Source organism: Anolis carolinensis, unplaced genomic scaffold (genome assembly GCF_035594765.1).
Source record: "Anolis carolinensis isolate JA03-04 unplaced genomic scaffold, rAnoCar3.1.pri scaffold_14, whole genome shotgun sequence".
Classification (NCBI taxonomy): Eukaryota; Metazoa; Chordata; class Lepidosauria; order Squamata; family Dactyloidae; genus Anolis; species Anolis carolinensis.
The window spans coordinates 13,919,223-14,028,006 of NW_026943825.1; the positions used below are offsets into that span (position 1 = coordinate 13,919,223).

Below are 108,784 nucleotides of genomic sequence, written 5' to 3' on the forward strand. Positions count from 1 at the left end.
TGTGCGGTATGGTATAGTACCCCATACTATGCAATTAAATTTGTATTGACTTGCTAATAATATTGGAATACAGTAATTAGACGTAGCTATAGCATTAGTCAGGCCTATTTTAAAAACGAAACTCTCAAGTGACCAGAGACTATTTGTATCCAGCATCTTTTGCTGGTTAACAGTCAATTTTATTATATTAACTAGCTTGGGTACCCGGCGTTGCCCGGGTTATTTGAATAAGTCATTTTTAATTAAATGCATAAGGTTGTGGGTGAACTACAACTCACATCATACCACGTTAACTCCATGACACTCCATCAGTACTTATAGTTTGTCATGTTGGGCAAGTTTGCCCTCTAGATGCATCATCTATGGGGTCTGCATTGTTTCTGGCTATTGTGAGTTTTCCGGGCTGTCTGGGCATGTTCCAGAAGTATTCTCTCCTGACGTTTCAACCACATCTATGGCAGGCATCCTCAGAGGTTGAGGGGTTAATAATAATAATAATAATAATAATAATAATAATAATAATAATACACGATATGAGGATTTAAAGATCGAACTGCAAAGACTTTGACACAAGTCAGTAAACGTGGTTGCCTTGGTGATTGGCACACTGGGTGCAGTGCTTAAAGACTTTGGCCTGCACTTTGGCGCTGACAGAATTACCACGTCAGCTGCAAAAGGCCACCCTACTCAGATCTGCACGCATTATTTGCCAATACATCACACAGTCCTAGACACTCGGGAAGTGTTCGACTAGAGATTTTGTGATACGAAATCCAGCATATCTATCTTGTTTGCTATGTCATACAAAATAATAATAATAATAATAATAATAATAATAACAACAGCAACAACAACAATAATACATCACACAGTCCTAGACACTTGGGAAAAGCTCAACTTGTGATTTTGTGATACGAAATCCAGCATATATATCTTGTTTGCTGTGTCATAATAAATAATAATAATAATAATAATAATAATAATAATAATAATAATAATAATAATACATCAGACAGTCCTAAACACTTGGGAAATGTTCTACTTGTGATTTTGTGATACGAAATCCAGCATATCTATCTTGTTTGCTATGTCATACAAAATCATAATAATAATAATAATAATAATAATAATAATAATAATAATAATAATTTTATTTTTATACCCCGCCTCTATCTCCCCGGAGGGGACTCAGGGCGGCTCACATGGGGCCAAGCCCGAATAAAAACAGTAGCAGTATAAAACACAGCAATAGACAACAACTTGTGATTTTGTGATACGAAATCCAGCATATCGATCTCGTTTGCTGTGTCATAAATAATAATAATAATAATAATAATAATAATAATAATAATAATACATCACACAGTCCTAAACACTTAGGAAATGTTCGATTTGTGATTTTGTGATACAAAACCCAGCATATAGATCTCGTTTGCTGTGCAATACTATGTCTTTGTGTCAATAATAATAACAATAATAATACATCACACAATCCTAAACACTTGGGAAATGTTCGACTTGTGATTTTGTGATACGAAATCCAGCATATCTATCTTGTTTGCTGTGTCATACAACAACAACAACAACAATAATAATAATAATAATAATAATAATAATAATAGAATCATAGAATCATAGAATCATAGAATAGTAGAGTTGGAAGAGACCACATGGGCCATCCAGTCCAACCCCCTGCTAAGAAGTAGGAAATCGCATTCAAAGCACCCCCGACAGATGGCCATCCAGCCTCTGCTTAAAAGCCTCCAAAGAAGGAGCCTCCACCACGGCCCCGGGGAGAGAGTTCCACTGTCGAACAGCTCTCACAGTGAGGACTGTCGAACAGCTCTCACAGTCCTAAACACTTGGGAAATGTTCGACTTGCGATTTTGTGATACGAAATCTCGTTTCCTGTGCCATACTATGTCTTTGTGTCAATAATAATAATAATAATAATCCATCACACAATCCTAAACACTTGGGAAATGTTCGACTTGTGATTTTGTGATACGAAACCCAGGATATAGATCTCGTTTGCTGTGTCATACTATGCCTTTATGTCAATAATAATAATAATAATAATAATAATTATTATTATTATTATTATTATTATTATTAACAAATGCAATGAAGGCCAAGATCGAAAAATCAGCTGATGACCCAAAATGCAGACTCTGCAAGGAAACCGACGAAACCATGGATCATATCCTCAGGTGCTGTAAGAAAATCGCACAGACAGACTACAAACAGAGGCACAACTATGTGGCCCAAATGATTCACTGGAACTTATGCCTCAAGTACCACCTCCTTAGCTTGTGTCATTTTGACTTTCGCATCTTTAAAAGTTATCCTGGCCTATGTTTTTAAAGCAGAGGTATCGTCACTGTGAAACATGTGGGCAACTTTAATTCGAACGCTCCAACGACAAGGCACTGTCGCGGTTCCGAGCCCAACAAAGTGTGTATTTTCACATAGAACTGATATTGGCGTGCGATTTCCCCAAAACTCTCTTCCATCCAAATTTTTTTTGTGTTTGTTTCTCCAATCGAACGGAAAAAAAAAGCCCGATCATTGCCAGAGCCATGCTGCTCTCTAGCGCCAAGCGGCCGACTTGCGTGAAAATCCTGCCAAATTCCTCCTGCCAAAACCTATTATGCTCAACCCAACCTCCTTGAGATTTACTGCCAGGTGGTTATATAACTGGTCGCCTGACTCATGCATTTTTGATCGCAGGGTTGTTGTGCTGGGCGGGGTGCTTTTCATACATTTGTTATATATTTTAAATCTGGATTCCCGGAAAGTTGAAGGAGCTGGCCCTTCATTCAAATAGTGGATGGTGGTAGAAAATCAAGAGCCGGACAGTCTGGTTTGGCTGGTCAGTTGACCGCAGTCTCATGATCCACGAAAGCCAGAGATGCTGGGTTTTGTATTATTTATTAGCAATTTTTTCCGCCTTGGTCATCGTCGTTGTGTCACCTCCCAATTTCTGCATAATCTCAGAGTGAGAGTATGACTTGCCTCAATCCTATGGCTGCAGTTTAGAATCGCATTGGCTTCTTTCGCCGCTGCATCACAATCTTGGCTCTTGTTCAGCTTGTAATCTGCTGGGACTCCTAGATCCCTTTTATATGGATTGTTTGTATTGTCTCTTAGCTTACATTGTTGGGCTACAACTCCCATTATCCTCTGTCAATCGTCCACAAACCCGAACAGCATTTTAAGTTGGATCATGATGGGTGCGTGAGCCAAGTTTGATCCAGATCCATCGTCAGTGTGATTCCGGATGTGGGTAGACTACAACTCCCATCATTCTTTGCCTAGCCCCCTAAAACTGCACTAGTGTTTTGCACTGGTCACGACGGGCATGTGTACCAGGGTTGGTCCAGATCCATTGTTGACAGGATCAACACAGCCCCCTGGATGCGGGTGAACTACAACTCCCATCATCCTTCATAAAGTCTCTCCAAATCTCGCCAGTATTTGAAGTTAGCCATAAAGTTGGTATGTGGCCCAAGTTTGGTCCAGATCCATTGTCCGTGGGATTCATATGGTTTTCTGGATGTGGGTGGACTACAACTCCCATCATCCTTCATCAAGGCCTTCATGCTAAGGCTTACCCATCTGCGCAGGGTTCCCTACTTGGACGGTTGTGTTGTTAAAGTGTGAAGTATGGAACCCTGCGCAGACGGGGAAGCCTTAGCATTGAACGGTTGTGTTGTTAAAGTGCGAAGTACGGAACCCTGCGCAGACAGGAAGCCTTAGCATTGGACGGTTGTGTTGTTAAAGTGCGAAGCATGGAACCCTGCGCAGACAGGAAGCCTTAGCATTGGACGGTTGTGTTGTTAAAGTGCGAAGTACGGAACCCTGCGCAGACAGGAAGCCTTAGCATTGGACGGTTGTGTTGTACAAGTGTGAAGTCTGGAACCCTGCGCAGACGGGGAAGCCTTAGCATTGAACGGTTGTGTTGTACAAGTGTGAAGTATGGAACCCTGCGCAGACGGGGAAGCCTTAGCATTGAACGGTTGTGTTGTACAAGTGTGAAGTATGGAACCCTGCGCAGACGGGGAAGCCTTAGCATTGGACGGTTGTGTTGTACAAGTGTGAAGTCTGGAACCCTGCGCAGACGGGGAAGCCTTAGCATTGAACGGCTGTATTGTTAAGGTGCAAAGTATGGAACCCTGGGCAGACGGAGAAGCCTTAGCATTGAACGGTTGTGTTGTACAAGTGTGAAGTATGGAACCCTGCGCAGACGGGGAAGCCTTAGCATTGAACGGTTGTGTTGTACAAGTGTGAAGTATGGAACCCTGCGCAGACGGGGAAGCCTTAGCATTGGACGGTTGTGTTGTACAAGTGTGAAGTCTGGAACCCTGCGCAGACGGGGAAGCCTTAGCATTGAACGGCTGTATTGTTAAGGTGCAAAGTATGGAACCCTGGGCAGACGGAGAAGCCTTAGCATTGAACGGTTGTGTTGTACAAGTGTGAAGTATGGAACCCTGCGCAGACGGGGAAGCCTTAGCATTGAACGGTTGTGTTGTACAAGTGTGAAGTCTGGAACCCTGCGCAGACGGGGAAGCCTTAGCATTGAACGGCTGTATTGTTAAGGTGCAAAGTATGGAACCCTGGGCAGACGGAGAAGCCTTAGCATTGAACGGTTGTGTTGTTAAAGTGCGAAGTATGGAACCCTGCGCAGACAGGAAGCCTTAGCATTGGACGGTTGTGTTGTTAAAGTGCGAAGTATGGAACCTTGCGCAGACGGAGAAGCCTTAGCATTGAACGGTTGTGTTGTTAAAGTGCGAAGTATGGTGTCATCCCAAAGGAGAGTCATCTGAGAACGCAAGCTGTTTATGGTGATTGTGTTGATGTGAGTCCTGTGTGTCATTGGGTGAGTAAGTTTAAAGATATTAAGGTGGGAACATCTGACTTGCGTGACAAACAAAGACCTGGACATCCTGTGACAGCAACCATCAAGTTTCACAAGCAAAAGGTTGACAGATTGATTCAGGACAACAGAGACAAATTTCAAGCAACAACAACGTGTGAGTCCCATTATTGCTTTGCTTGGCTATCGGAAGATCCAACTCTTCCTTTGTCATGCAAGTCAGATATTCCCACCTCAACATCTTACAACTTACTCGCCCTTCCCACTTTCACAGCTGCTGTTAAAATGTCCCGGTTCTTCTTATATTTATAGTTTTGCTCCCAATCTGCGTCTGATTGTTATTCGAAATGCACAAGAGCGCTGGCCGAGCGATCAGTTGGCAACCTTCGCCGAAGAGCGCACAACAAGAACAGCAAATCCAGGTTGCGAAGTAGGACAGCGAGGCCCTGCGTAACAAGCGCAACTGACCTGCTTTACTCTCGCTTTGAACTTCGTAATTAAGTGACTCGTCCTCAATATTACGTCACCGCCGGCCCTTTGGTGTCCAGGACATTTTGGCCCCGGCTCTTTAAGGGCTGGACCCATCCTTTGCCAGGTTAAATATTCACATGTTGAAGCGGGTGAAAAAAGACAGTGTCAACACTGGTGGAGAACAGAAAACAACTTCTGATTTTTGCTGGAGAGTTGTATTCTATTGAATGGGGTCCAAAGACTGGTCTAAGGGGGCCCTCCAGTGGTGAATACTGGCATTACCATACTTTTCTGATTTTTAAAAAAAATAGGAATTACTAGCTATGCCTGGCCACGCGTTGCTGTGACTAGGACTTAATTTTTCTTTTCTTTTTGTTGTATGAACGTAGAGGCATGGATGAGAGGTTGTGCTGTCAATTTTCTAGGTTGTGGGGCGTTTAGTTTAGTTGTTTTGTCCGGTGCCGTGATTCCATTACCCTTTTATATATATAGATTGTGCTACTTTCCCAGGTAATTTTAATTGTACAAAATGCATAAGGATGTGGGTGAACTACAACTCACATCATGCCAGGTTAACCCAGAGAAACTCCATCAATACTTAAAATTGTGTTATGTTGGGCAACTTTGCTCTAGATCAGTGATGGCCAACCTATGACACGCGTGTCAGCACTGACACGCCAAGCCATTTTTGCTGACACGCTGCCGCGTGCAGATTGATTGGATGACTAATGTCTTTTGTGACCAAATTTGGTGTGATTTGGTCCAGTGGTTTTGTTGTTTACTCCATAAGAATTATGCACATTATATTTATATATCTATATCTATAAATGAGTGATGGCATCACGGCGACCCACAAAACAACAAAACTACAGGCTCCCTAACCTCGAAAGTTGACAACACAACCCATCATCCATGCCTCTAGGTTGATACAACAAAAAGAAAAGAAAAATAAGTCCTAATTAAAGGGAGAGCAATAATTGTTTTTATCCAATTGCTAATTTCTGCCCACTTCATCTCCTAGCAACCAACTCAGCCAAGGGACAGCCAGGGTTCAGTTAGGGGACAGGCAGACTTAGGCCTCACTTAGGCTTCTTCCACAGATTATCTAATTTGCAGTGGATTATATGGCAGTGTAGACTCAAGGCTCTTCCACACAGCTATATAACCCATTTATAATCTTATATTATCTGTTTTGCACTGGATTATCTTGACTCCACACTGCCAGATAATCCACATCAGTGTGCATTTTATACAGCTGTGAAGAAGGGGCCTCATATAATCCAGTTCTAAGCAGATAATATAAGATTATCAATATACAGTAGAGTCTCACTTATCCAACATAAACAGGCTGGCAGGATAAGTGATTATGTTGGATAATAAGAAGGGATTCAGGAAAAGCCGATTAAACATCAAATTAGGTAATCGTTATACAAATTAAGCACCAAAACATCATATTATACAACAAATTTGACAGAAAAAGTAGTTCCATGTTATGTAGTAACTAGCTTTGCCCAGCCACGCGTTGCTGTGGCTTATGCTTTCAGAGTGTTGTTCTTTATTTACTGTCCTGATTTTAGAGATTATATTGTTCTGTATTGTTATATCACAGTAATTATTACATATTATATTTATAATCTTATATTATCTGCTTAGAACTGGATTATATGAGGCCCCTTCTACACAGCTGGATAAAATGCACACCGAAGTGGATTATATGGCAGTTTGGGATCAAGATAATCCAGTTCAAAGCAGATAATATAAGATTATAAATGGGTTATATAGCTGTGTGGAAGGGCCTTGAGTCTACACTGCCATATACTGTAATCCAGTTAAAATCTGATAATCTGTATTTATAGGCAGTGTGGAAGAGGCCTGTCCCCTGGGCTAAGTGGGTTGCTAGGAGACCAAGTGGGCGGAGCTTAGCATTCTAACTAGCAGCAATTGGATACAAACAATTATTCCTCTCCCTCTAATTAGGACATTATTTTTCTTTTCTTTTTGTTGTATGAACATAGAGGCATGGATGAGGGGTTGTGCTGCCAAGTTTAGTGTTTCTGGGATGTGTAGTTTTGTCCTAGGCCGAAATTTCATTACCCTTTTATATATATAGATTACAGTAGAGTCTCACTTATCCAAGACTCGCTTATCCAATGTTCTGGATTATCCAACGCATTTTTGTAGTCAATGTTTTCAATACATCGTGATATTTTCATGCTAAATTCGTAAATACAGTAATTACTAATGTCACACTTTACATGCTGCAGCACTTTGGGGGAGGATGGACCAAGGACTATGGGATTTGCAGTACTTTCAAACACTTCTATCTCCCAAAGATCACTGTTACTCTAACCAATGACAGTTCAGGACCTAACTTGGCACGCATATCCTCCATGACCCATTTCACATTTTGGTGCAGTTGGGGGAAGGACAGATCAAGGATGATAGGACTTGCAATACCTTCACTCACTTCCTGAGACCACTGCAACTACCACAAATGACTGATCAAGACCAAACTTGGCACACAGAGCCCCCATGAGCCACTCTACACCTTGGTATGATTTGGAGGAGGATGGATCATGGAGGATGGGACTTGCAATACCTTCACTTACTTCCTCAGAGCACAGCGACTTCCACAAATAATAAATCAGTACCAAACTTAGCACACAGAGCCGCCATCACCAACTCTACATCCAGGTGTGGTTTCGAGGAGTTTGGAACATGGATGATGGGACTTGCAGTATCTTGACTTACTTCCTGAGACCATTAGGACCCTCACCAATGTCTGATAAACACCAGACTTGGCACATACAGCCCCCATGACCCGCTACACATCCTGGTGTGGTTTGGAAGAATTTGGACCATGAATGATGGGACTTGCAGTATTTTAATTCACTTCTTGAGACCTTTACAACCCCCACCAATGCTTAATCGAGACCAAACTTGGCACAAAGAGACCACATGACCCACTCTACACCCTGGCACTGTTTGGAGGGGGATAGCCTATAGACCAGGGGTCCCCAAACTAAGGCCCGAGGGCCGGATGTGGCCCTCCAAGGTCATTTATCTGGCCCCTGCCCTCAGTTTTATAATATAATATTTTAATCTCATTTTTAATAATATAATATATTGTATATACATACAATATTGATAATAATATTATAATGTTATACAATATAAAACTAATAATACCATATAATAATATTAATTATCTATATATATAAAAGGATAAAAAAAATTTCAGCCTAGGACAAAACGACAAAACTACACATCCCAGAAACACTAAACTTGGCAGCACAACCCCTCATCCATGCCTCTACGTTCATACAACAAAAAGAAAAGAAAAATAAAGTCCTAATTAGAGGGAGAGGAATAATCGTTTTTATCCAATTGCTGCCATTTAGAAGGCTAAGCTCCGCCCACTTGGTCTCCTAGCAACCCACTCAGCCCAAGGGACAGGCAGAGTTAGGCCTCACTTAGACCTCTTCCACACTGCCTATAAAATACAGATTATCTGATTTTAACTGGATTATATGGCAGTGTAGACTCAAGGCCCTTCCACACAACTATATAACCCATTTATAATGGACTTAATGTAAGGTAAAACCTTTACCCTTTACCTTAACTACCAACAATTCCTCAATACTTTATTTCCCATACCACCATACGTCGCCTCAGCAACGCGTGGCCGGGCACAGCTAGTATGTTATATATTACATATAATATTACAGTATAGTGGTATAGTTCAATATCTATATATATAAAAGAGTGATGGCATCATGGCGACCCACAAAACAACAAAACTACAGGCCCCCCAACCTCGAAATTTGACAACACAACCCATCATCCACACCTCTAGGTTGATACAACAAAAACAAAAGAAAAATAAAGTCCTAATTAGAGAGAGAGGAATAATTGCTTTTATCCAATTGCTGCCCGTTAGAAGGCTAAGCTCCTCCAACTTGGTCTCCTAGCAACCCAATAAAAAATAATAAAAAACACTAAAAAAATTTATACAATGAAATACTATAATAACAGCAAATAACTAAAAATAATACAAGAAAATAATAAAATATAATAAATAAAAACATAACTTACAATAAAATTAATAAAAAATGCAAATAACGTCAAATAAAAATTACACAACAATTTTTAACCAATACCACCACCACTTTGCCACAGCAACGCGTGGCCGGGTACAGCTAGTAGTAATATATAATGCTAATATTGTGCTATGCTAATAATATAATATATTGTATGTACATACAGCTGCTCTGAGTCCCCTTTGGGGTGAGAAGGGCAGGATATAAATGTAATAAATAAATGTAGTAAGTGAATAAATAAATAATTTTAGACTTAGGCTTGCCCAAAGTCTGAAATGACTTGAAGGCACACAACAACAACAATCCTACTTAACTTGACTATCTCATTGGACAGAAGCAGGCCCACACTTCCCATTGAAATCCTGATAGGTTTATGTTGGTTACAATTGTTTTCATTTTTAAATATTGTATTGTTCTTTCATTGTTGTTGTTGTTTCGCACTACAAATAAGACATGTGCAGTGTGCACAGGAATTTGTTCGGGTTTTTTTTTCCAATGATAATTCGGCCCCTCCACAGTCTGAAAGATTGTGGACCGGCCCTCTGCTTTAAAAGTTTGGGGACCCCTGCTATAGACAATGGGACTTGCATATGGAAGTTAATAAATAATAATAATAATAAAACTTTATTTATATCCCGCCACCATCTCCCCACAGGGACTCGGGGCGGCTTACATGGGGCAGTGGCCCAAACAACATAAGAACAAAATATAAGCAACACAATACAATCTATATATATAAAAGAGTGATGGCATCAGGGCAGCGGACAAAACAACAAAACTACAGGCCCCCCAACCTCGAAATTTGACAACACAACCCATCATTCACGGCTCTAGGTTGATACAACAAAAAGAAAAGAAAAATAAAGTCCTAATTACAGGGAGAGGAACAATAGTTTTTATCCAATTGCTGCCAGTTAGAAGGCTAAGCTCTGCCCACTTGGTCTCCTAGCAACCAACTCAGCCCAGGGGACAGGCACAGTTAGGCCTCACTTAGGCCTCTTCCACAGATTATCAGATTTTAACTGGATTATATGGCAGTGTAGACTCAAGGCCCTTCCACACAGTTATATAACCCATTTAGAATCTTATATTATCTGCTTTGAACTGGATTATCTTGACTCCACACTGCCATATAATCCACTTCAGTGTGCATACTAAACATAAAGACTACCATACAACAGACATTCAATACCACCACTACCTCAACAATTTCTCACCAACACCAACAGAAAATGCCACAGCAACGCGTGGCTGGGCACAGCTATCACAATATAAAAAGATGAAACAATAATACAATATATCAATATAAGTTATTATTATTATTATTACATCATTTCTACCCCGCCCTTCTCACCCATCAAGGGAGTTGTAGTTCACCCACATCCACTGAACCCAGCTGACTTTGGATCTAGACTAAACTTGGAACACAGGCAAACAATGCCTTTCTCAAATGACCCGGGCACCGCCGGGTCCCCAAGCTAGTAACTCGATAATAATAATGTCAGATAGTATTTTCAATCGATAACAAGTGCTCTTTGCCTTCTGAGAACTTGCTTTCCCACATTCGGCTGTTTTGAAACATCTCACTTGCATCCAGTTTCCTTGTTTCTTTTCCCAGCCAAAAAAATACATCCCTGACCGCCGACAAAAGGAAAACAAGACTTGGTTTGGACAGATGGCCTAATAGCGCTCTGCTTAAATATTGATTCTAGGCTTTTCCGTTGCACAGTCATCAAGGCTTTTAATGGCTTTGGCGAAGGAGGAGGAGTAGAGCCAGAGGGACGAGAGACAAAATGTCATGACAACAATGGTGGAGGATGAATGACGTCAAAGAATCTGGCCATAGGATTAGCAATCAGGTGTATGTCTAGCTACCTAGCTACCGTGTTTCCCCGAAAATAAGACAGTGTCTTATATTAATTTTTGCTCCCAAAGATGCACTAGGTCTTATTTTCAGGGGATGTCTTATTTTTCTATGAAGAAGAATTCACATTTATGGTTGAACAAAAAAATGAACATTTATTATATACTGTACAGTAGTTGTCATCATAAAACAGCATAACCAGACAAACTGTGAATCCTATCAAGAATTTCTTGTTACAGTAGAGTCTCACTTATCCAACATTCGCTTATCCAACATTCTGGATTATCCAACACATTTTTGTAGTCAATCTTTTCAGTACATCATGATATTTTGGTGCTAAATTCGTAAATACAGTAATTACTACATAGCATTACTGCATATTGAACTGCTTTTTCTGTCAAATTTTATACCAATATTAATAGAGAAAAATAATAAATGTACCATATATTCTCGAGTATAAGCTGACCCAAATATAAGCCAAGCAGGACCCTCACCCGAGTATAAGCCAAGCGGGGCTTTTTCAGTCTTAAAAAGAGGGCTGAAAAACTAGGTTTACACTCGAGTATATATCCATCCAAAAAAAACATGATGTTTTGGTGCTTAATTTGTAGAATCATAACCTAATTTGATGTTTAATAGGCTTTTCCTTAATCCCTCCTTATTATCCAACATATTCGCTTATCCAACATTCTGCCGGCCTGTTTATGTTGGATAAGTGAGACTCTACCGTACCAATATTTCCATGTACAATACTCTATGGAACGTACATTTACTGATCCTGCATGCTCTGGTGTTCTGTTCGCTGGGCATGCTTCCAAACAAAACCTTTGCTAGGTCTTACTTTCAAGGGAGGCCTTATATTTAGCAATTCAGCAAAACCTCTACTAGGCCTTATTTTATGGGGATGTCTTATTTTCGGGGAAACAGGGTACCTATTCATCCACTGATCTGTTTCATTCCCTTTCTCCTATCTGTCCATCCATCGATCCATCCACTTATGTATCCATTTATCCACTCATCTGTTCTATCATCCTTCTTTCTGTCTATTCAGTCTATCTAGCTCCATTTATCTTCCAACTATCCATCCAGGTACGTATTTACCGTATATACTCGAGTATAAGCCGACCCGAATATAAGCCAAGGCACCTAATTTTACCACAAAAAAATGGTAAAACATTAACTCAAGTATAAGCCGAGAATGGTACATTTCAGAAATAAAAGTACAGTAAAGTCTCACTTATCCAACATAAACGGGCCGGCAGAACGTTGGATAAGCGAATATGTTGGATAATAAGGAGAGATTAAGGAAAAGCCTATTACACATCAAATTAGGTTACCCTGTTTCACCTAAAATAAGACATCCCCAGAAAATAGGACCTAGTATAGGTTTTGCTAAATTGCTAAATATAAGGCCTCCCCCGAAAGTAAGACCTAGCAAAGTTATTGTTTGGAAGCATGCCCGTTGAACAGAACATCAGAGCATGCAGGATCGGTGTTGTACATGGAAATATTGGTAGTAACAAGAAATTCTTGATAGGATTCAGTATGTCTGGTTATGCTGGTTTATGATGACAACTACTGTACAGTATATAATAAATGTTCATTTTTTTGTTCAACAATAAATGTGAATTCTTCTTCATGGAAAAATAAGACATCTCCTGAAAATAAGACCTAGAGCATCTTTGGGAGCAAAAATTAATATAAGACACTGTCTTATTTTCGGGGAAACACGGTATGATTTTACAAATTAAGTACCAAAACATCATGTTATACAACAAATTTGACAGAAAAAGTAGTTCAATATGCAGCAATGCTAGTATGTAGTAATTACTGTATTTACGAATTTATTTATTTAGTATTTATTATTACAACATTTATATCCCACCCTTCTCACCCAACAGGGGACTCAGGGCGGCTTACAATAAAACACACATATAAAACCTATACAATCTATGTATATAAAAGAGTGATGGAATCCTGGCGACCGCCAAAACAACAAAACTAAACACCCCACAACCTCGAAAATTGACAACACAACCCATCATCCACGCCTCTAGGTTGATACAACAAAAAGAAAAGAAAAAATAAAGTCCTAATTAGAGGGAGAGGAATAATTGTTTTTATCCAATTGCTGCCAGTTAAAGACTAAGCTCCGCCCACTTGGTCTCCTAGCAACCCACTCACCCAGGGGACAGGCAGAGTTGGGCCTCACTTAGGCCTCTTCCACACTGCCTATAAAATACAGATTATCTGATTTTAACTGGATTAGATGGCAGTGTAGACTCAAGGCCCTTCCACACAGCTATATAACCCATTTATAATCTTATATTATCTGCTTTAACTGGATTATCTGGACTCCACACCTTTACCTTAACTACCACCAATTCCTCAATACTTTATTTCCCATACCACCATACTTTGCCACAGCAACGTGTGGCCAGACACAGCTAGTACACTATAAATCAGTTAAAAATTAACTTACATAAAACATTTAGCACCAAAATATCACGATGTATTGAAAGCATTGACTACAAAAGTGTGTTGGATGATCCAGAACGTTGGATAAACAAGGGTTGGATAAGTGAGACTCTACTGTAGATAATAAATTACATTAATTGAGGCATCAGTAGGTTAAATGTTTTTGAATATTTACATAAAACTGTAATTTAAGATAAGACTGTCCAACTCTGATTAGATCATTACTCTCATCTTCTTCAATGTAAAAGTGCTTATGTATCCTTTTAATAATAATAGAGTAAAATAATAAATGTAATAATACTAATACAGTAAAATAATAAATGTAATAACACTAATACAGTAAAATAATAAATGTAATAATAGAGTAAAATAATAAATGTAACAATAATAATAAAATAGAGTAAAATAAATGTACTTTTTATCTAGCTTCATTCATCTCTCAGTAACCATATCCACCCATCCATCTTTTCCATCTGAATCAGAACTAAGTTTGCTAATACAGTAGTCTCACTTATCCAACACTCGCTTATCCAACATTCTGGATTATCCAACGCATTTTTGGAGTCAATGTTTTCAATATATCGTGATATTTTGGTGCTAAATTCATAAATACAGTAATTACTACATAGCATTACTGCGTATAGAACTACTTTTTCTGCCAAATTTGTTGTATTACATGATGTTTTGGTGCCTCATTTGTAAAATCATAACCTAATTTGATGTTTAATAGGCTTTCCCTTAATGCCTCCTTATTATCCAACATATTCGCTTATGCAACATGCTGCCGGCCCGTTTATGTTGGATAAGTGAGACTCTACTGTATCCATCTATCTAATGATCTACTTATTCCTCTCATTCCCTTTTTCTCCTTTTTATTCATCCATTCATCTATCCCATCCTTCCATAAATATTGGTACTCCTGAATTAGCTTGTGAAGAGTGATGGCAACCACATTAAATGAGGTTTGCATTTTATTAGCGCACTGCTGGGGGTACTATGGCGATATAGAAGGACCATCCAGGTCATGGTTTGGGATTTTAAAGCACCAAGCAAATCCCCGTCCCATTGAGTCACTTGAGGATAGTTGAAAAGTCAATTTGTCCAGGCGCTTATTTATGTACCTGTGGACTTGGTGGCACCCAAGAGCAGCAGAGAGTCACCCAACAGCTTCCTCTGGTGGCAAACAGTGGTTCAGCACGTGGACCAAAAATAAAGAAGGAGCTTTATTTATAGGTTACGTCAGTGATGGTGAACCTATGACACGCGTGTCAGCACTGACACGTCTAGCCAATTTTGCTGACACGCGGTGGTCACCTCTTGGGTTGTTAAGTGTTTTGTGGCCAAACTTGGTGTCATTTCATCCAGTTGTTTTTTTGTTTACTCCATCCTACAAATGAACAGTACATTTATATATACAGTAGAGTCTCACTTATCCAACATAAACGGGCCGGCAGAATGTTGGATAAGCGAATATGTTGGATAATAAGGAGAGATTAAGGAGAAGCCTATTGAACATCAAATGAGGTTATGATTTTACAGATTAAGCACCAAAACATCATGTTAGACAACAAATTTGACAGAAAAAGTAGTTCAATACGCAGTAATGCTACGTAGTAATTACTGTATTGACAAATTTAGCACCAAAATATCATGATGTATTGGAAACATTGACTACAAAAATGCGTTGGATAATCCAGAATGTTGGATAAGCGAATATGTTGGATAATAAGGAGAGATTAAGGAGAAGCCTATTGAACATCAAATGAGGTTATGATTTTACAGATTAAGCACCAAAACATCATGTTAGACAACAAATTTGACAGAAAAAGTAGTTCAATACGCAGTAATGCTACGTAGTAATTACTGTATTGACGAATTTAGCACCAAAATATCATGATGTATTGGAAACATTGACTACAAAAATGCGTTGGATAATCCAGAATGTTGGATAAGCGAATATGTTGGATAATAAGGAGAGATTAAGGAGAAGCCTATTGAACATCAAATTAAGTTATGATTTTACAGATTAAGCACCAAAACATCATGTTATACAACAAATTTGACAGAAAAAGTAGTTCAATACACAGTAATGCTACGTAGTAATTACTGTATTTACGAATTTAGCACCAAAATATCATGATGTATTGAAAACATTGACTACAAAAATGCGTTGGATAATCCAGAATGTTGGATAAACGAGTGTTGGATAAGTGAGACTCTACTGTATATAGATTATTATTATATCCTATTATTATATTATCCTATTAATATATTTTATTAATATAAAGCTCGGGCTGTGGCGCAGGCTGGAGAGCAGCTGCAATGAATCACTGCAATGAATCACTCTGACCAGGAGGTCATGAGTTCGAGCCCCGCTCGGAGCCATGTTTGTCTTTGTCTTTGTTCTATGTTAAAAGGCATTGAATGTTTGCCTATATGTGTAATGCGATCCGCCCTGAGTCCCCTTCGGGGTGGGCATGGCCCCATGTAAGCCGCCCCGAGTCCCCATAGGGGAGATGGTGGCGGGATATAAATAAAGTTTTATTATTATTATTATTATTAGAAGGGCGGAATATAAATGCTGTAAATAAATAAATATATCATTATATTATATTTTTATATTCTATTATTATCATCTCATTCATTCTATTATTATTCTATTATTATTGTAGTATATTATCATTTTATTACTATTATATTATTATTATATTATTCATTATTCATGACTATATTGAAACTAGATTAGAGAGAAATCAGTGTGGAAACTTTGTGAAGCTTAAACTGCAAGAAGTACCATAGATTGTTGTACATGGAAAGAACGGTAGTAAATAGTTTTTATTAAATACAATTATATATTATATATTTTTGTTATTTAAACTATACATATTGCAAAATTATGTTTTTTTTTCTCAAAGTGACACACCACCCAAGTCATGCTAGGTTTTTGGGCGAATTTAGACACACCAAGTGCAAAAGCTTGCCCATCACTGGGTTAGGTCCTTGCTTAGCTTTTCCATACCTCACAACCTCCGAGGATGCCTGCCATAGATGTGGGCGAAACGTCAGGAGAGAATACTTCTAGAACATGGCCATACAGCCCGGAAAACATACAACAACCCTGTGATCCCGGCCATGAAAGCCTTCGACAACACAAAGAAGGAGCTGGTTATTCTTGGCTTCTTTCAGAGATCCAGTGAAGACTCCACACTCTTTTGGCTAGAGGATACTGGGGTCAAAATATAATTTTTTCCTCCAACACACAAAACTCGACCTGCAGCTCAGCCTCTATGGAGGTGATATCGGAGTCTTTCATAGAATCCTAGAGTTGGAAAACACCCCCAAAGTCCATCCAGTTCATCTTACTTCTGCCATGCAGGAAGATACAATCCAAGCTCTCCCAACAGATGACCATGCTGCCTCACGATGTATTGAAAACATTGACTACAAAAATGCCTTGGATAATCCAGAACCTTGGATAAGTGAGTCTTGGATAAGTGAGACTCTACTGTATCATGATATTTTGGTGCAAAATTCGTAAATACAGTAATTACTACAGACTACTACTGTGTATTGAACTACTTTTTCTGCCAGATTTGTTGTATAACATGATGTTTTGGTGCTTAATTGATATCTTTACATGGTTTTATTGCATGTATACGTAAGTGTGTACGTATTGTATGTTTTACATGTTTTGATATGGTCAAAAGTGACTAATCAATAAAGAATTATTGTTGTTGTTGTAAATGGGAAATAAGTGCAAACTAGTATTTACTAGCTGTGCCCGGCCACGCGTTGCTGTGGCAAAGTGGTGGTGGTATTGGTTAAAAATTGTTGTGTAATTTTTATTTGACGTTATTTGTATTTTTTAATTAATTTTATTGTAAGTTATCTTTTTATTTATTATATTTTATTATTTTCTTGTATAATTTTTAGTTATTTTTTGTTATTATGGTATTTTATTGTATTCATTTTTTAGTGGTTTTTTTTAGTGTTTTTATTATTTTTTATTGGGTTGCTAGGAGACCAAGTTGGAGGAGCTTAGCCTTTTAACTGGCAGCAATTGGGTAAAAGCAATTATTCTTCTCTCTCTAATTAGGACTTTATTTTTCTTTTCTTTTTGTTGTATCAACCTAGAGGCGTGGATGATGGGTTGTGTTGTCAAATTTCGAGGTTGGGGGGGCCTGTAGTTTTGTTGTTTTGTGGGTCGCCGTGATGCCATCACTCTTTTATATATATAGATTTTGCAAAATGCGATTTCTGACTATGCATTTTTTGTGTGAAAAAAAAAGGCTTCTAACTGCATACTTAATGAATTAAGGTCTATGTACAAGGTTCTTGGAAGAATGGATTTAAGTAATTTATATGTTTTTAATGCTTTTTAATGTTTATACAGTAGAGTCTCACTTATCCAAGCCTCGCTTATCCAAGTTTCTGGATAATCCAAGCCATTTTTGTAGTCAATGTTTTCAATATATCGTGATATTTCGGTGCTAAATTCGTAAATACAGTAATTACAACATAACATTACTGCGTATTGAACTGCTTTTTCGGTCCAATTTGTTGTCTAACATGATGTTTTGGTGCTTATTTTGTAAAATCATAACCTAATTTGATGTTTAATAGGCTTTTCCTTAATCCCTCCTTATTATCCAAGATATTCGCTCATCCAAGCTTCTGCCGACCTGTTTAGCTTGGATAAGTGAGACTCTACTGTATAATGTATTTTTACCAATTACTGTTAATGGTTTTAAATGTGTTGTTAATTCTATTGATTGTTTGGCATTAAATCTTGCCAGGTGTTGTAAGCCACCTTGAGTCCCCTCGGGTGAGAAAGGCGGGGTAAAAATGCTGTAAATAAATAAATAAATAAATGAGACACTACTGTACATTGTTATTATTCCATTAGTGGACACTTGTTAGTTCAAGCCCTTGAGAACCCATTTTTTCCTATAGTACTTTCCAAGCTTTGCTTGCTATGACTAGTGCTGGACTCCGGATTGAAACCTGTGGCACCTCATTGGTCACTTCTCTCCAGGATGAAGAAAGAGGACCCATTGGGAAGCACCTTCAGGGTCTGGCCAGTTTATTTTCATTTATTTATTTACAGTATTTATATTCCACCCTTCCTTCTCACCCCAAAGGGGACTCAGGGCGGATCACATTATACACACATAGGGCAAACATTCAATGCCCATATACACATAGAACCGAGACAGAGACAGACGCAGAGGCAATTTAACCTTCTCCTGAGGGGATGTTCGATTCTGGCCACAGGGGGGAGCAGCTGCTTCATCATCCACTCTGATGGCACTTCCTCATTCCAACGTTGTAAATTAGTTAAACTTGCCTCCCACTTTTATAAGTGGTACCTTATTTCCTACTTGATAGATGCAACTATCTTTCGGGTTGCTAGGTCAGCAACGAGCAGGGGCTATTTTTCATTTTTAATTGACGGGTGCACACCCCGCCACGGGCTGGCCTTGAACTCATGACCTCATGGTCAGAGTGATTTATTGCAGCTGCTCAACAGCCTACGCCACAGCCCGGCCCCAGTTAACCAGTTCCCAATCCTCACTGTAGCGGATTTATTCTTTCCCATCGTCTGAGTCTTTCAGGGCAAGAGCGAATCGAGCGGGATGTCGCACTCGCCTAACACGGCGTCCCTCCGCATCCCGGAGCCTTTGTTGAGCACCTTGAGTCTGAGGCTCAGCCGGGGGAGATCGTCAACCGAAAGGCCTTCGAAGAAGAAATCCTCGTTGAAAATGGGGTCCCGGCTCCGCTTCACCACGGCGCTGCGCTGCCTCTGTCTGAGCCCGGGGCGCAACCGGAGGGAGACACAGCAGTGAATGTGCCGCGGATCGCAGTGAGATGGGTAGAAGGCCTCGGCGCTCACCAAACGGATGCGGAGCCTCCCTTGAGGCTGCAGATACTCGCTCGAGAGCCTCACTCGCCCTCCTTTGCTCACCGTTAGCACCACCTCCTTGGTGAGCCTCTCGCGGCAGCGGACCCAGTCCAGCGGGAAGAAGGACGTCGGAGTCAAGTGGCCCCAGGGAGGCTCTGTTTCCCGACGGGGGAAGCTGGGGCTCGTATCTGTGGAGCTGGTCTCCTCCGTGGACAACGAACTTGGCCGAGAAACCATCCCCGCGTTGGTTGAACGGCTCCCACACCTCCGGCGGTAGCCACGGCACAACGGGAGGGCACCCAAGGAACGCATGAGTAGTGGAGAGCTATACGGGGACGTCTCCGTGGAGGAGGCCGTGTCACTCTCCGGGGCCAAATGGGTCTGTGGAGCCGTGAAACGGGTGAAGTGGCACCGGTGGGGTGTCTGTCCGTTGTGGAAAAGAGACTCTCGGCGGCGAGTGTGCGGACTCTCCGGAAGGAGAGGGATGCCGGAGAGCTGAGGCATGGAGGAGGCACCTTGGAGAGGTCCACTGACTTTCTCTGCGCGGTCCCCATGGGCAAAGTCCTTGTGGGTCTGGTTCCTACACAGATGCCGGCCTTGAATGGAAGCCAGGTTGGGCGGGATCAAGAACGGGGGGATTCGGTCTGGCGTGATGATATTGGGGCAAGCCACTGGTTGGCATTTGGCGGCCTTCTTCCAGGGAAACATTTCAGGCGATGCGCTCACAGACAAAGGTGGAAAAGGTCAATGCCTTTGGCGAGATAGGTGTCTGGAACTGCAAGTGATCAAAGCTGGAGCCTATTGAGATGACCCAAAAAGGAAAAAAGAACAACTATCATGTCAGACTACACAGAGAAGCCATTGAAATCTACAAGCATGTGGACAACTTCAACAGAAAGGAGGAAACCATGAAAATGGACAAAATCTGGCTACCAGTACAGTAGAGTCTCACTTATCCCAGCTAAACGGGCCGGCAGAAGCTTGGATAAGCGAATATCTTGGATAATAAGGAGGGATTAAGGAAAAGCCTATTAAACATCAAATTAGGGTATGATTTTACAAATTAAGCACCAAAACATCATCATCATCATCATCATCATTTAATTACTTATTAATCGCCCTCCATCCACGATGCTCTAGGCGATTTACAAGATAAAATTGTAAAGGATAAAAACACATACATACAAATATTGATAAAATTAACATAGATTAAAAGCTCTAGTAAAGAGCCAGGTCTTGAGTGCGAGGGTAAAAGGCCCCAACTCACGCATGGCTCTCATATAGGGCGGCAAGGCATTCCATAAGGCAGGGGCAGAAATAGAAAAAGCTCTGCGTCTGGTCCTTTCCAAGTGCACTTCTCTAGGACCATGTTATACAATGAATTTGACAGAAAAAGTAGTTCAATACGCAGCAATGTTATGTTGTAATTACCGTATTTATGAATTTAGCACCAAAATATCACGATATATTGAAAACATTGACGGCAAAAATGGCTTGGATTATCCAGAAACTTGGATAAGCGAGGCTTGGATAAGTGAGACTCTACTGTATTAAAAAACTCAAAAATCAGAACAGAAGATGGGAAGCAACACTCTGAGGACAGAGGAGCCTCAAGGACGGCTAATGACTCTGAACAAAGGATGTCTCCCAGGCAAGAGACAAACCTTTCCAATGCTAATTAGGGTGATTAATTGCAACATTAACGGCTTCCAACTGAGTCACACCCTGGACTCTACAGATATATATTGACCTTCCTTGCCTAGTTTCTCCATGCCTCACAACCTCTGAGGATGCCTGCCACAGATGTGGGCGAAACGTCAGGAGAGAATACTTCTGGAACATGGCCACACAGCCCGAAAGACATACAACAACCAAGTTTCAAGAAAGTCCAATTTTCCTGCCGCTCGGAAAAGTTCTCTCGGGAGTCGAAAAGTACATTTTTAACCCAATGCATTCCTTAGAATCAAATCAATTTGCCACAAAATACCTCCATCCTTGCTCTCCTCCTTTTCGTCCCTTCTTTAGATGCTTCTGAAAAGAACCAGGTCGAGGTTTTGCTCCTGCCGTTTATACTTTGGGTCTCATTCTGATGTCATTCATCGCCGTGACTCAATGGCTCTATTTTCCCCGCCAGAGAGTAGAAAAACAATGACCAAAAGCCAGAAGAACGCAGCAAGAAGTCCATCGGGTGGGTGGGGAAGAAGGGATAAAATATCTCGCCACGGAGAAAAGGGCAAATGCGTTCAGCCCAGGGGACGACGCAGCTATTCTGGGCGGCTTCGCTACCTGTTTTGATTCCTTTCCGCGCGTCAGACTGACAGCTCACTCCTGCCATTGTGTGCCTCTGGCCTGCTGCCCCAACTTTGGCTTTTTTCGTCGAATACAAAGGGCCCATTCTTCTAAGCCACGTCGAATGTTTGCAAACACTCAAGAGCTAAATCTCTTCCCCGACATGGTTTTGCACAATGTTCACAGGGCCACGGTTAAGCGACTCGTCTCTCCGGTCCAACGTGCTTCGTGATCTCTTTCAGTTTTGGGCAAACTTTGAAGATGATGGGTAGAAGTTGTGGCTAAGGATGCATGTTGGGCATGCATAATACTTCCCTTTCCCTTCTTTGGCTCTTTCCTTCTTTCTTTTCCCTTATCATCTTTCTTTCCCAGGGGGCCACTTCACCACGCAACAGCCTTTGTGGGAAAAATAAGCCATACATATGTACATACATACATATACACCTTGACTTTTATCTATATACTGGGCTGGGTAAATAGTGTTTTGAAAAAGTCAGTTTTTAATTATCCAAAATGCATAAGGTTGTGAGGGAACTACAACTGACATCATGCCAGGCTAACCCCGAAAAAACTCCATCAGAAACCCCATGACTGACTCAACCTACTGGAGGGGCTTCAGGAGACTGACTCAACATAGTGGGAGTTGTAGTTCACCCTAAAGCCAGAGAAGACAATGAAACCCACTGATGACGCATCCAGAGCAAGCCTATCAATGATGCGCGATGCGCGAAGTATTATTATTCTATTATGACACAGCAAACAAGATAGATATGCTGGATTTCATATCACAAAATCACAAGTCGAACACTTCCCAAGTGTCTAGGACTGTGTGATGTATTTTCGGATGATGCGTGCAGATCCCAGTCGGGTGGCCTTTTGCAGTTGGCAGATCGTAATTTTGTCAATGTCTATTGTTTGCAAATGCCGGCTGAGATCTTTTGGCACGGCACCCAGTGTGCCCATCACCACCGGGACCACCTGCCCTGGTTTCTGCCAGAGTCTTTGAAGTTCAATCTTGAGGTCCTGATAGCGGCTGAGTTTTTCCTGTTGTTTTTCGTCAATGCATCTCCTATCAATCATAGTGAATTCCCCCTAAATCTCTCAAGTATGTTCAGTTGCTGATCAATTCCTCTGTTTACTGTGTGCCATAGAAAAGAATAGGAAAGAGTTATGGGAGAGACAGTGGGCGGGGTCATGCAAATTCCACACCAATAGAGTCAGAAACACAGGAATATCTGTGGTGGAGGAAAAACAGAAAATCTAGGAGGAAATTGTCTCCTATATTATGGGTGGTGGGCAGTGAGGTGTTTGCAGAGGACATTGGCAGGGCTCTGGGACATGTTCAGTGCACTCTCTATAACTTGCAATGTCACCCCAACCACTTACCCACATACAAATTTTCAGTTTTATTATATGTGTGTCTGTGTCTGTGTCTGTGTGTGTGTGTGTGTGTATATATATATATATATATATGCATGCATATATGTGTGTGTGTATGTGGAGCCTCCAGTGGCGCAGCGTGTTAAAGTGCTGAGCTGCTGAACTTGCAGACTGAAAGTTTGGTGGTTCGAATCCAGGGAGCAGAATGAGCTCCCGCTGTTAGCCCCAGCTTCTGCCAACCTAGCAGTCCGAAAACATGCTAATATGAGTAGATCAATAGGTACCGCTCTGGCGGGAAGGTAACGGCGCTCCATGCAGTCATGCCCATGGCCACATGACCTTGGAGGTGTCTACGGACAACGCCGGCTCTTTGGCTTAGAAATGGAGATGAGCCCCAACCCCCAGAGTTGGACATGACTGGACTTAACGTCAGGGGAAAACCTTTACCTTTTAAAATAAATGTACAGTAGAGCCTCGCTTATCCAACGTAATTAGGCCGGCCGGCAGAACTTTGGATAAGTGAATATGTTGGATAAGAAGGAGCGATTAAGGAAAAGCCTATTAAACAATTAGGTTATGATTTTACAAATTAAGCACCAAAACATTGTGTTATACAACAAATTTGACAGAAAAAGTAGTTCAATACACAGTAATGCTATGTAGTAATTACTGTATTTACGAATTTACCAAAATATCACGATGTATTGAAAACATTGACTACAAAATGCGTTGGCTAATCCAGAACGTTGGATAAGCGAGTGTTGGATAAGTGAGACTCTACTGTGTGTATATATACAGTAGAGTCTCACTTATCCAAGCTAAACGAGCCGGCAGAAGCTTGGATAAGCGAATATCTTGGATAATAAGGAGGGATTAAGGAAAAGCCTATTAAACATCAAATTAGGTTATGATTTTACAAATTAAGCACCAAAACATCATGTTATATAACAAATTAGACAGAAAAAGTAGTTTACTACGCAGTAATGTTATGTAGTAATTACTGTATTTACGAATTTAGCACCAAAATATCACAATATATTGAAAACATTGACTACAAAAATGGCTTGGATTATCCAGAGGCTTGGATAAGTGAGCCTCTACTGTAGATAGATAGATAGATAGATAGATAGATAGATAGATAGATAGATATGTGTGTGTGTGTGTGTATATATTCTATTTGAATGTTTGTGTTCTGGATTTTAAATCAGATGTTTCTTCTGATTTTGTGCTGTAATGTATATTATCATTTATTGTATTGTTCAATTTGTTATGATTTGTTGTTTTTTATATTCTGTTATATTGTATTGTTCTGGGCATGGCCCCATGTAAGCCGCCCCGACTCCCCGTTGGGGAGATGGTGGCGGGGTATAAATAAATTATTATTATTATGTTAAAGAAATACAATAATAATGTACTTTATATGGGAGGATTGGGAAAAACATAAGCAATCGCTCATACAAGGCTATCGTTTTTCGCAGCTTCCACATTCTCCCCAAATGTCCAGGTTGCTTTGGGTTTGAAACATTCCAGCCCAAGTCTTTCCAATTGAAAAAGCTGAACCAGGGCCGGAAATCCAATGCAGAAGAGGCATTAGGAAGACCACTAAGGCAATTTATGGACGATACCTACCAAGAAGTTTGGAGATGCCATAGATGTGGGCGAAACGTCAGGAGAGAATACTTCTGCAACATGGCCACACAACCCAAAAGACATACAACAACCCAGTTTGGAGAGCCATTCTTTTCAAACTACAAATCCCCCAATTTATTAGGGGATCTGTTGCAAGAAAGGTAGTTTTATCATGGCTTTGGATAGAGGATGATGGCATAAACATCACATAGTTTCAGCAATAAATTAGAAAAACAGAAGGAACGAGGAAGAAAGAAATAAATGTGGGTTTTCTTTCTCAAAGCAACAAAATTGAACTTGATTGGTGTCGCCTTTCGAGTCCAGCAAAGGCTTGCCAAAAGACTTTGTTCCATTCATTGAAAAAGAAATGTCGCAGGTTGGAAAAAGCTGACCTTTCTTGCAAGCCGCAGGGAATAAAAAGGGGCTTACCGAGTACCTTTGTTCTCCGTCATGCCGTGAAGCCGACGAATGTAGGTCAGTTTCTGTTTTTCTCCCTGCTGAAAACCTCAGCGCTGCGTGTGGGGCAAGAAAACAAACTCCGGCCTGTTGTGTTTTGGCATTTGCGGCTTGGAAACATTCCTCCGCTGCATCTCCTTGAGGGCTGAGGAACTCCCTGCTACAGGACCATACGTGGGAATTATCGTATTTTGCAAAGCACGCTCAAAAAAGTAATGCGTCTACCGTCTGGATACATAAAAACAAGTTGTGTTCTGCTGAGGAAAGGACTCCACAACCGGTGGATTCCAAGTCAAAGAAAGGAGAGTCCGTGGAAATGTTAGGAAGGGCTTTGTGATGGAAAAGGACCCGCTGCACAATGGAACCAGGTGCCATACAAGGTGGTGGACTATCCTTTTCTTTCTTCCCTTCCTTCCTTTGTCCCGTCTTTCTTCCTTTCCTTTCTTCTTATGTGTCATGATCTCTGATCTTTGACATCTCCGGACACAGTCCAAGCGCTAACAATGAACAGATGCCAGCCATAAAACCTCAATTACCCTCTGGTATGCAAGAGCCCCTATATAAATGGGCTACAGATAAGATTCTGGTATTCTGTACAATAAAACCTGTTGGAATCTACCAGCGTGTGTCTTGGTGCTTTCTCTGGTGGAAGACTGACCCACAGAACAACTGGAAGAAGAGAACCTAACAATCCATAAAACCTCAATTACCCTCTGGTATGCGAGAGCCCCTATATAAATGGGCTACAGAGAAGATTCTGGTATTCTGTACAATAAAACCTGTTGGAATCTACCAGCGTGTGTCTTGGTGCTTTCTCTGGTGGAAGACTGACCCACAGCACAACTGGGAGAAGAGAACCTAACAATCCATAAAACCTCAATTACCCTCTGGTATGCAAGAGCCCCTATATAAATGGGCCATTTTTTCCGGGACCCCAACACTTAGCCCATTTGGGGTCAGGACCCCCAAGATTAAGAAGCAATGCTCTTGATCTTTCAGAGTTGGGCTGACTTTGAGGAACCATCAACTGAACACTAGGATATGGAATCAGGACCTTGGACAGCTCTGTATGGCAGCTGCACAAAGCACACAAAGGATGGTGCTTTTTCTCCACAGGCTGTGGCTCTGCTCTGGGTTTTAGTCTGAACTTTCATTCAATCAAGGTTCTGAACAACAGGCACATGGGCAAGCCTCCTTCTGGAATGCTCTTCTCAAGGAACAAATCTATCAGTCGAAAAGTTTCTGCACACACCGGAAGACCAACCACGTCATGCATTTGTTTAAGAGGAGAGTTTAAGATCAGAGGAAGGACAACCCCACTTTGTCCTATGGAAAGGGAGGGGGTTTCAAGTGTGTGGCCCCACATCTTCCCCTCCAGATGGAGGAGTCACCAATAAAGGGTCCATCTACCTGTCACTATTTACATTGGGATGTGATGGGGAGGAAAGAAGTTATGTTTCAAAAGCAATGTTCCATGCAAGTGTGTTGGTAGTTTGTGTTGGAATGCAACACCACATTGTCCAAGTCTGCAGTCCTCAAGGAGGAACACTTAGCTTAGGAATAGGCTGAAGAATCCCTTCTCCCCGACTCCCAAATGACACTTGAAATGTATTTATTTCTTAAATAAACCTCTTGTAACTTTAACGATTGAACTCGGCATTTTGCCTCCTAAATTCTAAATTATTTTCCAGCCACATCACTTCACGATCTGCTTGCTGTGAGCTGAATGCTCAACTATAAGTATCCTTGTGTTGTCCAAAACTTTCATGGCAGGAATCACTGGGTTGCTATGAGTTTTCCGGGCTGTACGGTTATGTTCTAAAAGCATTCTTTCCTGATGTTTCGTCTGCATCTATGGCAGGCATCCTCAGAGGTTGTGAAGTCTATAAGTAACTTGTTGAGCATTCAGTTCACAGCAAGCAGAGCGTGAAGTGATGTTGCTTCAAAAGAATTTAGAGCTCAGGAGGAAAAGATGCAGAGTTCAATCTTGACAGTTACAAAAGGTTTATTTACAAAAAGAATAACTACATTTCTTAATAGTAAAGGACTGGGTCTGAGCTACTCCAAAACTCCATCTCTTCTAGGATACAAAAGAGGGAAACATTTCCAAGCACTACATCTCTCCTGACACACACAAGCAGAGAGAGAAGAGAACAAATAGATTCCCTCAGCCTAGTCTTAAGCAAACTAACTGTTCCTCATTGAGGACTGCAGACTTGGGCAGTGTGGGGTTTGAATTCCAACAGTGTCCAGGTGCATCGAGTAATAGTTTCAAGTTGCCTTTCAGAAATGTTTTCATGCATGTAAGTGAGACTGTGGATATAGGTTCAGTGGTTATGGGGATATTACTGTACAGGGCTGTTGTGTGTTTTCTGGGCTGTACGGCTCTGTTCCAGAAGCATTCTCTCCTGACGTTTTGCCCACATCTATGGCAGGTATCCTTAGAGGTTGTGAGATATATGTCTCACAACCTCGGAGGATGCCTACCATAGATGTGGGCAAAACGGCAGGAGGGAATGCTTCTGGAACATGACCATATAGCCCGGAAAACACACAACAACCCTGTGATTCTGGTCATGAAAGCCGTTGACAACTCATATTACTGTACATTCGCCCACCATGGTTACACCAATGTCTGTATTGGTTAGATAAACATCAGAGAAGGAATAGAATGATTTCTTTTTCAGATTAAGAACATTTAAGGTGGAGGAGAACACAAAAACCCCTTTACCGCCTTGGAGGGAGGTGACAAAAAGCCCATTCTCAACAATGGAACGAAAAACAACAACAACAACATTGTTACACCCAAAAATATAATCTCTATTATAGAGGTCCGAAAACCTACAGCAATGCCATTCTATCCGAAAAATATAATATCCAATTCAGACGCTCGAAGGAAATCTTTTGTTATACATTCAGTAGTCAAACCATCATATAGACGAGACTGTGCTAATAAAATAAAAGTGCTTTCAGGGAAGAAAATCCCTCCCGTCGTCGCTTATTATCGATCTTAAATACTCTTTTAAAAATAAATAAAGGGTTTTTTATCCACTGATAGTTCTCGCCTTTCATGCCCATACTCTGAGGACGAGAAGTCACCTCCATTTTTTAAACCTATCTGTTATTAAAGCTGATTTAATAATACTATTTTGGTCCAAACGGTTCATGGAAGCATGTGGATTAAACAGTGGTGTTTACAAGTGAAGGAAATGGAAATAGATATGCATTAACAGATCTGTGTTTCCTAGAAGATCCCAAGAAATTGTCCGATTTCCTTTTGTATGCCATTCATATAGATATTTCACACATTACTTGGACCAAAAGTTAATAGGAAGAATTAATGATGGAGAAGCAAGGGATGAAGAGGGGATTTTAGACACCGGTATCTATTTTATGACCCTAAAAGGTTATCTTTGTTTGGAAAAGGCCTGGAAATACAATACCAAGGCACCCAGGGTGAATCTAACAAGATAGTTACTATAGATAGCAAAACAGCACCAGATCAAAAATGGAACGGAGGAGGGCAAGGATTCAAAAGTATTGTGTGTCTATGTTAAGTGCATCACTTCTTGCCGGACCAAGAATGAGAATGCAGGAGAGATTCGGACAGGGAAATCCACTCAAAGAGGAGAAGGCCCATCATCCCCGGGAGCCTTCGGCAGTTGGATAAACAGACCTAATTAGAGGTGAGAGGGAAAGAAAGAAAAACAGAGAAGAGAGAAAAGCAGTGTGTCATTTGGTCAGGAAACAGGTTTGTCTCTATACACAATATTTCAAATAATCTTGTGCCATCAATGTTGAACATTTACACAAAAGACCAGCCACTGCCAGAAGGGACAGAGAGTTTCATCTATGCTGATGATCGTGCCATCACCGCTCAAGCAGGGAGTTTTGAAATGGTTGAATGGAAGCTCTCCAAAGCTTTAGGTGCTCTTACTGCCTATTACAGGGAAAACCATCCAATTCCTAATCCATCTAAAATGCAGACGCGTCCTTTTCACCTTAAGAACAAACAAGTATCTTGAACTCTTGAGGATGACCTGGGAAGGAATCCCACTGGAGCATTGCAACACACGCAAATACCTGGGAGTTGCTCTGACTTACAAGAAGCACTGCTTGACTATCAAGCAAAAAGTGGGTGCTAAAAAGAATATAATACGAAAGCTGGCTGGCACAACATGGGGATCACAACCAGAAACAGTGAAGACATTTGTCCTTGTGCTTTGCTACTCTGCTGCTTAATACACATGCCCATTGTGGAATACATCTCACCACGTTAAAACAGTGGATGTGGCCCTTAATGAGACATGGCGCATTATCACAGGATTTCTATACCCCACACTACTGGAGAAATTATATTGTTTAGCCAGTATTGCACCACCTGATATCTGTCAGCAGGTAGCAGCCAGTAATGGAATAAGCACTGATGGAATATTAAGCAAAAAGTGGGCAATAGAAATAACATCATATGAACGCTGACTGGCAAAACCTGGGGATCACAACCAGACACAGTGAAGACATCTGCCCTTGCACTTGGCTACTCTGCTGCTGAATACACATACCCAGTATGGAATACCTCTCCCCACATTAAAACAGTGGATGTGGCTCTTAATGAGACATGCTGCATTATCACAGGATGTCTATGCCACACACCACTGGAGAAATTACACTGTTTAGCCAGCATTGACGTTCACTGGGAAGTAGCAGTCAGCAATAAAAGGACCAAGACATTGACATTTCCGACCCATCCCTTGTTTGGATATCAGCCTGCAAGCCAATGCCTTAAATCAAGAAACAGCTTCCTAAGATACAGGGATACCTCAGCAAGCGAGAGTCCAAAAGTGGCAGGCTACAACCCGGATCCTCAATCCAAGGCTGACACCAGATGAGAAACTCCCCCTGGGCACACAGAGGACTGGGCAACTTGGAAGGCACTGAACAGGCTGCGCCCTGGCACCACGAGATGCAGAGCCAATCTTAGCAAATGGGGCTACAAGGTAGAGTCCATGACATGACATGCAAACCACAGACCACCTACTACAATGCAGCCTGAGCCCTGCCACATGCACAATGGAGGATCTTCTCACAGCGACACCAGAGGCACTCCAAGTGGCCAGCTTCTGGTCAAAAAAATCTAGTATAATGCCCGTAAATCTAGTAAAATTTGATTGTATTTTAAAATATATTATAATTGAATTCTCAATTTGCTTCTGACACGATAAATCAGGGGTCCCCAAACTAAGGCCCGGGGGCTGGATGCGGCTCTTCAAAGTCGTTGACCTGGCCCCCACCCACAGTTTTAGACATAGGCTCGCCCAAAGTCTGAAATGACTTGAAGGCACACAACAACAACAACAACCATCCTAATTAACTTGACTATCTCATTGGCCAGAAACAGGCCCACACTTCCCATTGAAATCCTGGTAGGATTATGTAGGTTAAAATTGTTTTTTATTTTTAAATATTGTATTGTATTGATCTTTCATTTATTAATATTGTGCTATGGGAACAGTGGAATATATTGTGTACCTATATACATATAATATTCATAATAATATTATAATGTAATACAATATAATACTAATAATAATACGATATACAGTAGAGTCTCACTTATCCAAGCTAAACGGGCCGGCAGAAGCTTGGATAAGGGAATAACTTGGATGATAAGGAAGGATTAAGGAAAAGCCTATTAAACATCAAATTAGGTTATGATTTTACAAATTAAGCACCAAAACATCATGTTATACAGAAAAAGTAGTTCAATACGCAGTAATGTTATGTTGTAATTACCGTATTTACGAATTTAGCACCAAAATATCGTAATATATTGAAAACATTGACTACAAAAATGGCTTGGATTATCCAGAGGCTTGGATAAGCGAGGCTTGGATTAGTGAGACTCTACTGTAATACTAATAATAATATGATATAATAATATTATATATTAAATGTATTAATAATATTACAGTATAGTGGTATAGTACAATATAGTAATACAGTAGAGTCTCACTTATCCAACATAAACAGGCCAGCAGAACGTTGGATAAGCGAATATGTTGGATAATAAGGAGAGATTAAGGAAAAGCCTATTAAACATCAAATTAGGTTGTAATTTTACAAATGAAGCACCAAAACATCATGTTATACAACAAATTTTACAGAAAAAGTAGTTCAATACACAATAATGCTACGTAGTAATTACTGTATTTACGAATTTAGCACCAAAATATCATGATATATTGAAAACACTGACTACAAAAATGCGTTGGATAATCCAGAACGTTGGATAAGCGAGGCTTGGATAAGTGAGACTCTACTGTATATAATGCTAATATTGTGCTATGCTAATAATATCATATATTGTATGTACATACAACTTGTAAACTACTCTGAGTCCCCTTCGGGATGAGAGTGGGTGGGGTATAAATGTAGTAAACAAACAATTGTTATTAGGGTTTTTTTGCACTACAAATAAGACATGTGCAGTGTGCATAGGAATTTTGTTTGTTTGTTTGTTTTCAAATGATAATTTGGCCCCTTCCACAGTCTGAGGGACCACTTAAAAAGTTTGAGGACCCCTGCACTAAATAAATAAAATCTTGTTGTAAGCCGCCTTGAGTCCCCTATTGGGTGAGAAGGGTGGGATATAAATATTGTAATAAATAAAATAAATAAATGAAACCCAGCCTCAAGCTGTGGGGAGAGGCAGGTAAGAAATAAAATTATCATCACTTGCTGTTGTTATTATAATTATTATTATGAAACAAGAGAATTGCCACAAGCAGGCCTTTCGACTTTGATGAAGGGACAGAAGGGGTTATGATCGGATCTGCAGATGACACCAAATCGGAAGAGCTAATACCCCAGAGAACAAGGGTATTCAAGAACTGGCCCAAAACAACACCAACAGGGAGACATGTTTCCCCGAAAATAAGACAGTGTTTTATATTAATTTTTGCTCCCAAAGATGCGCTAGGTCTTATTTTCAAGGGATGTCTTATTTTTCCATGAAGAAGAATTCACATTTATTGTTGAACAACAAAATGAACATTATATACTGTACAGTAGTTGTCATCACAAACCAGCATAACCAGACAAACTGAATCCTATCGAGAATTTCTTGTTACTACCAATATTTCCATGTACAACACTCTATGGTACGTACATTTACTGATCCTGAATGCTCTGGTGTTCTGTTCGTTGGGCATGCTTCCAAACAAAAACTTTGCTAGGTCTTACTTTTGGGGGAGGCCTTATATTTAGCAATTCAGCAAAACCTCTACTAGGTCTTATTTTCTGGGGATGTCTTATTCTAGGAGAAACAGGATAGTTGCATCTATCAAGTAGGAAACAAGGTCCAACTTATAAAAAAAGTGGGGAGGCAAGTTTAACTAATTTACGACCTGGAATGAGGAAGTGCCGTCAGAGTGGATGATGAAGTAGCTGCTCCCCCTTGTGGCCCGAATCAAACATCCCCTCAGAAAGTTAAATTGCCTCTGTGTCTGTCTGTCTTGTCTCTGTTTGATGTGTATATGGGCACTGAATGTTTGCCCTATGTGTGTATAATGTGATCCGCCCTGAGTCCCCTTCGGGGTGAGAAGGGCGGAATATAAATACTGTAAATAAATAAATAATATCCCAGAGAACAAGGGTATTAAAGAACTGGCCCAAAACTCAACACCAACAGGGAAACCTGTAGGATACCCTGTTTCCCCGAAAATAAGACAGTGTCTTATATTAATTTTTGCTCCCAAAGATGCGCTAGGTCTTATTTTCAGGGGATGTCTTATTTTTCCACAAAGAATTCACATTTATGGTTGAATTGTTTAAAAATGAAAATGTGTTATCTACTCTACAGTAGTTGTCATCACAAACCAGCATAACCAAACTGTGAATCCTTTCAAGAATTTCTGTATTATATTTTATTGCTATACTGTTTTTAAATTACTGTTTTAAATTTCTGTTTGTATGTAAATTTATGTTGTTGCTGGGCTTGTCCCTGTGTAAGCTGCCCTGAGTCCCTTCTGGGAGATGGAGGCGGGATACAAGAAAAGTTATTATTATATTATTACTATTTCTTGTTACTACCTTTATTTCCATGTACAACAATCTATGGTATGTACATCTACCGATCCTGCATGCTTCCAAACAAAAACTTTGCTAGGTCTTACTTTTGGGGGAGGCCTTATATTTAGCAATTCAGCAAAACCTCGACTAGGTCTTATTTTCTGGGGATGTCTTATTTTCAGGGAAACAGAGTACCTACACTTAGGCAATAAAAATGAAATGTGCAGAAATAGGATGGGGGAGACTTGGCTTGAAAACAGTCCACTGAAAGGGATCTTGAAGTCAAGCAGAACGTGAGCCGAGAGTGCGATGCGGTGGCTAAAAAAGCCAATGCCATTCCAGGCTGCATCAATAGCATTATAGTTTCTAGACTGAGGGAAGCCATACTCCCCTCTAATTCTATTTCAAGCCTCACTTGGAATAAGACCATATCCAGGTCTGGGCAAAGCAATTCCAAAAGAATATTTGACAAGATGGAAGGGCCACCAAAACGAATGAAGGTTTGGAAACCACAAATCCCTATGTCTTAGGGAACGAGGAATGAAGGGGACACAAAGGGGTCATGTTTCAATATTTGAAAGGATGCCACATTGAGGTGCTTTTCATGTGCGCTGTCATGTTCAGAACCTTACCTGTGGCCTCTGCGTGAAGGATCTTCCTGTCGGCACTCTGCAACACTCCACTGACAAACACCTTCCTCCCTTCAATTCGGTCCACTTTGCTGGTTCCCATCACCGCCGAGCCCAGGGGGATGGGACTGGGAGGAGGAGAAGAGGGAAGAAAACTGGTCAGTAAAAAAAATAAGTCCACAATATTTTCCCCTCCATCCCTGCCAACGGAAAAAACCAAAAAAACCACACACAACTAAATTCTATCCCCTGCTTTAAAAGTTGCAATACGATTATTATAAGATAATTTGGAAATGGTATTTAACGCCATTAAAAATGTCAAATATTAATAAAAACCATCCAAAAAATTGCTGGAGAGGCTGTCAGGAAGTGGGAACATATATACCGTATATACTCGAGTATAAGCCGACCCGAATATAAGCCGAGGCACCTAATTTTACCACCAAACAACTGGGAAATCATTGACTCAAGTATAAGCCCAGGGTGGGATATTTCAGAAATTACATTAATTGAGGCATCAGTAGGCTAAATGTTTTTGAATCTACAGTAGAGTCTCACTTATCCAAGCTAAACGGGCCGGCAGAAGCTTGGATAAGCGAATATAATAATAATAATAATAATAATAATAATAAAACTTTATTTATACCCCGCCACCATCTCCCCAACGGGGACTCGGGCCGGCTTACATGGGGCCATGCCCAAAACAATACAATGTAAACAGCATATAAAAGAACAACACATCACAATACAATAAGCAATACAATAAATAATATCCATTACAAAATACAACAAGGACACATTGAAAACAAGGGCAGACCACATGAACATTAAGTTAAAACTCGGGGTGAGAAAGACATAAAAATAAAAACCACAGCGAACAGGGTCATAAGGGAGTGGGGTATTCTGGAGGATAGATATTAGAGGGAGCAACGGAAAAGAAATATAAAATGGTTACTCTCCAAAAGCACAGCGAAAGAGCCATGTTTTCAAGTCTTTCTTGAAGGCTGCTAGTGTGGGGGCTTGCCTAATATCTTGGATAATAAGGAGGGATTAAGGAAAAGCCTATTAAACATCAAATTAGGACATGATTTTACAAATTAAGCATCAACACATCATGTTATACAACAAATTTGACAGAAAAAGTAGTTCAATACGCAGTAATGTTATGTTGTAATTACTGTATTTACAAATTTAGCACCAAAAGAAAACGATATATTGAAAACATTGACTACAAAAATGGCTTGGATAATCCAGAAACTTGGATAAGCGAGACTTGGATAAGTGAGACTCTACTGTATGTGTATATATAAAAGAGTGATGGCATCACGGCGACCCACAAAACGACAAAACTACAGGCCCCCCAACCTCGAAATTTGACAACACAACCCATCATCCACGCCTCTAGGTTGATACAACAAAAAGAAAAGAAAAATAAAGTCCTAATTTGAGAGAGAGGAATAATTGCTTTTATCCAATTGCTGCCAGTTAGAAGGCTAAGCTCCTCCAACCTGGTCTCCTAGCAACCCAATAAAAAATAATAAAAAACACTAAAAATTAATACAATAAAATACTATAATAACAGAAAATAACTAAAAATAATACAAGAAAATAATAAAATATAATAAATAAAACTATAACATACAATAAAATTAATAAAAAATTGCAAATAACGTCAAATAAAAATCACACAACAATTTTTAACCAATACCACCACCACTTTGCCACAGCAACGCGTGGCCGGGCACAGCTAGTATATATATAAAAGAGTGATGGCATCAGGGCAGCAGACAAAAAAACAAAACTACAGGACCCCCAACCTTGAAATTTGACAACACAACCCATCATTCACGGCTCTAGGTTGATACAACAAAAAGAAAAGAAAAATAAAGTCCTAATTACAGGGAGAGGAATAATAGTTTTTATCCAATTGCTGCCAGTTAGAAGGCTAAGCTCTGCCCACTTGGTCTCCTTGCAACCTACTCAGTCCAGGGGACAGGCACAGTTAGGCCTCACTTAGGCCTCTTCCACAGATTATCAGATTTTAACTGGATTATATGGCAGTGTAGACTCAAGGCCCTTCCACACAGCTATATAACCCATTTAGAATCTTATATTATCTGCTTTGAACTGGATTATCTTGACTCCACACTGCCATATAATCCACTTCAGTGTGCATACTAAACATAAAGACAACCATACAACAGACATTCAATACCACTCAACAATTTCTCACCAACACCACCAGACAATGCCACAGCAACGCTGTGAATTTTATGCTAGTAAAAACTATTGACAGTGGGACAGAAGGAAGTTGTTACCTGCCTTGAGCCGTAAGAAGTGGCTGGTAATAAATATTAAGGATGTAAAGAGAGGCGGGTAATAAACAAACATTATTATTGTTGTTGTTGCTGTTGTTAAGCAGAGGTTAGATGGCATATTTCATATGTTTTTTCATAAGAGTGGGTTATCACGATTACCTTTTATAGTTAATGCTGAGGTTCGCAGTCATTACCCGGAAAGCGATGGACATCGCCAAAATCCCGAGGGTGGTGTCCAGAACCGTGGCGATGGAACCACCGTGCGCGAAACTGGAAAAGGAAACATTTAAAAAAATGTAATAAATCATAACAATTAGATAATAAGGGATATAGAAAGATGGGAAAAAGAGAATGAACCATACGAAGAAGGAAAGAGAAAAGGAGATGAAACCATCACAAGATGTGACTCCATGCATTTCCAAATACCGTATATACTCGAGTATTAGTCGAATATAAGCTGAGGCACCTAATTATACCACAAACACTGGGAAAACGTATTGACTTAAGTAGAAGTCGAGTAGTTAGAAATGCAGCAGCTACTGGTAAATTTCAAAATAAAAATAGATACCAATGAAATTTCATTAATTGAGGCATCAGTAGGTTAAATGTTTTTTTTAATATTTCCGTATAAAAAAGAAAAACAATAAACTAGCTCTGTAACTGGAAAAGTAGGGTCAGCAAAAATAATATGGTATTAACAATAACATAATAATAATAATAATAATAATAATAATAATAATAACAACAACAATAACAATAATTCATTTGTACCCTGCACTATCTCCCCCTGGGGACTCAGACCAGCTTCCAATATAGTAAAAGGCAAACATTCAATGCCTTTAAAAATTGGAGTATGAGGTTTCTCTAGGATGAACGAATCTGATTTTGTTTGAAATTATATAGTGTAATTTAGTGTATATTGTATTTTAATAGTTTTTAACTGTTTACACATTGTTTGATATTGATTTTGTACGGGCATTGAATTGCTGCCATTACTGTAAGCTGCCCTGAGTCCCTTCGGGTGAGAAGGGCAGGATATAAATGTGCGAAATGAATAATAAAATAATAAATATATAAACAATGCGGAGCAAGATCTATAATTATATATACTAATTTCACATTTTTCCCTGAAACATTTGCAAATCCTCTCTCTCTATATATATATATGTGCATTCCGCTCCTGCAATATTTGCAAGCCTTATATATATCTATATTCATATACAGTAGAGTCTCACTTATCCAACATAAACGGGCCGGCAGAACGTTGGATAAGCGAATATGTTGGATAATAAGGAGAGATTAAGGAAAAGCCTATTAAACATCAAATTAGGTTATGGATTTACAAATTAAGCACCAAAACATCATGTTATACAACAAATTTGACAGAAAAAGTTGTTCAATAGGCAGTAATGCTACGTAGTAATTACTGTAGTTACGAATTTAGCACCAAAATATCATGATGTATTGAAAACATTGACTACAAAAATGCGTTGGATAATCCAGAACATTGGATAAACGAATGTTGGATAAGTGAGACTCTACTGTATCTATCTATCTAGACACTCTCTATATAGATACTTTTATCTGTATAGGGTTTGCAAAGACTTGCAAACTTATGAGGGGAAATTCATATATAAAATTAATGTATATAGATAGATACAAACATTTAGGTACAGTAGAGTCTCACTTATCCAACATTCACTTATCCAACGTTCTGGATTATCCAACGCATTTTTGTAGTCAATGTTTTCAATACATCGTGATATTTCGGTGCTAACTCTACTGTACATAGGGATTGCAAAGGCTTGCAGGGGTTAATGCCTATATATCTGTAGCAGAGATTAACAAATATTTCTGGGGAAAATGCTTTTATAAGACTAATAGGTATATATATATATATATATATATATATATATATATATATTCTTTTTCCTGACATGCAAGGGCTTCTTTCCCTTTTCAAAACATTCCCTTGGTTAAGAGCGAGGGAGGCTTTGGAAAAGAAAACACACTGATAAGGGAGGAGAGAAATATATCATATATTTCAAATAATGGCCTCCTGGCCCCACCACCTGGCTTGACCTTGACCTGATTATAAGCCGAGGGAGGCTTTTTCAGTTCCTAAAAAGGGCTGAAAAACTCGGCTTATCTTCGAGTATATACGTATGTGATGAAATATGGTAAGCTGTGTCAGCTTGGGATACTGTAAGATCGTCACAGTCTTTCCACTTTCTTAGGGCCCTATATCCCCAAATATAGAGGGTCAATTGCATAGGCAAGCTGAATAGGGTGTTAATGGTGGAAGAAGGTAATAGAGTGACAACTCCTAAGAGTATCAGTATTTATTAGTTCTTGTCATTTGTTTTTAATGGCTAATGTTTAAATTTTTATAATTGTGCATGTCTTTTGTCTATTGTTGTGTTTTATATTGCTATTGTTTTTATTCGGGCTTGGCCCCATGTAAGCCGCCCTGAGTCCTCTTTGGGGAGATAGAGGCGGGGTATAAAAATAAAGTTATTATTATTATATTATTATTATCACTCAACAGACAAAGGAACTTGGCCTGTTGGGTTTCTTTTCAGCCTTACCCTGGAGGTCCCTCGAGATAAGGACCAAACTGGAAGACACCGGCTAGTTTTTTCTCCTGCTTGTTCAGGAACATGGCGTATTCAAAGCCCTTGCCTTCCTCATCAATGTTCCTGAGGAAGAGGCGGGTGCCTTCGTCTTTCTTCAAGTTGTACTGCTTTATCAGCCCCTCTGTGGGAACAGTATATGGCAGTCATATCAGAGAACTGGACCCAATTCTCCAACAAAAGAAGTTGGAAAAGCTCCTTTTTAATAATACAAAACACCAATTGGGATGGTGATGTTTCTGAGAAAAACTCAAGAGCTAGAGAAGCCTGAGAGAAAGCTTGTTTTGGTTTACAAGCTAGTTGAAAAGGGAATTTGAGGGGCAGGAGATAGAACGAGAACCACAAACAAAACATTGCGACTCCTATCCTTGCCTGGAGTGTGTTCCAAAGTATTTCGGTACGAAGACAGCCGCTGCCACGTCCCATCTTTCGTCATCTCGGTGAGCTTATTGAAGTGCTCCATCATTTCTTGGCTCCAGCTTGAGTTCGGGAGAGAATAGTCCTTCCGCTTTTCAGAATGACAGAGACGGACCTGCGAGGGGCAGAGGGAGTGTAGTGTCTAGATCAGTGGTTCCCAACCAGTAGTCCACAAGAACTAAAATATGGTCAGGAGTCTCACTGTTACTACACCATTGCAACGAGAGCTAATGGTCTCGCTAAACCCTCTTATAATGCCGAGGCAACGGGGATGTTGGGAGGGCAGAGGCTGACTACCCACAACAAGCCTCCTGACGGCTGCTTCTCCTCCTCCTTTCTCCCCCTGAGCAGAGCCGTTCCATGTGGCGCCTGGAAGCTGGGGCGCTTTGGTGTATTCTTTTTTAGGCCTGTTCCTGGGGTTATTTGGGGTGCTAATTCAAGAAACTGCATTGGATAGACCACCTCAAGACCAAGTTCGGAAACTCCAGTTAGTTCAAAATATGGCAGCCAGATTAATAATAGTTACATTTAGAGCAGGGGTCCTCAAACTTTTTAAAGTGGAGGGCCGATTCACAGTCCTTCAGACTGTTGGGGGGCCGGACTAGGATGAAATAGTCCAAAATTAGGATTGTTGTTGTGTGCCTTCAAGTCATTTCAGACTTGGGTCAAACCTAAGTCTAAAGTGTAGGACAGAGGCCAGGTCAATGACCTTGGAGGACTTTAGTTTGGGAACCCCTGATCTAGCCGATCTCATAAGACCATAGGTAAGCAAAGAGACTTCCAAAGACCATCTAGATCAGGGATCCCCAAATTAAGGCCCGGGGGCCAGATGCGGCCCTCCAAGGTCATTTACCTGGCCCCCGCCCTCAGTTTTATAATATAATATTTTATTATATTATAATAATTGACCTTCTGGCAAACAAACTAGTAAAATGTGGGCTAGACAAAACTACGGTTAGGTGGATCTGTAATTGGCTAAGCGAACGAACCCAAAGGGTGCTCACCAATGCGTCGTCTTCATCATGGAAAGAAGTGACAAGTGGAGTGCCATCAGCAGGGCTCCGTCCTGGGCCCGGTTCTGTTCAACATCTTTATTAACGACTTAGACGAAGGGTTAGAAGGCACGATCATCAAGTTTGCAGATGACACCAAACTCGGAGGGATAGCTAACACTCCAGAAGACAGGAGCAGAATTCAAAACGATCTTGACAGACTAGAGAGATGGGCCGAAACTAACAAAATGAAGTTCAACAGGGACAAATGCAAGATACTTCACTTCGGCAGAAAAAATGGAAATCAAAGATACAGAATGGGGGACGCCTGGCTTGACAGCAGTGTGTGCGAAAAAGATCTTGGAGTCCTCGTGGACAACAAGTTAAACATGAGCCTACAATGTGATGCGGCAGCTAAAAAAGCCAATGGGATTTTGGCCTGCATCAATAGGGGAATAACGTCTAGATCCAGGGAAGTCATGCTCCCCCTCTATTCTGCCTTGGTCAGACCACACCTGGAATACTGTGTCCAGTTTTGGGCACCGCAGATGAAGGGAGATGCTGACAAGCTGGAAAGCGTCCAGAGGAGGGCAACTAAAATGATTAAGGGTCTGGAGAACAAGCCCTATGAGGAGAGGCTTAAAGAGCTGGGCATGTTTAGCCTGCAGAAGAGAAGGCTGAGAGGAGACATGATAGCCATGTACAAATATGTGAGGGGAAGTCATAGGGAGGAGGGAGCAAGCTTATTTTCTGCTGCCCTGCAGACTAGGACACGGAACAATGGCTTCAAACTACAGGAAAGGAGATTCCACCTGAACATCAGGAAGAACTTCCTCACAGTGAGGGCTGTTCGGCAGTGGAACTCTCTCCCCCGGGCCGTGGTGGAGGCTCCTTCTTTGGAGGCTTTTAAGCAGAGGCTGGATGGCCATCTGTCGGGGGTGCTTTGAATGCGATTTCCTGCTTCTTAGCGGGGGGTTGGACTAGATGGCCCTTGAGGTCTCTTCCAACTCTACTATTCTATGATTCTATGATTCTATGAAATAATATAATATATTGTATATACATATAATATTGATAATAATATTATAATGTTATACAATATAATACTAATAATACCACATAATAATATTAATTATATGATATATATTATATATAATATTACGGTATAGTGGTATAGTTCAATATATATAATGCTAATATTGTGCTATGCTAATAATATAATATATTGTATGTAGATACAGCTGCTCTGAGTCCCCTTCGGGGTGAGAAGGGCGGGATATAAATGTAATAAATAAATGTAGCAAATGAATAAATAAATAAATAATTTTAGACTTAGGCTCGCCCAAAGTCTGAAATGACTTGAAGGCACACAACAACAACAATCCTAATTAACTTGACTATCTCATTGGCCAGAAGCAGGGCCACACTTCCCATTAAAATCCTGATAGGTTTATGTTGGTTACAATTGTTTTCATTGTTGTTGTTGTTTTGCACTACAAACAAGACATGTGCAGTGTGCACAGGAATTTGTTTGGTTTTTGTTTTTTTTTCAAATGATAATTTGGCCCCTCCACAGTCTGAAAGATTGTGGACCGGCCCTCTGCTTTAAAAGTTTGAGGACCCCTGATCTAGATGGTCTCATAAGACCAAAGATAAGGAAAGGGATCCTCAAAGACCCTCTAGATGGTCTCATAAGACCATAGATAAGGAAAGTGACCTCCAAAAGCCATCTTGATGGTCTCATAAGGCTGTAGCTAAGCAAAGAGACCTTCAAAGACCATCTAGACGATCTCATAAGGCCATAGGTCAGCAAAGAGACCTCCAAAGACCAGGTAGACTTAGGTCAACCCTAAGTCTAAAGTTTAGGACAGGGGCCAGGTCAATGACTTTGGAGGGCCGCATCTGGCCCCCGGGCCTTAGTTTGGGGACCCCTGATTTAGAGTAAGCATACTGCATCTATACTAAAATTGCCATGTTAAAATTACTTACCGTATATATTCGAGTATAAGCCGACCCAAATATAAGCCGAGGCACACAATTTTACCACAAAAAACTGGGAAAACGTATTGACTTGAGTATAAGCCGAGGGTGGAAAATGCAGCAGCTACTGATAAAATGTAAAATGTTTTTTAAAAAAATTGCCACTTTTTTCTGGACACCAAGTAAGATATTTGAAATTCTTTGTATACCCACAGGCTTAACATTCAAGGACATTCATACTGAGATTTTAACAAGCCGCCTAAGTGTCTGAAGTGATCTGCTAAATAGGGACCAAGAGCAGGCAGGAGAGACTCTAAGACAGTGGTTCTCAACCTGTGGGTCCCCAGATGTTTTGGCCTTCAACTCCCAGAAATCCTAACAACTGGTAAACTGGCTGGAACTTCTAGGAGTTGTAGGCCAAAACACCTGGAGACTCTGAGGATCCTTCAACACAGCCATATAACTCAGCATATCAAGGCAGAATAACCCACAGTATCTGCTTTGAACTGGGGTATATGGCAGTGTGGCGTCAGATAACCCAGTTCAAAGCAGATATTGTGGGTTATTCTGCCTTGATATTCTGGGTTATATGGCTGTGTGGAAGAACCCTGAGGGTCTCCCAAACTCGTTACAGGAACATCTATGCCTGAGTATATTGAACCTATACTAAAATCACCTGTACTAAAATGTGATATTAAAATCAGTTCAAAATATGGCAGCAAAACTAGTTATAGGAACATTTAGGAATGGACACATTGAATCTCTATTAAAATATTATACTTAATTGTAATAATAAATAAAAAAATAATTAATATTTAATTTATTATTAAATTTTTAAAATATTAACATTAGTTCCAAAATGGCAGCCAGATTGGTTACAGGTACATCTAAGACTGGGAATATCACACCTAAATTAAAATCAGTGCATGAAAATTAGTTCAAAATATGGCAGCCAGATTTAAGAGTGACCCTGACAGCTCTACTAACGTCACTTATGCTAAAAATGGCTATACAGTGTTCCCTCACTACTTCGCGGTTCACTTTTTGCGGATTTGCTGTTTTGCGGTTTTTCAATAAACTCTAAAAGACTATTATAAATCATAAAAAATTACAATTTACAGTCTGAGGAAGGAGAAGCCAAAGGGAGCCCAAGTGGCAACGGGAGGAGCCCAAGTGGCAACGGGAGAAGGAGGCAATTTATCAACATACGATTGGTTTAAAGACCTAAAATAGTGTATAACTACTAAAATAATGTATAAATATTAAAGTGTCCCTACTTTGCGGATTTTCACTTATTGCGGGTGGTCCTAGAACCTAACCCTTGTGATGTGTTTTAAATGCAATTTTTTATTCTGTATTTTTGTTTTAATTGATATATTGTATTACTGTTTTATCTTTTATAGTGTGATTTGTATTATGTTGCTTATGTTTTGTTCTATGTTGTTTGGGACTCTGCCCCATGTAAGCCGTCCCGAGTCCCCATGGGGAGATGGTGGCGGGGTATAAATAAAGTTATTATTATTATTATTATTATTATTATTATTAAATTAGTTCAAAATACAGCAGCCAAATTGGTTATGGGTCCCATTTATGAGATCCTAGTTTGGCAGAAAAGGTTATAGAACTTGTAAAACTACCACTTCCAGTATTCTATGGCAGCTAAAGTGGTGTCAAACCACATTAATTATATAATGTAGATGATCTCGCGGACCTTAGGGGCCCCTTCCGATTCTTTCTATGATGAAACTGAGGACAAAACAATGGAAGCCTTTCTCTAAACCAGGAAGGCAGGTTCTAGATTCCATTTGTAACATCTTATTGGTCTTAATGATTCCAGTACTTACCACAGCCTTTTGCACAGGTGGGATGGAGACGCTTTGGAAGACCCTATCAGCAGGTGATGGACACAAATCATGTCTTGGGATCGTCCATTGGATAAGTGCTTTCCTTAGTCGGCTGACGTTCCTCAACATGGTTTGTCCCAAGGAAGGTGTCTTCAGCTTTGTGCTTGGCTCATCCTGAAAAAGCGAGAGCCAAATGAAGCCAAACCCTGCATGGTACTAGAACTGAATGGTGCCAAATCTTGTGCAATCCTGAAATGCAAGCAAGTGCATTTTCTTTCAACATCCCATAAAGAGAGTCTGGTGATCAAACATGGACAAATATTTGGAATACAACACCCAGCATGCCCCAACTACCATTTGAATCCATTGCTCTATTGCAGTGGTTCCCAAACTTTTTTTGACCAGGGACCGAATCTGTTTTTGGTCAAATTTAGATTTGGTTTGCTTATCTGGGGTGCTGATTCAGAAACTTGCATTGGATAGGCCATGAAAGCAAGGAACATAAATTATAAATCTCTTAACAAAATGATAAAAATTTACTAAAATAATTACAACTATGCCAATATTATAACTACCATTAGAATAGAATGGTATATATTTTATAAATATATACTGGTAGTAGGTAAAGGTAAAGGTTTTCCTCTGACATTAAGTGTAGTCATGTCCAAATTTGGGATTTTTTTCTAAGCCGAAGAGCTGGCTTTGTTCATAGACACCTCCAAGGTCATGGAGGGTTGTTACCTTCCGGCAGGAGCGGTACCTATTGATCTACTCACATTTGTATGTTTTAGCTAATATAAGATTATTAGCAATATTACATGTAACATAAACATACAATTATAATAATGTATCATCACTATATTGTATTACATTACAATATTATTACCAATATATTATATATACATACAATATATTATATTATTAGTATAGCATAATATTAGTATTATATATTATTATATCGACATAGGAGACACTGAATGACCTTGCAGCTACAAAGCCTGGCTGCTTCCTGCCTGGGGGAATACTTTGTTGGGAAGAGTTAGCTGGCCCTGATTGTTTGTTGGCATCACTCAGCATAGGGTCCCAATGAAACATCAAAATGTACCAAAATAACTATAAATATCTTAATACTGTAGAGTCTCGCTTATCCAACGTAAACGGGCCGACAGAATGTTGGATAAGCGAATATGTTGGATAATAAGGAGAGATTAAGAAAAAGCCTATTAAACATCAAATTAGGTTATGATTTTACAAATCAAGCACCAAAACATCATGTTATACAACAAATTTGACAGAAAAAGTAGTTCAGTATGCAGTAATGCTATGTAGTAATTACTGTATTAACAAATTTAGCACTGAAATATCACGATGTATTGAAAACATTGACTACAAAAATGCGTTGGATAATCCAGAACGTTGGATAAGTGAATGTTGGATAAGTGAGACTCTACTGTATTCTATCTTTAGTATAGTATAATATTATTATATTGTTATATTGACACAAGAGACGCTGAATGACCTTGCAGCTACAAAGCCTGGCTGCTTCCTGCCTGGGGAAATCCTTTGTTGGGGAGTGTTAGCTGGCCCTGATTGATTGTTGGCATCACCCAGCATAGGGTCCCAATAAAACATCAAAATGTACCAAAATAACTATAAATATCTTAATATTAAATCAATTTTTTTAAATATATACAGTATTTATTTATTTAATTTATATCGATTAGAAGTGATAAGGCATAAATATATAATATAAATATTATAATATTGTATGTAAATTTAATATTTAAGCCGCTCTGAGTCCCCTTCGGGGTGAGAAGGGCGGCATATAAATGCAGCAAATAAATAAATAAACATACGAATGGAAAGAAAATATATTATTTACCTTCTTCGTCCTTCCAGCTTACAATGAAAAACCGCTTTCCATGCTTCCGCTGACGTCACGAGCCCCGCCTTTGCGCCCTTCAATCTCGGCGCATGCGCATTTTGGCCGACATCCTCCGTGACGTCACGCCGCCGCTGCCGTGCCAGAGACGCGGCTCTGCGCATGCGCCAGGCTCACCCTTCGGTTACCACAGCAACGAAGAATAAACCGTTCCTGTCAGATAAACAGGAACGTTTTATAGTTAAACCGGAGCGAATTTATCACTTTTTTCCCCTCATGTTGACCCGTGTAAACCCATGTTGACCCGTGTCAACCAATTTGGCCTGTTGACGAGAAGAGAAGCCGCTTCGTTAAACGCCCGCTTGGTTTTGAAGGCGTTTGTCTTCGCCCCGCCCGCTTAAAATCAGTCCTCCGTTCCGATTGGTCGCTACGGGTGCCTGTCTAGCTCGCGCCTACACAATCAGACAGTTTCGCCTTCCCATTGGGCAAGAGGTCCAACTTCCAACCAATAGCAGGGGACATCCCGCCTTCCGAGAACTTTCCCTTGCTATTGAATAACTTCAAACGCCAGTCATGGTGGGCCGAGAGAAAGGTCTCAACTTTGGTTGGACAAAGCAAGTGTCAATCTTCCATCTTCTCTGGCGCGGGGCCAATCAAAGCCTACCATGGCTCAATGGTATCAACGACACAGCTGGTGAGCCCTAATGGCCAGTCCCTTTGGTGCCCGCTAGCGGACACACAAATATTGCACCCACCTATAGTCAACCAAAGGCGCCTCGAAAAAGGGTTCCAATCTGCAATCCTTTGCTGCCATCCAGTGGCCAGATTGGAAATTGCAGCCTTGAGCATTAGAAGGCGGCTCTGTGCTGCCATCATGTGGACATAGTTGGAAACCACACCCCTTATGTTCTGCATGCAATGATATAATTTGGGAGGGTGTTGCTAATTAATCCTGGGAGGTCTAGTTTTTCGAAGGTTCGAACCAGAGAGTGCTGCTGCCATGCCAAAACTACAACTCCCAAGTTCCCATGAATGTAGACAAGACATGGCTTTGGTTCTGATAGTTTTTCTTTGCTGCCTAGGACTACGGAGCCAGAGCCAGGTCTTCTCCATATCAGCTTTTCCTTCAATTTTGTCAAGGAACTTTCCATGCAATTGTGCCAGCTGTCAGCTCTAGTTTGTAGTGCAGTTTTCTTGTACTGATTTTTTTTTGTCTGCTGTGCTTTGAGGAGTTCATGATTTTTGACTTCAATCAAAGCAGGTTCTTCACTTTGCTTTACATGCGATTATTATTATTATTATTATTATTATTATTTTACTCTGATATTTTATTATGACACAGCAAACAAGATAGATATGCTGGATTTCGTATCACAAAATCACAAGTCGAACACTTCCCAAGTGTCTAGGACTGTGTGATGTATTATTATTATTATGATTATGATTATTATTATTATTATTATTATTATTATGACACAGCAAACAAGATAGATATGCTGGATTTCATATCACAAAATCACAAGTCGAACACTTCCCAAGTGTCTAGGACTGTGTGATGTATTATTATTATTATTATTATTATTATTATTATTATGACACAGCAAACAAGATAGATATGCTGGATTTCATATCACAAAATCACAAGTCGAACACTTCCCAAGTGTCTAGGACTGTGTGATGTATTATTATTATTATTATTATTATTATTATTATTATGACACAGCAAACAAGATAGATATGCTGGATTTCGTATCACAAAATCACAAGTCGAACACTTCCCAAGTGTCTAGGACTGTGTGATGTATTATTATTATTATTATTATTATTATTATTATTATTATTATTATTATTATGACACAGCAAACAAGATAGATATGCTGGATTTCGTATCACAAAATCACAAGTCGAACACTTCCCAAGTGTCTAGGACTGTGTGATGTATTATTATTATTATTATTATTATTATTATTATTATTATTATGACACAGCAAACAAGATAGATATGCTGGATTTCGTATCACAAAATCACAAGTCGAACACTTCCCAAGTGTCTAGGACTGTGTGATGTATTTTTGGATGATGCGTGCAGATCCCAGTCGGGTGGCCTTTTGCAGTTGGCAGATTGTGATTTATTATTATTATTATTATTATTATTAATACCCCGCTTTATTTCTCCTGAAGGAGGTTCAAAGCGGCTTAATCTAAACGAATGAGCACAAAAATGTCAATATACAAATACACAAATGTTAAATTAGAATTAAATATAAACAGTATTTAAAATAATAATAATTAATAATTGCCATGGCTTAGTGATATCACTGATAATAGCAGGTTAAGAATGGTTGGTCTCTTTGCTGCCCTCTTGTGGACAAAACAGTATTGAATCCGCCTTGATGTTCTGATCTGCAGTCCTTTGCTGCCATCTAGTGGTCAGATAGGAAATTGCACCCTCGAGCCCTAGAGAGCTCCTGTGCTGCCATCTTGTGGTCAAAGGAGAACACTGCACCTCTGTATTACCCTTTGGATTCACCCCACCCTGCTTTTGCTTGTCCGCCGTTTGCATGACTCATTTCTGCGGTTGCAGCACAGAGTGTTTTGCCAAAACTATGGGCCGTTGCCGTGGTGACGGGACCACAATCACAATCCCCCGGCGACAACGCACACTCACAAATACACACCCGTGGTGTCCACAACTTTGCACTTCCCCAGCCAACGTGATCCGGCCTTCTTCGACATCACTCGAAGGGCCATGGCTCAACTCTACGGGATCTTGGGAGCTATAGTCTCCCAAGGTCTGGAGCCTTGCCGGACTACAGATCCCAGAATACCGAGTAAATGTCCCAGGCGTATTTTGCTGATGACATTCCTTTGGTCCGAGACCACAAAAGGAATGTGTGTGTCTTTTGCATTGGGATATTCCTGAATATTGTCTTCATGACCCAATCCCGACTTTGTCTAATCCTCCGTGGATCCGTTCTTGGTCATCCGAATCCACCCTCGGGGCCTCCAAATGCTGCAATTCATCCCAGTTAATAGGCATGTCCGATCGATGAAAAAAAGTTTCAATTCTCGTTTCTAAAGTAGGGGGCGCTGGCGCTTCGATATAGAAAGTATTTCTGATTTTTTCACCCAAAAATGTCGGATATTTCCGAAAATTCGTAATGATTCTAAATGTTTCTAAAATGGCGGACGTGCATGCGCAATCGCTACACACCGGGCTTGTATGGCAATCTTCCATGTGGACGCAGAGGATGTTAGCCCCCACTTTTGCGTCCATCGTGGAAGCTTCTGATTGGCCGGGGAGCAGCAGCCTATTAGGCTGCACTAAGCTCCCATTCAAGGTAGGTTGCAGAAACATTTTTAAAAAATATTTTTAAAAATATATTTTAAAAATTTTTTTGGGGGGGAAAATAACGAAACATTAAGAGACAATTAGAGAAGAGGCCAACAATGGTTCGAATTACATTGCTGGTTGCGCTGTGAGACAATGTCTCGGAATGCGTATCAAAAAGCGAGAACAATCCAAAATAATTCCGATATACGATTCAAAATGATTTTTTGGGCATGTCTACCAGTTAATCCTCTGCTGTCCCATGTTCCAGACTGCTATCGAAATGTCCTGTTTTCTTCCCTTCCCTCCTGCTTTCGTCCTCCGTTGCTGCAAAAAGTCCAGTGTTTCGCAGTCAAGGGGAGAAAGCAAGCAAATGGCGAAACATTCAGGAAGTAAGAGGAGATTTCTACTAGGCTTGTACATTTTGGGTAAATTGCTATTCGTTTCTGCTTGATGGATACGGGAAGCTCACGTATCCATTTACCAGCGCCTCCTGAAAACGGCAGGTTTTCGTACCGGGAGAGCCCTTACTGTTATGTGCTCTCAGAGTTATCTGAAAACAGTTTCGTTGCAGGCAGGTTTTCGTACCGGGAGAGCCCTTACTGTTACGTGCTCTCGGAGATACCAAAGGTAACGAAAGAAAACAAATCTGTGCACAAGTCTAATTTCTACTTACCAACCTCTCCTGAAAATGGTTTCGTTACGGGCAGGTTTACATACCGGGAGGACCCTTACCATTACGTGCTCTCGGAGGTACAGAAAGAAAACAAATCCGTGCACAAGTCTAATTTCTACTTACCAACCTCTCCCAAAAATGGTTTCGTTGCAGGCAGGTTTTTGTACCAGGAGGGCCCTTACCAATATGTGCTCTCGAAGGTACCGAAGGAAAACAAATCCATGCACAAGTCTAATTTCTACTATCCTGATACTTGTCAGAAGAAGAACTCTGTTCCCAATATCCAACAAATTCCTCACTTGCGTTGCAGGCAATTTTATGGTCCAGAAGGTAGAAGAGACAACAAAGGGATCCGCTATTTGAGATCTGGTCCGAATCATCACTGAATGGAGTAGAAATGGCAGGTTTCATAGGTGGGAGTGATCATGTTCTTTTATAAAGCAGAAAGGGAAGTCGAGCTTATTCAGGCACACACTCCAGGCTTTAACAAAATCAAGGATGCAGTCAGGGAAATGTAGCACGACATAGTTAAAGAGGCAGTGCAGGAGTATCTGGCTACAGTTTGAGGCCGCAGGTTGGGGCAAGCTCCAAGAGAGGTTAAGAACAATAACAAACTCTTTTTTTGTTTGTCATGTCCATAGCAAAAGGAAGAACAAGGAGATAATACAGGTTATGGGGAAATGCTAAGAGGTGTTGGGCCTCAGCAAGATGCTGGGGATTCTGCCTCAGAGGATGAGGGGAACAATTGATTTTGATCTGAGTCCGTGTGTGATCAAGCTGAAATTTAGTCAGAAATGCAGAAACGTAGATCAGGGAGTGAGAGAGAAGTGATAAAGGATGTGTGGGATTTCGGTTCTCTTAAGAATCTGTCTATCTGGACCTCAGAGGATGAGGAGTTGCCCCGTGATAGGTAAATTAGGTAAATAGCTAAATTAGGAAAGGTAAATTAGAAGGTCAGAAAGACTTAGTGAGAAACCTTCCTTGAAACCCAGGTGCCGAAAAAACGATCTCATGGTTTCATGGTCAGGTTTGGGCTCTTCAGAGCAAGCAATATGGTGAAAACAGTTCAGGTTTTGCTCTCAAGTTTACTTTTGTTCCTGAAATTACTTTGCTTTCGAAAAGTCCCATACTTATTGATGTATGCCTATGTTCTTGACTTGCTATTTGGACTATTGATCTTGGACTATTTTATAGCACTTTTCCATTGCTTTTTAATCTGTTTTTTGTAAATAATTTGCTGAAATCAGTTCATACTAGACTCTGTGTGGTGCTGGGTGAAAATGTGTTCCTTCTTGGGTTAGTGTGCAACAAGAGGGGACAGAGAAAAGGCAGGATTACTCAGCACCTTCTTTGCCTCAGTCTTCTCTCAAAAGGAAACATTGCTCAACCTGGGGTGGATGGAGCAGAAGATGGAATCAGAGAAAGTCAGGACAAAAGAGGTAAAGAGGTAGTGCAGGAATTTCTGGCTAATTTCAATGAACTCAAGTCTCCAGGGCCAGGATATTACAATATGACAATTAGGGGAAATGCAGCACAGCATAGGCAAAGGAATATCTGGCTACTCCAAACGAATGGATGGCCCTTGTGGTTTCTTCCAACTCTAGTATTATATAAATGACTAGCTGTGCCCGGCCACGCGTTGCTGTGGCATTGTCTGGTGGTGTTGGTGAGAAATTGTTGAGGTAGTGGTGGTATTGAATTGAGAGGCTGAGTGGCCATCTGTTGGGCGTGCTTGGATTGTGTCCTCCATGGCAGAATTGGGTTGGACTGGATTACCGCAGTAATTATTTCATATTACAGTAGAATCTCACTTATCCAACATTCACTTATCCAGTGTTCTGGATTATCCAGCGCAGTCTGCCTTTTAGTAGTCAATGTTTTAAATTCATTGTGATATTTTGGTGCTAAATTCGTAAATATAGTAATTACAACATAGCATTACTGAGTATTGAACTACTTTTTCTGTCAAATTTGTTGTATAACATGATGTTTGGTGCTTAATTTGTATAATCATTACGTAATTTGATGCTTAATAGGTTTTTCCTGAATCCCTTCTTATTATCCAACATATTCACTTATCCAACGTTCTGCTGGCCCGTTTATGTTGGATAAGTGAGACTCTACTGTATATTTATAATCTTATATTATCTGTTTAGAACTGGATTATATGAGGCCCCTTCTACACAGCTGTATAAAATGTACACTGAAGTGAATTATCTGGCAGTGTGGACTCAAGATAATCCAGTTCAAAGCAGATAATACAAGATTATAAATGGAAGGGCCTTGAGTCTACACTGCCATATAATCCAGTTAAAATCAGATAATCTGTGGAAAATGCCTAAGTGAGGCCTAACTGTGCCTGTCCCCTGGGCTGAGTAGGTTGCTAGGAGACCAAGTGGGCAGAGCTTAGCCCTCTAACTGGCAGCAATTGGATAAAAAGAATTATTCCTGTCCCTCTAATTAGGACTTTATTTTTCTTTTGTTTTTGTTGTATCAACCTAAAGGCGTGGATGATGGGTTGTGTTGTCAAATTTCGAGGTTGGGGGGCTTGTAGTTTTGTTGTTTTGTCCGGTGCCCTGATTCCATCACTCTTTTATATATATAGATTTATTGTTCCAATGCTTCAAAGTAGGAAACAAACAAACAAAATGTTTTTATTTCATGGTTAGGAGCATGCGGGGGAAAAAACAAGCCAGCACCAGCAATGGGAACAGTTTGGGTGTTGTGAACATTTTGGGGAAATGGCCGAGGTTGGGGTTTTGTTAAGGTTTGGGCGATTCCTCAATGGTTAGCTCGGAAACAGGGACGTGGCACGTTGAAGCTCAAGCAGGCTTGGTTCCAGTAGGTTCCCGAAGACCGGAAGACTCCTTGGGGGCAAAATGGGCACACGGTAAGGACACTCCTTTGGCTTCAATACTTCTTCCCCGTGGGCTTCATCTTCTTCACGTAATACTCGTTGCAGCCGTTGGTGAGCCCGGCGAACAGGGAGAGGTATCCCTCGAAGGTGATTTTCCCGTCCCGACACTCTTCCAAGTTCTTCATGATCCGGTCGATGGCCATGGGGTCTTTCCGGTTCTGAACGGGAAGCACGAATAATAAAAAAAAGATGACATGATACATTTAGTTTCTTAGTTTCACTAAGTCATATGTACGAGGGCTATCCACAAAGTAGGTTACGTTTTGGATTTTAAAAAGGACAAAGTATAGGAGAAATCATTTACTATATGCAGCTGAAAGACACATCTCAATAATACAATCTCAGGTAATCCCCACTGAAATCTAGGCATGTCTCATATAGATAAATGAGTTTGAAAAGTACTTCTCCAATAAATTTCCCGCTTGTGTCCTCAGCTCTTTCCCCTTCTCCCTTCCTGCAGCATAGCCAAAAAGCTACATTTTCCCATTGTTGGAAACGGAGGAGAGAGGCAGCAAATTTACTGGGGCAGACCTTTTCAAACTCATTTATCTATATGAGACATGCCTAGATTTCAATGGGGATTACCTGAGATTGTATTATTGAGATGTGTCTTTCAGCTGCATATGGTAAATGATTTCTCCTATACTTTGTCCTTTTAAAAATCCAAAACGTAACCTACTTTGTGGATAGCCCTCGTATATATATATATATATCCATTAGTGCCTAGAATGGAGCCAGACTTGATTACTACATCTCATTCGAGATGGGACATCCCTTGAAGACAGTCTGAGGACTCTGTCAGAGTATTAGCAGCGCAGCAGTAGTTGGATGGAGTCAGTGGAACGCAGAACGAAGTGACATCCAGAGACTTTGGTAAAACTATATACAAGTTTTACTGTACAAGACAAACAGACTTGCAGACAATAGACACAGGACTTAACACCTAGGCAGACAGCATTCAACTCAACTCAGAACTGAACTGATGTAATCAGTAATGCGCACACACTTGTGTCTGGACACTCCCCAGTTCCAGCCACACATCAAGGTCATCACAGCTTCTCAGTAATTAACTCTTTCCAGACTATAGTACACTCTGGATGATGCAATCAAGACACAAATTGCATTTAAACACTACCAATATACACAAATCCCACATTAACAATCTCTTGCTTGCAATTAATGACAAACCGTTGGAGGACTTTCCTTGCATTTTGTCTCCATTCTGTATCATCTCCCCTTCTGAACCCCTTTTGTGAGGCACTCTCACTCACCTCCATATACCCTGGGACCTCCTTCTCCATCAGCTGCCGCAAGTCATCTTTGGTTAGATAGTTTTTGTCTCCTGCAAATTTGTGAAACGTCAGCATGACGGTTTCCATGGCGTGCTCTAGCTGGGACGGCATCTTTGTGCAGTGATCTGGATACCTGAAAAGAGAAAGAGAAGTCGGGTTTTACGGGTCCTATCCCAAGATGGATTTTGTGTAAGTTTTCCTGTATTGTTTCAGAGCTTGATGAGTTTCCTGCTTGAAAACATTCCTTTTCCCTCCCTCTTTCCACATTCTTTCCATCACCCCACCGCTGCCTGCAATTGCCTTTGATCTCAGGGCCTTTGTGCGCAAACTGGGCGCACCATCTGGTTCCTATCTGGAGAGGTCTCCGCCTGGGGCAGAAGGATTTGGACGCAATCCCTGGGAGAGCCTTGCCAAAGGGTTTCCCATCTTCTCCATCCACCTCCTCAAGCACTATCTCTCTCCTAGGACTTAGCTGGCCAAGAACATGGACACCAACCAGTTACAGAGCTAGAAGTCCAGAAGAAGTCCCCAAGAAAGACTCTGCAACGGAACCAGACATCTCAGCAATTCTCCACTGACGGAGAACTAGAAGTCCAGGAGACTCCTCAAGACACTGTGGCCAAGAGTCTGGGTGACTCTCCAAGATGGACCTTGTGACCCAACAAGAAGTCCAAGGAAGGCTCTGTAGCCAAATGAGAAGTCCAGATGATTCCTCCATGGCTGAACTAGAATACCAGATGGTCACCCAAGAAAGACCCTGCAGAGGAATTAAGACATCCTAGCAATTCTCCATTGACGGAGAACTAGAAGTCCAGGAGACTCCTCAAGATGGACAATGTGTCCAATCTAAAAGTCTGGGTGACTCTCCAAGATGGACCTTATGACCAAACAGGAAGTCCATTTGCGACCACACAAGAAAGACCCTGCAGTGGAACTGGACACCCCAGCAATTCTCCAAGACAAGAACTAGACATCCAGGTGACTCTCAAGATGGACCTTAAGACCCAATAAGAAGTCCAAGGAAGACTCTGTAGCCAAATGAGAAGTCCAGATGATTCCTCCATGGCCGAACTAGAATACCAGATGGTCACCCAAGAAAGACCTGCAGAGGAACAAGACATCCCATCAATTCTCCAAGATAGAGAACTAGAAGTCCAGGGGACTCCTCAAGATGGACAATGTGTCCAATCTAAAAGTCTGGGTGACTCTCCAAGATGGACCTTATGACCAAACAGGAAGTCCATTTGCGACCACACAAGAAAGACCCTGCAGTGGAACCAGACATCTCAGCAATTCTCCAAGACAAGAACTAGATGTCCAGGTGACTCCTCAAGATGGACACTGTGTCCAATCTAAAAGTCTGGGTGACTCTCCAAGATGGACCTTGCGACCCAATAAGAAGTCCAAGGAAGACTCTGTAGCCAAATGAGAAGTCCAGATGATTCCTCTATGGCCAAACTAGAATACCAGATGGTCACCCAAGAAAGATCCAGCAGTGGAACCGGACATTCCAGCAATTATCCAAGGCAGATAATTAGAAGTCCAGGAGACTCATTAAGATGGACACTACGTCCAATCTAAAAGTCTGGATGACTCTCCAAGATGGCCTTGTGACCCAACAAGAAGTCTAAGCGACTTCCAAATGCAGACTCTGTAGCAAAATGAGAAGTCCAGATGATTCCCCTATGGCTGAAGTAAAATACCAGATGACCACCCAAGAAAGACCCTGCAGTGGAACCAGACATCCCAGTAATTCTCCAAGATGGAGAACTAGAAGTCCAGGAGATTCCTCAAGATGGGCACTGTGTCCAATATAAAAGTCTGAGTGACTCTCTAAGATGGACCTTGTGAGGCAACGAGAAGTCCAAGTGACTTCTCAAGGTAGACTCTGTAGCCAAATGAGAAGTCCAGATGGTTCCTCTATGGCCGCTCAACAAAGACCCTGTAGAAAAACTGGACATCCCAGAAATTCTTCAAGATGAAAAACTAGAAGTCCAGGAGACTCCTCAAGATGGACACTGTGTCCAATCTAAAAGTCTGGGTGACTCTCCGAGATGGACCTTGTGATTAAGTGAGAAGTCCAAGTGACTTCCCAAGGCAGACTCTGTAGCCAAATGAGAAGTCCAGATGATTCCGTTCTGGACGCCCAACAAAGACCCTGCAGCAGAACTGGATATCCCAGCAATTCTCCAAGATGGAAAACTAGAAGTCCAGGAGACTCCTCAATATGGACACTGTGTGCAATCTAAAAGTCTGAGTGACTCTCCGAGATGGACCTTGTGATTCAACGAGAAGTCCAAGTGACTTCCCAAGGCAGACTCTGTAGCCAAATGAGAAGTCCAGATGATCCCCCATGGACAAACTAGAACACCAGATGACCGCCCAAGAAGGACCCTGCAGCCGAAGTCCAGGTGATTCAAGATGGACCCTATGGCTGAACTAGATCTCCAGGTGGCTCCCCATGATGGACCCTGCAGTCAAACGAGAAGTCCAGAAGACTTCCCAAGATGAATCTTCTGGCCAAGCTAGAAGTCCAGGCCACTCCTCATGACGAGTCCTGCAGCTGAATGAAAAGTTCAGGCAACTCCCCATGATGGAAACTGTGGCTGAACTAGAAGTGCAGTTGGCTCTCCAAGGCGGAGAGTCCAGTTGACTCTCCAAGATTGACATTGTTTGAATGAGAGGTCCAAGGGACTTTCATAGAGAGCTTGTACAAACTTCCAGGTCTGGATGTGATCTCCACATGACTAATGCTAAACTTCTGAGAGTTTTTTTTTGATATATTCAGATTTCTATTCCTCTTTCCACCGCCTTCCCTCCCTCCGTTCCTTCTCGCTCGGGGACCCAAGGAATGATTCATCTCGCAAGCTGAACTTTCCACCTCTTTTTCGAGTAGCAGATTTTGGCGCAGGGCAAAAGAGGCAACGGGAGCGAGTCCAATTGGGGTGAACATTAACTGGGCACGCCGACGCCCGAGGGTGCGGTTCCACGAGGCTGTACAACTCCTGGTTGCTGGCAGCGAGCCAACTAGACTATTCGTAACTTGCTGAGCTCTCCATGGAATGTGGAAGCTTCTGGAAGGGATCCTACACTCCTAACACGTCCTTAGAAATTACTGGTGGGTTCATGACCATGCTCAATGGCCCTCATGTGGGTGTGTTTCCATAAAACGTCCTCAGACTGGGAACGAATGGTTTGTGAACTGGTGATGGCGTCTGGGCCCCAACTATGAGTCACATGGAGACAACTCATTTGAGGAAGAAGGGGAAGTAGCTTAACAGTCAAGAAGGAAGCAAAGAGGTTGAAGTACAGAGAACAAAGAAGAGATGGAAGGAAAGACTACAGGGGTCATCTAGTTGAGGATAAATAGATCCTAAAGATATCGATTGGTGATAATAGACCTTCTCTCCGTGCTCTGAGTGAGATAAGAGCAGCCAGGCATTGTGCCTTTGCCCAGAAGTGCATGATACAACCACCATTAATTTTTCCTCTGAGGGAGAGAAGAGCAGCCACGTATTGTGTCTCAACCCAATGGCTCATGAGAAACATTCTCTCTATGTTCCAACTGCCATTATCTCTTCTCCAAGGAGAGAAGAGCAGCCATGTATTGTGTCTCAACCCAATAGCTCATGAGAGATCTTCTCTCCATGCTCCAACTCCCATTAACTCTTCTTCAAGGAGAGAAGAGCAGCCACGTATTGTGTCTCAACCCAATGGCTCATGAGAAACATTCTATGTTCCAACTGCCATTAATTCTTCTCCAAGGAGAGAAGAGCAGCCATGTATTGTGCCTCAGCCCAATGGCTCATAAGAGATCTCTCCATGCTCCAACTCCCATTAACCCTTCTTCAAGAAGAACAGCCACATGTTGTGCCTCAACTCAATGGCTCATGAGAGACCTTCTCTCCATGCTCCAACTCTCATTAACTCTTCTCCAAGGAGAGAAGAGCAGCCATGTATTGTCCCTCAAACCAGTGTCTCACAGGAGACTCTTCCTTCATACTCAAACTCCCATTAATTCTTCTTCAGGGAGAGAAGAGCAGCCACGTATTGTGCCTCAACCCAACGGCTCATGAGAAACCTTCCCTGTATGTTCCAATGGCCTTTGCTCTTGGCTTTTGAGGGAGGAAAGAGCAGCTAGGCATTGGGCCTTGACCCAATGGCTTATGAGAGACTGTCCTATATCCCATCCACCATTGCTCTGGCCAGTCATGGAGAGAAGAGAAGCCACATATTGTGCCTCAACCTCATGGCTCATGGGAGACCCCAACTCCATGCTACAACTACAATTGCTCTGGTTGTGTCGTTGCGCCTGGGGCTATAACTCAGCGAAAGAGGCATGGACGTGACATCTTTCTCCTTTAGGGAAACTGGAACTCCCAAGGACCAAAACACTGTAGATAACTCAAAACTGGTTTTATTGTTCACAAAAGGTTATCCCAATAAACTGGAAGCTTCAAAGGGGTAAAAGAAAATATACATTACAACCTTTGGTTGTCTTAAGTCCAAGGAGCTTTGCAGCTGAGAAGCTTTTCCAGGTCCCTCTTTCTCAATGGCTGTGAATGCTGGACCAATCCTCAGCCTCAGTCCAAATGGCCTATGTTTGAAGACACAGACTTCCTCTGAAGCCAAAGAACTGATTTGAAGGCGCTTGAGACTCCTCAACGTCGTCCAAGTTGGCCCTGAACATGAAGCATAAGTCTCAAGGGTAAGAACCTCAGAATTGGTGCTGAGAGGTAACTTAATCAAGGGCTTTTAGAGCCAAGTCTTTCTCTGGTAGAAAGCTTGATGTTGGAATGAAAAAGGAAACACTGACCCACTCCAGGAAAGGGTGGAGTCAAACAAGCTAAGGGAGCAATATAACTGGTGCAAACAACACTGATTGACAGCTATAAATAACCAATCAGTCCAACTATATTTACAGGGTAAAGGCAAAATCAGGCATGATACAATTCAAATCTTGCAACTTACAGATCGACATATAGATGGCGGCACTCGCACCGTCACACTGGGCTTTGAGGGAGAGAAGAGCAGCCGAGTATCGTACCTCAACCTAGTGGCTCATAAGACACCTTCTCTCCACGCTCCAAATCCCAGGAGAGAAGGGCAGTCATGTTTTGTGCCAGCTGCTCATTGGAGATTGCCCAATCTCCACCAACCACCGGGCTGTGGCGCAGCTGGCTAGTAACCAGCTGCTATAAATCACTACTGACCGAGAGGTCATGAGTTCGAAGCCCGGGTCGGGTTAAGCCTCCGACCATTAAAAAAAAATAAAATAGCCCCGGCTTGCTGTTGACCTAGCAGCCCCGAAAGACAGTTGAATCTGTCAATTAGGGAAATTTAGGGACGCTTTATGCGGGAGGCTAATTTAACTAATCTACAACACCATAAAACTGCTCACGAGGAAAAGAATGAGGAAGAACAGCCACCAATGGACGGTGAAGCAACAGCTCCCCCTGTGGCCGGAATCGTGAACCTGGAAAAATGTTAAATGCCTCTGTGTCTGTCTAAAACTGAATGTTGTTTGTCTGTTGGCATTGAATGTTTGCCATATATGTGTTCATTGTAATCCGCCCTGAGTCCCCTTCAGGGTGAGAAGGGCGGAATATAAATACTGTAAATAAATAATAAATAAATAATAAGGGAGAGAAGAACAGCCTTGCTTTGGGCCTTGACCCAACAGCTCTTGAAGGACTCAAGGGGGAGAAGAACAACCAGGCATGTTCTCTTTCGCCACCACCACCTTTCTCTTATTTAGATTTTAATCATTTGGAACTTTTTGGCTCTGAATCCCTCGACGGCTTCCAGTTGAATGTTCTCACTGAGCAAGCGAGGGAGTCTCTCGTCTTCCAAGCTCGAGGAACACAAAATCCTTGCAAAAGCTAGGAAGGAATTCGGCCTCTCGTCACGGTGCCAACCCTGGCCTCTTGGGTGTTCCCACTTTTGATAGGGCTGGGGAGGGAGGCAAGGGCGAATCGTCTCTTGCTAATCTTCCCGATGGTGAGTAAACAGCGATTAAGAGCTTCTGGCAACCTTCTGGCATTCCTCCCCCTTCTTGGCAGCACCGTGTTCAGTCCCAAAGTGGAGGGATGGGTGCGGCCCTGACTCGGCTGGCAAGGGTTGAATGAAAAGTAATGCCTCCACCTTCGTAACTCCTCAACAGATGGCAGTCCAGGTCTGCGGCAGGTCCTGGCTTGTTCAGCAGACTCTCCTGTGGAGTTAGTTCCATTTGGTGGGAAGCCTTAGCATTGAACGGTTGTGTTGTTAAAGTGCCAAGTATGGAACCCTGTGCAGACGGGGAAGCCTTAGCATTGAACGGTTGTGTTGTTAAAGTATGAAGTATGGAACCCTGCGCAGACGGGGAAGCCTTAGCATTGAACGGTTGTGTTGTTAAAGTATGAAGTATGGAACCCTGCGCAGACGGGGAAGCCTTAGCATTGAACGGTTGTGTTGTTAAAGTATGAAGTATGGAACCCTGCGCAGACGGGGAAGCCTTAGCATTGAACGGTTGTGTTGTTAAAGTATGAAGTATGGAACCCTGTGCAGACGGGGAAGCCTTAGCATTGAACGGTTGTGTTGTTAAAGTGCCAAGTATGGAACCCTGCGCAGACGGGGAAGCCTTAGCATTGAACGGTTGTGTTGTTAAAGTGCCAAGTATGGAACCCTGTGCAGACGGGGAAGCCTTAGCATTGAATGGTTGTGTTGTTAAAGAGCGAAGTATGGAACCCTGTGCAGACGGGGAAGCCTTAGCATTGAACGGTTGTGTTGTTAAAGTGCGAAGTATGGAACCCTGCGCAGACGGGGAAGCCTTAGCATTGAACGGTTGTGTTGTTAAAGTGCCAAGTATGGAACCCTGCGCAGACGGGGAAGCCTTAGCATTGAACGGTTGTGTTGTTAAAGTGCCAAGTATGGAACCCTGCGCAGACGGGGAAGCCTTAGCATTGAATGGTTGTGTTGTTAAAGAGCGAAGTATGGAACCCTGTGCAGACGGGGAAGCCTTAGCATTGAACGGTTGTGTTGTTAAAGTGCGAAGTATGGAACCCTGCGCAGACGAGGAAGCCTTAGCATTGAACGGTTGTGTTGTTAAAGTGTGAAGTATGGAACCCTGCACAGATGGTTGGTCAATGCGACTTAAGCAACATGCAGTCACTGAATTCTTGACAGTAGAAGGTGTCCCCGCAAAGGAGAAAGACTTCCCCGTCTGGGTTCCGTACTTCGCCCTTTAACAACACAACCGTCCAATGCTAAGGCTTCCCCGTCTGCGCAGGGTTCCATACTTTGCACTTTAACAACACCACCGTTCAATGCTAAGGCTTCCCCGTCTGTGCAGGGTTCCATACTTCGCACTTCAACAACACAACCATTCAATGCTAAGGCTTCCCCATCTGCGCAGGGTTCCATACTGCAGGCCCGGCTCCCATCCCTCTAATCAAGGCTAATTAAGTCCTGCTCATTAAGCAAAAGGGAGACCACCAAGGGATACTGAGCACCGTAGGATATATTTCATTGCAAGACAATGGCATGAGTATTTCATGAATTCGTCTCATGACTCACAGGCACATGAGCCAACACTGAGTCACAGTTTGAACATTGGATTAGGACTCTGGAGACCACAGTTCGAATCCCCACAGTCATGGAAACCTTTGGCAATGGGCACATCACATGTTCAAGTGCATAACTTCATACTTTGGAACAATTGCTCTCATTTGAATGGCGGCATCGGTGGATCTACCATTGTGACAACAATATCATCATCGTTGCGAGTTACGAGATCCCAAGGCTAGCTTACAACATCGCCGTAACCTCCTCTAAAGTAAATCTCTCCATGTTGTGATACTATGAGATTACTCATCAGACAGATAGGCACTAACACAGCTCTATCTGTCTGATTAGTAATCCTGTAGTATCAGAACAGCCAATCGGGAACAGACTACTCAGCAAGAGGACAATTAGGCCACTGCAGAGAGAGCATGAAGTATTTATTTCCAAGCAGACACAAGGTCCTGCCAAAGCTTTCAAATGCTAAGTGGTTTCTGTAGCTGTTTGCTGCGGATGCAAATCAGCTCATAGGAAAGGAAACAGCATTGAAATGTGTGTGTATATACGTATGTGCTTTCAAGCTGTCAACGTATGCATTTCGGGGATTTTCTTAGTCATTGGATACCCAGGGGTGGTTTTGCTAGTTCCTTCCTCTAAAATATCATATTCAAGCACCTGGTGGTTCCCCATCCAAACATAAACCAGGACTTGCCAGGGCTTAGCTTCCAAGATCAAACGGAATCCGATCCCTTTGGGGTATTTAGGTGGTATTTAGAGTTGTGCACAGAAGCGTTTTCCTTCAGTATATCTGTTCTTTTCGTTACTTCAGGAGCACGTAACGGAAAGGCCCCGCCCAGTACAAAATTCAGCTCAACTTGAAAGCAAGTGGGAGCTGAACCCGGATCCTCGCCTGCTTTTCATGTGCATGTGGCGCTCCACGTCTTGGAAAGAGTGTGGTGTGCAGGCCCAGAAAGCACGCACGCCTGCCTGCAGCCGAGCGCCTCCTCTGGAGTAAGAGAACTTGCCTCCTTGCCTTGGAAAGCGCATGTGCGGGAAAGCCCAGAAAGCACCACACTTGCCTGCAGTTGAGCGCCTCCTCTAGAGTAAGAAACAGGTAAGAAGACTCCTTAAAGCATGCTCTTGCCTGCAGCTGAGCGCCTCTCCTCTAGAGTAGAAACAGGTAAGAAGACTCCTTAAAGCATGCTCTTGCCTGCAGCCGAGCGCCTCTCCTCTAGAGTAAAAAACAGGTAAGAAGCCTCCTTAAAACATGCTTCTGCCTGCAGCTGAGTGCCTCCTCTAGAGTAAGAAACAGGTAAGAAGCCTCCTTAAAACATGCTTCTGCCTGCAGCTGAGTGCCTCCTCTAGAGTAAGAAACAGGTAAGAAGACTCCTTAAAGCACACGCCTGCCTGCAGCCGAGCGCCTCTCCTCTAGAGTAAAAAACAGGTAAGAAGCCTCCTTAAAGCATGCTCCTGCCTGCAGCTGAGCACCTCCTCTAGAGTACGAAACAAGCAAGAAGCCTCCTTAAAGCACATGCAGCCAAGCACCTCCCCTAGAGTAGAAACAGATAAGAAACCTCCTTAAAACACATGCCTGCCTGCAGCTGAGTGCCTCTCCTCTAGAGTAGAAACAGGTAAGAAGCCTCCTTAAAGCACATGCCTGCCTACAGCTGAGCGCCTCCTCTAGAGTAAGAAAGAGGAAAGAATCCTCCTTGAAGCACACGCCTGCCTGCAGCTGAGCGCCTCTCCTCTAGAGTAAGAAACAGGTAAGAAGACTCCTTAAAGCACATGCCTGCCTGCAGCCGAGCGCCTCTCCTCTAGAGTAGAAACAGGTAAGAAGCCTCCTTAAAGCACACGCCTGCCTGCAGCCGAGCGCCTCTCCTCTAGAGTAGAAACAGGTAAGAAGCCTCCTTAAAGCGCACGCCTGCCTGCAGCCGAGCGCCTCTCCTCTAGAGTAGAAACAGCTTAAATGCCTACAATAATGGGAAGGGGAGCCTGGGAAGCACAACTCTTTTGCCTGGTCATTTCTTTGAAATGTCTCCAACAATCCCTGGGATTCATTCTACGGAGCAGCTTTGCCAAACGGCTAGGCATGAAATGAAGAGTTTCGAGCCCCACCCTACTCTCCAAAACTGGAAGAAGGAAAGGCGGAGAATTGGACTTTCACCAGGATGACGGTTGCTGTCATCGGTCGGAAAAAAAGGGACGTTCCCGCCCAACATGTGGTCTCCCACGCCAGTTTGAGGAGGCCACTGAAACTCATCAGATCCATTCCCGTCCTCTTTCAATCCCTCCAAACCTAAGCCTGGGCCTAGAGGTGCAACTAGATAGTAGTATGACTATGAATGCAGTTTGATACCACTGGAAACGCCCCGGCTGGATGCAGTGAATAATAATAATAATAATAATAATAATAATAATAATAATAATAATAATAATAATAAATCTGGCAAGGCATGCTCTGGCTCACATCCCTGCACACTGAGTTCAATGGACTTTGCCTCCTTTCCAGCCAGATCTACCCAAGCAACAACACAAATATCCTATCGTCATCTTTCTGACAATATATATATATATATATATTTTCTTATCAAGGTTTCACTCCTGGTTTAATTGCAGTGCGCGCGCCATGCCACTCCCTGGAACTGCATGCACAAAACATGGCGTGGTTGCTTCGGGCGCCGGATCGGCTTGGCCTCAAACCAGCTTGCAATGGTTTCGCCTCCAGCTTGCTTTGCCAATGGAACAGGGAGGCCGAGCCATAAATAAGTCATTCCATTTGATGCCATTGGAACTGCACTGGCCTAAGGCTACGGGATCCTGGGAGTAGTAGTTTCCTTTACTGGAATGCACCAAGATTTGGACGCTGTGCAATGAGGGGTTTTTCTTGAAGCCTTGTTTGAAGCCATCATTGTTTGGAGTCTGCTGTGGTCTCTGGATGTAGGTGAACTACAACTCCCAAACCCAAAGTCAATGATCACCAAACCCTTCCAGTATTTTCTGTTGGTCATGGAGGTTCTGTGTGGGAAGTTTGGCCCAATTCTGCCATTTGTGGAGTTCAAGGGACTCTTTGATTGTAGGTGAACTATAAATCCCAGTAACTACAACTTCCAAATGCCAAGGTCTATTTTCCCCAAACTCCACCAGTGTCCACATTTGGGCACATTGAGTATTCGTGCCAAGTGTGGTCCAGATCCATCATTGTTTGGAGTCCTCACTGCTCTCTGGATGTGGGTGAACTACAACTCTAAAACCCAAGGTCAATGATCACCAAACCCTTGTGCTTGTCATAGGAGTTCAGTGTGCCAAGTTTGGCTCAATTCTAATGTTGGTGGAGTTCAGAACGCTCTTCAATTGTAGGTAGGTAGAGTCCAGTCGTGACCGACTCTGGGGGTTGGTGCTCATCTCCATTTCTAAGCCGAAGAGCCGGCATTGTCCGTAGACACCTCCAAGGTCATGTGGCCACTAGCATGACTGCATGGAGCGCCGTTACCTTCCCGCCGGAGCGGTACCTATTGATCTACTCGCATTTGCATGTTTTCGAACTGCTAGGTTGGCAGGAGCTGGGGCTAACAGCGGGCGCTCATTCCGCTCCCGGGATTTGAACCTGGGACCTTTCGGTCCGCAAGTTCAGCAGCTCAGCGCTTTAACACACTGCGCCACCACCCTCTTTGATTGTAGGTTAACTATAAATCCCAGCAACGACAACTCCCAAATGTCAAGGTCTATATTTCCCCAAACCCCACCAGTATTCAAATTTGGGCGTATCGGGTATTTGGTCCAGTGAATGAAGACACATCCTGCATATCAGATATTTACATTCATTCAGCAATTTATTACGGTCTATGACCAGAATATATAGAAATGGGCACAGGTGCCCGAAAAGGGGAATCGCAGTTCCCATAAAAGTCAGATAAAAGAACAAGTTAAAAACATGCTATAATAAAAACAAATTAAAAGCAGACTATTAGCAGGGTCAGCTAATAGTAAATATCGATCCACTAAGTGGCTCTGGAGGGGGACAAAGGGAGCATTTGCAGTCTTTCAGTTATAACAGATTGCTCTGGCTACAGGCCCTTTGGGGTCAGTCATCGTCTGTCTGATGGAAATTGCTGCCGCACAGAACCTGGCGACACTATAGGTTATTGCAGAACAGGAGTCTGAGAGCAGCAGAGAGGTGTAGTATCTTTCAGTGCGGCCTAGATGTTTTAAAAGCCAAGGAGTGATGAAATTTTTTCTAATATCTCTATAAAACATACACTGGAGGAGCACGTGCTCGATAGTTTCGATATGGCCAGACTCACAAGGGCATAGTCTCTCCGGAGCAGGGGTCTTCCGGTACCTCCCCTCCAGTACTGCCGATGGGAGGGCGTGACATCTTGCAAGAGTGAAGGCTTTACGATGATTAGACACCTCCAGGTTTGTTAAATAAGCCATGGGAGCGATGGTATATCTGTTGTCTGCTCTAATGTTAAAGTCTGGAGAGCAAGCTAAATCAGATTGTCACTCTGTGTCCAGGATCCGTTGTCTGATGTGGACCTTAGCTTGGTCCCATCCCATGCTTAGTAGATGTTTTTGAGAGAAGCCTAGAGTTGCGATTTTTGTTGCTACTACCTTGTTCCATGTAGATATTTACATTACAATTCGTAACAGGAGCAAAATGACAGTTATGAAATTGCAACGAAAATAATGTTATGGTTGGGGATCGTCACAACATGAGGAACTGTATTAAGGAGTCGCGGCATTAGGAAGGTTGAGAACCACTGGCCATATTTCACATTTTCTGGCAAATAAGCCTTTGGGAATGCGGAACTGCCTTTGGGAAGCAGGACTGCAACTTAGAATAGCTTCAGGGGAAAAAGCTGTTTTCAATCTGCCTGGTTGCTCAATGGGAGATCATGTTCTCCATTTGTACACAGAGGAAAACTAAAATATTGGGAAGGGAGGGGAGAGGGGAAAGTGTTTTTTTCCAAATCCATGGGTGGGTGACAGGAAGGTGGAGCAGTCCTGCAGAAAAGGCTTCATTCCTGCGGTTCCGGAAAAGGGAGTGGCGGGTATGAAAGCCACACTGTGCCATTCCCGACTGACTCAACCGGGTGGGACGTCTCCCCTTTTTCTACCGTCAATGCCCAGACTGTTCTTGGCCAGCGAGCTGCATTTATCCCCGCAGATGACAATCTGACAGTTTAACACCATCGCTTGCCAGGAATGCCAAAAACACAAAGCAACGGCCCACACCCAAGTGCTCCGAAAAGCCATTTGGGAAACAGTAGACAACTTCAACTGTTGTGCTGTGTTGCAAAGAGCAAGCAATTCATTCACTTCATTCATAAGGAGAGCCTATCTTTTAATTTTCTTAAAATTCCCAGCATTTGGACCATGTGCCAAGTCTTTTTGTGGGTCCAAAGGAGCCCCCAGTTCTGGGTTTTTGGAGAGCCAAATATGGAATGGATGAAATGCCAGAGGCCTGCCCAATTTGTGTTTGCCTTCAACTTCTCTGTCGACTCAAGATGAGCCTCTATTTATTTATTATTTTATTTTATTTACATCACCTTTACCCCGCCTTTCTCCCCGAGGGGACTCAAAGCGGCTTACAACAAACAGGCAAAAATTCAATGCCTAAAAACAATGTAAAAACGACAATTCATATAAAACGATCTACAAAACAGATACCATTGCAAAATAAAATCACATTATATAAAATTTTAAACATGTCCAAGATTAGAATCCATTCATCCAGATGAGCCTCTACATTTCAAGACTCGGAGGCGGTTTTGCCATTTCCTTCCTCCGAAATAGATAGATTCAACAGCACTTGGGGTTCATTGAAATGTGGGGGTTAAAAGTGGCACCAAACTGCATTTATTTGACAGTGTAGACGCAAGAGGGAAGAGAACTCCAAACCCAGCCATGGCTTGACTCAGGATAAGACAGCTCCAGATTGGAAACTTTGGATATCTACAAGTATTTACCTACCTACCTACCTACCTATCTATCTCAGTAGTTCCCAACCATTTTTTTAAACTCGGGACCACTTTGACCAGGGACCACTCTCCAACATTAGCACCAAACGGGTTGCGAATCTGTTTTTGGTCAACTTTAGATTCGGTCTGGTTATTTGGGGCGTTGATTCAGAAAATGGCATTGGATAGACCACATCAGCTCTAGTTTCTGATACAGAATATATACCATCCAGTAGTCACCATCTGCTCGCCCACACAAAACCATATTTAATAACCTTAAATGTTTTTATATTGTGGAATGATATTTTAAATTGTAAGTCGCTCGGAGCGCTCTGGTGGAGAGCGACTAACTAAGAAATAAAGTGAAGTGAACCTAGAGCTGATGTGGTCTAGCCAATGCAATTTTCCAAATCAGCACCCCAAATAACCCCGGGAACAGCCCTAAAGACACCAAGATGCCCCCGCTTCCAGGCGCCCCATGGAATGGCTCCACTCAGGGGAAGGGAGGAGGAGGAGAAGCAGCAGTCAGGAGGCTTGTTATTGCTCCTTCCTCTCCACTCCTGACATCCCTGTTGCCTCAGAAATATAAAAGGCTTTTGCGAGACTGGTCACTCTAGTTGCAGTGTAGTAACCCTGAGACCATATTTTAGTTTTTGGGGACCACTGGTGGCCCACGGATCTCAGGTTGGGAAAGGTGTGACAACAAGCCTCCTGACTGCTGCTCCGTTTTGAGGCCTGTTGCTGGAGTTATTTACGATGGTGATTCAGAAATTGCATTGGAGAGACCACATCAGCTCTAGATGATTAAATATGGTTTTCTGTGGGCGAGCAGATGGTGACGACTGGATGGCATATGTTCTGTATCAGAACCTAGAGTGGATGTGGTCTATCCAATGCAATTTTCTGAATCTAAAGTTAACCAAAAACTGATTCATAACCCTTTTGGTGCTAATGTTGGAGAGTGGTCCCTGGTCAAAAAAAGGTTGGGAACCACTGATCTAATCTATCTCAAATTTGGAATGGGGCCCCAACTAAAAATGGGAACACAAACTGTGCCGTGATGAAAAATAACTACTGCTCCAAACTGGAGACCCTGAATGTCTGTCTATCTATCTATCCATCTGTCTGTCTGTCTATTTATCTACCTACATATCTATCTATCTGTCTATCTATCTATTTTTTTCTATCTATGTAATCTTTCTCCAATTTGGAATGGGGCTCCACCCAACTAAAACTGAGAACACAAACTGTGCCATGACTAAAAATTCAGTACTGCTCCAGATCCTGAATGTCTGTCTATCTATCTATCTATCTATCTATCTATCTATCTATCTATCTATCTATCTATCTATCTATCTATCCATCCATCCATCTATTTATCTACCTACATATCTATCTATCTATCTATCTATCTATCCATCTATTTATCTACCTACGTATCTATCTATCCATCTATCTATTTTTTTTCTATCTATGCAATTTATCTCAAATTCGGAATGGGGCCCCAACTAAAAATGAGAACACAAACTGTGCCATGACTAAAAATTAAGAACTGCTCCAGATCCTGAATGTCTGTCTATCTATCTATCATCTATCTATCAATCAATCAAGCTATCTATTTTTTCTATCTATGTAATTTATTTCAAATTTGGAATGGGGCCCCAAATAAAATGAGAACACAAACTGTGCTGTGATGAAAAATAAGTACTGCTCCAGACTGGAGACCCTGAATGTCTGTCTCTCTATCTATCCATCTGTCTGTCTGTCTATTTATCTACCTACATATCTATCTATCTATCTGTCTATCTATTTTTTCTATCTATGTAATTTATCTCAAATTTGGAATGGGGCCCCAACTAAAAATGAGAACACAAACCGTGCCATGACAAAACATTAGTACTGCTCCAAACTGGAGACTCTGTCTTATCCATTTGTCTTATCTATCTATCTATCTATCTATCTATCTATCTATCTATCTATCTATCTATCTATCTATCTCTATTTATCTATCTTTCTAGATATCTATCTATCTCTATCTATCTATCTATCTATCTATCTATCTATCTATCTATCTATCTATCTATCTATCTATCCATCCATCCATCCATCCATCCATCTATCTATCTCTATTTATCTATCTTTCTAGATATCTATCTATCTATATCTATCTATCTATCTATCTATCTATCTATCTATCTATCTATCTATCTATCTATCTATATCTATTTATCTATCTATCTATCTATCTATCTATCTATCTATCTATCTATCTATCTATCTATCTATAATTTGGAAGTGGGCCCCACCTAAATGGGAGAAAGAGAGACCCAGCTCTATCCTGACTCAGCACAAAGGCAGCACCCAAACTGGAGACTCAGGATATCTGTGGGTCCCTCTAAAAATTGGGCTCCCAACTAAAATGAGATGAGAACTCAGGCCCCAATCTGGACCTGGCTCGACTCCAATGATGTGTTCTTATATTTCCTGGGGAATAATCTCCATTGCAAAGTTGGGGAAGGAGACTGGGAAGGAGGGAAAAGAGGGCCGATGCCTCCGTGCGTAAAAGCGCACGGGCACTTTTGGGCGCTTTTACGCACGGGTTTGGAGAGCTCCCCAAAAGAAGGCGAAGGTCCCCCGTTAGAAGGAGAAGGAGAGAGAGACTCACCAGGGCGGATCTGGCTTCTTCTCAGGGAGGATGTGGAGCAGCCTGGAGCGATGGCTTGGAGAGAGAGAGAGAGAGAGAGAAAGAGAGAGAGAGAGAGAGAGGAGGAGGACTGACCAAGCCACCGCCTCTGCAGGGCTTGGCCGGGTTTGGGGGGCGGAGAAGGGAAGCAGATGCCGGAGGCGGAGACTGGCCCTTGGATTGTACAATCATAGAATCCTAGACTAGTAGAGTTGGAAGAGACCTCTTGGGCCATCCAGTCCAACCCCAAGGTGCCCATCACCACCGGGACCACCTGCACTGGTTTCTGCCAGAGTCTTTGCAGTCCAATCTTGAGGTCCTGAGAGCGGCTGAGTTTTTCCTGTTGTTTTTCACCTGGGATGGCGACATCAATGATCCAAGCCTTTTTCTTTTCCTTAACCGTGATGTCTGGTGTGTTGTGTTCCAGAACTTTGTCAGTCTGGATTCGGAAGTCCCACAGTATCTTTGCGTGCTCATTTTCCAATTTATTTATTTATTTACAATATTTATATTCCGCCCTTCTTTCTCACCCCGAAGGGGACTCAGGGCGGATCACATTATAACACACATAGGGCAAACATTCAATGCCCATAAACACATCAAACAGAGACTGAGAGACACACGCAGAGGCAATTTAACCTTCTCCTATTTCTGCACATTTCATTTTTATTGCCTAAGTGTAGGTACTCTGTTTCCCTGAAAATAAGACATCCCCAGAAAATAAGACCTAGTCGAGGTTTTGCTGAATTGCTAAATATAAGGCCTCCCCCAAAAGTAAGACCTAGCAAAGTTTTTGTTTGGAAGCATGCAGGATCGGTAGATGTACATACCATAGATTGTTGTACATGGAAATAAGGGTAGTAACAAGAAATAGTAATAATATAATAATAACTTTTCTTGTATCCCGCCTCCATCTCCCAGAAGGGACTCAGGGCAGCTTACACAGGGACAAGCCCAGCAACAACATAAATTTACATACAAACAGAAATTTAAAACAGTAATTTAAAAACAGTATAGCAATAAAATATAATACAGAAATTCTTGAAAGGATTCACAGTTTGGTTATGCTGGTTTGTGATGACAACTACTGTAGAGTAGATAACACATTTTCATTTTTAAACAATTCAACCATAAATGTGAATTCTTCTTTGTGGAAAAATAAGACATCCCCTGAAAATAAGACCTAGCGCATCTTTGGGAGCAAAAATTAATATAAGACACTGTCTTATTTTCGGGGAAACAGGGTATCCTACAGGTTTCCCTGTTGGTGTTGAGTTTTGGGCCAGTTCTTTAATACCCTTGTTCTCTGGGATATTATTTATTTATTTACAGTATTTATATTCCGCCCTTCTCACCCCGAAGGGGACTCAGGGCGGATCACATTATACATACATAGGGCAAACATTCAGTGCCCATATACACATCAAACAGAGACAAGACAGACAGACACAGAGGCAATTTAACCTTCTGAGGGGATGTTTGATTCGGGCCACAAGGGGGAGCAGCTACTTCATCATCCACTCTGACGGCACTTCCTCATTCCAGGTCGTAAATTAGTTAAACTTGCCTCCCCACTTTTTTTATAAGTGGTACCTTGTTTCCTACTTGATAGATGCAACTATCCTGTTTCTCCTAAAATAAGACATCCCCAGAAAATAAGACCTAGTAGAGGTTTTGCTGAATTGCTAAATATAAGGCCTCCCCCGAAAGTAAGACCTAGCAAAGTTTTTGTTTGGAAGCATGCCCAACGAACAGAACACCAGAGCATGCAGGATTGGTAAATGTACGTACCATAGAGTGTTGTACATCAATGATCCAAACCTTTTTCTTTTCCTTAACCATGATGTCTGGTGTGTTGTGTTCCAGAACTTTGTCAGTCTGGATTCGGAAGTCCCACAGTATCTTTGCGTGCTCATTTTCCAATTTATTTATTTATTTATTTATTTGCAATATTTATATTCCGCCCTTCTTTCTCACCCCGAAGGGGACTCAGGGCGGATCACATTATAACACACATAGGGCAAACATTCAATGCCCATAAACACATCAGAGACTGAGAGACACACGCAGAGGCAATTTAACCTTCTGAGGGGGATGTTCGATTCTGGCCACAGGGGGGAGCAGCTGCTTCATCATCCACACTGACGGCACTTCCTCATTCCAGGTCGTAAATTAGTTAATCTTGCCTCCCCACTTTTTTTATAAGTGGTACCTTATCTCCTACTTGATAGATGCAACTATCTTTCGGGTTGCTAGGTCAGCAACGAGCAGGGGCTATTTTTTATTTTTAATTGACAGGTGCTCACCCCGCCACGGGCTGGCCTCGAACTCATGACCTCATGGTCAGAGTGATTTAAGGCAGCTGCTCAACAGCTGCGCCACAGCCCGGCCCCAATACTTTTGCAGGTTTGTGATCCCACCAGTTCTTTCCTGCTGGGAGGTGGGACTTGAGGCATAAGTTCCAATGGATCATTTGGGCCACATGGTTGTGCCTCTGTTTGTAGTCTGTCTGTGCAATTTTAAAAAATAATAATAAACTTTATTTTTATATCCCGCCCCATCTCCCCGAAGGGACTCGGGGCGGCTCACAACAGGGACAAGCCCGAACAACAACAACATATTTAACATAAACCTAAAACATTCCAACAATACACAAAATAAAATAATGGACAAATACATTAAAATCCAAGCAGATAAAATCAGAGTAATTAAAAGCAACCCAGTGGGGACAGGTTTCATAAAGTGCTGTATCATGGATATAAGTAGCAGTGGTAAAGTGCCATATGCTTTCAAAACAGAAAGAAGTATTCTAATAACAGCTCTATTGGGCCTGTTCATTTAAACGCGCTCTGGAACAACCATGTTTTCAATTCCCGACGGAAAATGGGCAGAGAAGGAGCTAACCTGATCTCCTTAGGGAGAGAGTTCCAGAGCCGGGGGGCCACTGCCGAGAAGGCCCTCTCCCTCGTCCCCACAAGCAGATTTTCTTACAGCAACTGAGGATATGATCAATGGGTTTGTCAGCTTCCTTGCACAGTCTGCATTTTGGGTCATCAGCTGATTTTTCGATCTTGGCCTGAATTGCCTTTGTTCTGATGTCTTGCTCCTGGGCTGCAAGGATCAGGCCTTCTGTCTCCTTCTTCAGGGTCCCATTCGTGAGCCAGAGCCAGGTCTTCTCCTTATCAGCATTTCCTTCAATTTTGTCAAGGAACTTTTCATGGAATGCTTTTTTGTGCCAGCTGTCAGCTCTAGTTTGTAGTGCGGTTTTCTTGTACTGGTTCTTTGTCTGCTGTGCTTTGAGGAGTTTCTAATTTTTGACTTCAATCAAAGCAGGTTCTTCACTTTGCTTGACATCTTCTGCCAGGGCATGTTCTTCTTCTTTGACTGCTTGTTTGACTTGTAAGAGTCCTCTGCCCCCTGATCTTCTAGGCAGATATAGCCGGTCAACATCACTGCGAGGGTGCAGGGAATGATGAATGGTCATGAGTTTTCTTGTTTTTCTGTCCAAATTGTCCAGTTCCATCTGTGTCCAGTTTATGATGCCAGCAGCATATCTTATGACAGGTATGGCCCAGGTGTTTATGGCCTTGATGGTGTTGCCTCCATTGAGCTTGCTTTTGAGAATTTTTCTGACCCTTTGTGTGTATTCTTTGCTGACCACAGTCTTCACATGTTCATGCTTGATGTTGTCCAGCTGTAATATGCCCAGATATTTATAGGCCTCTGGTTGGTGACACTTTATTGTTTAGGCATATTTATGCCCTCACTTTCAATGATTTTTCCCTTCTTCAATGCCACTGTCGAACATTTGTCCAGACCAAACTCCATGCTGATATCAGTGCTAAAAATTCGGACAGTGTTAGTCAGAGACTGGATTTCAGTTTCCATTTTCCCATACAGCTTCAGGTCATCCATGTACATTAGATGTACATCCAGTCTTTCAGAAGAGGGCTGGACTGGATGGCACCTAGGGTTGCTCCTATTATTATTATTATTATTATTATTATTATTATTATTATTATTATTATTACAAAGGTTGGATGGAGCCCTGCCACATGCACAATGGTGACACCAGTGGCACTCCAAGTGGCCAGCTTCTGGTTAAAGGACATTTAATATCATGCCAAGTTTGTTTGTGGTTTTTCGATACATTACAACTGATTCCTCAATTCACTTCTGACACGATAAATAAATAAATCACATTCTTAGATAGGTTGAGAATAGGCCAAACAATAGAATCAAATGGTTGACACTTTGTGAAAGTCAATGTGAAAGAATGTGAGTGTCATGTGGCAGCTCGAAAAAGTCACCCCCAAGGAGGTTCAATGACCCTTCGTTTTCACAATATTGATCTATGGCTTCAGAACCGACGGGAAACAGGTCACGATCCAGATTGGCTGCATTCTGCTTTGGTGTTTTGCACTTTGCAGGTTGCACAGCCTTTTGTAAGATTGGTTGAGGCCACGGATCTCAAGCACTTTCAGCAAACGTTTCCGGCGCTTTTCAACCGTTTCCTTCCTCATTTTGCCACCGTTTCAGTTTCCAGCGCCTTCTCCAAACCTGCAAATGAAATACAGTAGAGTCTCACTTAATCAACATAAACGGGCCAGCAGAACATTAGATAAGTGAAAATATTGGATAATAAGGAGCTGAGCTGCTGAACTTCCGGACCGAAAGGTCGCAGGTTTGAATCCGGGGAGCGGTGTGAGCTTCCGCTGTTAGCCCCAGCTTCTGCCAACCTAGCAGTTCGAAAACATGCAAATTTGAGTAGATCAATAGGTATCGCTCCAGTGGGAAGTTAATGACGCTCCATGCATCCATGTATTGAAAACATGCAAATGTGAGTAGATCAATAGGTACCGCTCCGGCAAGAAGTTAATGACGCTCCATGCATCTATGCCATTGAGCACATGACCTTGGAGGTGTCTACAGACAATGGAGCCGGGTGAGCTCCAGCTGTTAGCTCCAGTTTCTGCCAACCTAGCAGTTCGAAAACATGCAAATGTGAGTAGATCATTAGGTACCGCTCCGGTGGGAAGTTAACAACGCTCCATGCATCCATGCTATTGGCCACATGACCTTGGAGATGTATACGGAGTCCGGACAATGGAGCCGGGTGAGCTCTTGCTGTTAGCCCCAGCTTCTGCCAACCTAGCAGTTCGAAAACATGCAAATGTGAGTAGATCAATAGGTATCGCTCCGGCGGGAAGTTAATGACGCTCCATGCATCCATGTATTGAAAACATGCAAATGTGAGTAGATCAATAGGTACCGCTCCGGCGGGAAGTTAATGACGCTCCATGCATCCATGCATCGAAAACATGCAAATGTGAGTAGATCAATAGGTACCGCTCCGGCAAGAAGTTAATGACGCTCCATGCATCTATGCCATTGAGCACATGACCTTGGAGGTGTCTACAGACAATGGAGCCAGGTGAGCTCCAGCTGTTAGCTCCAGTTTCTGCCAACCTAGCAGTTCGAAAACATGCAAATGTGAGTAGATCATTAGGTACCGCTCCGGTGGGAAGTTAACAACGCTCCATGCATCCATGCTATTGGCCACATGACCTTGGAGATGTATACGGAGTCCGGACAATGGAGCCGGGTGAGCTCTTGCTGTTAGCCCCAGCTTCTGCCAACCTAGCAGTTCGAAAACATGCAAATGTGAGTAGATCAATAGGTACTGCTCTGGTGGGAAGGTAACAGCGCTCCATGAATCCATGCCAGTGGCCACATGACCTTGGAGATGTCTATGGACAACGGAGCCAGGTGAGCTCCAGCGGTTAGCCCCAGCTTCTGCCAACCTAGCAGTTCGAAAACATGCAAGTGTGAGTAGATCAATAGGTACTGCTCTGGTGGGAAGGTAACACACTCCATGCATCCATGCCATTGGCCACATGACCTTGGAGATGTCTATGGACAACGGAGCCAGGTGAGCTCCAGCGGTTAGCCCCAGCTTCTTCCAACCTAGCAGTTCGAAAACATGGAAGTGTGAGTAGATCAATAGGTACTGCTCTGGTGGGAAGGTAACACACTCCATGCATCCATGCCATTGGCCACATGACCTTGGAGGTGTCTACGGACAATGGAGCCGGATGAGCTCCAGCTGTTAGCCCCAGTTTCTGCCAGCCTAGCAATTCGAAAACATGCAAATGTGAGTACATCAATAGGTACCGCTCCGGCGGGAAGCTAACGACGCTCCATGCATCCATGCCATTGACCACATGACCTTGGAGGTGTCTACGGACAATGGAGCCGGGTGAGCTCCAGCTGTTAGCTCCAGTTTCTGCCAACCTAGCAGTTCGAAAACATGCAAATGTGAGTAGATCAATCGGTACCGCTCCGGCGGGAAGGTAACAGTGCTCCATGCAGCCATGCCGATGGCCTCATGACGTTGAAGGTGTCTACGGACAACGCCGGCTCTTGGGCTTAGAAATGGAGATGAGCACCAACCCCCAGAGTCGGACACGACTGGACTTCATGTCAGGGGAAAACCTTTGCATTTTCCAGTGGCTGAACTTTGCAAACTCTGTTCCTCCCAACACAGGATTTTCCAATCTCCGCTGAGCCTGAGACCCAACCGGTTATCTTCTGGTGACCTTTCCCTGAGTTTCCATCGCTGTTTCCCAGCTGATCCCTGCCCTGCCCCAACCCATCCCTTTCTCCCCGTCCGGTATCTCTGCAGTGAAATTCCACTGGCAGGGCAGCCACGCAAGGCGGGAGTGTTGTTTTTGGCTGTTCCTATTTTGCAGGGCTGTGTGCCCACGCCCCTGGCTTTTGTGCCTGCGGAGGTGGAGTGGCCTTTTCCCATCGGCCATGGAAACTCACCCTCATGGAAACTCACCCTCACCTACCTGGATTTCAGTAAGGCCTTCGACAAAGTCCCCCACGACCTTCTGGCAAGGAAACTAGTAAAATGTGGGCTAGACAAAACTACGGTTAGGTGGATCTGTAATTGGCTAAGCGAACGAACCCAAAGGGTGATTCTCACCAATGCGTCGTCTTCATCATGGAAAGAAGTGACAAGTGGAGTGCCATCCGCAGGGCTCCGTCCTGGGCCCGGTTCTGTTCAACATCTTTATTAACGACTTAGACGAAGGGTTAGAAGGCACGATCCTCAAGTTTGCAGACGACACCAAACTGGGAGGGATAGCTAACACTCCAGAAGACAGGAGCAGAATTCAAAACGATCTTGACAGACTAGAGAGATGGGCCAAAACTAACACAATGAAGTTCAACAGGGACAAATGCAAGATACTTCACTTCGGCAGAAAAAATGGAAATCAAAGATATAGAATGGGGGACGAGGCCTGGCTTGACAGCAGTGTGTGCGAAAAAGACCTTGGAGTCCTCGTGGACAACAAGTTAAACATGAGCCAACAATGTGATGCGGCAGCTAAAAAAGCCAATGGGATTCTGTCCTGCATCAATAGGGGAATAGCGTCTAGATCCAAGGAAGTCCTGCTCCCCCTTATTCTCTTCTGCCTTGGTCAGACCACACCTGGAATCACACTGTGTCCAATTCTGGGCACCACAGTTGAAGGGAGATGTTGACAAGCTGGAAAGCGTCCAGAGGAGGGCGACTAAAATGATTAAGGGTCTGGAGAACAAGCCCTATGAGGAGCGGCTTAAAGAGCTGGGCATGTTTAGCCTGCAGAAGAGAAGGCTGAGAGGAGACATGATAGCCATGTACAAATACGTGAAGGGAAGTCATAGGGAAGAGGGAGGGAGCTTGTTTTCTGCTGCCCTGCAGACTAGGACACGGAACAATGGCTTCAAACTGCAGGAAAGGAGATTCCACCTGAACATCAGGAAGAACTTCCTGACTGTGAGAAGGGCTGTTCGGCAGTGGAACTCTCTCCCTGGGGCCGTGGTGGAGGCTCCTTCCTTGGAGGCTTTTAAGCAGAGGCTGGATGGCCATCTGTCGGGGGTGCTTTGAAGGCGATTTCCTGCTTCTTGGCAGGGGGTTGGACTGGATGACCCATGAGGTCTCTTCCAACTCTACTATTCTATGATTCTATGATTCATCATGCTGCTGGGTCGGCTCCAGGGAATCCTAGAAGGAACCCCAAAGGCCACCCAGTCCAAGCCTTGCAGGAAGACACAATCACATTGGCCTTTTTGGGTGGCTCGTGTTCAGACTGTAGGAGAATCCGGGAATCCTAAAGCTGGAAGGACTTCAAGGGTCCTCCAGTCTAACGCGAATAATGCACAGTATCTATAATAATGCAGAGCAAAATGTATGTGTATAGACACACTTGAAAACTCCCAAAAATTATAATACAAATCAAGATTCTACAACTCTATATTAGAGTACTTCTCATCAAAAAATGGTTTTCAAAGTATCATCAACAATGGTACAACTTCCAGCCGGCCTCAAACAAGCCGTAATAAAACCGCTGTTGAAGAAGCCATCACTTGACCCCACTAATTGGAATAACTTTCGGCCTGTTTCCAATCTCCCCTTTTTGGGCAAGGTCTTGGAACGCGTGGTTGCCTCGCAACTCCAGGGATTCTTGGAAGCAACTGATTATCTGGACCCGGCACAGTCTGGCTTCAGACCGGGGCATGGAACTGAGACGGCCTTGGTCTCCTTGGTGGATGATCTCCGCAGAGAGCTCGACAGGGGGAGTGTGTCCCTGCTGGTTCTCCTGGATCTCTCAGCGGCCTTCGATACCGTAGACCACGGTATCCTTCTGGGTCGCCTTGTGGGAATGGGCCTTGGGGGTCCTGCATTGCAGTGGCTCCAGTCCTTCCTTGAGGACCGTGCCCAGAAGGTGTTGATAGGGGACAGCTGTTCGGCCCCACAACCGTTGTCTTGTGGAGTCCCACAGGGTTCAGTACTGTCCCCTTTGTTGTTTAACATCTACATGAAGCCGCTGGGTGAGATCATCCGGAGTTTTGGAGTTTGGTGTCATCTCTACGCAGATGATGTCCAGCTCTATCACTCCTTTTCTCCAGCTTCCAAGGAGGCCGTCCAGATCCTGAACCGGTGCCTGGCTGCTGTGTCGGACTGGATGAGGGTGAACAAATTGAAGTTTTTTTTTTCTTTTTTTTCTTTCTTTTTTTTTTTAATTAATGAAAGTGAAAAACAGTAACTAAAATAACATGTATCCATATACAACCGCAGAAAAAAAAGGAATAAAATAGAAAAAAGGAATAAAAAGAGAAGAAACAAAAAAAAATACAAACAGGTATAACAATTTGCACTGTAGTGTCGCTAAACTAATGGATGATCACAGATTTGCTATACCATTGTTGTACCTTAACTTATCCTTGTCCCCCTTACCCCTCGCCCGTGAACCCAACCCCCTAGACCTCCGATATCCCTCAGTAAGTATCGCGTAACTGACCGTCAACTACCCCTGTATCTTCTTTCGCTAAATCCCCTTTATGGCTGTCATCAAATCTACCTTTGTCTTCTTTTCCAAATACCCAAGTGCCAGCCTCCATTTATTTGCAAACTCCTCATTATTTCCTCCTCTGTTGCTATTTGTCAGCTTGGCCATTTGGATATATCCCCCCAGTTTGTCTCTCCAATCTCTAATACTTAGCTCTTCTTCCCCCTTCCATGTTTTTGCAATTATTAGTCTTGCCGCAACAAAACAATATTGGCAAATTTCTTCATCTCCTGCGCTAATACGCCTTCTAAATAAACCTAATAAGCATGTCTTGGGGTTCTTCTTGACCTTATTGGTAATCATATTATTTGTTTCTTTCACCACTTTTATCCAGAATTCTTGAACTATATTACAGGTCCACCATGTGTGGAAGAATGTTCCTTTTACTTTCTTGCATCTCCAACAGGCCCCTCCTTCTGTTTTCTCTATTTTCGCCAGAAGCTCTGGAGTTATGTATGTTCTGTAGAACATTTTAAACATATTCTCTCTAATTGAGCCGGCCAGAGAGAATTTAAACCCCTTTTTCCAGAGATATTCCCATTCTTCCAGGTCTATGTTTCTACCAAAGTCTCTGGCCCAAGAGATCATAACAGTTTTTATTTGGTTGTCTGCAAGGTTGTAGTCTAGAATAAATTTATAAAGCCTTGAGAGTAAGCCTTTGTTGCCTCTGTCAAAGATACATTCTAACTCGGATTTTTTGGATGCAAATCCCACCGCCGCATCCTTTCTAAATCTATCATGCAGTTGGTAAAAACTGAACCAGTCTTTTAACCCTAATTCTTCTCTGCCCTTAATTGAAGTTGAATCCAGACAAGACAGAGGCCGAACAGGGAATAGGGTTACAGCCTGTGCTGGATGGGGTCGCACTCCCCCTGAAGGCGCAGGTTCGCAGTCTGGGTGTCCTCCTGGACTCATCGCTGAGCCTGGAACCCCAGGTTTCGGCGGTGTCCAGGGGGGCCTTTGCACAACTCAAACTTGTGCGCCAACTGCGCCCATACCTTGGGAAGCCTGACATGGCCACGGTGGTCCACGCTCTGGTTACATCTCGTTTGGACTATTGCAATGCGCTCTACGTGGGGTTGCCTTCAAAGACTGTTCGGAAGCTGGAACTAGTCCAACGTTCCGCAGCCAGGTTATTAACTGGAGCGCCGTACAGGGAGCATACAACTCCTCTGTTGAAGCAGCTCCACTGGCTGCCTGTTAGCTTCTGGGCACAATTTAAAGTGCTGGCTTTGGCCTACAAAACCCTAAACGGCTCTGGTCCAACTTACCTCTCCGAACGTATCTCCCCCTATGAGCCACCCCGCAGATTAAGATCTTCCAGTGAGGCCCTGCTCTCGGTCCCGCCGCCGTCACAGGTGCATTTGGCTGGGACGAGAGACAGGGCTTTTTCGGTGGTGGCTCCGCGGCTGTGGAACTCCTTGCCAAGGGAGATTAGGGGAGCCCCCTCACTCATGTCTTTTAGGAAGCAGCTGAAGACCTGGATGTGGGACCAAGCTTTTGGCCCATCCTAAGATACGGTCGATATAATCTGATGTATTCGCTGGATTAATGTGTAATTGAATACAGACTGGCTCTGACTTTTGGCCCAATGCTACTGGCCCTGTTGTAATGGCCACACAGTGCTTTACTGTTTTAAATGGGGTATAATATTGGTTTTTAAGTGTGTTTTTACGATCGTTTGTTTTACTATATTTTGTATTATATGTGGCATTAATCTTGCCATTATGTAAGACCGCTCTGGGTCTCCCTGGGGGAGAAGAGCGGTATATAAAATAAATAAATAAATAAATAAATAAATAAATAAATAAATACAATTTCTATGTCATAATCTTAACACAGTATACTATTGAAGAACATAAAGAGACAACCAAGTCCATATTCTTCCTGGAGTTGCGTGGAATCTTAGGCCAATATCGGTTGAAGTAAAGAACACATTGCTGAACACATTGCGGTCTTAGGAATCTTAGGAAATGAGCCACAAAGTGGAGCCCACGACATGTAAGTGAGAAGAAGAGCAAACCACAGACTTCTTACTACAATGATTTTATTTTATGTGATTTTATTTTATGCCTTTTAATTTTATTTGTGTGTTTTTTGTATTTGATACCACTGTATGCTTGTTTTATATCTGTGAGCCGCCCCAAGTCCCTCTGGGGAGATGGTGGCGGGGTATAAAAATATTATTATTATTATTATTATTATTATTATTATTATTATTATTATTATAATATTATGACACAGCAAACAAGATAGATATTCTGGATTTCGTTTCACAAAATCACAAGTCGAACACTTCCCAAGTGTCTAGGACTGTGTGATATTATTATTATTATTATTATTATTATTATTATTATTATTGTTATTATTATTATTATTTGATTGTGTCACAGCAAACAAGATAGATATTCTGGATTTCGTTTCACAAAATCACAAGTCGAACACTGCCCAAGTGTCTAGGACTGTGTGATATTATTATTATTATTATTATTATTATTATTATTATTATTATTATTATTATTATTTTATTATTAGACACAGCAAACAAGACAGATATGCTGGATTTCATATCACAAAATCACAAGTCGAACACTTCCCAAGTGTCTAGGACTGTGTGATATTATTATTATTATTATTATTATTATTATTATTATTATTATTATTATTTTATTAGACACAGCAAACAAGACAGATATGCTGGATTTCGTATCACAAAATCACAAGTCAAACACTTCCCAAGTGTCTAGGACTGTGTGATATTATTATTATTATTATTATTATTATTATTATTATTATTATTATTATGATTATTATTATGTCACAGCAAACAAGACAGATATGCTGGATTTTGTATCATAAAATCACAAGTCGAACACTTCCCAAGTGTCTAGGACTGTGTGATATTATTATTATTATTATTATTATTATTATTATTATTATGTCACAGCAAACAAGACAGATATGCTGGATTTCGTATCATAAAATCACAAGTCGAACACTTTCCAAGTGTCTAGGTCTGTGTAATATTATTATTATTATTATTATTATTATTATTATTGTTATTATTGTTATTATTGTTATTATTATTATTATTTTATTATGTCACAGCAAACAAGATAGACACGCTGGATTTCATATCACAAAATCACAAGTCGAACCCTTCCCAAGCGTCTAGGACTGTGTGATGTATTTTCGGATGATGCGCGCAGATCCCAGTCGGGTGGCCTTTTGCAGTTGGCAGATCGTAATTTTGTCAATGTCTATTGTTTCCAAATGCCGGCTGAGATCTTTTGGCATGGCACCCAGTGTGCCCATCACCACCGGGACCACCTGCACTGGTTTCTGCCAGAGTCTTTGAAGTTCAGTCTTGAGGTCCTGAGAGCGGCTGAGTTTTTCCTGTTGTTTTTCGTCAATTATTATTATTATTATTATTATTATTATTATTATTATTATTATTATTATTATTATTACAATGCAGTGTGTGGTCTTCTAAGACCCCTTGATTTCTTTCACATGGACTTTTTCCCTCCCTTCTCTTATTCTTATAATGATAAACACTTTGTACATGCTCAGGGTCCACATGCCCAGGGTAAAATTGTGTTGTAGATCCTGGATTTACGAGCTGTAGTGTTTGTTCCTTGAGACGATGCAATTCCTTTTGTGTTTCAAGGTGTGATTTTTGTTTTGTTTTGTTTCTTGCGGGTTTTCATCTTTACTTCTTTGGCAGGTTTGTCTCGACTTTTAATCCCATGCTTAGACCCAAAGCAGGCCAAACTGCCTCGGCTTGTTCTTCCTGCTCTTTCAAGGAAAAAAACAGAAATTCTTCCAATTGCAATGGAAAGGAGACACTAACCGGCGGTGTTCTTTTGAGCATGGACAGAGCGCAATTTCCGGCCTCTTTTGGGCCGTTTCTTGCACGGATTTGCTTTATCTGGATTTGGTCGAGATCTCCGGAAACAGGAACTTTTAAGACAAACCATAAAAACAAAGAGGCCCAAGGTCACTGCGACCTGGTCCCGTTAAATTGTCACAAATGTCATGTATTATTATTATGATGAGGATTTTACAGAGTGTTGTCATGAAATTACAATTTTTGTAATGGCCCAAGACGTAGTATTTCTAGTTTCGATGAACGTGAAAAGGAAGAAAAATGAGTTTACTTGACACACATCCTCACCGAGGATTTCCTCTTGTGCAGTCACTAATATCTCACCAAACTACAACTCCCAGGCCACCATCATGTTGAGCCTCAGCAAAGTGGTGTCAATGTGTGATAACTCTACAGTGTGGATGCACCCAGAGGAGTCACTAATATCTCACCAAACTACAACTCCCAAGTCACTATCATGTTGAGCCTCAGCAAAGTGGTGTCAATGTGTGATAACTCTACAGTGTGGATGCACCCAGAGGAGTCACTAATATCTCACCAAACTACAACTCCCAAGTCACTATCATGTTGAGCCTCAGCAAAGTGGTGTCAATGTGTGATAATTCTACAGTGTGGATGCACCCAGAGGAGGGTCACTAATATCTTACCAAACTACAACTCCCATCATATTGAGCTGGATGGCCATCTGTTGGGGATGCTTTGACTGTGCTTTTCCTGCAAAACAGAAGGAGGTTAGACTGGGTGGCCTCTGGGTTGCTCCTATTATTATTATTATTATTATTATTATTATTATTATTATTATTATTATTATTATTATTATTGTATGACACAGCAAACGAGATAGATATGCTGGATTTCCTATCACAAAATCACAAGTCGAACACTTCCCAAGTGTCTAGGACTGTGTGATATATTATTATTATTATTATTATTATTATTATTATTATTATTATTATTATTATTATTATTGTATGACACAGCAAACAAGATAGACATGCTGGATTTCCTATCACAAAACCACAAGTCGAACACTTCCCAAGTGTCTAGGACTGTGTGATGTATTTTCAGATGATGTGTGCAGATCCCAGTCGAGTGGCCTTTTGTAGTTGGCAGATCGTGATTTTGTCAATGTCTATTGTTTCCAAATGCCAGCTGAGATCTTTTGGCACGGCACCCAGTGTGCCCATCACCACTGGGACCACCTGCACTGGTTTCTGCCAGAGTCTTTGAAGTTCAATCTTGAGGTCCTGATAGCGACTGAGTTTTTCCTGTTGTTTTTCATCTGGGATGGCGACATCAATGATCCAAACCTTTTTCTTTTCCACAACTGTGATGTCTGGTGTGTTGTGTTCCAGAACTTTGTCAGTCTGGATTCGGAAGTCCCACAGTATCTTTGCGTGCTCATTTTCCAATACTTTTGCAGGTTTGTGATCCCACCAGTTCTTTGCTGCTGGGAGGTGGGACTTGAGGCATAAGTTCCAATGAATCATTTGGGCCATACAGTTGTGCCTCTGTTTGTAGTCTGTCTGTGCGATTTTCTTACAGCAGCTGAGGAGATGATCCATGGTTTCGTCGGTTTCCTTGCACAGTCTGCATTTTGGGTCATCAGCTGATTTTTCGATCTTGGCCTGAATGGCCTTTGTCCTGATGTCTTGCTCCTGGGCTGCAAGGATCAGGCCTTCTGTCTCCTTCTTCAGGGTCCCATTCGTGAGCCAGAGCCAGGTCTTCTCCTTATCAGCTTCTCCTTCAATTTTGTCAAGGAACTTTCCATGCAATGTTTTGTTGTGCCAGCTGTCAGCTCTAGTTTGTAGTGCGGTTTTCTTGTACTGGTTTTTTGTCTGCTGTGTTTTGAGGAGTTTCTGATTTTTGACATTATTATTATTATTATTATTATTATTATTATTACTACTACTACTACTACTGTATTTCAAAGGCTGTGTGGCCATCTGTTGGGGGTGCTTTGGCTGCACTTTTCCTGCAAGAGATTTGTAAATAAAGTATGATGTTGCCCCCTGGTGGTGATCGCACATATTCTTTCACTCCAAAACTTTTTCCTATCAGAGCACAGAATGCAGGATCTCCAGCCAAAGCATCCTCGATTTTCTGTTTTTCCTCCACCACACACATCCCAGTGTTCCTAATAATAATAATAATAATAATAATACAAAAACAATACAATATAATACACATAATAAAAACAGAACCGTACTCTCACCATTGGTGTGGAATTTGCATGACCCCGCCCATTGCCTCTCCCTTAACCCTTTCAGGAGTGCTTAAAATCTCCATTCTTGTTTGTGAGAAGGAGGCCAGACTAAATGATCTTTGGGGGTCTCTTCCAACTCTAGTGGATTATAGACTGCCTCGTTGGACTCTTTGAAGAGCCTTAAACAGGGGACAATTTGAGTTTCTGTTTTTCCTTGAGTTTCTGTTTTTCCTCCACCACAGACATCCCAGTGTTCCTCACTATACTACTACTACAACTAATAATAATAATAATAATAATAATAATAATAATAATAATAATACTTTATTTGTATACTGCCCTGTCTCCTCAGGGGATTCAGGGCAGTTTCTAACATGATAAAAACGGTACAATACAACACAAGAGACCACAGACATCCCAGTGTTCCTTATTCTTGCCATTGGTGTGGAATTTGCATGTCCCGGCCCATTGCCTCTCCCTTAACCCTTTCCTATCGACACCTTTCAGGAGTGCTTAAAATCCCCATTCTTGTTTGTGAGGAGGCCAGACTAGATGACCCTTGGGGGTCCCTTCGGCCTGACTTTCTATAAAGGGTCTAACCAAGGTCATAAGGCAATGATGGGCACGCTTTTGCACTTGGTGTGTCAAAATTCACCAAAAAAACCCCCAAAAACCTAGCATGACTTGGGTGGTGTGTCACTTGGAGAAAAAAACCATAATTTCGCAATATGTATAGTTTAAATAACAAAAATGTATAATTGTAATATATAACTGCATTCAATAAATCAAAAACTATTTACTACCATTATTTCCATGTACAACGATCTATGGTACCTCTTGCAGTTTCCACGCTGATTTCTCTCTATTCTAGTTTCAATGTGGTCATGAATAATGAATAATATAATAATAATAATATAATAGTAATAATATAATAATATACTACAATAATAGAATAATAATAGAATGTATCTATATCTATCTATCTATCTATCTATCTATCTATCTATCTATCTATCTATATATATATCTATATATCTATCTAGCTGTGCCCGGCCACGCGTTGCTGTGGCGAAGTCTGGTGGTATGGGAAATAAAGTATTAAGGAATTGGTGGTAGTTAAGGTCAAGGGTAAAGGTTTTCTCCTGACATTAAGTCCGGTTGTGTCTGACTGCACACTGAAGTGGATTATATGGCAGTGTGGAGTCAAGATAATCTAGTTCAAAGCAGATAATATAAGATTATAAATTGGTTGTATAGCTGTGTGGAAGGGCCTTGAGTCTACACTGCCATATAATCCAGTTCAAATCAGATAATCTGTATTTTATAGGCAGTGTGGAAGAGGCCTAAGTGAGGCCTAACTCTGCCTGTCCCCTGGGTGAGTGGGTTGCTAGGAGACCAAGTGGGTGGAGCTTAGCCTTCTAACAGGCGGCAATTGGATAAAAACAATTATTCCTCTCCCTCTAATTAGGACTTTATTTTTCTTTTCTTTTTGTTGTATGAACGTAGAGGCATGGATGAGGGTTTGTGCTGCCAAGTTTAGTGTTTCTGGGATGTGTAGTTTTGTTGTTTTGTTCTAGGCCGAAATGTCATTACTCTTTTATATATATAGATTGAGGTGAACTTTTGTTATTGACCATATACTTATTTTCCACTATCATTTGCGAATAAATTCGTGAAAAATCAGACAATGTGATTTTCTGGATGTGTTTTCTCATGTTGTCTCTCCTAGTTGAGATCTACCTATAATGTCAATCACAGGCCTCTCTCGTCTTTTGAAGTGGGAGAACTTGTACAATTGGTATCTGACGAGATATTTTTTCCCCACTTGTAACTTAAACTAGGAATTTCGTAGTTCCATATCAGTGGGGCCATGAATCTGCTTTGGCTTTCTATGAAGTCACTAAAGTTCGGACTAAAGTTCGGATTACGGATGCCGAGACGCAAACAAAGGCACTTTTTCATGGAAACTAGACGTCTTTTATTTGGAAATGTTGGAATGTTTGTTTCGAACGCCTGGCGACGGTCCCTAGGGCTTGCCGGAGGCTGCGACGTGGGAGTGGCAGGCGCTGGCGATCCCCCCGACCAGGTTCAAGAACTCTTCAAAATCGATATTCCCATCGTTGTTCATGTCGATTTTCTTCCCTATGCGGTCCACGATGGCCGGGTCTTTCTGATTAGGAAAAAAGCAGCCGGGAAAATTATTTTTACGATTTATTATTCAAAATATTCAAAGTACCGATAAGGAGAGTTTTCCAGCCCTTATTTATGAGCTGAAAAAGCCTCCCCCGGCTTATATTCGGTAGACATGTCCAAAAAATCGTTTTGAATCGTATATCGGAATTATTTCGGATTGTTCTCGCTTTTTGATATGCATTCCGAGACATTGTCTCACAGCGCAACCAGCAATGTAATTCGAACCATTGTTGGCCCATTCTCTAATTGTCTCTTAATGTTTCGTTATTTCCCCCCCCCCCCAAAAAAAATTTTTTTAAAATATATTTTTAAAAATATTTTTTTAAAAAATTGTTTCTGCAACCTACCTTGAATGGGAGCTTAGTGCAGCCTAACATGGCTGCCGCTCCCCGGCCAATCAGAAGCTTCCATGATGGATGCAAAGGTGGGGGCTAACGTCCTCTGCGTCCACATGGAAGATTGCCATACAAGCCCGGTGTGTAGCGATTGCGCATGCGCGTCCGCCATTTTAGAAACATTTAGAATCATTACGAATTTTTGGAAATATCCGAAATTTTTGGGTGAAAAAATCGGAAATACTTTCTATATTGAAGCGCCAGCGTCCCCTACTTTAGAAACGAGAATTGAAACTTTTTTTCATCGATCGGACATGCCTAATATTCGGGTCAATGTCAAGCCAGCAGCGGAGCCTGGAGGCCACAGTATGTTTTCTTTTCCGAAACCTCCCTCCTCTGCTTCTCCTCCCAGGCTGGTTATCTTATATTTTTTTTGAGAAAGAGACAGAGAAGAAGCGAATGTTTTCAAAAGCAAAAGGAGAGTGTGAGAGAAACCCTTGCAAGCCAGATTGCATGGGTAGAAGGGGAAGAAGAAAAAAAAGATATTCTTGCAAACTTGCACGATTCATTGCTATTATTATTATTGCGACAACTACTACTATTATTGCAAGAACATTTGAGTCCAAAGGGAGGGAAGGAGGGAAAAGAGAGCAACAGAAGGTGTGTATTTCTTTTTATTCCTAAGGAAACAAACATGAGGATGTTTTGATGTTTAATAGGCTTTTCCTTAATCCCTCCTTATTATCCAACATATTCGCTTATCCAACATTCCGCCGGCCCGTTTACGTTGGATAAGTGAGACTCTACTGTAATAAATGTTAAAAATAATCGTATCAGACTGAAACAATAAATATACTAATAATAAAAAATGTAATAGTAACAACGATAATAATAGAGTAAAATAATATATGTAATAATAATAATAATAATAAATAGCATAAAATAATAAATGTAATAATACTAATAAATACAGTAAATAAATGTAATAATAAATAGAGTAAAATAATAAATGTTAACAATAATCGTATCAGACTGAAACAATAAATGTACTAATAATAAAAAATGTAATCATAACAACAATAATAATAGAGTAAAATAATAAATGTAATAATACTAATAAATACAGTAAAGAAATGTAATAATAAATAGAGTAAAATAATAAATGTTAACAATAATCGTATCAGACTGAAACAATAAATGTACTAATAATAAAAAATGTAATCATAACAACAATAATAATAGAGTAAAATAATAAATGTAATAATACTAATAAATACAGTAAAGAAATGTAATAATAAATAGAACAATCATCATATCAGACTGAAATATTAAATGCATTAGTAAAAATAAATGTAGTTGTAACAATAATAAGAGTAAAATAATAAATGTAATAATACCAATAATAATAGAGAAAAAAATAATAAATGTACCATATATACTCGAGTATAAGCCGACCTGAATATAAGCCAACCAGGACCCTCACCTGAGTATAAGCCGGGTTGAAGGGCTGAAAAACCCGGCTTATACTCGAGTATATACGGTACTAATGACGGCCAGGGATGATGGGTGCGGCAGTCGTCTCTATGTGCTCACTTTTGTCAGGGAGGCCAACTCTGTGTTCATGAACCTCTTGAATTCCTCCTTGGAGAGGGTGTTTGCATCCCTGTCGCCCTTGGCGTATTTGTGGAAGACGGCGAGCAGAGACTCGATGCAGCGCTCAGTCTCCGAGGGGCCGGCGGTGTATCTTGACGACTGAGGAAGCACAGAATTCAGGGGTTAGTTTCCTTCCGTTTCAACGAAAGGGAAAATAGAAGACCTTAGGAAACTACAACTCCCAGAAACTCACAGCAAGTAGCTGTGTCAGCTAAAGTGGGGTCAAAATACATTCATTCTACAGCATAGTGTGGAGAACTCAGGCAGAGGGGAATATAATTTTTTTTTTATTCCTTCTTCTTATTTACTTTAGATGGTAGCGTTACTTAGGTTAGAATATATACGTGACAGAGGTTTGGATGTAGAAAGAAAAATAACAAGTTTATTTCAGGCACAGAGCTTAGTGGTTACAATCTTCTTTAAAGGCACTTAGATAGTGGTTGCAAAGCCTTCAACTGTTCACTTTGGATCTAACTGGGATTGCTTCCCCTTACTACTCAGACTCTACAAATAAACCTAAACAAGTCATCTAACTTGCTTAATTTGATAACCTAGAGATTTGAGTTTCCCTGGTTTCCCTAACTTGGAACCAGTGTCTTCCCTGTGACTCAAAATCACAGACTAAACTGTTTTTTAAAACATTCCCTCCTTTTCCTCCAAACGGCGGTTGGCTCCGCCCTCGTTACCATGGCAACCTGCCTCAGAATGCTGAGCTGGCTACCATCCCCCACTCACTGGTAACTGATACTTACCCTTTTAAACATAGTTAAACATGACTTTTAAACGAAATTAAACATGACATCTATAAATCAAAATAAAAACACACTTCTTTACACATAGATACACGGAAAGTGTAGTTTGGCAAGACCCTCTCATTCTACGGTAGGCAAGGTAGAAGACCTTAGGAAACTACAACTCCCAGGATCTCATGGCAAGTAGCATTTCAGCTAAAGTGGGGTCAAAATACATTCATTCTACAGCATAGAAACATCCTTTAGTCCCATGGTTGTATGGGATCCTGGGAAGTGTAGTTTGGCAAGACCCTATCATTCTACGGCAGACAAGGTAGAAGAGCTTTGGAAACTACAACTCCCAGGAACTCACAGCAAGTAGCATTTCAACTAAAGTGGGGTCAAAATACATTCATTCTACAGCTTAGATGCCTCCTTTAGTCCCATGGTTGTATGGGATCCTGGGAACTGTAGTTTGGCAAGGCCCTCTCATTCTACAGCAGGCAAGGTAGAAGAGCCTTGGAAACTACAACTCCCAGGATCTCATGGCAAGTAGCATTTCCACTAAAGTGGGGTCAAAATACATTCATTCTACAGCGTAGATGCTTCCTTTAGTCCCATGGTTGTATGGGATCCTGAAAAGTGTAGTTTGGCAAGGTAGAAGAGCTTTGGAAACTACAACTCCCAGGAACTCATAGCAAGTAGCATTTCAGCTAAAGTGGGGTCAAAATACATTCATTCTACAGCGTAGATGCTTCCTTTAGTCCCATGGTTGTATGGGATCCTGGGAAGTGTAGTTTGGCAAGGCCCTCTCATTCTACGGCAGGCAAGGTAGAAGAGCCTTGGAAACTACAACTCCCAGGAACTCACAGCAAGTAGCATTTCAGCTAAAGTGGGGTCAAAATACATTCATTCTACAGCATAGATCAGTGGTTCCCAAACTTATTTGGCCTACCGCCACAAATGGGCAGCAAGGACTGGGATGGGCGGAGTTACGAGCTCTGAGGCAGGGCTGAGCATCTATCCCTGTCCTGCGGCGCCTGCCAGGACACAGGGGGCGGGGCTAGAGGAGGGGGCGGGGCCTCTTCCGAAGTGCCTGACGGGGCTGAACCTCTATACCCCGACTCCGTGTTCTAACAAGCACCTCAGGGGAGGAATACAGATGCTCAGCCCTGTCTCAGGCTCTTGGGAAGAGGCCCCGCCCCTAGCCCTACCCTTTAGTCCTAAAAGGCCTCTCAGGAGAGGTATAGAGGCTCAGTCCTGTCTCGTGGTCTTGGAAGGAGGCCCCGCCCCCTTTCCTAGCTCCGCCCTCTGTGTCCCAACAAGTGCCTCAGGAGAGGTATAGAGGCTCAGCCCTATCTCAGGCTCTTGTGAAGAAGCCACACCCACTCCTCTAGCACCTCTAGCATACATATCTCGTTTGCTGTCTCCTTGTGTCAATAATAATAATAATAATCCAACATATATATCTTGTTTGCTTCAAACTACAGGAAAGGAGATTCCACCTGAACATCAGGAAGAACTTCCTCACTGTGAGGGCTGTTCGGCAGTTGGAAGCTTTTAAGCAGAGGCTGGATGGCCATCTGTCGGGGGTGCTTTGAATGCGATTTCCTGCTTCTTAGCGGGGGGTTGGACTAGATGGCCCATGAGGTCTCTTCCCTTTCAACAAAAGGGAAAATAGAAGACCTTAGGAAACTACAACTCCCAGAAACTCACAGCAAGTAGCTGTGTCAGCTAAAGTGGGGTCAAAATACATTCATTCTACAGCATGATTCGGAACAGTAGCAAATTTATAGTTAGGAAGTAGCAAAGGAAATGATTTTTTGGTTCGAGGGTCAACACAACGAGATTGCGGCATTATTATTATTATTGACACAAAGACAGCAAACGAGATATGGATGCTGGATTACTATTATTATTATTATTATTGACACAAGGAGACAGCAAACGAGATATGTATGCTGGATTGCTATTATTATTATTATTATTATTATTGACACAAAGAGACAGCAAACAAGATATATATGTTGGATTATTATTATTATTATTGACACAAGGAGACAGTAAACGAGATATGTATGCTAGATTGCTATTATTATTGTTATTATTATTGACATAAAGAGACAGCAAACGAGATATGTATGCTGAATTACTATTATTATTATTATTATTATTGACACAAAGAGACAGCAAACAAGATATATATGTTGGATTATTATTATTGACACAAGGAGACAGCAAACAAGATATATATGTTGGATTATTATTATTATTATTATTATTATTGACACAAGGAGACAGCAAATGAGATATGGATGCTGGATTACTATTATTATTATTATTATTATTATTATTGACACAAAAAGACAGCAAACAAGATATACTGGATTATTATTATTATTATTATTATTATTATTATTATTAAATTATTATTATTATTGACATAAAGACAGCAAACGTGATATGTATGGTGGATTGCTATTATTATTATTATTATTATTGACACAAAGAGACAGCAAACAAGATATATATATGTTGGATTATTATTATTATTATTGACACAAGGAGACAGCAAACGAGATATGTATACTGGATTATTATTATTATTATTATTATTATTATTATTATTAAATTATTATAGAATCATAGAATCATAGAATCATAGAATAGTAGAGTATACATATCTCGTTTGCTGTCTCCTTGTGGCAATAATAATAATAATAATAATCCAACATATATATCTTGTTTGCTGTCTCTTTGTGTCAATAATAATAATAATAATAATAATAATAATAATAGCAATCCAGCATACATATCTCGTTTGCTGTCTCCTTGTGTCAATAATAATAATAATAATTTAATAATAATAATAATAATAATAATAATAATAATATCTCAGTTTTGATCTTGTTGACACTAGGAGAAAATAAGTTCACAAGGCAAACCTAGCAACAGCCTTTTCAAGCTTGGGGCGGAGACAGAGTCTGGGCGGAGGAGCTGGAGATGAATCCGGTTTCGGGAACCGGCCCAAATCTGCACCTTTTCCTCGTGTGAACCGGGATGTTTGCTCAATGGAAAGAAAAGGGGACACGGTGGGTCCGTTGCAATATCCTCTTGGCCTCCTTCTCTCCTCCCAGATGAATTTACTGAGCCCAAAGCCCTTGGAAAAGCCAGTATTGGGAGCAAGCTGAGCACAAAGGCGGAAGGAAGAGAGGGAGAGAGAGAAGCCGGGACGTTTTAAAGCAGTGGTTCTCAACCTTCCTAATGCCGCAATCTCGTTGTGTTGACCCTCGAACCAAAAAATCATTTCCTTTGCTACTTCCTAACTGTAAATTTGCTACTGTTCCGAATCATAATGTTAATACAGTAGAGTCTCACTTATCCAACATAAACGGGCCGGCAGAATGTTGGATAAGCAAATATGTTGGATAACAAGGAGGCATTAAGGAAAAGCCTATTAAACATCAAATTAGGTTATGATTTTACAAATGAAGCACCAAAACATCATGTTAGACAACAAATTTGGCAGAAAAAGTAGTTCAATACGCAGTAATGCTATGTAGTAATGACTGTATTTATGAATTTAGCACCAAAATATCATGATGTATTGAAAACATTGACTACAAAAATGTGTTGGATAATCCAGAACGTTGGATAAGCGAGTGTTGGATAAGTGAGACTCTACTGTATGAGTTTGGGAGTTGTAGTTCACCTATATCCAAAGAGCAGTGTGGACTCAAACAATGATGGATCTGGACCAAACTTGGCACGGATACTCAATATGCCCAAGTTTGAACACTGGTGGAATTTGATAAAAATAGATGTTGTCCATGTCTGTTTTTATTGTTGTTTTTATTGTTTTTATTGTTATTTTAAAGCTAAGTGTATTGTTTTAATCTATTTCTGTAAACCGCTCCGAGCCAAACTGGGAGTAGCGGTATACAAGTCTAATAAATAAACAAACAAATAAATAAATGTTGACGTTTGGGAGTTGTAGTTGCTGGGATTTATAGTTAACCTACAATCAAAGAGCATTCTGGACTCCACCAATGATGGAATTGAACCAAACTTGGCAAACTGAACTCTCACGACCAACAGAAAACACTGGAAGGTCTTGGTGGGCATTGACCTTGAGTTTGGGAGTTGTAGTTCACCTATATCCAAAGAGCAGTGTGGACTCAAACAATGATGGATCTGGACCAAACTTGGCACGAATACTCAATATGCCCAAATGTGAACACTGGTGGAGTTTGGGGAAAACAGACCTTGATATTTGGGAGTTGTAGTTGCTGGGATATATAATTCACTTACAATCAAAGAGCATTCTGAACTCCACCAATGATGGAATTGAATCAAACTTGGCACATGGAACTCCCACAACTGACAGAAAATACTAGACGGGCTTCGTGGGCATTGACTTTGAGTGGACCTTGAGTTTGGGAGTTGTAGTTCACCTACATCCAAAGAGCAGAGTGGACTCAAACAATGATGGATCTGGACCAAACTTGGCACGAATACTCAATATGCCCAAATGTGAACACTGGTGGAGTTTGGGGAAAACAGACCTTGATATTTGGGAGTTGTAGTTGCTGGGATATATAATTCACTTACAATCAAAGAGCATTCTGAACTCCACCAATGATGGAATTGAATCAAACTTGGCACATGGAACTCCCACAACTGACAGAAAATACTAGACGGGCTTCGTGGGCATTGACTTTGAGTGGACCTTGAGTTTGGGAGTTGTAGTTCACCTACATCCAAAGAGCAGAGTGGACTCAAACAATGATGGATCTGGACCAAACTTGGCACAGATACTCAATGTGCCCAAATGTGAACACTGGTGGAATTTGATAAAAATAGATGTTGACGTTTGGGAGTTGTAGTTGCTGGGATTTATAGTTCACCTACAATCAAAGAGCATTCTGGACTCCACCAACGATGGAATTGAACCAAACTTGGCACACTGAATTCCCATTGCCAATAGAAAATGCTGGAAGGTCTTGGTGGGCATTGACCTTGAGTTTGGGAGTTGTAGTTCACCTACATCCAAAGAGCAGTGTGGACTCAAACAATGATGGATCTGGACCAAACTTGGCACGAATACTTAATAGGACCTTTGGGGACCTCCTGGAAGGTCATTTTGCAAGCTGAACACAAAAAGGAGAAGGAGGAGAGAAGAATCCCTTGCAATCTCCTCACAGCTCCGTTACGCCACACGGAGAGGTGTGCAAAGTAGCGTGTGATGCGCTTCGGGCATGCCAAAACCGTTTCACACAGCCGCACCCTTTTGCGAGCCGCTCGTGCAATCTCTGCCCAAGAATGCTGGTGCCTCACCAAACTATAATTCCCAGGACTCCATATTTCCCAACCTTAAGGAGACCTATGTCTCCATATTTCCAAATCTTAAGGAGACCCATGGGTTCAATTTTCCAAACCTTACGGAGACCCATGGAATGAAATTTCCGAACCTTAAGGAGACCCATGGGATGAAACTTCCAACCTTTAAGGAGATCCATGGGATGAAATTTCCAAAGCTTCAGGAGACCTATGTCTCCAAATTTCCAAACTTTCAGGAGAGCTATGGGTCCAAATTTCCAGATCTTAAGGAGACCCATGAGATGAAACTTCCAACCTTTAAGGAGACCCATGGGTTCAATTTTCCAAACCTTGAGGAGACCCATGGGATGAAATTTCCAAACCTTAAGGAGACCCATGGGATGAAATTTCCAAACCTTATGGAAGTCCATGGGACATAATTTCCAAACTTCAGGAGACCTATGGAATGAAACTTCCAAACCTTAAGGAGACCCATGGGACAAAATTTTCAAACCTTCAGGAGACCAATGAGTCCATATTTCCAAATCTTAAGGAGACATATGGGTCCAAACTTCTAAACCTTAAGGAGGCCTTTGGGTCCATATTTCCAAATCTTAAGGAGACCTATGGGTCCAAATTTCCAAACCTTTTGGAGACCCATGGGATGAAATTTCCAAATCTCCAAGAGACCTATGGGTCCACATTTCCAAACCTTAAGGAGACCCATGGGATGAAATTTCCAAACTTTCAAGAGAAGCATGGGATGAAATTTCCAAATCTTAAGGAGACCTATGGGTCTATATTTCCAAATCTTAAAGAGACCCATGGGTTCAATTTTCCAAACCTTGAGGAGACCCATGGGATGAAATTTCCAAACCTTCAGGAGACTTATGAGTCCAAATTTCCAAACGTTATGGAGATCTCTGGGTCTATATTCCCAAACCTTAAGGAGACCCATGGGTTAAATTTTCCAAACCTTGAGGAGACCCATGGGATGAAATTTCCAAACCTTAAGAAAACCCATGGAATGAAATTCCCAAACCTTGAGGAAACCCATGGGATGAAATTTCCAAACCTTAAAGAGACCCATGGGTTCAATTTTCCAAACCTTGAGGAGACCCATGGGATGAAATTTCCAAACCTTCAGGAGACTTATGAGTCCAAATTTCCAAACGTTATGGAGATCTCTGGGTCTATATTCCCAAACCTTAAGAAGACCCATGGGTTAAATTTTCCAAACCTTGAGGAGACCCATGGGATGAAATTTCCAAACCTTAAGAAGACCCATGGAATGAAATTTCCAAACCTTAAGGAGACCTATGGGTCCAAATTTCTAAACCTTAAGGAGACCTATGGGATGAAATTTCCAAACCTTAAGGAGACCCATAGGTTAAATTTTCCAAACCTTGAGGAGACCCATGGGATGAAATTTATAAACCTTCGGGAGAAGCATGGGATGAAATTTCCAAATCTTAAGGAGACCTATGGGTCCAAATTTCCAAACCTTAAGGAGACCCATGGGTTAAATTTTCCAAACCTTGAGGAGACCCATGGGATGAAATTTATAAACCTTCGGGAGAAGCATGGGATGAAATTTCCAAATCTTAAGGAGACCTATGGGTCCATATTTCCAAACCTTAAGGAGACCCATGGGTTCAATTTTCTAAACCTTGAGGAAACCCATGGGATGAAATTCCCAAACCTTGAGGAGACCCATGGGATGAAATTTCCAAACCTTCAAAAGAAGCATGGGATGAAATTTCCAAACCTTAAGGAGACCTGTGGGTCCATATTTCCAAACCTTAAATAGACCTATGGGTCTATATTTCCAAACCTTAAGCAGACCCACGGATTCAAATCTCCAAAGCTTAAGGACACCTATGGGTTCAGATGTCCAGACTTTAAGGAGACCCATGGGGTGACATCTGGGTGCCTCCTTTTCCTTCTTCCCGAACCCGAAATTGTTCCAAATGCCCTGAACCGCCTCTCCAAACTTTGCAAAGGATATGATTTCAACCTTGGCAGTTTCTCGCGTCTTCCTTGCCAGAAAAAGGCCTCTTTCCAGTTTTCCAGAGTTAAAGTAAAAACAAGCCCCGAAGAGAATGAAAATGGCATGTTGCAGCGCATGTTTCCCTGTGTTGTGCCTACAACTTACCATGGTTTCGGAGATGCAGAAGTGAGGATCCTTTTGCCGAAGCTGTTGGCCTGTTGCTGTGGACGATGGGTCTGATGCGCAAAGGGGAAGCGCACGCCGATCCCCTCCCCGGCCAACGCCCAACGTTCCTTCTCTTGTGGTTTTTGGCTCCAGCAAGGGCTTTGTGAAGGCAGACCCAGGCAGGCGCACTGGGAGGGCTTGCACAACCCCACCTGACTTATGCGCTCAGGAATGTGCAAGCAGACCAGGGTGGGGGCGGGTGAGCGCATTTATTTCACTTCTGTCTCCTCTTATCAGGGCCAGATCGGCGCACAATACTAATAAAGTCTCATCACAAGCCCTGGCTTATTGCTTTGCAATGCACCGTCCCATAAATGGGAGATAAGGGTGCATTAATGCAATGGGTTTCATGCATTTTTGAGACCATGCGCACAGCTGCGGCTCAATGTTATGGGATCGTGGGAGCTGTAGTTTGCCAGGGTCTGAAGCTTTCATAGCCTTACACTTGGCTGCATCACCAAACTACAACTACAATAATGTGGAAGAAGAGCGCATCAATGCAATGGGTTTCATGCATTTATTGAGACTATGCGCACAGCTGTGGCTCAATGCTATGGGATCGTGGGAGCTGTAGTTTGCCAGGGTCTGAAGCTTTCATAGCCCTAGACTTGGCCGCATCACCAAGCCACAATGTGGAAGAAGAGTGCATCAATGCAATGGGTTTCATGCATTTTTGAGACTATGCGCACAGCTGTGGCACAATGCTATGGGATGGTGGGAGCTGTAGTTTGCCAGGGTCTGAAGCTTTCATAGCCTTACACTTGGCTGCATCACCAAACTACAACTACAATAATGTGGAAGAAGAGCGCATCAATGCAATGGATTTCATGCATTTTTGAGATTATGCGCACAGCTGTGGCTCAATGCTATGGGATCGTGGGAATTATAGTTTACTAGGGTCTGAAGCTTTCATAGCTCTAGACTTGGCCGCATCACCAAACTAAAACTACAATAATGTGGAAGAAGAGCGCATCAATGCAATGGGTTTCATGCATTTTTGAGACCGTGCGCACAGCTGTGGCTCAATGTTATGGGATCATGGGAGCTGTAGTTTGCCAGGGTCTGAAGCTTTCATAGCCCTAGACTTGGCCACATCACCAAGCCACAATGTGGAAGAAGAGCGCATCAATGCAATGGGTTTCATGCATTTTTGAGACTATGCGCACAGCTGTGGCTCAATGCTATGGGATCGTGGGAATTATAGTTTACTAGGGTCTGAAGCTTTCATAGCCCTAGACTTGGCCACATCACCAAGCCACAATGTGGAAGAAGAGTGCATCAATGCAATGGGTTTCATGCATTTTTGAGACCATGCGCACAGCTGTGGCTCAATGCTATGGGATCGTGGGAATTATAGTTTGCCAGGGTCTGAAGCTTTCATAGCCCTAGACTTGGCCACATCACCAAGCCACAATGTGGAAGAAGAGCGCATCAATGCAATGGGTTTCATGCATTTTTGAGACCATGCGCACAGCTGTGGCTCAATGCTATGGGATCGTGGGAATTATAGTTTGCCAGGGTCTGAAGCTTTCATAGCCCTAGACTTGGCCACATCACCAAGCCACAATGTGGAAGAAGAGCGCATCAATGCAATGGGTTTCATGCATTTTTGAGACCATGCGCACAGCTGTGGCTCAATGCTATGGGATCGTGGGAATTATAGTTTGCCAGGGTCTGAAGCTTTCATAGCCCTAGACTTGGCCACATCACCAAGCCACAATGTGGAAGAAGAGCGCATCAATGCAATGGGTTTCATGCATTTTTGAGACCATGCGCACAGCTGTGGCTCAATGCTATGGGATCGTGGGAATTATAGTTTGCCAGGGTCTGAAGCTTTCATAGCCCTAGACTTGGCCACATCACCAAGCCACAATGTGGAAGAAGAGCGCATCAATGCAATGGGTTTCATGCATTTTTGAGACCATGCGCACAGCTGTGGCTCAATGCTATGGGATCGTGGGAATTATAGTTTGCCAGGGTCTGAAGCTTTCATAGCCCTAGACTTGGCCACATCACCAAGCCACAATGTGGAAGAAGAGCGCATCAATGCAATGGGTTTCATGCATTTTTGAGACCATGCGCACAGCTGTGGCTCAATGCTATGGGATCGTGGGAATTATAGTTTGCCAGGGTCTGAAGCTTTCATAGCCCTAGACTTGGCCACATCACCAAGCCACAATGTGGAAGAAGAGCGCATCAATGCAATGGGTTTCATGCATTTTTGAGACCATGCGCACAGCTGTGGCTCAATGCTATGGGATCGTGGGAATTATAGTTTGCCAGGGTCTGAAGCTTTCATAGCCCTAGACTTGGCCACATCACCAAGCCACAATGTGGAAGAAGAGCGCATCAATGCAATGGGTTTCATGCATTTTTGAGACCATGCGCACAGCTGTGGCTCAATGCTATGGGATCGTGGGAATTATAGTTTGCCAGGGTCTGAAGCTTTCATAGCCCTAGACTTGGCCACATCACCAAGCCACAATGTGGAAGAAGAGCGCATCAATGCAATGGGTTTCATGCATTTTTGAGACCATGCGCACAGCTGTGGCTCAATGCTATGGGATCGTGGGAATTATAGTTTGCCAGGGTCTGAAGCTTTCATAGCCCTAGACTTGGCCACATCACCAAGCCACAATGTGGAAGAAGAGCGCATCAATGCAATGGGTTTCATGCATTTTTGAGACCATGCGCACAGCTGTGGCTCAATGCTATGGGATCGTGGGAGCTGTAGTTTGCCAGGGTCTGAAGCTTTCATAGCCCTAGACTTGGCCGCATCACCAAGCCACAATGTGGAAGAAGAGCGCATCAATGCAATGGGTTTCATGCATTTTTGAGACTATGCGCACAGCTGCGGCTCAATGTTATGGGATCGTGGGAGCTGTAGTTTGCCAGGGTCTGAAGCTTTCATAGCCCTAGACTTGGCCGCATCACCAAGCCACAATGTGGAAGAAGAGCGCATCAATGCAATGGGTTTCATGCATTTTTGAGACCATGCGCACAGCTGCGGCTCAATGTTATGGGATCATGGGAGCTGTAGTTTGCCAGGGTCTGAAGCTTTCATAGCTCTAGACTTGGCCACATCACCAAGCCACAATGTGGAAGAAGAGCGCATCAATGCAATGGGTTTCATGCATTTTTGAGACTATGCGCACAGCTGTGGCACAATGCTATGGGATGGTGGGAGCTGTAGTTTGCCAGGGTCTGAAGCTTTCATAGCCTTACACTTGGCTGCATCACCAAACTACAACTACAATAATGTGGAAGAAGAGCGCATCAATGCCATGGGTTTCATGCATTTTTGAGATTATGCGCACAGCTGTGGCTCAATGCTATGGGATCGTGGGAATTATAGTTTACTAGGGTCTGAAGCTTTCATAGCTCTAGACTTGGCCGCATCACCAAACTAAAACTACAATAATGTGGAAGAAGAGCGCATCAATGCAATGGGTTTCATGCATTTTTGAGACTATGCGCACAGCTGTGGATCATGGGAACTATAGTTTACTAGGGTCTGAAGCTTTCATAGCCTTAGACTTGGCTGCATCACCAAACCACAACTACAATAATGTGGAAGAAGAGCGCATCAATGCAATGGGTTTCATGCAATTTTGAGACTATTAAACACAGCTGTGGATCATGGGAACTATAGTTTACCAGGGTCGGAAGCTTTCATAGCCCTAGACTTGGCTGAATCACCAAACCACAACTACAATAATGTGGAAGAAGAGCGCATCAATGCAATGGGTTTCACGCATTTTTGAGACCATGCGCACAGCTGTGGCTCTATGTTATGGGATCATGGAAACTATAGTTTACTAGGGTCTGAAGCTTTCATAGCCTTAGACTTGACCGCATCACCAAGCCACAACTACAATGTTTTGGAAGAAGAGCACATCAATGCAATGGATTTCATGCATTTTTGAGACTGTGCGCACAGCTGTGGCTCAATGCTATGGGATCGTGGGAATTATAGTTTGCCAGGGTCTGAAGCTTTCATAGCCTTAGACTTGGGTGCATCACCAAACAAGAACTACAATGAGCCCCGGCTTATTGCTTTGCACAGCTGTGATGTAGTCCTATGGGATCACGGGAGCTGTAGTTTTCTAAGGTCTGAAGCTTTCACAGCTTGGCTACATCACCAAACTACATCTCCCACGATGTCCTCTGAACCCACAAATGTGAGACAACGGTGCGTCTGATCTGTACAATAAATGCAATTGAAGACAGCTTGAACTGTCCTGGCTCAAGGCTATGGATTCCTGGGAGTTGTAGTTTGACGAGGTCTCTAGCCTTCTTGGTCGAAGAATGGTACTTTTCATACTATACCTCCCAGTATCCCATACAACAAATAGCTCCATCCTCACTTTAGAATGAATGTAATTGGAGGTGCCGTGGCTCAATGCTACGGGACCCTGGGAATTGTAGTTTTGCACAAGTCTGTAGAGTTGGATGCTGCACCAAACTCCCGGGATCGCATAGGACTAATAAATGCATCGATACTATAGAATGGATGTAGTCTGACACCACGTAACAGTCATGGCTCAATGCTACAATGTTATGTGAGTTGTAGTTTTGCACACTTTGTTGCTTTCTTGGCCCATGAGTCCTGGGCCTTACCAAACTACAACTCCCGGGATCGCATAGGACTAATAAATACATCAATACTATAGAATGGATGTAGTCTGACACCACGCAACAGCCATGGCTCAATGCTACAATGTTATGTGAGTTGTAGTTTTGCACACTTTGTTGCTTTCTTGGCCCATGAGGACCGGGGCCTTACCAAACTACAACTCCCGGGATCACATAGGACGAATAAATGCATCGATACTATAGAATGGATGTAGTCTGACACCACGTAACAGCCATGGCTCAATGCTACAATGTTATGTGAGTTGTAGTTTTGCACACTTTGTTGCTTTCTTGGCCCATGAGGACCGGGGCCTTACCAAACTACAACTCCCGGGATCGCATAGGACTAATAAATGCATCGATACTATAGAGTGGATGTAGTCTGACACCACGCAACAGTCATGGCTCAATGCTACAATGTTATGTGAGTTGTAGTTTTGCACACTTTGTTGCTTTCTTGGCCCATGAGGACCGGGGCCTTACCAAACTACAACTCCCGGGATCGCATAGGACTAATAAATGCATCGATACTATAGAGTGGATGTAGTCTGACACCACGCAACAGTCATGGCTCAATGCTACAATGTTATGTGAGTTGTAGTTTTGCACACTTTGTTGCTTTCTTGGCCCATGAGTCCAGGGCCTTACCAAACTACAACTCCCGGGATCGCATAGGACTAATAAATGCATCGATACTATAGAGTGGATGTAGTCTGACACCACGTAACAGTCATGGCTCAATGCTACAATGTTATGTGAGTTGTAGTTTTGCACACTTTGTTGCTTTCTTGGCCCATGAGGACCGGGGCCTTACCAAACTACAACTCCCGGGATCGCATAGGACTAATAAATGCATCGATACTATAGAGTGGATGTAGTCTGACACCACGTAACAGTCATGGCTCAATGCTACAATGTTATGTGAGTTGTAGTTTTGCACACTTTGTTGCTTTCTTGGCACATGAGTCCTGGGCCTTACCAAACTACAACTCCCGGGATCGCATAGGACTAATAAATGCATCGATACTATAGAGTGGATGTAGTCTGACACCACGTAACAGCCATGGCTCAATGCTACATTGTTATGTGAGTTGTAGTTTTGCACACTTTGTTGCTTTCTTGGCCCATGAGGACCGGGGCCTTACCAAACTACAACTCCCAGGATCCCGTACAAATAATGGATGCATCTGTAGAATAAATGTGGTTTGAGGCCACTTGAACTGCCCTGGCTCCACGTAGCATACTTCTGGGAGTTGTAGTTCCGCAAGGTCTTCTCTGCCAAACTACAACTCCCATGTTTCCAAAGCATTAGAAGTTCAAGTGATGCCAAATTGCTATAGATCCTGGGAGTTGCGGTTCTGTGAAGCACCAGATCTATTAGGCACGGAAGTCCGTTGACTTTGTCAAACTACAACTCCCGGAATCCCATAGCACTGATCCACGGCAATTAAAGTGGTGTCGTATTGCATTAATTCTACAGTGTGGATGCACCTGAGCTCTAGCACCGTGTTGCTTTGTCTACAGGCAGCTAAGATTTGCCCTAATTCAGCGGGGAAATTGTAGTTTTTCCAAGATATTATAAATTTACATGGGACGGAAAAAACTACAATGTACTCTCGGAGTTATGGAACATAAAAACAGGGAGTGAGAGTCACATTATGCGCAAGAGGCAGACAATTGTGTTGAAACAACACACACACACAAAATAGATAGGGGGAGTTCTAGAGCGGCTAAGGACACCCAGAAAGGCGGGGGGAAAAAAGGGAAGGACTGGCTTTTGTTTGCCTCTTGTTTGTTTTATTTTTCACGCCATGGAGACTAGTTGGGACTTGCTCGAAAAGTACACACACACACAATCCCTGGAACAAAGTTTCCCATGACTCACACAATTAATCATTTCCTCCAGGCAATGAATCATCAGTCCCTTGATTTTCCACTATTGTTGATTGTTGATCTGCTGCCACCTAGTGGTCTATGGCTGTATTGCTAGCATTGGATAAATTATTATTATTATTATTATTTGAAACACATTATTATTATTATTATTATTATTATTATTATTATTATTATTATTATTATTATTATTATTATATTGTATGACACAGCAAACAAGATAGACATGCTGGATTTCGTATCACAAAATCACAAATCGAACACTTCCCAAGTGTCTAGGGATGTGTGATGTATTATTATTATTATTATTATTATTATTATTATTATTATTATTATTATTATTATTATTATTACCTCACAACCTCTGAGGATGCCTGCCATAGATGTGGGTGAAACGTCAGGAGAGAATGCTTCTGGAACATGGCCACACAGCCCGAAAGACATACAACAACCCTATTATTATTATTATTTGACACAGCAAACAAGATAAATATGCTGGATTTCATATCACAAAATCACACTTAAGTGTCTAGGACTGTGTGATGTATTTTCGGATGATGCGCGCAGATCCCAGCAGGGTGGCCTTTTGCAGTTGGCAGATCGTAATTTTGTCAATGTCTGTTGTTTCCAAATGCCGGCTGAGATCTTTTGGCACGGCACCCAGTGTGCCCATCACCACCGGGACCACCTGCACTGGTTTCTGCCAGAGTCTTTGAAGTTCAATCTTGAGGTCCTGAGAGCAGCTGAGTTTTTCCTGTTGTTTTTCGTCAATGCGACTGTCACCTGGGATGTCGACATCAATGATCCAAACCTTGTTCTTTTCCACAACTGTGATGTCTGGTGTGTTGTGTTCCAGAACTTTGTCTGTCTGGATTTGGAAGTCCCACAGTATCTTTGCGTGCTCATTTTCCAATACTTTTGCAGGTTTGTGATCCCACCAGTTCTTTGCTGCTGGGAGGTGGTACTTGAGGCATAAGTTCCAATGAATCATTTGGGCCACAGAGTTGTGCCTCTGTTTGTAGTTTGTCTGTGCAATTTTCTTACAGCAGCTGAGGATATGATCAATGGTTTCGTCGGCTTCCTTGCACAGTCTGCATTTTGGGTCATCAGCTGATTTTTCGATCTTGGCCTGAATTGCCTTTGTCCTGATGTCTTGCTCCTGGGCTGCAAGGATCAGGCCTTCTGTCTCCTTCTTCAGGGTCCCATTCGTGAGCCAGAGCCAGGTCTTCTCTTCATCAGCTTTTCCTTCAAGGAACTTTCCATGCAATGTTTTGTTGTGCCAGCTGTCAGCTCTAGTTTGTAGTGCGGTTTTCTTGTACTGATTATTTGTCTGCTGTGCTTTGAAGAGTTTCTGATTTTTGACTTCAATTAAAGCAGGTTCTTCACTTTGCTTTACATATTCTGCCAGGGCATGTTCTTCTTCTTTGACTGCTTGTATTATTATTATTATTATTATTATTATTATTATTATTATTATTATTATTTTTCTCCTGATATAGGAACTCAAGTGCAGCACATTTTTTTAAAAAAAATAATAAAGTTATGGTCCTGCACAATACAAGAATTCTCTGATTTTACAAATGGAAATAACGAAACGGTGACAGCAATTGAGTTAGATGAAGGTAATTTATTGATATGAATGCCACTTGGAATACAGTCCATCCACTCCCTTGGATTCTTGGGATATTGGGGGGAAATCTCTTTCATTTCAAGCTCTGAAAAGAAATTCTGGCTGCCTTTATTAATATTAATAATAGAATAATTATAAACATTAATATAAATATAATAATAATATTAATACTATACTCTAATAGTATTAGTACTATTAATACTATAATTATAATATGACAATTATTAATATTATTAATAATACAATAATTATGAATATTATTAATGTCACTTAGCCAACATTCTGGATTATCCAACGCATTTTTGTAGTCAATGTTTTCAAAACATTGTGATATCTTGGTGCTAAATTCGTAAATACAGTAATTACAACATAGCATTACTGTGTATTGAACTACTTTTTCTGTCAAATTTGTTGTCTAACATGATGTTTTGGTGCTTAATTTGTAAAATCATAACCTAATTTGATGTTTAATAGGCTTTTCCTTAATCCCTCCATATTATCCAAGATATTCGCTTATCCAACGTTCTGCCGGCCCGTTTATGTTGGATAAGTGAGACTCTACTGTAATGATGATGTAATTATTTATTATTCATATTAACTCCATAGAGGCTGTTCCCTGATCCAAAGAAGTTGATGAATTGTGCACTTCTGGCGCTGATTGATTTAAGCTACTTAGCTGAGCAAATTAATTATAATTATACAATTATACCAAAAGATGGGAGAAAAAAAGCTCACAGTCTGGGTTTACTTGGTTCTATTAAATGAGCCGTATATGCCATATTTCGTCTTGGACTGCAAATCCCATCATCCCCTACTACTGCCTATGCTAGCATGGCCTGATGGGAATTGCTGCTTCTCCAATGTGCAATCCAATGGAGAACTACTAGGTAGGACTTCGGCACCACCATAGAGCAGTGGTTCTCAACCTGTGGGTCTCCAGATGTTTTGGCCTTCAACTCCCAGAAATCCTAACAGCTGGTAAACTGGCTGGGATTTCTGGGAGTTGTAGGCCCAGGTTGTAGGCCCAGCTGCTCTACTGGAACTTACTATCCAGTTTCACTGGAGGGCCTAGCAATTCCGACGGATAATACCTCTCTAGGAATTGTCTAGGTCCTATAGCAAGGTTCTATGGCAACTTCTGGCAGAAGTCCTTCATTTCAATAGGATTTGCTAGTATCCATGGCGTTCCATTTCCATGGTAAGTTCAGAAACCTATCCTCTGCAGATACGGGGTGGTGGGGGTGGTGGTTGTGTTATCGAGCTAGAATTCGATTAGGGATTTCCTTTTAAGGGGAAATCCTTGCTCCTTTCTTGCCCCGCAGGTCCGAAGATCCTGGCAAGGGGGGGGGGGGAACCGCTATGAATCAAGGTTTAGCCAGAAATTTTCACCGTCCAGACGAGAAGAAAGAAGACCGAGTTTTATTCAGTTTCAGCAGCACATATACTAAAATTGGAACGAGGCAGAGAAGATTAGCATGGCCCCATGTTGGGCGCCAAATTGTTATCGAGCTAGAATTTGATTAGGGATTTCCTTTTAAGGGGAAATCTTTGCTCCTTTCTTGCCCCGCAGATCCGAAGATCCTGGCAAGGGGGGGAGCCGCTATGAATCAAGGTTTAGCCAGAAATTCTCACCGTCCAGACGAGAAGAAAGAAGACCGAGTTTTATTCAGTTTCAGCAGCACATATACTAAAATTGGAATGATACAGACAGGGCCGGCCCTAGGTAATTTTCAAGTGTAAGCGAACAGAATTTTGGCACCCCCCCCCCCCCAAACCAATCACTGAAAAATAAAAGCGTTGGATAAGCGAAAATGTTGGATAATAAGGAGGGATTAAGGAAAGCCTATTAAATATCAAATTACATTAAGATTTTACAAATTAAGCACCAAAACATCATGTTTTACAACAAATCAACAGAAAAAGCTCCCTTGTAAGTTTTGCGCCACAAGCGACCGCTTAATTCGCCTCATTGTTGGACCAGCTCTGGATACAGAGAAGATTAGCATGGCCCCACGTTGGGCACCAAATTGTTATCGAGCTAGAATTCGATTAGGGATTTCCTTTTAAGGGGAAATC

The 108,784-nt window shown here is 41.9% G+C and overlaps 4 protein-coding genes across 4 annotated transcripts; all 4 read right to left on the bottom strand.

Moving 5' to 3' along the window:
• Positions 1-18,962: 18,962 nt before the first annotated feature.
• Positions 18,963-27,878, bottom strand: c2cd4d (C2 calcium dependent domain containing 4D). The gene is made up of 2 exons (XM_008123870.3): positions 21,679-27,878; positions 18,963-20,489 (listed from the first exon to the last, which is right to left on the bottom strand). Exon 2 carries the CDS (start codon positions 20,397-20,399, stop codon positions 19,401-19,403), a length of 999 nt encoding a protein of 332 aa, XP_008122077.1. The 5' UTR covers positions 20,400-20,489; positions 21,679-27,878; the 3' UTR covers positions 18,963-19,400.
• A 363-nt stretch (positions 27,879-28,241) lies between these two features.
• Positions 28,242-46,573, bottom strand: them4 (thioesterase superfamily member 4). The gene is made up of 7 exons (XM_062964928.1): positions 46,211-46,573; positions 44,329-44,502; positions 39,468-39,627; positions 39,051-39,219; positions 36,622-36,732; positions 34,148-34,272; positions 28,242-29,121 (listed from the first exon to the last, which is right to left on the bottom strand). Exons 2-7 carry the CDS (start codon positions 44,455-44,457, stop codon positions 29,066-29,068), a joined length of 750 nt encoding a protein of 249 aa, XP_062820998.1. The 5' UTR covers positions 44,458-44,502; positions 46,211-46,573; the 3' UTR covers positions 28,242-29,065.
• A 6,273-nt stretch (positions 46,574-52,846) lies between these two features.
• s100a10 (S100 calcium binding protein A10) lies at positions 52,847-70,751 on the bottom strand. Its single transcript, XM_003229669.4, has 3 exons — positions 70,591-70,751; positions 54,406-54,559; positions 52,847-53,292 (listed from the first exon to the last, which is right to left on the bottom strand). Exons 2-3 carry the CDS (start codon positions 54,535-54,537, stop codon positions 53,128-53,130), a joined length of 297 nt encoding a protein of 98 aa, XP_003229717.1. The 5' UTR covers positions 54,538-54,559; positions 70,591-70,751; the 3' UTR covers positions 52,847-53,127.
• A 17,307-nt stretch (positions 70,752-88,058) lies between these two features.
• s100a11 (S100 calcium binding protein A11) lies at positions 88,059-98,693 on the bottom strand. The gene is made up of 3 exons (XM_008123871.3): positions 98,491-98,693; positions 90,226-90,384; positions 88,059-88,274 (listed from the first exon to the last, which is right to left on the bottom strand). The coding sequence occupies exons 1-3, from the start codon at positions 98,491-98,493 to the stop codon at positions 88,131-88,133; spliced, it is 306 nt and encodes a 101-aa protein (XP_008122078.1). The 5' UTR covers positions 98,494-98,693; the 3' UTR covers positions 88,059-88,130.
• Positions 98,694-108,784: the final 10,091 nt, after the last annotated feature.

Coding starts and splice junctions, on each gene's coding strand:
- c2cd4d (XM_008123870.3), bottom strand. CDS start 20,399: ATGTTTCCCTGGAAGAAGGCCGCCAAATGCCAACCAGTGGCTTGCCCC.
- s100a11 (XM_008123871.3), bottom strand. Junction 88,275..90,225: donor AGTTGGCCTCCCTGACAAAA/GTGAGCACATAG, acceptor TTTCCTAATCAG/AAAGACCCGGCCATCGTGGA.
- s100a10 (XM_003229669.4), bottom strand. CDS start 54,537: ATGCCGTCCCAGCTAGAGCACGCCATGGAAACCGTCATGCTGACGTTT. Junction 53,293..54,405: donor AGGTCCCAGGGTATATGGAG/GTGAGTGAGAGT, acceptor CTTCCCGTTCAG/AACCGGAAAGACCCCATGGC.
- them4 (XM_062964928.1), bottom strand. CDS start 44,457: ATGTTGAGGAACGTCAGCCGACTAAGGAAAGCACTTATCCAATGGACG. Junction 36,733..39,050: donor TATCTCGAGGGACCTCCAGG/GTAAGGCTGAAA, acceptor TTCCTTTTCCAG/TTTCGCGCACGGTGGTTCCA. Junction 34,273..36,621: donor CTCAGCATTAACTATAAAAG/GTAATCGTGATA, acceptor TCCTCCTCCCAG/TCCCATCCCCCTGGGCTCGG.